The sequence below is a fragment of the Hemitrygon akajei genome, chromosome 3 (assembly GCF_048418815.1).
Source record: "Hemitrygon akajei chromosome 3, sHemAka1.3, whole genome shotgun sequence".
NCBI classification, from domain to species: Eukaryota; Metazoa; Chordata; class Chondrichthyes; order Myliobatiformes; family Dasyatidae; genus Hemitrygon; species Hemitrygon akajei.
This window is the reverse complement of record NC_133126.1, coordinates 4,260,434-4,389,956: the sequence shown is the minus strand read 5'-3', so window position 1 is coordinate 4,389,956 and position 129,523 is coordinate 4,260,434. Positions and strand designations below refer to the sequence as shown.

Below are 129,523 nucleotides of genomic sequence, written 5' to 3'. Positions count from 1 at the left end.
CCGCACGGGTCTTTCAATGAAACTAAGTTCTTGTAAATCTCCCATCTGAGCGAACACATTCTCCGGGTTCAAATCCATTATTCCGTCGCCGGTAGCACAGAATGCGGCGGGGGCGGAAGGCAGAGAGGGGGGAGATAGAGGGGAGGAGGAAGAAGAGAGGGGGAGAGGGGGAGGATGGGAGAGAGAGAGAGGAGGAGAGAGGGGAGAGAGGGTGGAGAGGGGGCGAGAGGGGGAAGAGAGGAGGGAGAGAGAGGGGAGGGAGGGGAAGAGGGGGAGAGAGGGATGAGGGGACGAGAGGGGGAGCGAGGAGGAGAGGGAGGAGAAAGGGAAGAGGGGAGGGGTGGAAAGAGGTAGGGAGATGGGGAGAGGGAGGGAGGGGGACGTGAGGGAGATGGGGAAGGAGGGGGGAGGAAGGGTGAGGGGATCGGAGGGAGGAGAGAGGATGTGAGGGGGAGGGAGGCTGAAGGAGGGGTGGGAGGGTAGAAGGATGAGAGGGATCAGTACGGGATGGAGGGGAGAGGCAGAGGAGGAAGGCTCAGCGGTTCTCGGACCACACCAGCATCATCGCCTGCTGCTCTGGCCGTCCCTATCCACCTCCTCCCTCCGCCCCAACCCAACACCGATCCCGGCCCGAACTCCGCACGGCCTGCGGCAAAAATCCGTTCTCTGTGTGACACGCTGGCGAGCGGCACCGGCAGGAGGTGAAGCCGCCACCGCACGGGGACCGTCATTCGTTCCAACCCTCCGTCACCCCGGCACTAAGGCCGTCGCCAAGGAAACCAGGCGCTACGGCAAGCGGCAGCGGACAAACCACCCCCCACCCCGCACTCGTGTTCGTCCTCTCCCTGCGAGAAACGATTCAATATTGTTTCATAATAACTTTATTTATAGAGCACTTTTCATACAGATGAAGTAGTTCAATGTGCTTACAATGGGATAAAGTGCAAAAGTTCCTAGAAATGAGTGCGCTTAGCTGTGCCCATACCTCGGGCTTTTATCGGCTTAAGCTGAGAAAAAATAAAAATATAATGGTAATAATCTTATTTATAGAACTCTATTCATACAAATTATGTAGCTGAATGCGCGTACAAGGGACAAAGTAAAAACATAAAAATAAAATAAAAAATAAAAATGACCATGGAAATTAAAGATAAATGTGATTGGTTGTCTGTCATCTCTGACAATGACAGGTTTGTGCATAAACACGAGAGATTCTGCAGATGCTGGAAATCCAGAGGAACACACAGAAAATGCTGGAGGAACTCGGCTGGTCAGGCAGCATCTATGGGAAAGAATAAACAGTCGACGTTTCGGGCCGAAACACTTCCTCACGACCTTAGGTGGCTGTCTGGTCCAAGTTGCAAGCGGCACAGAGGAGGACATTAAATCTCTGCTGGATCTGGAAGTGGAGCCGTTGTTAATGAGTTCTTTCTTTGGCTGTCATGGTCAGCGATTAGTACTGCTCGGCGTCTCTCCTCCAGGTTGTTGTGAGCGGTTCTAACTAACCAAGGCTCGACAGCTCCTCCAGTCTTGTGTACTCTGATTCAGCCGCTTTGCCGCAAGCCCAGCGTGTGCAATTGTTAGCTTTCATGTATTCTTTTCGATTCCTCATGCCCAGTGAAAGCTCACCATATAGTAGCTGCTTAGGGATTCGAGAATCCTTAATGCGTAAGACAAGCTCTGCTCCCAGAAAAGATGTTAGCTAAAAGCAAGGTTAAACAAATTGGTTTTGGACTGGCGTTTAAAAGTGTTAACTGAGTCTGCATCCCTTATAGTTTCAGGTATTGAGTTCCCCAGTTTAGGAGCGTAGTTCAAAAAAACAGCTGACCTACAATTATCTTTTGAGGTATATAGTATAAATTGAAGAGACTGGTGGAAGAAAACCTGAGAACTCGAGCAGGATTATAAAACGAAAACGATTTTCTGATGTACTCCGGTCCCAGACCATCAAGAGCTTTAAAAACAAGTGAAATAGCTGTGGCATCAATTCTAAAGATACAGGAAGCCAATGCAGAGTAGTTAGGACGGCAATCATATGGTCGCTCATCCTGGTTCTACTTAAAAATCTAGCAGCGGCGTTCTGAATGAGATGAAGTTTGTCAATTGATTGCTTTAGAAGGCCAGTAAAATGTGCATTGCAGTAATGTCATTTCCTGTACACATTTGTAAGGAGAACGAAGTTATATATAGGAGCAGCTGCTGAATCTTAGAAACCAAATCGCTGCAGTAGCACGTAGGCATTTTAAAATCACTGTTACTTGCGTCAGTGCGGATCTGTCAGTGCGGCCTGCAGTTCAGTGATAACGACCGACTGCGGCCAGTTTCACTGCTAGCGAGCAGGATTATTCGGCCACGGATTCCCGATTTGTACCGGTAGCCGCAAAATCAAGTACAAGTTTGTCATTCAACTATTGACATTAATACAGCCAGATTCATGAATACAGTTCCTCCGGGGCCACGGTGTAAAACAGTCATACCCAGCACAAGACACATTTCGATAGGATAGCAGGAAACATAGCTGGAAATGTTTAAAAAAAATCTGAATCAGGTTTAGTATCACTGGCATATAGATAGATAGATACTTTATTGATCCCAAAGGAAATTAGTGTCACAGTAGCTTTACAAGTGCACAGATAAACAATTATTGGAAGAGAAGTAAGAGAGAATAAAAATTAAGTTACCTCATACAGTCTAACAGAAGGGGGTCATCACTTCCCTGGCTATAGGTTGACTCATTATAGAGCCTAATGGCCAAGGGTAAGAATGATCTCATACAGCACTCTTTGGAGCAGCACAGTTGTCTTAGTCTATTATTGAAAGTGCTCCTCTGTTCAGACAATGTTACCTGCAGAGGGTAAGAAATATTGTCCAGAATTGCCAAGATTTTCTGTAAGGTCCTTTGTTCTACCACAGCCTCCAGTGAGTCCAGTTTGGCTCACAGTAACAGAGCCAGCCTTTCTAATCAGTTTATTGAGCCTGGTGGCATTAGCCATGTTGATGCCATTGCCCCAACACACTAGCATATAGAAGATTGTACTGGTGACAACAGACTGGGAGAACATGTGAAGGAGAGGCCTGCACACTCCGAAGGACCTCAGTCCCCTCAGGAAGTAGAGGCTACTCTGGCCCTTCTTGTACAGCCTCTGTGTCAGTGCTTCACTCAAGTCTGTCATTCAGGTGCACCGCCAGGGACTTGTAAATCCACACCACCTCAATATCCTCACCAGCAGTAGTAACAGGGAGCAGTGCAGGCTTAGTCTTCCTAAAGTCCATCATCATCTCCTTCGTCTTACTGATATTGAGCTGCAGATGACTCAACTTGCATCATTTGACAAAGTCCTCCACCTGGGCCCTGTATTCATTCTCCCGTCCTCCCTTTATACACCCAACTATTGCTGAGTCATCAGAGAATTTCTGCAGATGACATGACTCTAAAGTGGTGTATCTAAAGTCTGGGGTAAACACGGTAAACAGGAAGGGAGCCAATACAGTCCCTTGTGGGGCCCCAGTGCTGATTATGACCATGTCTGACAAACAGGCCTGAAGCCACACATACTGTGGTCTGCCAGTCAGGTAGTCCATTATCCAGGATACAATGGAGGTGCCAGCCTGCATTGAATGCTCTTCCCCCAGAAATGAGGGTTGTGTGGTATTGAAGGCACTTGAGAAATCAAAAAACCTGATCCTCACAGTGCTGCCCTGCTTATCCACATGGGCGTAAGCTCTGTTCAGCAGGTAGATGACAGCATTGTTGACTCCGATGTGCTCCCGGAAGGCAAACTGCAGGGAATCGAGGGCTGATCTGACCAGGGGATCGGAGGTGAGCCAGGACCAGCCTCTCTGGGGTCTTCATGATGTGTAATCATTGCCACTACAACTGGATGGTAGTCATTTAAGATTTTCGGTTTCCCTTCTTGAACATTGGAACCACACGTGATATTTTCCACACAGTCGGGACCCTTTCCAGGCAGAAACTCAGAGTGAAAATGTGCTGGAGAACTCCACACAGCTGCTCAGCACACTGGGGTTCACCCTGGGGTTCACTACGTCTGGTCCCAAAGTTCTGCCGTGTCAGAGTTACCCCAGAGCCCCTCTCACCTGCTCAGTAGAGAAGAAGAGCCCATGATGAGTGGGAAGGTGGGTTCTGCGGAGATGAGGATTGGGAAGATGGCAGTTGGTATGTGGGAGGTATGGATGGTAGGTGCAGGGCAAGGAGGGGATGCAGACAGTGGTAGCCTGTATTGTTCATCCACATGTTGAACTGGAGGGGGAGAAGGGAGGAGAAGAAGTAATGGTGCTGAGGGAGCATTGCGTGCCTCGTCATCTGGACTGGTGTGCTGAGGGGGTGTGAACAGGAGGACAATTGTGAAAGCTATTGAAGAATTAGTTTAGCCTATTTGCAGCTGCATTCCAAAGGCTCTACAGCCAGGCTGATTGAGGTCATTCTTCTTGCCTCTCACACCTCCTGTCGTCGTGAAATGTCATGAAATTTGTTGTTTAGCAGCAGCAGAACATTCCAATACATAATAATAAAAGCTATAAATTATAATAAATGTACTGTATACAAAAAATTTAAATTAAGTAAGTAGTGCAAAAAGAGAAGGCATCATGCAACAGGAAAGATGTGATTAAGCAGGATGGGTGCAGCAAAGATTCACAAATACATGGCCTTGATGGAGGTTGTGATTGAATAGACTGGATCTGTTTTCCCTAGACCAAGAGGTGACATGATCGAGGTGTGTAACTCAGAAAGATGACATTTGTTGCAAGCTGATCCCTGCAGATCCATTTACTACTTCTGCAATCATTCAACTCTTTTCGTGTCTCTAAGAATTACTAATAATGTTCTTTTAAATCTTACAGATAGATAGATAGATAGATACTTTATTCATCCCCATGGGGAAATTCAACTTTTTTCCAATGTCCCATACACTTGTTGTAGCAAAACTAATTACATACAATACTTAACTCAGTAAAAAATATGATATGCATCTAAATCACTATCTCAAAAAGCATTAATAATAGCTTTTAAAAAGTTCTTAAGTCCTGGCGGTTGAATTGTAAAGCCTAATGGCATTGGGGAGTATTGACCTCTTCATCCTGTCTGAGGAGCATTGCATCGATAGTAACCTGTCGCTGAAACTGCTTCTCTGTCTCTGGATGGTGCTATGTAGAGGATGTTCAGAGTTTTCCATAATTGACTGTAGCCTACTCAGCGCCCTTCGCTCAGCTACCGATGTTAAACTCTCCAGTACTTTGCCCACGACAGAGCCCGCCTTCCTTACCAGCTTATTAAGACGTGAGGCGTCCCTCTTCTTAATGCTTCCTCCCCAACACGCCACCACAAAGAAGAGGGCGCTCTCCACAACTGACCTATAGAACATCTTCAGCATCTCACTACAGACATTGAATGACGCCAACCTTCTAAGGAAGTACAGTCGACTCTGTGCCTTCCTGCACAAGGCATCTGTGTTGGCAGTCCAGTCTAGCTTCTCGTCTAACTGTACTCCCAGATACTTGTAGGTCTTAACCTGCTCCACACATTCTCCATTAATGATCACTGGCTCCATATGAGGCCTAGATCTCCTAAAGTCCACCACCATCTCCTTGGTCTTGGTGATATTGAGACGCAGGTAGTTTGAGTTGCACCATATCACAAAGTCCTGTATCAGTTTCCTATACTCCTCCTCCTGTCCTCCTCAAGGTCTGGCAATCTCCTGTTCTCCAGGAGCTGATCTACTGACCTGACAGAAGGACTCTTGGATGCTAATAATAACTTATTTATTGAGCCCTTTTCATACAGACAATGTAGTTTGAAGTGGTTAGCAATGGGAAATGGGCATCTTGTACAGTAAGATGGACTCTTGAACCCCCCCCCCCATACACCTTCTCTGTAATTTCTCTATAGCTTTTCCACTATATTCTGCATTGTTGTTGTTTTACTCCATTCTGCCTCGCTGCACTGTGTAATGATCTGATCTGTATGAGCAGCATGCAAGACAAGCTTTTTGCTATATCCTGATACTTGTGGCAATAATAAACCCATATCAATAAAATAATGAGAGGCACAGACAGGAAAAATATTATGGCCATCTATCTTCTGAGGGGAGTGTAAAACTAGGGCTTGAGGAGAGAGGAAGGAGGTTTAAAAGGGATCTGAGAGGTAAAATTTTCACAGAAAATGTAGTTGATATCTGAAATGAGATGTCAGAGGAGGCAGGAACAAAATCAGTTAAATGGGACCTGGAGGCCTGTTTAAATGAACAGGGCAGAGAGATTCAAGATTCAAGATTGCTTAATGTCATGTCCAGTACACAAGTGTAAAAGAGAACAAAATAATTATTACTCTGGATTTTAAGCAGCAAAAAATACACAGTAAGATAAAAAAAAGCACAATAATTAAAAAAACGAGATAAACCAGTTAGTTGAGTGGTGTCGCAGCAACAACCTTGCATTCAACATCAGTAAGACCAATGAACTGACTAAGGACTTCAGAAAGGGTAGGGTGAGGGAACACACACCAGTCCTTATTGAGGGATCAGAAGTGGAGAGACTGAGCAATTTCAAGTTCTTGGGTAGATAGATAGATAGATAGATAGATAGATAGATAGATAGATAGATAGATAGATAGATAGATAGATAGATAGATAGATAGATAGATAGATAGATAGATAGATAGATAGATACTTTATTTATCCCCATGGGGAAATTCAACTTTTTTTCCAATGTCCCATACACTTGTTGTAGCAAAACTAATTACATACAATACTTAACTCAGTAAAAAATATGATATGCATCTAAATCACTATCTCAAAAAGCATTAATAATAGCTTTTAAAAAGTCCTTAAGTCCTGGCGGTTGAATTGTAAAGCCTAATGGCATTGGGGAGTATTGACCTCTTCATCCTGTCTGAGGAGCATTGCATTGATAGTAACCTGTCGATATCTCTGAGGATCTATCCAGGTCCGAATGTATTGATGCAGCTACAGAGAAGGCATGACAGCGGCTATACTTCTTTAGGAGCTTGAGGAGATTTGGTATGCCAACAAAGTCTTACAGAAAGGCAGTGTCCATTATTAAGGACCTCCCTTTTCTCACTATTACCATCAAGTACGAGGTACAGAAGCCTGAAGGCACACACTCAGCGATTCAGGAACAGCTTCTTCCCCTCTGCCATCCAATTCCTAATTGGACATTGAACCTATGAACACTACCTCTTATTTCCACTTGGCATGATTAACTTATTATTATTTAATTATTTATGGTTTTATATTGCTATATTTCTGAACTATTCTTGGTTGGTGTGGCTGTAACAAAACCCAGTTTCCCTCGGGATCAATAAAGTATGTCTGTCTGTCTCACTTTTTAATATATATTATTTCTGTTTTTTTGCACGATTATGAATCTATTCAATATATGTACACTGTAATTGATTTACTTATTTATTATTTTTTTCTTTTTCTATGTTATGTATTGCATTGAACTGCTGTTGCTAAGTTAACAAATTTCACAACACATGCCGGTGATAATAAACCTGATTCTGATTCACTCTCAAATTTCTAGATGTACTATGGAGAGCTTTCCAACCATCTGTTTTTTTGAGGGGGGGGGGGGGGAATGCTACTGCACAGGATCGAAAGAAGCCGAAGAAAGTTGTGAACTCAGACAGCTCCATCATGGGCACTAGCTTTCATGGAGCAATGACTCCTTAAAAAAGGTGGCAACCATCATTAAGGGTCTCCATCTCCCTCTTCTCATTCCTACCATCACGGAGGAGGTAAAGAAGCCCCGAAGACACACACTCGAAGATTCAGAAGCAGCTTCTTCCCATTTGCCATCAGATTTCTGAATGGACAATGAGCCCATGAACACTGCCTCTACAATTTTTACGTTTTATTTAACTGTTACCTATCTCTCTAAATAGATAGATAACAGTTGTTACATATATTTTATAAATATGTATATCTTACTTTATTTCATGTTTTTGGACAATGAATTTTATTGTACTGCCGCAAAGACAACAAATTTGACAACATATTAAACCTGTGGGTGAGGGGACTGATGCTTAACCCTGCTTCAATGAGAGTCCATGCTTCCGCGTTCTCTCCCGCACCTCGGAGTATCGGGGCCCGCTATTGGTCACGGCGGAGTGACGCAGCGGCAGCGTGGCGCCGGAGGTGGCGTGCGGCGTGTTGGCTGGGCGAGGGCAACCGGACCACGTTCCTCAGGTAAGGTGCCCGCCGGGTCGGGGGCATTTGGCAACGCCAGAGACGGTCGCGCATGTTGTCGGTTTTCACATCTAATAAAACACGGTTTTCAAATGGAAGGCCCGAGATCGGACAAGGCTGTGGGGTCTAGGCTTATGTGTACATTTCTTATGGGTCCCTGCCCATGTTGGAGATGACAGACATTTTAGCCAAACAATCACTTAAAGATACAAACTTCAGAATTAAAGTGTGAACGGCTATATATGGGTGGTAGGGCTACGGTCCTGGTGTAGGCAGTATAAACGTTCGGCATGGACTAGATGGCCCGTTTCCACGCTGTAGTTTTCTGTGACTCTATAAATGTAGTGATGCCTTTGCAAAAAGGGGTGGTGAAAACCATGATTAAAAAGTCGCTGTGGCAACAAAGTTGGAATATTGAAAAGAAGGACAACATTTATATAAAATTCTGAGGATAGTGGGAACTAAACTTGGACATTGGTATAAAAGGAGGGAAGAAGTTACACTTACATGTTTATGCATTGGACATACCAGGTTGAATAATTCCTTGTTCAAAATTAATATACGTGATACAGTCATTTGTAGGGAGTGCACTTGTTAGTACAGCATATATTATTTGAATGCAGTTCCTGTGAGGATGCAAAGGAAACATCTAATTACTAAATTGAGATCTTTCGCACAGTTCAACATGCAAAGCTTGTTAGGAGAGGGAGCATTTTTTTTTAGGATATCAGTGCCACCATAATGTATATAAGTGCATTTTTGACTATCTGAAAAACCTTTTGATATTGGTTGAATATTTTTGGTGTGGTGTAATTTAGTAGGTACACTCACCTGCCCACACAGGCACTTCCCCTTCTGCCTGACCAGGGACCAACCCCACCAAAGTACACTATCCCTCCCTCTTACCCCCACCCCACCGCCTAGGGTCCCCTTCTTCCTGTCTTTTTGCTCCACACCAACTCAGTAGCTGGCAATAACGCATTTTATGTTGGGCAGCCAACTGCCATTTAACTTTATAAGAAGAGGCTATGCCAGAATACGGTGCTGGGTGTAAAGTCCTTGGTACTGGACTGAGCTTTGTGCCTCAGATGCTTTTGCAAAGGAGTTGTTGATGAAATCACCATGAGGAAAGCAGCCAGTGGGCTGCCCAGTGTTTCACTTCACCCTGTTGAGGTTTTCCACTTCAATTCCAGCAGTGGTCGTCAGAAATGTGATGGAAGTGGCTAGTGTACTGGTATAATTACACAGTAGTATGTGGTGATTCACTGGTATCACCACACGGCAGTTATTCACCAGTAACACAATGGGTTCTACAGATGCTGAAAATCTAGAGAACATGCTGGAGGTCAGGCACCATCCATAAAAATGAATAAACAGCTGATGTTTTGGGCTGAGACCCCTCTTCAGGACTGGAGTTACTCACCAGTTGTTTGAGAGGAGATTTGATGGAGGTATACAAAATTATGAGGGGTATAGAGAGGGTAAATACAAGCAGGCTTTATCCAGTGAGGTTGTGTGGAACAGCACTGGAGGTCACCAGGTAGAGTGAAAGGTGAAAAGTTCAAGGGGAACATGAGGCGAAACCTTCACTCAGAGGGTCGTGAGAATATGGACTTGAGTTTATTGTTCAATAGAAGTTTGGATAGGTACATGGAATCACATACCAGTGATAATAAACCTGATTCTGATTCTAAGGTATGGAGGCTATGGTCCGAGTGAAGCTAGATGGAGTAGGCAGTAAACATGGTTCAGTATTAATTAGCTGGCTGGAAGGACCTGTTTCTTTGCTGTACTCTATGAACTTTTCTATGATTCTGTAATGGGGTTTTTTTCTTTTTCTTTGTTACTGTGTATGTAATCAAAATGGCGTCTTTGTTTTGTTACAAGTAGGAATGCTGGCGCCTGTATTAATAGTAGGAATGCTAGGTTCTTTGTTATGATAAGTGCTGGAAGCTTGTTTGGGACTATAAACTGATTGTTGGTGGGGGTTTTGGGGAGTCGGCGCGATGGAGTGAGAGAGAGAGGACGGGGTGCTGGAAGCTGGGCGACGGTACGGACCCCGAGCGGGGGTCCCCGGCCCAAGGTTTTCGGTGAGGAGAGGAGACGGAGACAGAGGAGTGTGGAACGTCTGGTCGACCACCGTGGGGGTCCCAGGAGGCGGGTCGAGGAGTTCGGAGGGGATCGAATACCAGAAGACTTCAGTAATTGAGCTCCAACGATTGTGCACGAAGTGGTTTGGACTTTGATAAGTTTGGCGCCTTTTCTTTTTTTTTCTCTTATTCATATATACTGTATCGTTAGTAATCGCTTAGTTATAGTAATCTTTATAAATTGTACTCATTTAATCGCATAAGGTGTACTGTCTGGTTTTGGGCGAGGCGGGGACATCACACAGCATCTACACCAGCTGATTACTCAGTTTGGCGGGGCCGAAGGCTGCTCCCCCTAGACGAGAACGAGTTTGAGCGATGCCTGAGGTGACCCAGGGGTTACATTGTGGGGGCTCGTCCGGGATTGATTTCTGTGGAAGCTGTGTGATCGCCCTCTTTAAATTGTGTCTGCGGCGAAGAGCTGGTGTGCCTTTGTGGGTGTGCGATTGCCGGTTATCTCTGCATGTGTGTTGGGTGGGGTGGCTGCTGTTGGTAGCCCGGAAGTCGTTGTTCGAGTTCCGACTAGCGCTGACAAAATGGTGGTGGTACCATGGGTTGTCCGTACTGTTTGGAGAGTGAGGAGTGACAGGTTGGGATGTTTCAGCTATGGTGGGCTCCGCCCGGTTGTTGGAATAATGTCCAGCCCTAAAGGGGCGGAGCAGACCTCTCAGATGTTGGGTGAGTGGCAGTGCTTGGCTGAGGGAAAGCGACAGGGATTGGTTGAAAGTTTGAGTAGGCGGGCTGGTAGCGTTGTTAGAACTGTCGGGCGCAATGACCTCGAAGTGACAGCTGCCAGTTCTGGGAAAGTGTGGGAAAATGCGTGTGGTTCGACTGGAAGTCAGAACTGCTGAGCCAGGGGCCAGAGAAGATGATAATCTCAATTGCAGGAGGCTGAAGAGACTGCAGGAGCAGTGCAGACCACGTGTTTCCGTTTGGAGAAGATCAAACAGCAGCTACCGATCGAAGAAATGAGGAAGAATACGGATTCAAAGGCTGATGTGCTGGATGTGTGGTACATGCTGCCTTTTGCTGACTTTCCCTCGATTGAGGAAGAGACCTTTGGCCCTTCTTCCACTGAGTCAGGTGTAGTGGGGAGGGTTAGCTGTGTGCAGTGTGGCGCATGAGTGAGAGGTTGAAAGAGGAGTTGGTAGTGGACCCAAGGTATCCTCAGCTGTGTCCTAGCCTAAGGGTTTAGGTGAGGGGGGTACGGAGGTCTCAGAAGGGTTTGGGAACGCCCAGATAGTTGGCCTATATAGCGCCTAAGGTTTACTGTGTGGGGAGGAGATGTCTCTGCTTGTGTTTGGGTTACGGTGTGTTGGCAGGAAAGGTGACGAGTTATCTAATAGTCATGAGGACATGACTTTTATTTGGTGGGGGGAGAGTGGTGCAGTAACAAAGAAAAAGAAAAAAACCCCGTTACAATTCCAATTAAGAACCTTATCAATCTCTGTCCTGTTGTTGAGTTAAAGCAGAGATTGGTAGGTTCTTGACTAGTAGGTCAGAATCAGAATCAGGTTTATTATCACCAGCATGTGACGTGAAATCTGTTAACTTAGCAGCAATACATAATCTAGCAGAAAGAAAAAAATAAAATAAAACATAATAATAAATAAAAAAGTAAATCAATTACGTATATTGAGCAGATTTTAAAAAATGCAAAAACAGAAATACTATATATTTTGGAAAAAAGTGAGGTAGTGTCCAAAGCTTCAATGTCCCATTTAGGAATCGGATGGCAGAGAGGAAGAAGCTGTTCGTGAATCGCTGAGTGTGTCCCTTCAGGTTTCTGTACCTTCTACCTGATGGTAACAGTGAGAAAAGGGCATGCCCTGGGTGCTGAAGGTCCTTAATAGTGGACACTGCCTTTCTGAGACACCGCTCCCTGAAGATGTCCTGAGTACTTTGTAGGCTAGTGCCTAAGATGGAGCTGAACTAAATTTGCAACATCCTGCAGATTCTTTCGGTCCTGTGCAGTAGCCCCTCCATACCAGACAGTGATGCAGTCTGTCAGAATGCTCTCCACGGTACAACTATAGAAGTTTTTGAGTGTATTTGTTGACATGCCAAATCTCTTCAAACTCCTAATAATGTATAGCTGCTGTCTTGCCTCCTTTATAACTACAGGTATCCCCCACTTTACAAATGTTCGCTTTACACCACTTCGCTTTTACAAAATACCTACATTAATAACCTGTTTTCGCATCACAGAGGATTTTCGCTTTTACGAAAATGTTTCCCATATAAATTAATGGTCCTTCGCTTTAGATAGATAGATAGATAGATACTTTATTCATCCCCATGGGGAAATTCAACATTTTTCCAATGTCCCATACACTTATTGTAGCAAAACTAATTACATACAATACTTAACTCAATATAAATATGCATCTAAAATCACCCTCTCAAAAAGCATTAATAAATATCTTTTAAAAAGTTCTTAAATAGTTTACTAAGAAATACATTGAATGGTAACTTAAGCTCAGTCCTGACCCAGGCACTTTAACATATCCTACCCCTGGCGTTTGAATTGTAAAGCCGAATGGCATTGGGGAGTAATGATCTCTTCATCCTGTCTCAGGAGCATTGCATCGATAGTTTAAGAAAGGTTTCATAGGAACGCTCTACCTTTGTAAAGGGGTGGGGGGACACCTGTACATCGATATGTTGGAACCAGGTTAGATCCTCAGAGATCTTGACACCCAGGAACTTGAAGCTGCTCACTCTCTCCACTTCTGATCCCTCTATGAGTTTCCTCTATGAGTATGTGTTCCTTTGCCTTACCCTTGACAAACCCGTGCTGACTATCCCTTTTCAGATTATGTCTCTCGAAATGCTCATAAATCCTGCCTCTCAGGATCTTCTCCAACAACTTGCCCACCACTGAATCAAGACTCAGTGGTCTGTGATTTATAGGGTTGTCTCTACTCACGTTCTTGAACAACAGAACAACATTTGGAACCCTCCAATCCTCTGGTACTTCTCCCGTCCCTGTTGATGATGCAGAGATCATTGCAAGAGGCTCAGCAGTTTCTTCCCTTGCTTCCCACAGTAGCCTGGGGTACATCTTGTCCGGTCCCAGAGACGTAGCTAACTTAGTGCTTTTCAAAAGCTCCAGCACATCCTCTTTCTTAAATGTCCTACCTGGAGGAAGCAACAGTGGCCCTGTGCTGAGAAGGGTAAGGAAAAGAAGAGGATGGCAGCAGTGATAGGAGACCCTATAGTTGGGGGGGGGGGGGTAATCAGGCAGGTGATTCAGTGGACGTAGAAAAGAAGCATGGATGTTAGCTTGCCTCCCAGGTGCCAGGGTCCAGGACGTTTCTGATCATGTCCAAGATATCCTGAAGTGGGAAGGAGAACTGCCAGAAGACGTGGTACATATTGGTACCAATGACATAGGCAGGAACAGGGAGGAGGTCCTGAAAGCAGACCACAGGGATTTAGGAAGGAAGTTGAGAAGCAGGACCAGAAAGGTAGTAATCTCGGGATTACTGCCTGTGCCACGTGACAGTGAGTATAGGAATAGAGTGAGGTGGAGGATAAATGCGTGGCTGAGGGATTGGAGCAGGGGCAGGGATTCAGATTTCTGGATCATTGGGACCTCTTTTGGGGCAGGTGTGACCTGTACAAAACGGATAAGTTGCACTTGAATCCCAGGGGGACCAATATCCTGGCGGGGAGGTTTGCTAAGGCTACTGGGGAGAGTTTAAACTAGGATTGCTGGGAACCAAACTGAAGAGATGGAAGAAGAGGCAGTTGTCTCAAAAATAGAGAAAGCTTGGAGACAGTGCAAGAGGGAGGTGATCGAGAAGGGACGCACTCAAACTGATGGTTTGAGGTGTGTCTATTTTAATGCTGTGAGTATTATCAACAAAGCAGATGAGCTTAGAGCGTGGATCAGTACTTGGAGCTATGATGATGTGGCCATTACAGAGACTTGGATGGCTCTGGGGCAGGAATGGTTACTTCAAGCGCCAGACTTTAGATGTTTCAGAAAGGGCAGGGAGGGAGGCAAAAGAGGTGGGGGAGTCATGGAGGGATTATTGAGGCAGTCTCTGCAGGTGGAAATTAGGAACAAGAAGGAGTCAATATCTCTGGGTGTTTTTTTTTAAAGACCACCCAATAGTAACGGACATCGAGGAGCAGATAGGGTGACAGTTTCTGGAAAGATGTAACAATAACAGGGTTAGCATGGGAGATTTTAATTTCCCAGTTATTGATTGGCATGTCCGTTGAGGGACAGGTTTAGATGGGGTGGAATTTATTAGGTGTGTTCAAGGTGGTTTAATGACACAATATGTAGAATAGCCTACAAGAGGAGAGGCTGTACTTGATCTGGTTTTGGGAAATGAACCTGGTCAGGTGTCAGATCTCTCAGTGGGAAAGCATTTTGGAGATGGTGATCACAACTCTATCTCCTTTACCATACCATTGGAGTCAGCATACAGAGAGGAGGTGCAGTGGCTAACAGACTGGTGCAGAACCAACAACCTGTCTCTGAATGTGAATAAAACAAAAGAGATGGTTGTTGACTTCAGGAGAGCTTTGGAGCAACCACTCTCTGCTGAACATTGATGGCACCTCCGTTGAGATTGTTAAGAGCACCAAATTTCTTGGTGTTCACCTGGCGGAGAATCTCACCTGGTTCCTCAACACCAGCTCCATAGCAAAGAAAGCCCAGCAGCGTCTCTACTTTCTGCAAAGGCTAAGAGAAGTCCATCTCCCACCCCCTATCCTCATCACATTCTACAGAAGATGTATCGAGAGCACCCTGAGCAGCTGCGTCACTGCCTGGTTCGGGAATTGCACCATCTCGGATCGCACGACCCTGCAGCGGATAGTGAGGTCAGCTGAGAAGATCATCGGGGTCTCTCTTCCTGCCATCACGGACATTTACACCACACGCTGCACCCACAAAGCTAACTGCATTGTGAAGAACCCCACCCACCCCTCACACAAACTCTTCTCCCTCCTGCCATCTGGCAAAAGGTACCAAAGCATTCGGGCTCTCATGACCAGACTGTGCAACAGTTTCTTTCCCCAAGCCATCAGACTCCTCAATACTCAAGAGTCTAGTCTGACATTGCAGTTTGTCCTCTACTGTGCCTATGTCTTGTTTATTAATTATTGTACTGCCCTGCACTATTTTGTGCACTTTATGCAGTCCTGTGCAGGTCTGTAGTCTAGTGCAGTTTTTAAGTTGTTTTACATAGTCTAGTGTAACCTTGTGCTGTCTCACATAGTCTAATGTAGCTTTGTCTTGTTTCATGTAGCACCAGGGTCCTGGAGGAACGTTGTTTCATTTTTACTTTGTACTGTACCAGCAGTTTATGGTTGAAATAACAATAAAAGCAACTTTGAACTTGAGGGATAGGAACAGACAATTTAGGACAACGTTTAATTGGAGTAAGGGGCAATATGAGGCTATCAGGCAGGAACTTGGAAGCATAAATTTGCAACAGATGTTCTCAGGGAAATGTACAAAGGAAATGTGGCAAATGTTCAGGGGATATTTGCATGGAGTTCTGCACAGGTACGTTCCAATGAGACGGAAAATATGGTAGGGTACAGGAACCGTGGTGTACAAAGGCTGTTGTAAATCTCGTCAAGAAGAAGAGCTTAGAAGGGTTCAAAAAGCTAGGTAATGATAGAGAACTAAAAGATTATAAGGCTATCAGGAAGAAGCTCAAGAAAGAAATTGGGAGAGCCAAAAGGGGCCATGAGAAGGCCTTGGTGGACAGAATTAAGGAAAACCCCAAGGCAGTCTACAAGTATATTAAGAGCAAAAGGATAAAATGTGAGAGAATAGCACCAATCAAGTGTGACAGTGGAAAAGTGTGTATGGAACTGGAGGAGATAGCAATAGCAGAGGTACTAAATACTTCAGTATTCACTATGGAAAAGGATCTTGGTGATTGTAGGGATGACTTGCAGCGGACGGAAAAGCTTGAGCATGTAGATATTAAGAAAGAGGATGTGCTGGTGCTCTTGGAAAATGTCCAATTGGATAAGTCGCTGGGACTGGATGAGATGTACCCCAGGCTACTGTGGGCTTTGGGTAACCCCAGGTAATTTCTCAGGTAAGGACATGTTGGCACAACTTTGTGAGCAAAAGGACCTTTATGGTGCTGTAGGTTTTCTGTGTTTCTATGTTTATGCTCAAGTGTTTCTGCCTGCTGTAAGTCATCCCCACAGCTCCCAAGGGCTTGTCCCCAGGTGAATACTGAAGCAAAGCCTGCTCCCAAGTTCCTTCCTGATAGCATCATGTTTCCCCTACCTCAATGAAATGGAGTAAGAATCTAAAAGTTGCTTGTGCTTGCAGTAGTTTTTGCTTGCTTTTTCGTCATTTGCCGCAGTGAAAAATGATGAAGGAAGGTGAATCGGTCTGGCTGGGAATTCACCGAATACCTTTTACAAAATCAGTTGAGGTAGAAAAAATCAATATGTTAAGTAAAATCAGGGTTAATATCACTGGCGTATGTTGTGAGCAGTACAGTGCAATACATAATGAAACTACAAATTAAAATAAGAAAATATATATAGAGAAAAAATAAATAGTGCAAAAAGAAAGCAAAAAAGAAAAAGAAGTAGGGTTCTTGGATTCATTGTCCAGTCAGAAATCTGATGGCGGAGGGGAAGAAGCTATTCCTAAATTGTTGAGAGTGTCCACCTTCGTGGTAGCAATGAGAAGAGGGCATGTCCTGGATGATGGGGTTCTTGATGATTGATGCCATTTTTCTGAGGCATCGTCTTTTGAAGGTGTCCTTGATTCTGGGGAGGATAGTCGCATGATGGTGCTGGCAGAGTTTATAATTTTATGTAGCTTTTTCCGATCCTGTGATGATTTTTAATATTGGTATGGACTTCAAACTAATCTGATTTCATTTTACAATGTCATTTAATGTCATGTATATTTATTGTACAAGTATGCGTGGCTTAACGTCCACGATATGTTCTGAGATTTGGATGTTGTGCGAACACCATATTACATACTTAGCAAACCTATATGGAGTACTGTAGTGTACCTCTATTGACTAATATTGACTATTGTTTTTCAGGATCGTCGTGATTGTCGAATGCGACATGCCTAAATCCTGAGCAACAGCATTCACTGGTTTTCCACCTTCATATTGTTTAATAACCTTTTGTTTCACTTCCAGATCAACACTTTTCCTTTGCCTCTTGCTGCTGCTATCACTAGGAGTGGTTTTGCTGCGATTGGAAGCCATGATGCACTTTGCGGTAGTATTTTCGAAAGAAAATTAAACAGTGAGATAACGCTACTACACTCGAGACGAGCGAGACATGAGATTGGTTACGTCCGCTACGTCATGTTTTCTGATCGGGACTACGGACGTATATGCAATCGGACATTTTTCCGAATGGACGTTAAGCGGCGCACCCCTGTACAAGAATGTTGTATATTTAGCAAAATGTTTGCTTTATTTTGTCAGTTCACTCTGTCTGGTTGTAAATACACTTAGCACATTGCATAATACATTTCTGAATTATGCTTTTGCTTTTGTTTTAGAGGTCAAAATGAAAGAAAGAAAAAAGAAGTCTTTAAGCTTGCCTAAAACCCATCGGAAGAAAATAAAAGTGACAGGAGAATGGAAGCCAATGTCAATAGACACAACTCGTTTTGGCGAGGAAGACATGGAAGGGCTGATCTGTTGTGAAGAGCTTACAGATTATGAGTTGATTAGTGCTACTAAGTCATCCGAGAAGAAAGCCAGAAAACGAATACTTGATAATTCAGTGGAGTTAAAATCTTCACCAAAGAAACAGAAAATTAGTAGAGATGATTCATCATCCTCAATAAAAGAAACAAAGATGAAAAGAAAAAAGAAAAAGTTCAACATAGTGCCTGCCAAAGTGGAAGAGGGTGGAATTAATTCTTTTGAAGGTATAAATAAACTTGAAAGTGCACATAAAAATGAGACAGGTGAAGCAGAAATATCTGTGATTCGAAGGAAAAAGAAAAGGAAGAAGAAAGGGACCGGAGTTACTCAGTCCTCCAAGCTGGGTGACAGAGTGAAAAACTGGACAAAATATTCCTGTTCATCTGAGCATGAGAGTGATGTTTCTGCCTGGAAAGATCTGTTTGTCCCAGAGCCAGTACTTAAGGCTCTGAGTTCTCTTGGTTACAGTTATCCCACTCCAATCCAAGCTTTGGTTCTGCCTCCTGCTATTAGAGATAAACGAGATATTCTTGGTGCTGCAGAAACAGGTTAGTACTATAATTGTGTAATACATCATATAAGACATAATGAATAAATGTTTAATTTCTTTTCAAGAGGCAATGGAAAGGACTCTCATTCATCCAAGTGCTCGGGATGCACCAATTGGTAACAACTGTTGGGATTCCTTAGTTATCGAGAGTTGTTATGTTGATAAATATATCAGTCTCTTTGCACTCGGCAAGGTCCCACAAGTAAATTTCATGACAAAAAATCTATTACAATAGCATTATAAATTATAAATTACAATATTGTATAAAATACAATACAATGGGAAACAAGTAGGGAAGTTATGGAAACTATGACGATTAAAGAGGAGGAAGTACTGGCACTTTTAAGGAATATAAAAGTGGATAAATCTCCAGGTCCTGACAGGATATTCCCTAGGACCTTGAGGGAAGTTGGTGTAGAAATAGCAGGGGCTCTGAGAGAAATATTTCAAGTGTCATTAGAAACGGGGATGGTGCCGGAGGATTGGCATATTGCTCATGTGGTTCCATTGTTTAAAAAGGGTTCTAAGAGTAAACCTAGCAATTATAGGCCTCAACACACACAAAATGCTGGTGGAACACAGCAGGCCAGGCAGCATCTATAGTGAGAAGCGCTGTTGACGTTTCGGGCCAAGACCCTTCGTCAGGACTAATTATAGGCCTGTCAGTTTGACATCAGTGGTGGGTAAATTAATGAAAATTATTCTTAGAGATGGTATATATAATTATCTGGATAGACAGGGTCTGATTAGGAATAGTCAGCATGGATTTGTGCATGGAAGTTCATGTTTGACAAATCTTATTGAATTTTTTGAAGAGGTTACGAGGAAAGTTGACGAGGGTAAAGCAGTGGATGTTGTCTACATGGGCTTCAGTAAGGCCTTTGACAAGGTTCCACACGGAAGGTTAGTTAGGAAGATTCAATCGTTAGGTATTAATATTGAAGTAGTAAAATGGATTTAACAGTGGCTAGATGGGAGATGCCAGAGAGTAGTGGTGGATAATTGTCAGGTTGGAGGCCGGTGACTAGTGGTGTGCCTCAGGGATCTGTATTGGGTCAAATGTTGTTTGTCATATACATTAATGATCTGGATGATGGGGTGGTAAATTGGATTAGTAAGTATGCAGATGATACTAGGGTAGGTGGCGTTGTGGATAATGAAGTAGGTTTTCAAAGCTTGCAGAGAGATTTAGGCCAGTTAGAAGAGTGGGCTGAACGATGGCAGATGGAGGTTAATGCTGATAAATGTGAGGTGCTACAATTTGGTAGGAATAATCCAAATAGGACATACATCGTAAATGGTAGGGATTTGAAGAATGCAGTAGAACAGAGTGATCTAGGAATAATGGTGCATAGTTCTCTGAAGGTGGAATCTCATGTGGATAGGGTGGTGAAGAAAGCTTTTGATATGCTGGCCTTTATAAATCAGAGCATTGACTATAGGAGTTGGGATGTAGTGTTAAAATTGTACAAGGCATTGGTAAGGCCGAATTTGGAGTATTGTGTACAGTTCTGGTCACCGAATTATAGGAAAGATATCAACAAAATAGAGTACAGAAAAGATTTACCAGAATGTTACCTGGGTTTCAGCACCTAAGTTATAGGGAAAGGCTGAACAAGTTAGGTCTTTATTCTTTGGAGTGTAGAAGGTTGAGGGGGGATTTGGCAGAGTTATTTAAAATAATGAGGGGGATAGATCGAGTTGACGTGGATAGGCTTTTTCCATTGAGAGTAGGGGAGATTCAAACAAGAGGACATGATTTGAGAGTTAGGGGGCAAAAGTTTAAGGGTAACATGAGGGGGAATTTCTTTACTCAGAGAGTGGTAGCTGTGTGGAATGAGCTTCCAGTAGAAGTGGTAGGGGCAGGTTCGGTATTGTCATTTAAAGTAAAATTGGATAGGTATATGGACAGGAAAGGAATGGAGGGTTATGGGCTGAGTGCGGGCCAGTGGGACTAGGTGAGTGTAAGCGTCGGCACGGACTAGAAGGGCCGAGTTGGCCTGTTTCCGTGCTGTAATTGTTATATGGTAAGAGAGACGAAATAAACGTTGGCCAAAGTTCTGAGAGAGCACTTTGGATCTTTCCTTTCTACCTTATAATAATAACTTATTTGTAGAGCACTTTCCATACAGTCAATATAGTTCAATATACTTATAATGGGATAAAGTCCAAACATTGTACAGGGCCTATCAGCAGCGTCAACAGACCTCTATGAAGAGGTGTTTCTCGCAGGTCGGTGGCAGTTATTTAAAAAGAGCACTTCCATTGTATGGGCCAATCAACAGCATCAACAGAGCTCTACGAACTAAATAAAAGTACAGAAGGGATAAGCGGAGTGGCCATTGTTAGGAGTAGGCCAGTGGCGAGAGTAGAAGCGACAGGCTTTGACTTAAAAGAGGCTTCAGCTAGAAAGAGGTGTCGGCTCTGTGTAAAGCGTCTGTTAAGGTTTCCTTTTTGTTCTTTTTTCCCTCTCTTACTGTATCATTTAAATAGCTGTGGTGTGCTCTTCATACCAGATGCTGGAGAACTGGGAGACCCAGAGTCTCCAGGGGAATTACATCTGTGTGAAATGTATGCAGTTGTAGTTCCTTGAAGACGGTGTTAGGGATCTGGAACAGCAACTGGATGACCTTCAGCTTGTACAAGAGAGTGAGGACATAATTGATCAAGGTTACAAGGAAGTGGTGAACCCGAAGATGCAATACAGCTGGACCTCTAGGGTAGTAATTTCTGGATTGCTGCCTGTGCTACATGGCAGTGAAGGTAGAAACAAGATGATTTGGCAGATAATGCGTGGCTGAGAAGCTGGTGCAGGGGGCAGGGCTTTGGGTTCTTGGATCATTAGGATCTCTTCTGGGGAAGGTATGACCTGTTCAGAAGTGACGCGTTGCACCTGAACTCGAGGGGGACCAATATTCTCACGGGCAGGTTTGTTAGAGCTGTTGGGGAGGGTTTAAACGAACCAGATAGAAGGGACTCAGGAAAGGAGGGATGGTAAAAAAGTGAAGATAGCGTACAATCGGACTGTCAGGAAAGGCAGGCAGGTGATGCAACTTAATTACAGTCAACAGGCTGAGTATCAAATCATTAGGGATGCAAAATCAGAAAGGATAGCAAATGCGGTACTCAAGGTGTTGTATCTAAATGTGCGTAGTATAAGAAATAAGGTGGATGATCTTGTTGCAATATTACAGATTGCCAGGTATGATGTTGTGGCCATCACTGAATGGTGGCTGAATGTCCAAGGTTACACTTAAATTGGAAGGATAGGATGATAGGCAGAGAGGGTGGTGTGGCTGTACTGTAAAGAATGGCATCAAAACAGTAGAAAGATGTGACAGGATTAGAAGATGTTGAATCCTTGTGGGTTGAGTTAAGAAACTGCAGGGGTAAAAGGACTGTGATGGCAGTTATATACAGGCCTCCCAACAGTGGCAGGGAGGTAGACCACAGGTTACAACAGGAAATAGAAAAAGCAAGTCAAAAGGGCGATGTTATGGTCGTCATGGGAGATTTTAACATGCAGGACAATTGGGAAAATCAGGTTGGTAATGGATCTCAAGAGAGTGAGTTTGTTCGTGCCTAAGAGATGGCTTTTAGAGCAGTTTGTCGTTGAGCCCACTAAGGGATCAACTATACTGGATGGGTGTTACGTAATGAACCAGAGGTGATTACGGAGCTTAAGGTAAAAGAACCTTTAGGAACCAGTGATCACAATATGATTGAGATCAAATGAAATTTGATAGGGAGAAAGTAAAGTTTGATGTAGCAGTATTTCAGTGGAGTAAAGGCAATTACATTGGTATGAGAAAGGAGCTGGCCAAAGTAAATTGGAAGGAGACACTGGCAAGGATGTCAGCAGAGCAGCAATGGCATGCATATCTGGGAAAAATTAGGAAGGTGCAGGACACAAGTATTCCAGAAATGAAGAAGTACTCAAATGGTAAAATAGTACAAGGGAAGTCAAAGCCATTGTTAAAACAAAGGAAAAGGGCATATAACAAAGCAAAAATTAGTGAGAAGAGGATTGGGGAGTTTTTAAAAACCTACAGAGAACAAAAAAAACATTAGAAGGGAAAAGATGAAATATGAAAGCAAGCTAGTAAATACTATCAAAGTTGATAGTAAAAGTTTTTTCAAATATGTTAGAAATAAAAGTGAATTGAGTGGATATAGGACCACTAGAAAATGAGGCAGGGGAAATAATAACAGGGGATAGGGAGATGGCTGATGAACTAAATGAGTATTTTGCGTCAGTCTTCACTGTGGAAGACACCAGTATGCCTGATGATGTAGTGTATGAGGGAAGAGAAGTGGGTTCAGTTACTATTACAAGAGAGAAGGTGTTAAGGGTACATAAATCAGCTGGACCAGATGAACTGCACCCTAGGGTTCTGAAAATGTAGCGTTTGAAATTGTGGTGGAATTAGAAATGATCTTTCAGAAATCACTGGACTCTGGCATGGTGCCGGTGCACTGGAAAATTGCAAATATCACTCCACTCTTTGAGGAAGGCAGCGGAAAGTAAATTATAGACCAGTTAGCCTGACCTCAGTGGTTGGGAGAATGTTAGAATAAATTGTTAAGGATGAGGTGATGGAGTACTTGGTGGCACAGGTCAAGATAGTACAAAGTCAGCATGGTTTCCTTCAGGGAAAATCCTGCCTGACGAATCTGTTGGAATTCTTTGAGGAGATTACAAGTAGGTTAGATAAAGGAGATGTAGTAGATGTTATATATTTGGACTTTCAGAGGGCCTTTGACAAGGTGCCACACATGAGGCTGCTTACCAAGTTAAGAGCCCATATTAATGCAGGAAAGTTACTAACATGGTAAGAGCATTGGCTGATTGGAAGAAGGCAACGAGTGGGAATAAAAGGCTTCTTGTCTGGTTGGCCACCTGTGACTAGCGGTGTTCCACAGGCATTGGTGTTGGGACCACTTCTTTTTATGCTGTATATAAATGATTTAGATGATGGAATAGATGGCTTTGTTGCCAAGTTTGCAGATGATACAAAGATTGGTGGAGGGGCATGTAGTGTTTAGGAAGCAGGTAGGCAAAAGAACTTTGACAGATTAGGAGAATGGGCAAGAAAGTGGCAAATGAAATACAATGTTGGAAAATGCGTGGTCATGCACTTTGGTAGTAGAAATAAATGTACAGACTGTTTTCTAAATGGGGAGAAAATCCAGGATTCTGGAATGCAGAGGGACTTGGGAGTTCTTGTGCAGAACACCCTGAAGGTTAATGTAGGTTGAGACGGTCATGAGGAAGGCAAATGCCATGTTAGCATTGATTTCAAGAGGTCTAGAATATAGGAGAAAGGATGTGATGCTGAGGCTTTATAAGGCAGTGGTGAGGCCTCACCTTGAGTATTGTGAACAGTTTTGGGCCCCCCATCTTTGAAAAGATGTGCTGGCATTGGAGAGATTCCAGAGGACGTTCACAAGGATGATTCCAGGAATGAAAGTGTTATCATACGAGGAACGTTTGATGGCTCTGGGTCTGTATTCGCTGGAATTTAGAAGGATGAGGGGGTTGAAACCTTTTGAATGTTGAAAGTCCCAGACAGACTAGATGTGGAAAGGATATTTCCCATGGTGGGAGAGTATAGGACAAGGGGGCACAGCTTCAGGATAAGAGGGGCACCCTCTTAGTGCAGACTAATATCTGTGTTATCATTGGAGAGAGTCCAAAGGAGGTTCACAGGGATGCTTCTGGGAATGAATGGGTTAACATATGAGGAGTGTTTGGCAGCTTCATGCTTGTACTCACTGGAATTTAGAAGAATGCAGGGGGGATCTCATTGAAGCCTACCAAATGTTGGAAGGACTAGATAGGGTGGATGCAGAGAGGATGTTTTCTATGGGAGGGGTATCCAGAACTAGATGGCATAGCCTCAAAATTGAGGGGCGACCCTTTAGAACAGAGGTAAGAAGAATTTTTTTTTAAGCTCTGCCACAGACTGTGGTGGAGGCTGTGTCCGTGTGTATATTTAAGGCAGAAGTTGATCATTTCCTGATCAGTCAATGTATCAAAGGATATGGCGAGAAGGCAGGGATATGGGGTTGAGTTGGATTCGGAATTAGCCATGATGGAATGGTGAAGCAAACTCGATGGGCTGAATGACCTAATTCTGCTCCTATGTCTTATGGGTTGCTGGCTGCCACAAAATCACTCAATGATTCAAACTGACATTCCCTTGTAGGATATTAATGCAGTATAGCCGACAAAGAGAAACACTTTGAGCATTAATTTGTTGAAAATTTAGCCAAAATTTTAATAGGAAATTTTATCTTTGTCAAAGCATGTATACTTGATGCTTTAGAATTCAGCCTTGCAAAGTTTAGTTAATCCCAAATGGAAAGGTATAACCAGAACTGGCTGGTTTTGATAAAAGCTGGAAGGTTGGTTATCTGAAATCTTTGAGATTGTTGTTATGTTTTGAGGGTAGTAATGTACCAAGTTGGAAGATGCAAACTTGTTTGACATTGCAAGTGGGTTCGTTGGTGTACAAAACTAAAGATAAAAATGTCAGAGTAGGAGTGAATTAAATACAGCACAAAGAGGGCACTTTGTATGCCTCGGGAGTTCTAGAGACTTGTAAAGGTGCTTCTCAACTGTCTTGAGAGTTTCTGCCCCTACCATTTCTTCAGGCTGTCTATTCCAGGCTGCAACCACTCTGAAAAATTGGTATTAGATCCCTCTAAGCCAGGAGTTCCCGACCTTTTTACGCCATGGAGCCTTACCATTAACCGAGGGGTCCATGGACCCCAGGTTGACAAAAGCTGCTCTAAACATTTTAGCTGTCACCATTAACCCATTCTCTCTTATCCTACATAACTGTGTCATGGGACCTCAATTAAATTCCATAGGCCATTGCTCCACCTGCTCTAAGCTGATTTATATCATTCTGTAGCCTTAGAAAGATTTCCTTGTCATCTTCTGTGCCAGAATTAGAATCTGGTTTAATATCACTGGTATAAGAGGAGGAAGATGAATGTGTGTCTTCAACCTCTTGAGCTTCTTGGATGGTAGAAATGAGAAGAGGACATCTCTTGGGTGATGGTGATCATAATGTCATCTTTTGAAAGTGTCCTCAGTGCTGGGGAGGCTAGTGCCTATGATGGAACTGGCTAGTTTTGCAGCTTTACGCAGCTCTTTCCTATCCTCTGCAGTGGCGCCTGCATACCATACAGTGATGCAACCGGTTAGAATGCTCTCCACGGTACATCTGTAGAAATTTGCGGGTGTCTTTGGTGACATACCGAATCTCCTCAAACTCCTAATGAAATATAGCTGCTGTCATTCCTTCTTTGTAATTCAGGCCCAGGGTAAATCTTTGAAGATTTTGACTCCCAGGAACTTGAAACTGCTTACCTTTTCCACTCCTGATCCCTCGATAAGGAATGGTGTGTGCTCCCCTAACTTCCCCTTCCTGAAGTCCACAATTGATTCCTTGGTCTTACATTGAGTTGTTGCAAACACCACTAAATCAGCTGATCTATTATACCCCTTTATGACTTCTTGTAACTACCTGAAATTCCGCCAACAATAGTTATGTTGTCAGCAAATTTATAGATGCATTTGAGTTGTGCCTAACCACACAGTCGTGAGTGTAGAGAGAGCAGAGTAGTGGGCTGAGCACACATCCTCGAGGTGTGCTATTGCTAATTGCCAGCAAGGAGGGATGTTATTTTTGATCTGCCACCAATCATCTGCAATTTTACTATTCAAGTTCAAGTTTAATTGTCAATGAAGCATACTTGCATATTCATGAATACAGCCAAGCAAAACTGTTAGGCCAGGGACAAGGTGCAAAGCCCAGTAACAATAGTCACACAAGGCACACAGAACACATAACATATACATAAATGACATCCGTTAGTCTCACCATGGATCTGCACCTGGAAAGTCTTGCTTCAGCCTCTCCAGGGCACAGGCCTGTGAAAGGTTGTATGGAAGACTGGCAGTTGCCCATGCAGCAAGTCTCCCCTCTCCATGCCGCCGATGTTGTCCAAGGGAAGGGCAAGGGCCAACACAGCTTGGCACCAGTGACGTCACAGGAGGTGCCAGAGCGAGGTTGAAGACAAAGGGACCACAGCTCTAGATTTGTCCTCAGGGTTTACTTCCGAAGCCTTTCCCATGAGTGGGTATGGCTGCAAGGCAGCGGAGGTTTGAAATCAGAGTTTTCTCTCTCTCAGATGGACTGCCTTCCCAGGCTGACGAGCTCCATCTACCCGAAGCATTGGTTTTAAGGTGCCAGGACCCACCTTCGCCCCTTCTGTCAGTAGAAACAATTCCGCCGGGCTTAGAGGCTAAGCCACACAAGAAGGCCGGGAGTTGGACTTGGTTGTCAGAGGCTATTTGAAGTGCATGCTGTGAGGAGCACTTTTAGGTAGTGGGAGCTTGTCTACCTTGGAACCATAACATATATATAAGACAGCAGTAAAATACAGCTTCAAACCACACCATCTGTATTCGTATTCAATTTATCCCAGTCTCTCTTGTGCCTCTTCTAATTTAGTATGCTGCAGTTAGTACTCACAATGGGATCTCTTTTGTATTGGAGAAAGCTAAAAATAGTTTATATATACAGTTAGAGTTTCAATACTTTTCTGAATCTCTTATGACCTCTTTCCCAGTAAGTCTGTGTCCGATATACTCATGCTATAACCCTGAAGTTAAAAAGGAACGCTGCTCATTTATTGGTAGTCTATTATATTGTGGAAGTTGCAGTAAGGCAAGGGTTAACATAATATCCAGGCTAGTATAGACTGCAGATAGTGCAGACAGGCCAGGTAAGAAAGCATTAACTTCCCCTTGCACACCAGGGGTCTGGAGATGAGGTAAATGATCCAATGCACACTTAACAACTAAGGGAGAATTGCTTTACTAACTTCAGAGTATCATCAGTTGTCGGCTTGTAGTTTCTATTGACTTTTAACATCTTTATTGTGAACAGCGATTGTTCTTGCAAGTAAGGAATTCAAACATAGTTTACCAATGGTCAATTACCGTAACTGCGAGTTAGTTCTGTATAAAAGTAGCATTTCTCTGTTCAGAATTCAGAACAAGTGTAGTGACAGGGCTACGATGCTCCCCTTGTGCACAAGTAAAATAAAGTATGTTTCAGCAGTAAGTTCTGAGTCCAGTTATCGGCAACAACAATATCAGTGCCCCATGATATTCATGAGGTATTTACTATATAGTAATACCTGAAGACACATACTCAATGATTCAGGAACAACTACTACCCCACTGCCATCAGATTTCTGAATGGGCAATGAACCTTATATACAATATTCCCTATCTGACATTTTTTCTCTCTCCTTTTGCATTTATTTACTCATTAAGTTACTCCTTAATTGCATATATTTTCTGCATTAATTACTCAAAATGTGGTCTGACCTTCAGTTAACTCACAATAATAGACAAACACAATCTGCACATACCAATTAAAATGTAAACAATTGTACTTTTCATGTCTTTATTCAACACGTTGTTTAATCATTCACAGTCCAGGCTGGAAAAAGTATGTGAACTCATGTATTTAATAAATATTAGAACCTCCTTTAGCAGCAATAACTTCAACTAAACATTTCTGGTAACTGTTGATCAGTTCTGCACATTGGCTTGGTGGAATTTTAGACCATTCCACCATAGAAAACTGTTTTAGTTCATCAATATTTTGAATTCATTCTTCTCTCAATTACTACAAGTTGTCCAGGCCCTGAGGCAGCAAAGCAGCCCCAAACCATGATCCTCCTTCCACCGTGCTTCACAGTTGGGATGAGGTTTTGGTATTGGTGTGCAGTGCAATTCTTCCTCCTAACATAGCGTGGCATTTCTGCCAAAAAGTTCAACTTTGTCTCATCTGTCCAGAGAACATTGAACCAAAAGTGTTGTGGATCATCCACAAACTTAAGACGTGCAGCAGTGGTTATTTTTGGAGAGCTGTGATATCCTCCGTGGTGTCCTTCCATGAACACCATTTTTGTTCAGTGTTTTTCTTATAGTGGACACATGAACAGAGACCTTAGCAAGTTCTACAGAATTCTGCAGTCTTCTGCTGTTACCCTTATGTTTTTTTTCCATCTCCTTTAGCATTGCACATTGTGCTCTTGGTGTGATATTTGCAGGATGCCCACTCACAGTTTTTTTTCTTGCAAGTGTGTGTGTGTGTGCGTGTGTGCGTGTGTGCGTGTGTGCGTGTGTGCGTGCGTGTGTGCGTGTGTGCGTGCGTGCGTGCGTGCGTGCGTATATAAAAAAACTTCATTGATCCAGAGTGGGAAATTGTTTAATTGCAGCAGCAACATTTATATGGTTATATTTAAAAACACAGCAGTAATAATAAATATATTAATAATATTAACAAATAATAAAAAAGTGTGTGTGTGTATGTATGTGTGTATATATATAATATAAAATGTAGCTTTTATTATGTATTGCATTTCCCTACTGCCACAAAACATACTTTACAACATATGCCAGTGATATTAAATCTGATTCTGATTCAGATGTTGCATTAAAATTGACCTGAACACTAACGGTTTCTTTTTTTGTAGATTCTGCTGAACCCTGCTGAGTTTTTCCAGCAGTTTTTTTTACTTTTTGACCTATAACCTCATCAAGTTTTTACTGTGGTACTTTGGATCCAAACAAATATATTGACTCTATTGAAAGAAAAGCTTTGATTACGTTCATCCATATAAAAATGTTATAGATTTTAGATTTTAATTGTTATACAGGTGATTTTTCAGGAATTTGCATACAGTCGGCCCTCCATATCTCTGAGTTCCACATCCGCGGATTCAACCAACCATGGATCAGGATCAAAAAAAAAACCCGGAAGTTCTCTCTCTTTCTTCTTATTCCCTAAACAATACAGTGTAACAGCTATTTACATAGCATTTCCATTGTACAGGTATCCCCCGCTATCCGAAAGTAGAGTGTTTTTGAGTGTTCCCAAACTCAAAAATAACCTACCAAATCATACCAAATAACACATAAAACCTAAAATAACACTAACATATAGTAAAAGCAGGAATGATATGATAAATACACAGCCTATATAAAGTAGAAATAATGTATGTACAGTAATGTATGTACACTTACCAGAGTCGGGAAGACAGCCACAGACTGGAAGGTTCACACATTTTTCTATTATACAGTTCTTTGTAAGCACTCAAAACATCCTGCAAACCTGCCCTAAACCTACATGCCCTTTCAAAATTAAAAACCATACTTTTCTGCAATCATTGCAGCACTCTCAATCGTAGCGAAAATCTAACGCAGTTCAAAGCTATGGCGGCTTGAAGCTGAGATACTGAGTGTTTGTTTTGCTGAGAGCAAAACAAACGCTGAACGCTATTTTCGCTTTTCACCACTGTCACTGCTTGGGGTGTGCGCTGCCTCTATAACGGCTCACTGCAAAACAAACACTGAACGCTATTTTCGCTTTTCACCACTGTCACTGCTTGGGGTGTGCGCTGCCTCTATAACGGCTCACTGCAAAACAAACGCTGAACGCTATTTTCGCTTTTTACCACTGTCACTGCTTGAAGTGCGCGCTGCCTCTATAACGGCTCACTGCAAAACAAACGCTGAATGCTATTTTTGCTTTTCACCACTCTCACTGCTCGGGCTTCGCGGAAGAGCTATGATGGTTGTGTCTGTACTGAACATGTACAGACTTTTTTCTTGTCATTATTCCCTAAACAATACAGTATAACAACTATTTACATAGCATTTACATTGTATTAGGTATTATAAGTAATCTAGAAATGATTTAAAGTATACAGGGGGATGTGCGTAGGTTATATGCAAATACTACGTCATTTTATTTAAGGGACTTGAGCATCCGCGGGGGCCCTGGAACCAAACCCCCGCGGATATGAAGGGCCGACAGTATTTTTGATCTAGTCATGCAAAATGAATTATGTGACTCCAGTGTCCTTTTTTTTAAATTTGTAGGTAGTGGTAAAACACTAGCATTTGCCATTCCCATGATCCACCTTATATTAGAGTGGAGGCAAGCTGAAGAAACCAGATTGAAGAAGAATGAGGAAATGCACAAGAACCAGGATTCTAATGAAGACCAGGAAACATTTATTGATGACCTAATTAAAATTGATAGTGAACATCTGGAAGAAAGTGAAGAAGTGGAAGAAAGTGGTGATGAAGAGGATTCCAACCTGGGTTGTATAAAAGTGATCAACGATGTAAATTTTGATTTTGAGAATGCCGAGGCTTCTAATGTTAAAAATCCACTCTTGGGCTTGATCCTGACTCCAACAAGAGAATTAGCTGTGCAGGTAAAACACCATATTGATGCAGTCACCAAATTCACTGGTAAGTAATGCAATCTACACTGTTTCGTAGCTTACTAATGCTACTTTAGATACAGTGCTATGTGAAATAAATTAAAATTCATTTTTCACATAATTTGCCCTCTTCCCATGATTCTTACATATATTCAGAAATTATTTCAGTTTAATTGTTAGGCTAAAATCCAGTGGCTGTCCCATTTTAATGTAGTGAGCTACATTACTTAATTAAATTACTTTGATAACTTGGTACAGCTGAGCATCACTTAGAAACATAGAAAACCTACAGCACAATACAAGCCCTTTGGCCCACAATGCTGTGCCAAACATGTCCTTACCTTAGAAATTACCTAGGGTTCCCCATAGCCCTTTTTTTTCTGAGCTCCATGTACCTGTCTAGGAGACTCAAAAAGACCCTATTGTATCCACCTCCATCACCGTCACTGGCAGCCCATTCCACACTCTCACAACTCTCTGCATTTAAAAAAACTTATCCCTGACATCTCCTCTATACCTACTTCCAAGCACCTTAAAACTATGCCCTCTTGTGTTAGCCATTTCAGCCCTGAGAAAAAGCCTCTGACTATCCACACGATCGATGCCTCTCATCATCTTATACACCTCTATCAGGTCACCTCTCATCCTCTGTCGCTCCAAGGAAAAAAGGCTGAGTTCACTCAACCTATTCTCATAAGGCATGCTCCCCAATCCAGGCAACATTCTTGTAAATCTCCTCTGCACCCTTTCAATGGTTTCCACATCTGTCCTGTAGTGAGGCGACCAGACCTGACCATAGTACTCCAGTGGAGTCTGACCAGGGTCCTATATAGCTGCAACATTACCTCTCGGCTCCTAAACTCAGTCCCACGATAGATGAAGGCCAATGCACCATATGCTTTCTTAACCACAGAGTCAACCACAGTGTCCTCTGGACTCGGACCCCAAGATTCCTCTGATCCTCCACACTGCCAAGAGTCTTACCATTAATACTATATTCTGCCATCATATTTGACCTACCAAAATGAACCACTTCACACTTTATCTGGTTATTGAACTCCATCTGCCACTTCTCAGCCCAGTTTTGCATCCTATCAGTGTCCCGCTGTAACCTCTGACAGCCCTCCACACTGTCCACAACACCTCCAACCTTTGTGTCATCAGCAAACTTACTAACCCATCCCTCCACTTCCTCATCCAGGTCATTTATAAAAATCACGAAGAGTAAGGGTCCCAGAACAGATCCCTGAGGCACTCCACTCCATGCAGAATATGACCTGTCTACAACCACTCTTTGCCTTCTGTGGGCAAGCCAGTTTTGGATCCACAAAGCAATGTCCCCTTGGATCCCATGCCTCCTTACTTTCTCAATAAGCCTTGCATGGGATACCTTATCAAATGCCTTGCTGAAATCCATATACACTACATCTATTGCTCTACCCTCATCAATGTGTTTAGTCACATTCTCAAAAAATTCATTTAGACTTGCCTTTCACAAAGCCATGTTGACTATTCCTAATCATATTATGCCTCTCCAAATGTTCATAAACCCTGCCTCTCAGGATCTCCTTCATCAACTTACCAACCACTGAAGTAAGACTCACTGGTCTATAATTTCCTGGGCTATCTCTACTCCCTTTCTTGAATGAAGGAACAACAATCACAACTCTCCAATCCTCTGGAACCTCTCCTGTCTCCATTGATGATGCAAAGATCATTGCCAGAAGCTCAGCAGTTTCCTCCCTCGCCTCCCACAGGAGCCTGGGGTACATCTCAACCGGTCCCGACGACTTATCCAACTTGATGCTTTTCAAAAGCTCCAACACATCCTCTTTCTTAATATCTACATGCTCAAGCTTTTCAGTCCACTGTAAGTCATCCCCAGGAGCCTGCTTTGCCATTTAATGAGATAATAGCTGATTTGATTATATTCTTAATTCCATATTCACAATATCAGTTTTATTATCACCTAATTTGTGAAATTAGTGCAAGACATGTAAGTTACTACAAGTTACAATAAATAAATGGTACAACTATAGCATAATGATTAGCATGATGCTCCTTCAGTTCAGTGCATTGGAGTTCGGAGTTCAATTTCAAAACTGCAGGGAGTTTGTTTGTTCTTCCCATGACCATGTGGGTTCCCTCCAAATGATCCAGTTGCCCCCTCCAGTCAAAAGGCGTACTGGCTAGTAGGTTAATTGGTCGTTACACACACACACACACACACACACACACACACACACACACACACACACACACACACACACACACACACACACACACACACACACACACACACACACACACACACACACACACACACACACACACACACACACACACACACTTTGTATTAGTGTCCATTCAGAAATCTGACGGCAGAAGGGCAGAAACTGTTTCTGAAACAATGAGGGTGGGTCTTCAGGCTCCTATACCACATCCTTGATAGTAGTAATGGGAAGAAGGCATGTCCCGGATGGTCAGAAACATTGATGATGGATACCTCTTTTTAAGGCACTGTCTCTTGAAGATACCCTCAACTGTGAACTGGGTTGTGCCTGTGTTGGTGATGACTGTGATGCACCTATCTCAGCAAGATTTTATCTCCTATCTCACCAAGAATCTTTTACCTTAAAAATTTTAAAAACCATTTCTATCACCCTTTGAAGAAGTGTTCCAAAGATCAACAGTCCTCTTGAGGGAAAATATATTTGGATAATTTCTGACTTTGAGTGACATCCTTTTAGTAAAATTTATTTTCAGCATCTTCAAAAATTGTAGGCCCTTTAATCATTAGACTGTGACCTTTTGTTGTAGATTCTTCCGGAAAGGGAAGATGGTTTCTGAAAATCTAAGCTATCCTACCTCCAATGTAACTGAATTATTAAAGATGGGACCATTTTTAAAATTTATTGTGTAACATGTGTACTCCTCACTAATGAATAAGTAAATCCAACTCTATACATTTGTAGGGATCAAAACTGCGACAATAGTTGGAGGAATGGCTGCTCAGAAACAGGAAAGGATTTTAAATTATAGACCAGAAATCGTGATTGCAACACCAGGGAGATTGTGGGAATTGATAAAGGAAAGACATCCACATCTCTGTCATTTGAAACAGCTCAGGTGAGATGGTCGTTGTGAATATATTGAAATGGTAATGATGCATCATGAAATAACACTTGTAACTGATTAAATGATGGTTGAACTCACTCCCATCAAGGAGGAGGCTGTGCAGCATCCATGCCAAGACCACCAGACTCAAAAACAGTTACTTTCCCCAAACAGTAAGGCCGATCAACTCCTCCGCCTACTAACCCTCCCCTTCATATCCCCAACCACCACTACTTCATCATTTCCTGTCTGTCACTTTATACAGACACTCCTGTGCTCAGCATCACTTTATGGACGTACAATCAGTCTGGATATAAGCTATCTTTTGCATTTACATTCATTGGGTTTATTTTATTATTGTGTTATTTTATCTTTTGTGTTTTTGTTTGTGCCGCATCTGATCCAGAGTAATAATTGTTTTGTTCTTTTTTACAGTTATCTACTTGAAATTGCATTAAACAATCTTGCATCTTGAAAGAAGGAACTTTTATTAATATTTGGTTTTCCACAACTTTATAGTATCTTGAAATGTTACACAACCAATTCACCACATTTCAATTATAATTGCAATAAATCTAAGTTTTCATTCACATTTTACAAATAAAACTGAGATATATCAGCATAATTTGATTTGTGACGTTGGGTGGTTAAATGTTTGCCAGGACCTTTTATGCCTTAGGAAGCAGGACATTAATGTAAGGCAGGGTTCCCCAATTAGTTTTCCACAAGAGCCAAATTATTTCAAGCATGCTAAACCAAGGGCCAAAACATCCAGGGTTTTTTTTCATTGCGCCAGTAAGTTGTTTTATGGGCAGATGTTGTTGCTGCTATTACCATTATTATTAGTAGTAGTAATAATTTAGGCCTGGGATTCTCAAAGCCTGTGTTGTGGGTCACACAAGAGGAAAAACAATGCACTCTTGAAACAAAATACGTCCAAAACCAACCATTTAATTATGACTCTAGCTATCACAACTGTCAGCTGTCACATTGAGAGCTCATCTGGGACTTAAAAAACATACACACACACACAATGTTAGTTTTCACCACTTCTCTTCCACACAAAGTTTTAGTAAAACTGCCTTTCCACTGTTTCTGTTCTCTCATTTAATCTATTTGTTCTTTTTAATTAAGCTATGTAGCATTTGAAGTATGAAGTGTAGCTATAAATGAAATTATCGGTATTATTGTTGTAATATTATTATACCACAATAAGATTGACAAATGGACAAAAATAAATTGAATCACTCACCAATCAGTGAGAGAACTGTCAGCGACGGAATGAGGCAGTCCTTCTGATGTCGGGCCTGTATTTTGTTGTGGCAATCCTGAGGCACTGGCCAAGATGTGCATTGGAGATTCTGTTTCTGTCCAGGTTCTTGATAGAGTTCATTGAAGAAAACGATGACCCACGTATATGTATGTGGAAGAGAACAGTGAGTGGGAGCATTGCAAGAGCTCTCGTGTTTTTGAATTGAGCTTAGGGAACCATGTTGATCCAAAAGTCACTCACCCCAACGTCCTTGTGTTGTGCTTTGAGCAAATCAGATGTTCCTATTTCCAAGACCTCCATCTGAAGAGTTGCCTCATCTATGGCAACACCAGCCTTTTGGCCTCTGCAGTCCACTGGCCGTCTGCCGAAATGGAGAATGGCTACCTGAGGAAGAGGAGGGTGTCACCTGAGAGTTTAGGGGAGCTTTCAAATTGTTCCCTGAAATTTTCTGCCAGGCTTGTCACGAAATCCCTCATCACTGGATCCTCCTGCATTTCGTTCTTCTCGCAATGCTCCCGCAGACGTGGAAAGTGCAACTTTCTCCCATGCATGTCTCTCTCCAAAAGGTTCAGCTTTGACTGGAAAGCAGTAGGTCGCGCGCTGTACAGGGGTGTAGCTCATGTGTACGATGTGGGATGAGGTTAAAATAAATTAGAGCAGCGCGCATTTATGTACATGTTATGACAGGTGTGTTCACGTAAGTGCCAGTGGGTCGGCGTGGTCCGGACTTGTTGGGGTTGTCTGATGTAAGGTGTCAAAGGATGGTATCTGTAACAATATAGTATTCCAAGACTAGTACGTTAATACGTCAGAAAACAAAATGGAAATTCTTGAGAAGTTATAATCATGATTTTAAAGGTGCTAGAATCTGAGATTTAAAAAAATCAAAGATTAACAAGACCATAAGACACGGGCAGAATTAGGCCATTCAGTCCATCAAGTTGCTGCGCTATTCCATCATGGCTGATCCCAGATCCCACTCAACCCCATACACCTGCCTTCTCACCATATCCTTTGATGCCCTGACTGATCAGGAATCGATCAACTTCCGCTTTAAACAAACACATGGACTTGGCCTCCACTGCAGTCTGTGGCAGAGCATTCCACAGATTTACTAGTCTGGCTAAAAGACTTCTTCCTTACCTCTGTTCTAACGGTCACCCCTCAATTTTGAGGCTGTGCCCTCAAGTTCTGGATACCCCCACCATAGGAAACATCCTCTCCACATGCACCCTATTTAGCCCTTTCAATGTTCGGTAGGTTTCAGTGAGATCCCCTGCATCATCTCCATTCTAGTGAGTACAGGCCCAAAGCTGCCAATTGCCCCTCATGTTAACCTCTTCATTCCTGGAATCATCCTCACGAACCTCCTCTGGACTCTCTCCAATGACAACACATCCTTTCTGAGATATGGGGCTCAAAATAGTTGACAGTACTGTTGACAAGTGCAGCCTGACTAGTGTCTTATAAAGGCTCAGCATTATCTCCTGGCTTTATATTCCATTCCCTTTGAAATAAATGCCAACATTGCGTTTGCCTTCTTTACCACGGATTCAACCTGTAAATTAACCTTCTGGGAGTCTTGCACAAGGACTACTAGGTTCCTCCGCACCTCTGATGTTTGAACCTTCTCCCCATTTAGATAATAGTCTGCACTATTGCTCCTTTTACCAAAATGCATTATCATACATTTCCCAATACTGTATTCCATCTGCCACTATTTTGCCCATTCTTCCAATTTGTCCAAGTCCTGCTGCAATTGCATTGCTTCCTATGCACTACCTACCCCTCCACCTATCTCCATATCATCCACAAACTTTGCCACAAAGCCATCAATTCCATTATCTAAATTACTGACAAACAATGTGAAAAGCTGCAATAGTGAGCCCTGAGGAACACCACTAGTTACTGGCAGCCAACAGGAAAAGGCCCCTTTATTCCCATTTGCTGCTCCATGTACCTATCCCATTCCCTCTTTCCTGTCAGCCATTCCGCCACCCATGCCAGTATCTTTCCTGTAATGCTATAGGATAGGATTTTATCCCGTTAAGCAGCCTTATGTGTGGCACCTTACCAAGCGCCTTCTGAAAATCCAAAAAAATGGATCACAGAAGGCAAAGAGTGGTTGTAGATGGGTCATATTCTGCATGGAGTTTGGTGACCAGTGGTGTGCCTCAGGGATCTGTTCTGGGACCCCTCCTCTTTGTGATTTTTATAAATGACCCGGATGAGGAAGTAGAGGGATGGATTAGTACATTTGCTGTTGACACAATGGTTGGGCATGTTGTGGATAGTGTGGAGGGCTGTCAGAGGTTACAGTGGGACATTGATAGGATGCAAAACTGGGCTGAGCAGTGGCAAATGGAGTTCAACCCAGATAAGTGTGAAGTGGTTCATTTTAGTAGATCAAACATGATGGCAGAATGTAGTATTAATGGTAAGACTCTTGGCAGTGTGGAGGATCAGAGGGATCTTGGGGTCCGAGTCCATAGGACACTAAAAGCTGCTGCGCTGGTTGACTCTGTGGTTAAGAAGGCATACAGTGTATTGGCCCTCATCAACTGTGGGATTGTGTTCAAGGGCTGAGAGGTAATGTTACAGCTATATAGAGCCCTGGTCAGACCCCACTTGGAATACTGTGCTCAATCCTGGTCACCTTACCTCAAGAAGGATGTGGAAACTATAGAAAGGGTGCAGACGAGATTTACAAGTACGTTGCCTGGATTGGGGAGTATGCCTTATGAGAAAAGGTTGCGTGAACTCGGCATGAGAAGCATTGATCGTGGGGATAGTCGAGGCTTTTTCCCATGTCTGAAATGGCTAACACGAGAGGGCACAGTTTTAAGGTGCTTGGAAGTAGGTACAGAGGGATGTTGGGTAAGCTTTTTATGCAAAGGGTGGTGAGTGTGTGGAATGGGCTGCCGGCGACTGTGGTAGAGGAAGATGTTATAGGGTCTTTTAAGAGACTCCTGGATAGGTACATGGAGCTTAGAAAAATAGAGGGCTATGGGTAACCCTAGGTAATTTCTAAAGTTAGTACATGTTCGGCACAACATTGTGGGCCGAAGGGCCTGTTTGTGCTTTAGGTTTTCTATGTTTCTAAAATGACATCCATTGCCTCTCTTTTGTCCACCCTGCTTGTTACTTCTTCGAAGAACTCTAACAGATTTGTCAGGCAAGATCTCCCTTTACAGAAACCATGCTGACTTTATTTTATCATTAGTCTCCAAGTACCCCTAAAACCTCATCCTTAATAGTAGACTCCAACATTTTCCCAACCACTGAGGTTAGGTTAGCTGACAGATGCAAAGTACCGATTAAGTTAATCTGCCATTTCTTTGTCCCCTATTACCATCTCACCAGCTTGCATGTCTTGCCTCAACAGATACTGTTTGGCCTACTGGATTCTTCTGGTGTGCTTTTTGCATTAGTATGTCAGTTTATGTGCTGAAGGCCTGTGGTGGAATTTCAGTAGACCATTATCTGACTGTACAAGATGTGAGTTCTAAAGTTACACAGTAAATTTTAGTATCAGAGTACATATACACACAACCCTGAGATTCATTTTCCAGTGGGCATACTCAGCAAATCAGTACAATAGTTGCTATCACAAGATCACTGAAGGATCAGTCCCGTTATAGGCTATACATTGGTATAAGACAATAAAGCACAAAGAAATGGGGTACAAATGGCCAGTTCCCTGCAATAAAATATATTCATGAATTAGACCATAAGACCTTAAAAATATTGGAGCAGATTTAAGCTATTTCACCCATTAAGTCAGCTTTGCAGTTCATCATGGCTGATCCAGTTTTCCTCTCAGCCCCAGTCTCCTGCCTTCTCCCTGTATCCCTTCAAGTCCTGACCAATCAAGAATATATCAACCTCTGCCTTAAATATACATAAAGACTTGGCCTCCACAGCTGTCTGTTGCAAAGAATTTCATAGATTCACCCTTCTCTGGCTAAAGAAATTCCTCCTCATCTCCGCTGTAAAAGGACAACCCTCTATTTTGAGGCCGTGTCCTCTGGTCTTAGCCTCTCCCACCATAGGAAACATTCTCTTCACCTCAGCTCTATCAAGGCCTTTCACCATTCGATAGGTTTCAATGAGGTCACCCCTCATTCTTCTGAATTTCAATGATTACAGCCCAGAACCATCAAAAGCTCTTCATGTGACAAGCCATTCAATCCTGGATCTTTCGTGAACCTCCTTTGAACCCTCTCCAGTTTCAGCATATCCTTTCTAAGATAAAGGGCCCAAAACTGCTCACTATATTCCAGAGCTTTATAAAGTCTCTCCCTCACCAGTGCTCTATAATAAAGTCCCAATAATACATCTTTGCTTTTATATTCTAGTCCTTTTGAAATGAATGCCTACATTGCATTTGCCTTCCTGACCACAGACTGAACCTGCAGATTAACATTTTGGTAAACCTGCACTAGGACTCTTGAGTCCCATTGGCCCTCAGCTTTTTGTATTTTCTATCCATTTAGAAAATAGTCAACCCTTTCATTTCTTCTACCAAAGTGCATGACCATACACTTTCTGACACTGTATTCCATCTGCCATTTCTTTGCTCATTCTCCTAATCTGTCTACATCCTTCTGTAGCCTCTCTATTTACTCAAAACTACCTGCCCCTTCACCTATCTTCATATCATCTTCAAACTTTGCAACAAAGCCATCAATTCCATCATCTATATCACTGACATATTAACATAAAAAGAATCAGTCCCAATACAGAACCCTGTGGAACTCTACTAACCACCGGCAGCCAGCCAAAAATGGGTCTCTTATTCCCACTCTTTGGATTCCTGCCAATTAGGCACTGCTTTATCCATGCTAGTATCTTTCCTGTAATACCATGGGCTCATAGCTTGTTAAGCAGCCTCATTCATGTGTGGCACCTTGTAAAGGCCTTCTGAAAATCCAAGTACACAACATCAACTGATTCTCCTTTGTTTATCCTACTTGTTATTTCTTCAAAGAATGCCAACAGATCTGTCAGGCAAGATTTTCCCTTGAGTAAACCATGCTGACTACGGTCTATATTATCGTGTGCCTCCAAGTTCCCTGAGAGCTCATCCTTAATACTCGACTCTTAATAATAAACATCCTCCCAACCACAGAGGTCAGACTAACTGGCCTGTAGTTTCATTTCTTCTGCCTCTCCATTCTTGAAGAATGGAGTGACACTTGTAAATTTCCAGTTTTCTGGAACCATTCCAGAATCTAGAAAGACCATTTCTAATGCCTCCACAGTTTCTTCAGCCACCTCTTTCATAACCCTGGGTGTACACAATCTGGTCCAAGTGACTTATCTACCTTCAGATCTTTCATTTTCCCAAGAACCTTCTCCCTATTAACGGTAACTTCACACATTTCATGACCCCTGACACCTGGAACTTACTGCTGGTGTCTCCACAGTGAAGGCTGATGGAAAATACTTATTCAGTTCATCCACTATTTTGTTGTTCCCTATTACTACCTCACCAGCATCGTTTTCCAGAGGACTGATAGCCACTCTCATCTCTCTCTTACACTTTATCTTTCTGAAGAAACTTATAGTATCCTCTTTAATATTATTGGCTAGCTTGCTTTTGTATTCTATCATTACATTAATGACTCTATTAGTTGCCTGCTGTTGGTTTTTAAAAGCTTTCCAATCCTCTAACTTCCCACTAATTTTTGCTCTATTATGTGCTGTCGCTTTGGCTTTTATGTTGGCTTTAATTAATTCCCTTTCTTTGGCTTTTGTGTTGCCTTTAATAAGTCAGTTCTTGGAGTTTTTCTAATTCAATTTCAGGTTTATTGTCATCTGACTGTACTTACATAAGTCATCTAACTGAAACAGCGCTCTTCCGACCACAGTGTACCATCACACACAGCACATAAAACACACAAATAATTCAATATAAATTATAATTCAAAGTGCATGCAGTGAGCAGTACAGGTAAACAGTAAACAGCTCGCTGATCTACTGACTAGTCCCAGTGATGTCAGGCTCTTCAAATTATGTATTAAGAAAGCGAAAATGGATTACTCCATAATCTGCTAAACTCCTGAGTAATTTTGACTCTTGTCTATTTGATAAAGGTGCCTGGTGATTGATGAGGCAGATCGCATGGTTGAAAAAGGACATTTTGCAGAACTTTCTCAACTTCTGGAGCTCCTACAAGATAAAGAATACCATCCAAAAAGAAGGACTTTCATATTTTCTGCCACTTTAACAATGGTTCATCAAGTTCCTACAAGAATATTGGGAAAGAAGAATACCAAAAAAATAAACACAGAAGCAAAGTTAGAAGCTCTGATACACAAAGTAGGCCTCAGGGGAAAACCCAAAGTCATTGATTTATCCAGGAAAGAGGGCACAGTTGAAACCCTCACTGAAACCAGAATCCAGTGTGAGGTAGAGGAAAAAGACATCTACCTCTATTATTTCTTACTTCAATATCCAGGCCGAACTATGGTCTTTGCAAATAGTATAGATTGCATAAAGCGTCTAAATGCACTCCTTACTATTTTGGAATGTTGTCCTCTGCCGCTACATGCAAACATGCACCAGAAACAGAGGCTGAAGAATTTAGAAAGATTTGCTGAAAGAGAAAGGTGAGCTCGCTAACTTATAATAAATGTATGCTCAGTGCCCACTTATACAGAACCTCCTGGCCACTGAGTGTATGTTCGTAATCTGCAGCTGCTGTAGTCTATCCGCTTGAAGGTTCGATGTGTTGTGTGTTCAACAAACTGCACACCATTGTTGTAAAGCATGGTTATTTGAGTTACTGATGCCTTCTACAGACAGCTGAGACTGGTAGTGGACGGCTGCATCTCTGGTGGCTTGTGGATTTGTTGCTTGTCATCGATATTAACAATCTGGATGATAATTTATAAATAAGATCATCAAGTTTGCAGATGACCCCAAGATTGGAGGCATGGTGACAGTGAGGAAGAATTATCAATGCTTGCAGTAGGATCTGGACCAGCTGGGAAAATAGGCTGAGAAATGACAGATGGAATTTATTGCAGATAAGTGTGAGGTGTTGCACCTTTGGGAGAACAAACCAGGGTAGGACTTGCATGGTGAGTGATAGGGCACTGAGCAGTACAGTAGAACTGAGGGATCTGGGAATACAGGTCCATACTTCCATGAAAGTAGCATCACAGGTGGGTAGGGTCCTAAAGAGAGCTTTTAGCACATTGGCCTTCATAAATTTAAGTATTGAGTACAGGAATTGGGATATTATATTGAAGTTATATAAGATATTGGTGAGGCCTAATTTGGTGTATTGTGTGCAGTTCTGGTTACCTATCTGCAGGAAGGATATCAATAGGATTGAAAGAGTACGGAGAAAATTTGCAAGGATGTTGCCAGGACTTGAGGACATGAGTTATAGGGAAAGATTGAATAGGTTGTGACTTAATTCAGTGGAGCGTAGGAGAAGGAGGGGAGATTTGATAGAGGCATACAAAATTATAAGGAGTACAGATAGTGTTAATGCGAGCAGGCTTTTTCCACTGAGGTTGGGTGAGACTAGAACTAGAGGTCATGGGTTAAGGGGTAAAGGTGAAATGTTTAAGGGGAACATGAGGAGGAATTTCTTCACTCAGGGTGGTGAGAGTGTGGAATGAGCTGCCAGCAGAAGAGGAGATGTAGGTTCAATTTCAACTTTTAAGAGAAATTTGGATAGGTACATGGATGGGAGAGGTATGGAGGGCTATGGCCGGGTACAGGTCAATAGGATTAGGTAGAGTAATAGTTCATTCTAGGCTAAGTGGGCTGAAGGGCCTATTTCTATTCAGTAGAGTCTATGACTCAATAAAAATATATAAATTACAAAATATAAATCATACAAAAAGGGAATAGTGAGTGTTCATGGACCATTCAGAAATCTGATGGAGTAAGGGAAAAAGTTGGTTCTAAATTATTGTGTAGGTCTTCAGGCTCCTGTACCTCCTCCCTCATGACAGTAAAGTGAAGAGAGCATGTCCCAAATGGTGAGGGTATTTAATGATGGATGCTACTTTCCTGAGTTACCACCTCTTGAATATGTCCTTGATGTTGTGGAGGGTTGTGCTTATGATGGAGCTGGCTGACTCCATAACATTCTGCAGCTTCTTGCCATCCCATGCACTTTAACAAGCAGTCAAATTGCTCTCTACTGTACATGTATAGAAATTCATAAGTCTTTGTTAACATTCCAAACCTCCTCAAACTCCTAATGAGTAGAGCCTCTGGAATGCCTTCCTCACGATTGCATTGATGTGTTGGGCCCAGGGCAGATCCTGTGGGATGTTGACCCAGGAACTTCAAGCTGCTCACTATTTTCATTACTGACCACTCAATGTATGTTTGTCTCATTGTATTACAGCTGTGTTTTATTGACCACTGACGTTGCAGCTCGAGGTCTGGACATTCCAAATGTACAACATGTTATTCATTATCAGGTACGTTTCAATAGTAAAATCTGAACCTGGTGATTTGTCCTTTTAAAATCTCCCTAAGAAAAACCCTAGCACATCAGAGAATAGACTCAGTTCTTGTGCAAACTCCATTCAGCATTTCATATACAAATGAGCAAAAGGAATAAACATTATAGAAAGAAAAATGGAGGGTTATGGGTAGTGTGGGTTTAGTACTTTTTTTTAAGAATTATATGGGTCAGCACAACATGGAGGGCTGAAGGGCCTGTACTGTGCTGTAGTGTTCTATTACAGGTTTGTTTACCACTTTATGTACTTGTTTACATAAAAGTATTGGGGAACTTGTAGAAGAAAAAAACCACAATCTTTTTTATTTGAAAGAACAACTCTCATTTATAACAGTGACCCTACCCTCATTTCTAGATTCTCCCAGAAGTGAAAACAATCTCTCCTTATCCATCTTTTTATGACCCCTTGTCGCTGATAATAAAAGTAAACTAAAATAGTGACCCAGAACAAATTCACTCTTATGACTCACCACACCTTATTTTACTTGTGCATAAGGAAAACACCATGGCCCTGTCACACACATTGTTCTGAAGTCTGGACAGAGAAATGCCATTTTATACAGAGTCGTCTCATCAATTACGGATATTGACCATATTTGGTAAACAATGTATGTTTGAATTCCCTACTTGCAAGAACAATCAGGGCATTGCACTATACCAGTTCCCTATTCTCCAAAGTTAGAGTTATTCAACACTACAGTACAGAAATAGGCTTTTTGGCCCATCTAGTCCTTGCTGAACTATTATTCTGTCTAGTCCCATCGACCTGCACCTGGGACCATAGCCCTCCATATCCCTCTCATCCATGAACTAATCCAAATTTCTTGTCTTTTTCTCTTGGCAGTTCTTTGCTTTCTTCCACTTCCTGGTTTACAGCTATTTCTGGGCTGTTAATTTGTATCTTCAATAATCTGGATTGATGCAAAATGCTTTTAAATCATAGGTCATGCTCTTGTTTTCCATTATTAATTCCTAGTGGCACTTTCTGTAAGACTAAGGCTCAAATTAGCTTTATCAAAACAAATATCAGTGTTTTTACACATTTGAATGGCTTTATATTGTGTCTCTAAATTTGAATCTTTAATCAGTCATTTTAATATTATCACTCCAGTTTTCCGATTTGCCTTTTCTATAAGCTTGAAGCTATCTACATTCAGTTAAGCTTCATTAACATTTGTGTGATTTCCCTACAGATGCCCCGCACCACCGAGATCTACGTTCACAGGAGTGGCAGGACAGCTCGAGCCACAAAAGCAGGCCTTGCTTTGATGTTGGTCGGGCCAGGGGACGTGGTTCACTTTAAGAAGATATGCAAAGCTTTGGGCAAAGATGAAGATGTCCCACTGTTTCCAGTGCAAGCTAAATGTATGTCTGCAATTCAGGTAAATATCATAAATTTTCACTTACCAGCTTTGCACCACGTCAAAGAGTTGTAAAATGTTATAGCACAGGAACAGGCATTTTGGCCCATCTAGTCCATGCCAAAATATTAATTGGCCATGTCCTATCAACCTTCACCCGGACCATAGACCTCTATACCACTCCCATCCATGTACCTGTCCAAATTTCTTTTAAATGTTGAAATCAAAATTGCATCCACCACTTAAACTAGCAGCTTGTTCCACATTCTCACCACCTCATTTTCCCCTTAAATGTTTCACATTTCACCCTTAACCCATGACCTCTAGTCCTAGTCTCACCCAAACTCAGTGGAAAAAGACTGCTTGCAATTACTACACCCCTCATACTTTTGTATACATCTATCAAATCTCCCCGCATTTTTCTTCTTTCTATGGAATAAAAGTCTTTACCTATATAACTCAGGTCCTCAAGTCCTGGCAACATCCTTGTAAATTTTCTCAAAAAATATCAGGGTACTGAGGAATACTGTGCATTAACTTCAAAACTCAGTAAAAGATCCTCAAATTCAAGTTTAGTATCATCAACCATACAAGAATATAACCAAATAAAGCAGAACTTGCTTGGCTAACAGCAGAACTTCATAATTAAATGACTAGTACTATTTTCAGTACTATATATTGTATGTTAATATAAAAGCCACATGTACATTACCTTTCTGAACTTCTGCCATAACACTGGCTTCCATGATTGCTCTTTCTGCAACTCCACCATTTAGCTGATTTATTGAAAGCAATTTCACAACTTACTGCGTTGAGATTAGAATTGAGCAAATTGCGGTCTTGACATTAGTGTAACCAAATGGACTACTGCATTTTTATGAATATCATGCCTATTGTCTGAATTCTACAAAGATTTCCTTTAATTGATGATCTTTGCGGTATTTCTTTGAGGCTAATGAAAGAGACAGGTTACCATTCACTTTCTGACCTTCAGATTCTTTACTCATGCCAGAATGTGACTTAATATTTTTAATGTTATTTCCAGTACACAAGTGTAAAGCAGAACAAAATACAGTAGTTACTCTCGATCCAATGTAGCACAGAAAATCACAATAAGATAAAGAACAGAATAAAAAAAGGCATAATAACTATAAAAGTATAAGACAGCTTCTGTACATTGATTGCATGTCCATAAAGTTATGCCAAGGATAGGATTGCCTGTACCATAAGACATGGGAGCAGAATTAGGCCATTCAGCCCATCGAGTCTGTCCCACCATTCCATCATGGCTGATCCTGCATCCCACTCAACACCATACACCTGCCTTATTACCATATACTTTGATGCCCTGACCAATCAGGAAACAATCAACTTCCACCTTAACTATTCCCACAGACTTGGCCTCCACCACAGTCTGTGCCAGAGCATTCCACAGATTCACTACTCTCTGGCTAAAAAAAAATTCATCCTTTCCTGTGTTTTGAAAGGTTGCCCCTCAATTTTAAGGTTGTGCCCTCTAGTTTTGGGTATCCCCACCATACGAAACATCCTCTCCACATCCACCCTATCTAGTTGACAGTACTCCAAGTGCAGACTGACTCCTTGCTTTTGTATTCTATTCCCATTGAAATGAATACCAACATTGCATTTGCCTTCTTTACCACAGACTCAATCTGTAAATTAACCTTCTGGGAGTCTTGCATGAGGACTCCTAAGTCCCTCTGCACCTCTGATGTTCAAACCCCCTTCTACTTAGATAATAGTCAACACTATTGTTCCTTTTACCAAAATACCTTATCATACATTTCCCGACACTGTATTCCATCTGCCACTTTTTGCCCATTCTGCCAATTTGTCTAATTCCTGCTGCAATCACATCGCTTCCTCAGTGCTACCTACCCCTCCACCTATCTTTGTTTCATCCGCAAACTTTGCCACAATGCCATCAATTCCATTATCCAAATCGTTGACAAACAGTATGAAGAGTAGTGATCCCAATACTGACCCCTGAGGAACACCTCAACCAACCAGCAAAGGCCCATTTCATTGCCACTCTTTGCCTCCTTCTTGTCAGCCATTCCTCTGTCCATGCCAGTATCTTTCCTGTAACGCCATATGATTTTATCTTGTCAAGCAGCCTCACGTGTGGCACCTTATCAAATGCCTTCTGAAAATCCAAGTAAATGACATCCACTGCCTCTCCTTTGTCCACCCTGCTTGTTACTTCCTCAAAATAGCAGATTTGTTAGGCATAAGTCATGCTGACTTTGATTTATTTTATCATTAATCTCCAAGTTCCCCAAAACCTCATCCCTAATAATAGACTCCAACACTTTCCCAACCACTAACGTTAGGCTAAATGGCCAAGAATTCCCTTTCTGTTGTCTTCCTCCCTTCTTAAAAAGTGGAATGACATTTGCAATTTCAATTATTCCAGTCCTCCGGACTATACCCAGAATCTAGTGATTCATGAAAGATTGTGACTAATGCATCCATTATCTCTTCAGCAACCTCTCTCAAGACTCTGAGATGTAGTCCAATAGGTGCAGGTGACCTTAAGACCTTTCAGTTTACCTAGCACTTTTTCCTTTGTAATAGCAATAGCCCTCACTCCTGCTCTCTGACACTCATGGACCTCTGGCACACTGCTAGTGTCTTCCACAGTGAAGACAGATGCAAAGTACACATTAAGTTCATCTGCCATTTCTTTGTCCCCCATTACTTCCTCAATAGCATCATTTTCCAGTGATCCAATATCAACTCTCACCTTCCTTTTACTCTTTATATAACTGAAAAACATATGGTATCCTGCTTTATATTATTGCCTAGTTTGCCCTCATATTTCATCTTTTCCTTATAACTTTTTTAGTTGCCTTTTGTTGGATTTTAGAAGCTTCCCAATCATCCAACTTCCCACGCATTTTTGTTATCTTAAATGCCCTTACATTGGCTTTTAAGCAGTCCTTAACTTCCCTTGTCAACCACGGTTGCCTACCCTGCCATTTGAGAACAACTGTGGGACGAATCCATCCTGCGCTTTGTGCACTGTTCCCAGAAACTTCAGCCACCTCTGCTCTGCCATCACCCTGTCAGTGTTGTCCTCCAATCCACCTGGGCAAGCCCCCTCTCATTCCTCTGTAATTGCTTTAATTCCATGACAATACTGATACATGTGACTTAAGCTTCTCCCTCTCAAATTGCAGTATGAATTCAGTCATACTGAATGACTGAATGGTTCGATTTGATCACTGCCTCCAGGGGGTTCCTTTACATTGAGTTCCCTGATAAGATATGGGTTATTACACAATAACCACCCATAAGGTGACTGACAGGAAATGCTGAAGTAGTGGTGATTGGGTTTGTGGGTGGAGGTGTTGTTCAGACTTACTGCTTGAGGAAAGTAACTGTTTTTGAGTCTAGTTCCCGTCTGAGTTCTCCTCCATGATCCTGACTGCAGTTTGCATACCATCTGCGGCCAATTATAATCAAGCACTTGAGATGCTGCATGATTTTGTCACCAAACAGGAAACAATCCACCCTGTTGCATTTCATAACATAGTTGGAGATTTCAATCAGGCTTGTTTGAAGAAATCCCTACTCAGTTACCATCAGCATATAACCTGTAACCTGTAGCACCAGAGGTCCCATCACACTAGACCACTGTTATACTAAAATAAGAAGTGCCTACCTTTCCACTCCCAGACCACATTTCAGAAAATCTGGACACTTGGCTCTCTTTCTTGTAACAACATACAGACAGATGCTAAAGAGTAACGCTCCAGAGATTAGGGCAACAAAGTGGTGGTTGCGGGAGACAGAGGAGCGGCTACAAGATTGGTTCGAGTTGCTGGACAGAGATGTGTTCAATCACTTATCTGTAGATCTGAATGAATACACCGTGGTTGTCACGGACTTTATAAAAACAGTTGTAGACAAACGTCTCTCCGTAAAATTATTTGGTCTTCCCCACCTGGATAAACCATGAGATCCACAGTGTGCTGAGGGCCAGATCAGAGGTGACCAAGAAAATTACAAGAGCTCCAAGTACAATCTTTGGAAAAACATCTCACGGCAATTCTGGACTAAACTTGAATCAGTGAAGGATGCTTGTCAGCTGTGGCAGGGCTTGAATGCTATCAGCTCTTAAAAAAGAAAATCAAGCGGCATTGGCGACAACAGGGCTTCAGTTCCAAATGAGCTCAATGCCTTTGACAACGTCTCCTTCACAATCTCCCTCAGTACAGGTGCACCACCAGGCTGTGTGATTAGCCCCCTGCTCTACTCACTTTACACTTATGACTGTGTGGCTAAGCACAGCTCCAAGGCTATATTCAAATTTGCTGACAACACCATTGCCATAGCTTGAATCAAAGGTGGTGATGAATCAACATATAGGAAGGAGATTGAAAATCTAGCTGAGTGGTGTCACAACACCAGCCTCTCCCTCAATGTCAGCAAGACCAAGGAGCTGATTATTGATTTCAAGAGGAGGAAACCAGAGATCCATGAGCCAGTCCTCACTGAGGGACCAAAGGTGGAGAGGATCAACAACTTTAAATTCCTTGGTATTATTATTTCAGAGGTCCTGTCCTGGGCCACATAATGCCTTTACTTCCTGAGGAATTTGTGAAGATTCAACATGACATTTAAACCTCTGACAAACTTCTATAGATGTGTGGTGGAGAGTATACTGGCTGGCCGCATTGCAGCCTGGTATGGAAACTCCTACAAAACGTAATGGATATGGCCCAGTACATCACAGTTAAAGCCCTCCTCACCATTGAGCACATCTGTATGGAGCAATGTCACAGGACAGCAGCATCGATCTCAGGGATACCCACTACCCAGGTCATGCTCTCTTCTTGCTGCTGCCTCAGCACTCGCACCACCAGCAAAATGAGTGGTCAGTGACATCTCCTCAACAAATCACCGCAAAGATTATTTACTTGGAATTGTTTTTTTTAAATACATTTTTTTTATTGAATTTTCAAATAGGTTACAGAAAGAAAAAAAATTATCAACCCTTTCCCCCCTCCCGTTAACCCCTTCCCCCTAACATATCCCTATAGAAAGAGAAGAAAAAAGAAAGAAAGAAAGAATGCCTGGATATCGGAAGATCCCCACGTGCTCCATGGAGTTCATAATAGCTTTAGTATATATATTTATTTACTTGGAATTGTTGAATTCAACATTGAATGCTGAGGGATGTAACATGCTTTGTTAGAAGATGATACACTGATTGTCTATAGGTTTGTTGAAACGATGAGAGTGGCATCAAGAATTAAAAGTGAAAGGTAACTGGAAGTTCACTGTCACGATTGTGAACTGTACAGAGGTGTTCTGCAAAGGGGTCTCCCAATCTGCATTCAATTTCTCCAACACAGAGGCAACTGTACTGAATACCAAATGCAGAATCAGGTTTATTATCATTGGCATATGTTGTGAAATTCATTGCACTGCAATACATAATAATTTTAAAAAAGTACAATAAGAAATACATATTTGAAATTAAATAAGTAGTGCAAAAGGGAAAAAATAAAGAGCTAGTGTTCATGTGTTCATTGTCCATTAAGAAATCTGATCCTGGAAGGGAAGAAGCTGTTGAGTGTGAATCTTCAGGCTCCTGTACTCCTCCCCGATGGTAGCAATGAGAAGAGACAGGAGTACAAGTATCTTTCTGCTTCAGCTAGAAAAACTGGATAATTTTGATTATTTCTGGATAATTAGAATCTCTTCTGGGGCAGGCAGGTAGGACCTGTACAAAAGGAGTGGGTTGCATTTGAATCCGAGGGGGAGCAATTATTTTTGTGGGCAGGTTTATTAGAGATGTTGGGAGTAGTTTAAACTAATATGGCAGGGGGATGGGAACCAGTATGACAGAGCTGAGGGTGAGCCAGTAGGTTTACAAGTAGATGATGGGTGTAACATGAATGTAAGGAAGGACAAACCAGTGACTGGGTACAAATGCAGACAGAGCAGAGAAATTGTACCACAGTGGTAAAATTCAAAAGGGTGAAGAACGCAGGAATGAAGGTGCTGTATTTAAATGCAAGTAGTATTCGGACTAAGGGGGACAAACTCGTGGCGCAATTAGAGATTGGTCAGTATGACGTGGGCATCACTAAGTTGTGGCTGAAAGAAGGCCACAGTTGGGAGCTTAACATCAAAGGATATACTTTGTATCAAAAGGACAGGCAGGAAGGCATAAGCGACAGTGTGGCTGTTAATAAGAGATGGGATTACATCTTTAGAAAGAGGTGACATAGGGTCAGAGAGTCTGTGGGTGGAGTTAAGAAATTGCAAGGGTTAAAAAACCATTATGGGAATTGTATATAAGCCTTCAATTAGTAGCCAAGATGTGGGGTTGAGATTGCAAAAGGAGCTGGAAAAGGCATGTAATATGGGGTAATGACACAATTGTAATGTGGGACTTCAATATGCAAGGGAATTGGGAAAATCAGGTTGGTGTCGGATCACAAGAGAGGAAATTTGTTGAATGCCTACAAGATGCTTTTCAAGCACAAAGGTGATGGATCGAACATGGAAAGGTTAAGAGGAGGAAAATAATATGAAAAAAATTGTATAACTGAAAGCCCTTTCAGTGGTACCGGAAGAAGGACATTGACGTGGTATTGGTGTGTAAAGTTATAATTGATCACAACAGATCTACCAGTGTCAGAGTTGAGAGAAGGGATTCTTAAAACAATTGTGAGAAGCTGTGGCTTTGGAGAGGACATGGTGGAAAGTGACAGCAAATTTAATGAAAGAATCAGAAACTGGACCTTCAGCCCAACTCGCCCATTGTGCCTATGTATACTAATCTCATTAGGCTTGCATTCCTGTAATCCTTTCCGTCCAAATTCCTCTTAACTGTTACGGGTTTACGTCTACCCATTTCCTCTGGCAGCTCATTCCACATCTGCACCGTGTATGGAAAAACTTGCTCCTCAGGTCTTGAAATTGAAGTCTCTCTCCCCTCCCACCTTTTGCCGTTTGTGCGATTTGTTTTTTTTTGTACATTGGGTATTTGATGTTTCCTTGAATGGGTTCCATTCATGGTGTTTCTTTGTTTCGTGGCTGCCTATTCTATTTTATAGAATTCTTTAAATTTGCCACTGAGTCTCTCCTACGATCTAAATCCAGTCATTCCTTACCAGTAAAGCCCTTGATTTATCACAAAAACCTGGTGAATCTCTAGCATTCTTTCTCACGCTACCACATCCATTTTGTATGGTGGTGACAGAATTATTCCATGTGTGACCCAACCACTGCTTTGTACAACTTCGTCCTGACAGTCTGACTCATACTAAGCGCTTCAACCTATGAAGGCAAACATAACAAATGCCCTTTTCACTATCCCATTCACCCTTGTCACTATTTTCAGGGTGCTACTAACATGTACCCACGTATAAACTGTGCCTCAACAAGGCAGCATCTGTCATTAATGACTTCCAACAGCTAGGGCATACCCTCTTCTCATTACTACCGTGAGGAAGGAGGTACAGGAGCCTGAAGACACACACCCCACTCCGTTTAGGAACGGCTCCGTCCACTCCACAATCAGATTTCTGAATGCACAACAAACACATTTACACTGCCTCACTATTTTTGCTCTCTTTTGTACAACTTATTTAATTAGTTTCTTTATACTGTTGTACTGTAAAATTTCACAACATATGCCATTGATTTTAGACCTGATTCTGGTCCCCACCCCGTATTGTGCATGTCCAAACAATCAAATAACAAGAGCAGGAGTTCTTCTTGAGAGGATGAAGCAATGCCAGTACAGTTTCTAATTTTTCATTAATATGTTAGCTCTGTGTAAATAACTTGACTCACCTTTAAAAATACAAGCTGTTTGAAAGCAATTTGTATAAATTGAGACTATGTGAAGAGTTGTAATTTGGTGATGGTTAAAGTGGGAGCATTGAATCAGATATTATGGGGGCTGTAGTATCTAAAGCAGCTGTGGTGGTAGGTTCAGTAACTCCTACCCACGTCCTTGAATAGCATTACTTTTTCACACATGAAAAAGCAGTAATTCCAAAAGAAACTAATGGAGCAGGGTAAAGATATTGTAAACAATTTTAATTATCCTGGTCTATTCTTCTAATGGCTTATTAAATACTCTCCACAGTGTTCAAGGTGGTGATGTAGGAAGATGAAACAGCTCTAGTCAGGTTTACTTATTGGACAGATTGTTGAGGTTTCTTCACCATAACAGTGAATCTTCAGTTATTATACTCATTTTATACTGGTGAATGTCAAATTTTGGTTAAAATGTCATTTATTTATAACCTTAACTTTACAATAGTGCTTAGTAAAATATAACACCGTGGCATAAATTCAATGTTAGGACGGATTGCTTGGGCAAAGCAGTATTTTTTGTTATTTAGAGCGGGGATTGCCAACTGACCCCTGAGTTAATGGTAGGTGTCCAGGTTGAGAACCCCTGATGTAGAGATATGGTGTGTAACAGATCCTTCCAGCCTAACAGCCGCAGTGCCCAACAACCCAGCTAGCCTAATCCCAGGACAGTTTACAATAACCAGTTAACCTGCCAACTGCCATGCCTTTGAACTGTGGGAGCAAAAGCCCATGCAGTCATGGGAAGAACATACACACTTTCTTACAGATGAATGCTGAGCTCCAATGTCCCGAGCTGTAATAGAGTTGCACTAACTGCTGTGCTCTCATGGTGTCCCCATATTAAAGAAGAGTTATACACGTGGACGAATGTTCAGTGAGGAAGCTCTTTGGCTTCGAACCAGGCAGCTCAGGGCATAATTTGAAAATAACAATTTTTTTTTAATTGATTGCACGTAAGACATCTAAATGGGAAATGTGGAGCAATCTGTGGTTTCTGGAGGTAAAGATAAGTGACAAGAAGCAAAGCAAAATGTAGATCAGGAGCAGTAGGAAAAGAGCTCAGTGTAAAGGACTTGGTGTGATTTTCAAACCAGTTCAAATGTAGCCAGGTATTAGAATACCCAAGTGGAGAACTGGCAAAGGCATGGGCAGAAGCTTTTGGCTCAGAATCCAAATGTTAATAATCTGCTGCTTTGTATTCTCAACATTGATTTACTGAGATACAGCATGGAATACACATTTCCAACCCTTCGAGCTGCTCCGAGAGAGCAATCCCCTGATTTACCACTAGCCTAATCATGGGACAATTTACAATGACCAATCAACCTACCAACCAGAGCACCTGGAGAAACCACCTGGTCAGGGAGAACATACCAACTCCATTTGCCTAAAACACTGATTCTGGAGAGAAAGTCATAGATGCAGCAACCTGCAGCACAGTTCCAATATCAGAATCAGAATCAGACTTTAATCGCCAAGTACCTATGCACATACAAGGAATTTACTTCCGGCAGATGTTGTCTCTCTGCTCATAACAATAATAATAATATTCCTTGATTTTCTTAAGTTACAATCTTATTGTGTGCTCCACTCTTCATTGAAGTGAGTTCTTCTGTCATCATGGGTAAATTAAAGTAGAATTTCCCATCTCCAGTATTTATCAACAGTCTTGATAAATAAAACAGTTTTCCATAATTAGGGAAGCATTGGTTTTGGTGAAAAATCATAATTTTATTAAATGGATGGGGAAAAGTAATAAATATAATTTAACTGTTTGGACAATCATAGATAGTACTACTTTACATTAGCAAGAAGCAGTGGAGGGCCAGAGGCAAAGGAGTAAATGCACATAAATCATTACTATTTCAAAATCTGCTTCAGGAAATCACACAGGAGTGAATGGAATACTGTCATTTATAGGGGGGAGTAGATCCAAGTTAAGTTATGCTAACCCATAATAAAAGTTAAGTTTAGGTCACACCTGGAGTATGAGGAGCAGTTCTCTAAACCACATGGTACATAAGAGAGAATGTAAATACAGTTACTAGAATGTTTGCTGGCTTCCAGAGTCTAAATTTGTAATAAGACCATAAGACATAGGAGCAGAATTAGGCCATTTGGCCCATTGTGTCTGCTCCACCATTCAATCATGGCTGATCCTTTTTATTCCCCTCCTCAGCCTCACTCCCTGGCCTTCTCTCCTTAATGTTTGATGACATGTCCAATCAAGAACCTATCAAATCTTTGCCTTAAATACACCCAGTGACCTACCTGTGATAACAAATTCCACAAAAATTCACCACCCTCTGGCTAAAGAAAATTCTCTGCATGTTTTAAATGGATGCTGTTCTATCCTTAGGCTGTGAGACTCCACCACAGGAAACATCCTTTCCACATTTACTCTGTCTAGGCCTTTCAGCATTCAAAAGATTTCAATGAGATCTTCCCTCATCCTTCTCATTTCTAGCGATTACAGATCCAGAGCCATCAAACATTCCTCGTGTGATAACCCTTTCATTCCCAGAATCATCCTTGTGAACCTCCTCTGACTTCTCTCTAGTACCAGCTTCTCTTAGATGAAGAATCCAAAACTGTTCACAGTACTCCAGGTGAGACCCCAACGGTGCCTTATAAAGCTTCAGCATCACATCCATGCTCTTGTATTCTAGACTTTTTGAAATGAATGCTATCATTGCATTTGCCTTCCTCACTACTAACTCAACCTGCAAGTTAACCTATAGGGTGTTCTGCACAAGGACTGCCAAGTCCCTTTGCATCTCAGTTTTTTGGACTTTCTCCCCATTTTAGAAAATAGTCTGCACATTTACTTCTACTTCCGAAGTGCATGACCATGCATTTTCCAACACTGTATTTCATTTGCCACTTTTGTGCCCATTCTCCTAATCTGTCAAAGTCTTTCTACAGCCTACCTGTTTTCTCAACACTACCTGCCCCTCCACCAATCTTTGTATCATCTGTAAATTTGGCAACAAAGCCATCTATTCCATTATCTAAATTATTGATATACAGCATATGTGTGGCACCTTGTCAAAGACCTTCTGAAAGTTCAAATATACAACATCCACTGCATCCCATTTATCCTACTTGTAATCTCCTCAAATAATTCCAACAAGTTCATCAGGCAAAATTTTCCCTGAAGGAAACCATGCTTACTTTGTTCTACCTTGTCCTGTGTCACAAAGTACTCCATCACCTTATCCTTAACAATCGACTCCCAACATCTTCCCAACCACTGAGGTCAGGCTAACTGGTCTATAATTTCCTTTCTGCTGCCTTCCTCCTTTCTTAAAGAGTGGAGTGACATTTGCAATTTTCCATTCCTCTAGCACCATGCCAGAGTTCAGTGAATTTTGAAAAACCATTACAGTCGGCCCTCCTTATCGGCGGATTCCGCGTACACGAATTCAACCAACCGCGAATCGTGAAAACCCGGAAGTGCTCTTCCAGCAATTGTTGTTCGAGCATGTACAGACTTTTTTTCTTGTCATTATTCCCTAAACAATGCAGTATAACAACCATTTTACATAGCATTTACATTGTATTAGGTATTATAAGTAATCTAGAGATGATTTAAAGTATACGGGAGGATGTGCATGGGTTATCAGGCATCGGGATCGAAAAAAATCAGAAGTTCTCTTACTAAGTCATTTGGAACAGGTACATCCGGTATTATTTAGCATCAGTCAAATGTTTGTCTTAGTATATATTTTACCTTTCTATGCATATAAAACACTTAAGAACGTATGTTTCAGCGCTGGGCTTGGGAAGTTCCCGAGCTCGATCTAGTGACAGATCGCTATGGAGTGCGCTCTGCACCGTGCCGGGTTGATGTGGAGGATCAAAAACCCAAAACCCAATAATTAAACCACTGTGTTGCTTAGTAATAATTGTAGCTTTCATCGGGGCACAGCCTTGCTCACTTTATCCTTTAAAATTGTTCCGATCGTTGACCAGCCTAGCCTAACGCTTTTCCAATGACCAATGGCGTTCCACCTCTTTCCCATCGCTTTATTATTTCCACTTTATTTTCAATCGTGATCGTAATTATTTTCATGAACAGAAACACGAAATGCCTCCACAATCTCTACCGCTACCTCTTTCAGAACCCTAGGGTGCATGTGCAGTTCATCTGGTCCAGGTGACTTGAGCACCTTCTCACTTGTAATAGTAACTGCACTCACTTTTCATCCCCCACACCCTTCAACATCTGGCACACTGCTAGTGTCTTTCACAGTGAAGACTGATGCAAAAGATTTAGTTCATCTGCCATCTCCTTGTCCCCTGTTATTATTTCTCTGGCCTTGTTTTCTAGTGGTCCTATATCCATTCTTATTTGTCTTTTCTACATACTTGAAAGAGCTTTTACTACCCATTTTGATATTGTTTCCTAGCTTGCTTTCATATTCCATCTTCTCCTTTTGAATGAATTTTTTAGTTGCTCTCTGTAGGTTTTCAAAAGCTTCCCAATCCTCTACCTTGAATGAAATATCTTTATTGTCATTGCATAGTAATCAAGTAACCAGCCAGTACAAGCAATGTCCAGCAGTACAAGAGCGTAACTCAGATGCATGACAGCCATAAAACCAGTATATCTTCCTGCTAATATGAATGCTACATTATCAATGGATGTATTTCTAGAATTCGCAAGGTTAAGAGGTACTTTCATTAAAATAAGGAAATCAATAGCAATAGTTAAGAGCAGGGCATATCTTAAAAACTAAAGCTTTGGACTGTTTGGCAGAACATCTCTATGCAGAAGGTGGAAGACCCTACTGCAAGGCTCGTTGTTAGGAATGTTGCCTTAAAGTATTATGGATGGGGTGGGATAGATATGTAGGAAGGATTGGAGCAGGGGGCAGGGATCCAGATTTTTGGATTATTGGGACCTCGTCTGGGGCAGATGTGACCTGTACAAAATAGACGGGTTGCACTTGAATCCAAGGGGGACCAATATCCTGGCAAGGAGCAACTGGGAGACAGATTCTGGGATGGTGCAATAATAAGTGTTGTTGTGATGGAAGATTTTAACTTTACTAGTATTGATTGACATCTCCTTAGCACAATGGGTGGAGTATGTTTGGTGTGTTCAGGAAGGTTTCCATCCCAATGTGTAGAATAGCCAACTAGAGGAGAGGCTGTACTTGATCTGGTATTAGGAAATGAACCTGGTCAGATGTCTCAGTGGGAGAACATTTTGGAGGTAGTGATCACAGCTCTTATCTCCTTCACCATAGCGCTACAGCGGGATAGGAGCAGACAATTTGGGAAAACATTTCATTGGGGCGGGGTAAATATGATGCTATTAGGCAGGAAATTGGGAGCAGATGTTATCGGGGAACATTTGCATGGATAGGTATGTTCCAGTGAGGCAGGGAAAGGATGGTAGGGTTAAAGAACCATGGTGTACAAAGGATGTAGAAAATCTAGGTAAGAAGAAAAGAAAGCTTACAAAAGGTTAAAGAAACTAGGTACTGTTAGAGCTCTAGAAAATTACAAGGTTGCTAGGAAGGAACTTAAGAATGGAATTAGGAGAGCCAGAAGGTCCATGAGAAGGCCTTGTGAGCAGGATTAAGGAAAACTCCAAGGCATTCTACAAGTATGTGAAGAGCAAGAGGATGAGCCGTGTGAGAATAAGACCAATCAGATGTGATAGTGGAAACGTGTGCATGGAGTTGGAGGAGGTAGCGGAGGTACTTAATGGTACCTTGCTTCAGTATTCACCAGGGAAAAAGGTCCTTGGCAATTGTGGGGATGACTTAGTGGACTGGAACACTTGAGCATATAGACATCAAGAAAGAGGATGTGCTGGAGCTTTTGAAAAGCATTAAGTTAGATTAAGTCACCAGAACTGGAGTAATCAGCCGTAATCTCTATGAATAATGAAGGAGTTAAACAACTTCTGCTTTTTCAGTGCACCTCAGTTTTTAGTATTCAGTTTTGAATTCTAAAATGCTTAGTAGACATTTAAATGGATATGGCCGGTGTGTGTCTGCTTTGTCCGTTCCAGGTACGTGTTAACGTAGCTAGAAGGATAGAGAAGATGGAATATCAGCACAATAAAGCACAACAACATAACAGCTGGTTTCAGCAAGCTGCCGAAGCTCTCGATGTGGATTTGGAGGATAATGTCCTAATGGGTAAGTAAAATTTTGTATTTATTTATATAGCAATACAGCATAGAACAGGCCCTTCCAGCCAAACGAGCCACACCACCCAGCAACCCACCTAATTAACTCTACCCTAATCACAGGGCAGTTTTCAACAACCAATTAATGTACAAACTGGTAGGTCTTTGGAATGTGGGATGAAACTGGAGCACCCAGAGAAATCCCACACAGTTCATGGGGAGAACATACAGATGGCACCGGAATTGAACCCCGAATTCTGACACCAGGAGCTGTAATAGCATCAGGCTAACCGCTACAGTATTGTGGCTACCGTGTGAGCATTTCATAGATAACAGGTTGCTAAACCAGCTGGGATGTTCATGCTTGCACACAAGTCCAGACTTTCCTGTTGGAGAAGTACTTCTCTGCTGACAACCATCAAGCATACTAGTTCCATCCATGATTCTCACTCAAAGCGAGGAAAAAGTTGTTCAGTTAATATTTAACATTTACAATGTGAAATAACCATTGATACACATGAAGCTGAAATATGGTACTTGCAATGTTAAAGTTTATTACTTAATATTTAGCCATTATTCTCTTATCACTTGGAACAAAAAATAGTCAGGGAATTCAGCAGGTCAGGCAGCATCTGTGGAAATGAATATAAACAATAGATGTTTTGGGCTGAGACACTCAAGAGTCCTGAAAGGGTCTGGGCCCAAAACATTGACTATTTATTCATTTTGATAGGTGCTGCTGAGTTTCTCCAGCATCTGGAGAATCTTGTGTTTATAACCTGTAAATTGTGCAGTGAGTTATAGATTCTGCGGAAAGCTGATGTTGGAGAATAGAATGGGTTAGGGTAGGGTTGGTGTAAAATGGATGCCTGAATCGCTTATCACCTGCTTATCTAAGTGTGGTCCATCATCTTTCAATGTTAATCATATTACAATCACAAATAACACTTTTCTCCTGAAAATAAACTTATCTATTGTTCTTCCAAAAGGATTTGAGCAATCTAAACTGAATTGAAATCGGAAGTTCTTTGAAAAGTAAACTGAACATAAAGTTTTATTTTCAGGTGAAGGGTATAATGACGGTGAAGAAAACCAGAGACAAAGAATGCTGAAAGGAATGAAGAAAGAACTAAAACATCTACTTTCGCAGCCAGTGTTCAAGAACCACATGAAGACAAAATACCCAACACAATTTGGTGGACTAGCATTGCCTGCTTTACCAGTGGCGAGCCAAGAAACTGCTTTAACTACAATTCAAAAACATAGACAGAAAAAAAGACAGACTGTGTGAACAAGCATCTTGAAAGAAGTGCTGTTTAACCAACTGATACAACTAGCAATTTGCAATGTTATGTAGTAACACATTCAGTGGCTGTACACCATTTATTGCATTTAATAAAAAATTAGAACTTGTGCAATATTGTCATCTTCAATATGAAGATTAAGAACAACCTCTTCATATCCTCAATAAGAGGATGCACATTTTATTTAGAGATACAGCGCAGAACAGGCTCTTCTGGCCCACCGCACCGTACCACCCAGAAATTCACCTATTTAACCCTAGCCTAATCACAGGACAGTTTACAATGTACAATTAATCTACTAACCAGGATGTCTTTGGACTGTGGGAGGAAACACATGCACTCACAGGAAGGAACGTACAAACTTGCCTACCGAGGATGCCCGAATTGAACTCCGAACTCAGTATCGCGCTAGTTGCTATGCTACCATGGCACCCCAGTTTCTTAAAGCATTTTAGAAAATTGTAGTTCTTAGCTGAATAGTGATTATTAAGAATGACTAACAGGTTTATACTCTAGGAACAGTGCTCAAGTAGATGGTATTTTCTTCAAGATGAAATGTTTTATATCTTGCAACCAGATGACTCTAGTAAACAAAAATACTAAAATCCAACAGAACAATGTAGGTGCTATTAAAGTAGGTAGTTGACAAGAATTAGGTCACACTGCTCCTTATATAGACAGGGGGGATGGTGCAAAGTAGATACATACTTGTGCAATAGTTTGCTAGTAAACAATGATTCCTTAAGCCAGAGGTGGAAGAGGGGACAGCTCACTACCTATTAAATGCTCCCAACGACGAGAGTCTCAAATAACCTCTGACAGACAAGTCCAGTAGAACAGTTTCTACTGACAGAAGGGACAAAGCCAGGTAACAGGCTCCAGGCAGATGAGGCTCATCAGCCATGGTTGGAAAACGCTAATCTCAAACTTCCACTGTCTTGGGTTACACCTATTAACGGGGAAAGCTTCAGGAGTAAACCTCAAGGAAAAATTGAGCTGGAATCCCAAAGGCAGTCCCTATGCTGAGTTCAACTCCAGCAATGCTGTTGGTGCCAAATTGTATTGGTCTCAGCCATTCCTTTGGATTCATCAGCTGCTTGGACGGGGGAGCCTGCTGTATGGGCAACAGCTTGCTCTCCATATTTCACACTCTCTTGGCTTGGTTTTAACAGCCATGGCGCAACATCCCTGGTTGACCCCAGCGGAGGGCCTCTCTAAGCAATGATTTCATTTAAAGTGACTTTGCACAATTAGTATGTGCTACAAAGAATCAGTTTGCTTATCAATTTAGTCACTGTTTTAAATCAGAGCCTAATTTAAATTCTTTATACTTGCATTGATAGGATTACAATCAGAGTTCGGAGCAGAGAGTGAAACTGAATTAAGGACCAGTTTTGTAAACTGGATTTACTGTGTAAAGTCCTCCAGCAGGTGGCATCAATGTTGTGCACAGAAACAATGAATTGTCAACAGCGTGGCTGCATACAACAAATGCATTGTGGAGTTTACACTCAAATCCCAGCGGAAATGTTGTTCTCTATTGATTTGAGGAGGTACAAGGGAGGAATCTCAATTCACAAACCCTGCATGAACAAAAAAAAAATTCAATCCTGTTCGAAAAAAGATGTTAGACTGATAGATGTAGAGTTTATAACGCAACTTACAGCATGATTGAAACTAACCAAGTTTTTTCTGCAAGGGTGTATTAAATTGGTATAGACTGTACACTAATATCGAAGACAAAAATTTAAATGCACTCAGTGGTTGGAATATACATTAATTTGGTATGTCAGAAAATGGCAAAAGATTCTGCTTACATTGATTATTTTACCTACCCCACCCCCACAGGAACACCCCCAAACAACCATGGCTCAGAGCATAAAACGTATAATTGCAAGGTGAAATGAAGACTATTTGGTATTGCTTGCTTTGTAAAGTATATCATAATGTCCTGGTTTGTAAAGTAGGTAAATCAAAGGTTTAGATCCCTCTGGAAAGATGTGGTGGTTGACTTCAGAGTCTGTTTTGTCCATATATTCCACTTGGATTGATATATCCAGGGCTTGGGTCAGTGCAGTGATATGAATATGGTCACTTTCCACGGCCATTGGCTCCACTTCCTATGGGAGAGAAACTAGGCATTACTATATATATGTATAAAACCAGCTCTATAAACAGCAAAGTGCCAGAAAGAAATTATCCCAACCAGCAAACCAATTTATCAGAAATTATCCTATAATAGCAAACCTATTTTACATTAACAGATGTGCCAAAATAAATCACCTAAATAAATATTTTTGAACAGAAATTTCAGTTTTAGATCTGAGAACTGTTTCAGAAGGATACAAGACTTCCACCAAAGCAAAAACAGGAAAAATAAATTCTATCAGTATTATAGAAAACCACTAGTCAGTCTTTCTAAAGTAAAAAAAAGTTATTTCTCAGGGATTCCTTCCTCTTAACTATAACGAACTCCATATAGTGTTTTGATGTACTTCGTGTACTCCAAAATGGGGTGGTGAGCATCTTAAATGTCCCTCGTCGGTAGGTCGCATCTGGAATTTTCACTTGGTGGACGATTTCCCTCCATATTGGGAAATCATGTACGTGGCAAGTTACAGCAGTGGTTTGCCTTTGCCTACTGCCGGGTGAGTTCTTTTTTAAGGGATCACCAGCTCTTAACCCAGTATGGATGGAGAGCGTGCAAGGGAGCTGGCTGGATTCGAACTCGGGACCTCTCGCCCTGAAGTCCAGCGCTGATGCCACTATGCCACCAGTCAGGCAAATGTCCCTCAGGGAAGAACAATTGTGTGAAAATCGAAATTATGATTATGTCTTAAAAGGTATTTCATCTTTCAAGCTTTTTGGTCAGACAGTGGTGAATCTAGAATACACTGCCACTGGCAGCTGTGGAGGCCAAGTCATTGGGTATATTTAAGGTAGAGGCTGATAGATTTTTGATTAGTCAGGGCATTAGGGGAAATGGGGAGAAGGCAGAGAAGAGTGGGGCTGAGAGGAAAATGGATCAGCCTTGATGAAATGGCAGGGCAGATCCGATGGGCCAAATGGCCTAATACTGCTCCTATATCTTATGGTCTTAAACCTCGTGATAACTGCAACAACTGAATCAATGAATCAGACCACAGTCTTTTATGACAATGATGACATTAGTGACATTGTAATGATAGGTCAACTTATATTCAGGATCTTTTACTTAAAATACTACCAGAGATGTTCCCCCAACTAATGATCTCACTTTAAGGACTCTATCTTGTTATTTCATGCTCCTGTTATTTATGTTTGCACAGTTTATTGTCTTCTATGCTCTTGCTCTTTCATTGATCCTGTTTACAGTTACTGTTCTATAGATTTGCTGAGTATGCCCGCAGGAAAATGAATCTCAGGGTTGTATGTGGTGACATGTATACACTGTGATAATAAACTTTACTTAGTACTTTATTCATAATTAGCCATATTATCCATTAATATTTACCAAAAAGAATTGTTTCCGAAATTTGAAGGTAGGCTCCATCATCAATAAATAAAGCCAATCAATATAACCAATTCTAAAACTGACCTGAGCACAGAAGTCTTTAATACTTATGCCTCCCTCGAGGAAAAATTCAAAGAAGCCGGACTGCTTCTGCAAGTATGCGGATGTTAGTAGTCGAAGATATTGCACTAAGTGATCTGAAGCAGCACGATCATTGAAAACAGCAAGTAGCTGGGAGACCGAACCGTCCGTTTCTACCAGGTCAATCACATCCAGAAACTGGAACCAGAGAACCTAACAGTAACATCTGTATCAATCCACTTTTTATTTCAGAAAAAGGAAACGTCAGATGCTCTTACAACAAAGGCCGTAGCTCATTTCGATCTTTACTCATCAAGGTACATTAGATATTAGGATAGCACGTAGTGTAGCGGTTCGCTTAATGCTTTACAGCCGTGGTGACCCTGGTTCAATTCCCACTACTGTCCAGCATGAAATAACAAGAGTCCTTAAAGTGAGATCATTAGTTGGGGGAACATCTCAATAGATGAGTGTGGTAGTATTTTAAGTACAAGTTTTTACATTCACCCCATGACTGTGGGTCTCCTCTGGGTGCTTCGGTTTTCTCCCATTACCGTAAAGACATATGGGTTAGTCACGTGGGTGTAATTGGGTGACACAGGCTTGTTATGCTGGAAGGGTCATTAACTGCACTGTATCTTTAAAGTAAAATAAATTGCTTTTGATGAATTGCATACCATCAAAAGCACCAAAAAGGAAAGATTTCCACTGAAGGGGGAGAAAAAGCTGCAGATGCTATAAATCCAAAACAAAAATACAAAATGCTGTATGTACTCAATAAAGCAGCATCTGCAGGAAAGAAACTTTACATTTTAGGGTCAAATGTTTCTTAACCAGAATTTGAAAAGTGAGATAAATATTATTTAAGTTGGAGAGTGCAGTGGAGAAAATAGAAGCAATGTCTATTTTATTTTTCTGTTTAAAGATACAGTGCAGAATAAGCCCTTCCAGCCCAACGAGCCACACCACCCAGCCATCCACTGATTTAACCCTAGACTAATCACAGGACAATTTGCAATAACCAATTAGCCTACCTACAGTTATGTCTTTAGACTGTGGGAGGAAACTGGAGCACCTGGAGGAAAAACATGCTCACAGGAAGGGACGTACCAATGTTCTTATACAGAATGCTGGAGCTGAGCTGTAATAGCGTCACACTAACCGCTACACTTTGATCTGACCTCAAAAAGTGAGAGAAATGGTATTGTAAGTTGGAGAGTGTAGTGGAAAAAAATGTACCATCTATGGTAAGTTTCAGATTATAATTTTCAAGGAAATAATTTAACACAGCTGGAGGTGAAACTGAAACTGAAAGATAGAGATAAGCTTACAGAAAAAGAAACTTAAATTCAGCATCAAATTCAATCTAACTGCTCTGATGTGAGATGAAGAACTGTTCCTTAAGCTGAGTTCAGACATTTCTGGTACAGAACTGAAATCAGAGTAGGAGTAGGATGGAGAACTAAACTTGTGGATCAAATGAAAAACTTTCACCCAATCTTCATCTGAATTACTCAGAGTGGGATGTTATGTTGAAGTTTGGTGAGGCCAAATTTGGAGTTATTGTGTACGGTTTTGGTCACACACCCAAGGAAAGATTGAAAGAGTGCAAAGGAAATTTACAAGGATGTTGTCGGGACATGAGGACCTGAGCTATAGGGAAATGTAGAAAGGGTTAGGACTTTATTCCCCAGGGAGTAGAAGAATGAGGGGAGATTTGATAGAGATATACAAAATTATGAGGGGTACAAGTACTGTAATTGCAAGTATGCTTTTTCCACTGACAGTAGAATTAGAGGTCATGGGTTAAGGGTAAAAGATGAAATATTTAAGGGGAACACGGGGGGAAACTTCTTCACTCAGACGGTAGTGAGCAGAACGAGCTGCTGGCACAAGTGATGGATGCTGGTTTGATTTCAATATTTAACCTAAGTAAATGGGTGGGAGGGGTATGAAAGGCTATGGTCCAGGTGTGTGTTGATGGGATAAGGCAGATTAAAAGATCGGCACAGACTAGAAAGGCCAGAGGGCCTATTTCTCTGCTGTAGTGTTCTGTGACTCAAGGACACCATATTGTGAGCACCCAGTATATTAAAGTGCTGGAAGACCAAATGAATCATTGCTTCTCCTGTAAGGAAATTTTGGGTCCCCGGATGCTTGGAAGCAGTGACAAAGAAGGACAGATGTTACATCTCCTCCTTGAGAAGAATGCAGACGGAGATGGAAGAGTGGACCAGCGGATCTCAAAGGGTCTATTCCCTCCACAATAACTGAAAGGGAAACAAAGAAAAGGCACAACCGGTGATAGAATACTGCTGAAGGTGACAGAAATGACAAAGGGTGATACACTGAACGTAGTGGCTGGTGGACTAGAAAATAAGCATATGAGGAACTCAACAGGCCTGGCAGCATCCAAGGAGAAAGACTGATGAAGGGTCTTGGTCTGAAATGTTGTCTGTACTTTTTTTCCATTGATGCTGCCTGGCCTGCTGAGTTCCTCCAGCATTTTGTGTGTGTTGCTCTGGATTTCCAGCATCTGCAGAATTTCTGTTGTAAATGAGGAACTCACTTCTTGTTTTACTTAGTGCAAGGGATGACAGCAGAAATTAAAATGAGAAGCGCGAGAGAGAGAGAGAGAGAGACTTAGTTAAGGAAAAGGAAAGCATTTTAAAATGGGACCAGAGTTGGAAGTCTCACTATCAGGATATATACACAATAAATGAGAATGGTATGACTCCACAATGAAATTATTTCCACAATGAAACAATTTCCACACATTCGCCCATTAGTTTTTAAAACAACACATTGTTGCAAATTATTTTGTCCTTAAAAGGAAGATTTGGAATATGGTCTTGTTACCTCCAAAAGGGATCAAATACATTGAATCTCACAATTAGAGGCAGGTTTAATTTTACTGGCATACATTGTGAAATTTGTTTTGTAGCAGCAGTACAGTGCAATACACAACTTAAAAAGCTATAAATTACAACAAGAAAATATATATAAAATTGAATAATAGTGCAAAAAGGGAGCAAAAATTGACATTAATGAGAAATTGGGATAGGTACATGGATTGGAGGGCTATGGTCCAGGTCCATTTTGATGGGGCTAGGCAGATTATTAGATCAACATGAACTAGATGGGCCAAAGGTCCTGTGTCTGTGCTGTTGTGCTCTATGACTCTAAAAGTTAGGAATAAAAAAAACTTCAGACCAGTTAGCAGCTAGCTCTATGCAAGTCTAGAATGGAGACGAGGTGGAATTTCTTCATATATTTAAACATTTTTATTCATTTACAGGATGTGAGCGTTGCCATCAAGTCAGCATTTATTACCCTTCACTAGTTACCCTTGAAAACATGGCATTGAGCTGCCTTCTTGAACTGCTGCAGTCCCTGAGCTGTCGGTACACCCACATGTGTGGTGAATCTGTGGAATTCATTGCCACAGGTGGCTATGGAGGCCAAGTCTTCATGTATATTTATGGTAGAGGTTCATAGATTCTTGATTGGTCAGGGCATGAAGGGATATGGGGAGATTGGGGCCGAGAGGGAAATAGATCAGCCATGGTGAAATGGAAGAACAGACTTGATGGGCCAAATGGCCTAATTCTGCTCGTATAGCTTATGGTCTTAAATGCACTCTGGTTCAGTAGAAGTTGGCACTGACTTGAAGCCGACAGGACCTGACCATGTTCGATAAGCATCAAAAACAGTGACTGGATGTCCTTTTAGGTTCATTCTGGGTTGGCTTTAGATTTGCCTGGACAGATCATTTTTTAGCCAAGCAGACCTCCAGCTGAAATCACTACTGCAGATAACTACAGGGACAAATCCCATTACATTCTCAATTGTGACATTTTGAGTAGTGGAGACAAAAGACTAATAAAATCTTAAATTTACCATTTTTCAGAAATGAAATACTTACAGTGCTGAAAGAATTTTCAAATGTTTTTTCAGCAAATCCAGCAGCTAGAAGGTCTTCTCTACTCTGTATTAAATTCTGTCTAAGTCTGAATAAAAACAGTTCATATTAGATAAATTACAGTATTATTACATGAGCACCATACTTGGCAAAGCCATGATTTTGACATCAGTTCACTAACAGCTATGACTGGGTTGGGGGCTGGCTGGCCCGTCCCATCAGTGCTGCCCTCCAGTGTTCGCTCAATGGAAGACAAGCTAGATTGCATTCGCCTGCACCTGCACTGGACCATAAGACCACAAGATATCAAAACAGAATTGGGCCACTTAGCCCATAAGTCAGATCTGCCATTCCATCATGGCTTATTTATTAACCATCTCAACCCCATTCTACTGCCTTCTCTCTCTAACCTTTGACACCCTGCCTAACCAAGAACCTATCGACCTCTGCTTTAAATATACAGTGAAACCCTGATTTTACGCGCCCCGATTTAACGCGAATTTGGATATAACGCGATGAATCACTGGACTCCTTGTCCACGTCAATCCATACTCCTTCTCCAGCCTTGTATCCCTTTTGCCAATCAACTTCCCAGCTCTTGGCTTCATCCCTCCCCCTCCTGCCTTCTCCTATCATTTCAGGACTCTCCCTCTCCCTCCCACTTTCAAATCTCACTATCTCTTTTTTCCATTAGTCCTGACTAAGGGTCTCGACCAGCTGCTGCCTGGCCTGCTGCGTTCCACCAGCATTTTGTGAGAGTCATTGGACCTGTTTTGTGCTCAAAGTGGAACAAACTGCTAGACAAAGGAAATCTTTTTCTGTGAAAGATAAGCTTCATACACTTGACGCGATCAAGACTAAAAGTCAAGCTCAAGTTGCACGAGACCTCGGGATACCAGAATCAACACTTCGTGGCTGGAAATCTCACGAAGAAAAGTTTCACGCGTCGTGTGAGGCAGAGAAGGTGTCTGAATGGAACAAAGAAGAGCTACACCAGTGGTACTCTGGGGATGACAAATGCTCCAAATGAGCACCTGACGAACGCCGAGATCGTCCATAACGTAACTATAGCACCAGCGGAGGCAGGTGTACCGGTTCTTGAGCCGCAAGAAGATAATGAAGAGCCTCCACCCCCACCGCCAAAAGTGTCTGAAGCCACCTCGAGGCTAGCCTCCACTGGTTGCAGAGCCAGGAGGTGGACCACGTAAAAAACCTCCAACTCAGAAGCCTTCTAGATTTTGCTCGCAGCCAGCGACATGCTACATTCAAGCAAGGAATGCTCGATCACTTTTTTAAGAAATAAACTGTAAATGATGATTGCTAATACTCTTGAATGTTTTTATTTGTTGTTTTGTGTACTAAAAAGTTTTACTAAAAATTAATTTGTGTTTTAATTTCTACAGCGACAACAATGATTTATTCGTGGAATTCTTTAATTCAAAGGTCATTTACTTGCCAAAAGGTAAACGTGCAAAAAAAGGGTCAAATAGGGCGAAAATAGGAGTGTTTTAGGATGTTAAGTCAACATTGGGTCAGTTTGAACATTGAATTTCTTGAACCCTGATTTCGTGCGACTCCGCTTTTTTTGCAATGACATTTTACGGACCCAAACGATCGCGTTATAACGGGGTTCCACTGTATTCAATGATGTGGCCTCCACAGCCTCCCGTGGCAATGAGTACCGCAGGTTCACCACCTTCTGGCTAAGGAAGTTCCTTCTCATCTCCATTCACCAACACAAAATGAAAAACTGCTGTGTGCTTGTTCTTGCAGAAACATGTCTCCAGGACATCCCACATACCATTAACCTACAGGCCATGCCACTCAGGGACTTGGGGTAAATATTTTTTGTTGTGACTATTGTTTTCTGCTATCATGATTATATGTACTCTGTGTGACTGTGTGCTTTGCACCTTGTTCCCAGGGAAAAAGCTGTTTTGTTTGTCTATATACATGTATAAGTTTACTGCTGTTTGGGGGTCTGTATACAAGACTCTGATGGGAGTTATATACAGACCCTCAAATAGTGGTGAAGATGTGGTATGCAAATTAGTACGGGAGATAGACAATGCATGCTAAAAGGGCAATATTACGATAGTCATGGGGATTTCAATATGCAGGTAGATTGAGAAAAATCAGGTTGATGTTGGATCTCAAGAGTGGGAATTTCTAGAATGCCTGTGAGAGGATTCTATAAATCAGCCTGTGGTTGAGTCCATTAGTGGATCAGGTACTCTGGATTGGGTGTTGTGCTATGAATGAGAATTGATTGGCGAGCTTAAGGTAAAAGAACCCTTAGGGGAAAGTGATCATAATATGATTGAGTTCACATTGAAGTTTGAGAAGGAGAAGCTGAAGTCAGATTTATCAATATTACAGTGGAGTAAAGGGGCATGAGAAAGGAGTTGGCCAGAATTGATTGGAAAAGAACACTGGCAGGGAAGACAGCACAGCAGCAATGACTGGAATTTCTGGAAGCAATATGGAAGGCATAGGATAGATACATCTCAAAGAGGAAGAAGTATTCTAAAGGCAAGATGACATGTCCATGACTAATGAAAAGTAAAAGCCAGAAAAGCCAAAGAGAGGGTATATAATAGAGAAAAATTATTGGGAAGTTAGAGGACTGGGAAGCTTTTAAAAACCAACAAAAGGCACCTAAAAAGTCATTAAGGTAAAGAGTGAATACAAAAGTAAACTAGCCAATAATATTATAGAGGACACCAAAACTTTTTTCAGATACATAAAAGTATAAAAGAAAGGTGAGATTGGATATCAGACAGCTAGAAAATGATGCTGGAGAGGTACTAATGGGGGCAACGAAAAGGCATGTGAACTGAGTAAGTAATTGGCATCAAAGTCTTCACTGTGGAAGACATGAGTAGTATACCATAACGCTCATGATAAAACAGGCCAAAATTAGCATAGTTTCCTGAAGGAAAAATCTTGCATGACAAATCTATTGGAAGTCTTTGAAGAAATAACAAGCAGGATAGCCAAAGGATAATCACTGGATGTTGTGTACTTGGATTTTCAGAAGGCCTTTGACAAGGTGCCACACATAACTATACTTAACAAGTTAAGAGCCTGTGATATTACAGGAAAGGTATTAGCATGGATAAAACAGTGGCTGATTGGCAGGATGCGAAGTGTGGGAACAAAAGGCTGGTTGCTGATGACTAGCGCTGTTCCACAGGGTTCTTTTTATGTTATATCTCAATGATTTGGATGATGGAATTGATGGTTTTGTGGCAAAGTTTGCAGACGATACGAAAATAGGTGGAAAGGCAGGCAGTTTTGAGGAGGCAGGCTGCAGAAAAACTTAAGATTAGGAGAATGGGCAAGGAAGTGGCAGATAGAATAGTGTCAGGAAGTGTATGGTCATGCACTTTGGTAAAAGAAATAAAAGGGCAGACTAATTTAAAATTCTGAGGTGCAAAGGGACTTGGAAGTCCTAGTGCAAGATTCCCTATAGGTTAAATTGCAGTTTGAGTCAGTGGAGAGAAAGGCAAATGTGATGTAAGCATTCATTTCAAGAGGATTAGATTATAAAAGCAAGGATGTAATGTTGAGAATTTATAAAGCACTGAAGCCTCACTTGGAGTATTGTGACCAGTTTTGGGCCCCTTATCCTAGAACGTATGTGTTGATATTGGAGAATTCAAAGGAGATTCATGAAAATCATTCCAGGATTGAAAGGCTTGTCATATGAAGAGTGTTCCATAGCTGCGGGCCAGTACTCATTGGAATTCAGAAGAATGAGGGGTGGCATCATTAAATTGTTGAAATGCATTGATAGAGTGGATGTGGAGAGGATGTTTTCTATGGGGGGGGGGGGGGGAGGAGAGTCTAAATCCAGAGATCACTGTCTCAGAATAGAGGGGCATCCTTTTGGAATAGAGATGAGGAGCAAATTCTTTGGCCAGAGAGTGGTGAATCTGTGGAATTCATTGCTACAGGCGGCTGTGGAGGCCAAATCTTTATGTATATTTAAAGCAGAGGCTGATAGATTCTTGATTAGTCAGAGCATGAAGGGATATGGGGAGAAGACAGGAGATTAGGGCTGAGAGGGAAATTGGATCAGCCATGATGAAATGGCAGAGCTGACTCGATGGGTCAAAATGGTCTAATTTTGCTCCTATATCTTACTGTTTTGTGACAAGGTTGAATGACAATTAAACTTGAAGTTGTCAACACTATTTTTCATGCAATAAATGTAGAAAATTCAGCAAAATCCAAATGGAAGAAAAACTGAAATGTTAATTTTTTCATCCTTTTAATTCCTTAGCATGTATCTATTGCAGATGGTCAATGGAGTAGGCAGTTTAAATGTTTTGGCATGCATTAAATGGGCTAAAAGGCCTGGTTAGGGGCCGTACTTTTCCAAAACCCGATGAAGTCACATAGGATCCACAGTGAGTTGGTAAACTGGATCCAAAACAGGCCTGGTGAGAGAAAACCAGGGGCAGTAATATCGATGCATTTTTCTGATCGGAGGTTTGTGACCAACTGCATCCGACAAGGATCCATACTGGGACCTCAGCTGTTGGTAATATTTATTAATGATTTGGATGAAAGGATGAGAGTGGATGTGGAGAGGATGTTTCCTATAGTGGGAGTGTCTCAGTCCAGAGGGTAAAGCCTCAGAACAGAGGGGCATCCATTTATAACATTAATGAGAAGGTATTTCTTCAGCCAGAGGGTATCCAGTTGACGATGGAGACCAAGTCACTGAGTATTTAAAACAGAGGTTGATAGGCTCTTGGTTAGTCAGGGTGTCAAAGGTTACAGGGAGAAGGCAGGAGAATGGGATTGAGAGGGATAATAAATCAGCCATGATGGAATGACAGAGCATCTCGGTGGGCCAAATGGCCTAACGCTGCTTCTATGGCTTATGGTCTAAAATGTAGGTGGTCTGTTTAGTATGTTTGAAGTTGAAGAATTGGGATTTGAGGACAATGAGGAAGGTTGTCAATGGACGGCTTGGGAATTTGGGCAGAGACACTTCAGACTCAGTTTAATCTGGTATAAGGGCAAGGCATTTTCAAAGGTCAAATGCAAGTATACAGTAAGTGCTGGGGGCAATGATGTACAGAGGGATTTGGGGTGCAAGTCCATAGCTCCCTTGAACATAGAATATAGAATAGTACAGCACAGTACAGGCCCTTTGGCCCACAATGTTGTGCCAACCCTTAAACCCTGCCTCCCATGTAACCCCCCACCTTAAATTCCTCCATATACCTGTCTAGTAGTCTCTTAAATTTCACTAGTGTATCTGCCTCCACCACTGACTCAGGCAGTGCATTCCACACACCAACCACTCTCTGGGTGAAAAACCTTCCTCTAATATCCCCCTTGAACTTCCCTCCCCTTACCTTAAAGCCATGTCCTCTTGTACTGAGCAGTGGTGCCCTGGGAAAGAGGCGCTGACTGTCCACTCTGTCTATTCCTCTTAATATGTTGTACACCTCTGTCATGTCTCCTCTCATCCTCCTTCTCTCCAGAGAGTAAAGCCCTAGCTCCTTCAATCTCTGATCATAATCCATACTCTCTAAACCAGGCAGCATCCTGATAAATCTCCTCTGTACCCTTTCCAATGCTTCCACATCCTTCCTATAGTGAGGTGACCAGAACTGGACACAGTACTCCAAGTGTGGCCTAACTAGAGTTTTATAGAGCTGCATCATTACATCGCGTCTCTTAAACTCTATCCCTCGAATTATGAAAGCTAACACCCCATAAGCTTTCTTAACTACCCTATTTCCCTGTGAGGCAACTTCCAGGGATCTGTGGACATGTACCCCTAGATCTCTCTGCTCCTCCACACTACCAAGTATCCTGCCATTTACTTTATTCTCTGCCTTGGAGTCTGTCCTTCCAAGTAGCAACACAACTGGAGAAGTGCTACAGAAGGTGTGGAGCTTGCTTGGCTGAGTATTAAACTGGGAAGTCAATTTGCAGTTCTACAAAACTAGTTGGCCCAGATTTGGAGTATTGTGTGCAGGTTTAGTCATAGAACATAACAGCTTGGTACAGTCCTTTCTACCCACAATGTTGTGCCGACCTTTTAATCTACATCATGACCAATCTAATCCTTCCCTCTCACATAGCTCTCTACTTTTTTTTTTCATCCACATGCCTATCTAAGAGTTGCTTAAACATCCCTAATGCATCTGCCTTTACCACCAACCCTGGCACAGCATTCTATGCACCCACCACTGTGTAAAAATCCCCCCTCCCCCATTATACTTTCCTCCAAGTAACTTAAAATTATTGCCTCTCATCCTACCCATTTCTGCCCTGGAAAAAAAGGTACTGGCTGTCCACACTCTATTCCTCTCCTCACCTTGTTTATCAAGTCACCTCTCATCCTCTTTCACTACAAAGAGAAAGCCCTAGCTTGCTTAATGTTTCCTCATATGACATGGTCTCTAATCCAGGCAGCAGCATACTGGCACCCTCTAAAGCTTCCTACCACAGTATAGGAAGGATGTGCAGGATTTGGAGAAGGAACAAAAGATGTGATCTAGGGTATTGCCTCAATTGGAACATCCTAGCAAAAAGGAGAGGTTGGATAAAATTTGATGGTTTTCTCTGCAGTGTCAGAGATTGAGCTGTTTCAAGTATTATGAGAAGTTTCAAGTATTATGAGATGTATCAATGGAAAGCGAAGAATAGATGTTTAGATAAGATTTTAAAATAACGGAGAGCAATAGGTGCCTGGAATGTACTACCAGAAGAATAACAGAAGATAGCATCTCAACATTTAAGAGTTCTTTTACAGCAGGAACAGGCAGAAAATCGAGGGATGTGGAAATACCAGGTGGAATTGATATTGTGGTCAGCTCAAATGGCCTGTCCTCCACTACAGTACAGTAAAATGGAAACACATCACCACCTTTTAGAGACATGAGGTTCTGCAGATGCTGGAAATCCAGAACAACACCCACAAAATGCTGGAGGAACTCAGATGGTCAGGCAGCATCTATGGAAAAGAAGGGTCTCGGCCAAAATCATCAACTGTCTATTCATTTCCACAGATGCTGCCTGACCTGCTGAGTTCCTCCAGCAATTTGTATGTGTTACCACCTTTTAAAATCCCTCCCTAAGCCACCAAAGAAGTCCATACAGACATTTTGTATCTCAAATTTTTGTTCTGTATTGTTAGTTTTCCCTTATTTGAACTCAATGCACTGTCTGAACAGTATGCAAGGTAATGGTATTGTTTCAGTACATGTGACAATAATAAACCAATTCCAATAACAAACATGTAAGGGTGGCACAGCTAGTAGAGACACATTTCTGTAATATGTACAGACTTTGCCTGTGACCGATCAAGCTTTTCCCATGTCTCATAGAACATAAAACAGTATAGCAAAGGAACAGTCCTTTCGGCCCACAATGTTGTACCGAACCAGTTAAATTAGTAATCAAATAGCTACCTAAACTAATCTCTTCCATCTACACAATGTCCATATCCCTCAATTTTCCTCACATCCACGTGCCTATCTAAATGTCCCTTAAAGGTCCCCAATGTTTCTGCCTCTATCACACCTCAGGCAGCACGTCCCAGTTACCCACCACTAAAAAAAATTCCCTCACCTTAAATTCATGCCCTCTGGTATTAGACATTTCAACACCGAGGGGAAAAAGACACTGTCTGCCTACTCTGTCATAATCTTAAAACGTCTATCAGATCTCCCCTCAGCCTCCGCAGCTCCACTAAGCCACTAAGACAGAAAAGGGTGAATTTATTATGGGGAACAAGGAAATGGCAGACGAGTTGAACAGGTACTTTGGATCTGTCTTCACTAGGGAAGACACAAACAATCTCCCAGATGTAATAGTGGCCAAAGGAACTAGGGTAAAGGATGAACTGAAGGAAATTTATATTAGGCAAGAAACGGTGTTGGATAGACTGTTGAGTCTGAAGGCTGATAAGTCCCTGGGATCTGATGGTCTGCATCCCAGGGTACTTAAAGAGGTGGCTCTAGAAATCGTGGACGCATTGGTAATCATTTTCCAATGTTCTATAGATTCAGGAACAGTTCCTGCTGATTGGAGGGTGGCTAATGTTGTCCCACTTTTCAAGAAAGGAGGGAGAGAGAACACAGGGAATTATAGACTGGTTAGCCTGATGTCAGTGGTGGGAAAGATGCTGGAGTCAATTATAAAAGAGGAAATTACAACACATTTGGATAGCAGTAGAAGGATCAGTTCGAGTCAGCATGGATTTATGAAGGGAAAATTATGCTTGACTAATCTTCTGGAGTTTTTTGAGGATGTAACTATGAAAATGGACAAGGGAGAGCCAGTGGATGTAGTGTACCTGGACTTCCAGAAAGCTTTTGATAAAGTCCCACATAGGAGATTAGTGGGAAAAATTAGGGCACATGGTATTGGGGGCAGAGTACTGACATGGATTGAAAATTGGCTGGCTGACAAGAAACAAAGAGTAGTGATTAACGGGTCCCTTTCGGAATGGCAGGCTGTGACCAGTGGGGTACCGCAAGGTTCGGTGCTGGGACCGCAGCTGTTTACAATATACATTAATGATTTAGATGAAGGGATTAAAAGTAACATTAGCAAATTTGCTGATGACACAAAGCTGGGTGGCAGTGTGAAATGTCAGGAGGATGTTATGAGAATGCAGGGTGACTTGGACAGGTTGGGTGAGTGGGCAAATGTATGGCGGATGCAGTTTAATGTGGATAAATGTGAGGTTATCCACTTTGGTGGCAAGAACAGGAAGGCAGATTACTATCTAAATGGAGTCAAGTTAGGAAAAGGGGAAGTACAATGAGATCTAGGTGTTCTTGTACATCAGTCAATGAAAGCAAGCATGCAGGTACAGCAGGCAGTGAAGAAAGCTAATGGCATGCTGGCTTTTATAACAAGAGGAATTGAGTATAGGAGTAAAGAGGTCCTTCTGCAGCTGTACAGGGCCCTGGTGAGACCCCACCTGGAGTATTGTGTGCAGTTTTGGTCTCCAAATTTGAAGAAGGACATTCTTGCTATTGAGGGAGTGCAACATAGGTTCACAAGGCTAATTCCCGGAATGGCGGGACTGTCATATGTTGAAAGATTGGAGCGATTGGGCTTGTATACACTGGAATTTAGAAGGATGAGAGGGGAACTGATTGAAACATATAAGATTATTAAGGGATTGGACACTCTGGAGGCAGGAAGCATGTTCCCGCTGATGGGTGAGTCCAGAACTAGAGGCCACAGTATAAGAATAAGGGGTAGGCCATTTAGAACAGAGATGCGGAAAAACTTTTTCACCCAGAGAGTGGTGGATATGTGGAATGCTCTGCCCCAGAAGGCAGTGGAGGCCAAGTCTCTGGATGCATTCAAGAGAGAGTTAGATAGAGGTCTTATAGATAGCGGGGTCAAGGGATATGGGGAGAGGGCAGGAACGGGGTACTGATCGTGTATGATCAGCCATGATCACAGTGAATGGCGGTGCTGGCTATAAGGGCCGAATGGCCTACTCCTGCACCTACTGTCTATTGTCTATTGTCCACAGAAAACAACACACGTTTGTCAAAAAAAAATCTGAAAAGATATGTGAATTGGTAGGTTCATTGGCCTATGTAAATGTGTGGGTGAGTGATAGAAACTGGGATAAGCTAAAGGGAATGATGTGAAAACAAAGGATAAAATGGATAATTATTGTTGAAGGATAGTCAGTACAGACTCAGTGCGCTGAAGGGCCAATTTCTGTGCTGTATATCTCTATCATTATCTTCCTGAGAATGTGATGTCCATTCTCTTGTTAATATTGAAATACTGACCATTAGCTATACAAAAAACAACACTTGGATCAGGAAATTAACAATTACAAGTGGTTTCTTTGGGCTTTTCAGTATTCATTTTCACAATGTAAATGCATTATGTACTTCAAGCACTGATGGCAAAACTGTTATGACAAAAAAAGCACGAAGCCTTTGAGCCTTCCTCTCCATTTCACTTCCTTGGATATGTCTGTTTTAACTGCAATAAGAGTGAAAGTTCAGCCCTTTAACAAAGGTCAAAACAGCACATAGCCTTAGCAATTAGACACCTGCAGAGGCCAAGTCATTGGGTATATTTAAAGCGGAGGTTGATAGATTGCTGAGCTATCTAACCAGCCAGCACAGTGGTGCATGTAGGTTTCATTTCAACATTTAAGAGAAGTTTGGATAGGTACATGGATGGTAGGGGTATGGAGGGCTATGGTCCCAGTGCAGGCCAATGGGAGTAAGCAGTTTAAAAGGGTCAGCACAGACGAGATGGGCAGAAGTGCCTGTTTCAGTGCTCTACTTTTCTATGACTCTATTAATCAGGGAGTCAAAGTTTATGGGGAGAAGGCATCAGAAAGGAGTTGAGGGGAAAATGGATCAGCCACAATGAAATAGCAGAGCAGTCTAAATGGGCTGAGTTGCATAATTCTGCTCATAGGTATTAATCTCATGTTCATATTTATACCTGCAAGTCAGCTTTCTCATCAATAACTTTCACATAGTTAGCGTTGGTTAATGCCCAAGAAAATGCCCGTGGAATGTGTGGGTTTCCTCTGAGTGCTCTGGTTTCCTCCCACAGTCCAAAGACGTACTGAGTAGAAAGCTAATTGGTCATTGTAAACTGTCCTGTGATTAGGATAGGGTAAAATCGGGGATTGCTGGGTAGCACAGCTCAAATCACTGGAAGTATCTGTTCCACGCTGTATCTCTGAATAAAAAATTAAAAACAAAATAACGTACTTTTTGATTCCCTTGTTGTTTCCAAGCATTGATTCCAGATAAGCAAAGCTGAGTGCCCGATAAAAGCAGTTTCCATCACCAAGTGTCCTTCTGAAGAAAGCATACTTTTTACTGATATCCTGAATGAAAAAGAAAAAGATGACTATACATTTGCAGGCGCATGAAAGGGACATACAGTACAGTGTATTATGGGCTTCCCATTCCCGTTCCAACATGTCAATCCACGGTCTCCTCTTTGAGGCCACTCTCAGGGTGGAGGAGCATCACATCAGATTCTGTCTGTGTAGCCTTCAACCTGATGGCCTGAATATAGATTTCTCCTTCTGGTAATTTTTTCCCCTCCCTCTTCCATTCCCCACTCTGGCCTCTTGCCTCTGCTCCTCACCTATCACCTCCCCTGGGTCCCCTGCAGCCCCTTATCTTTCCCACCCACCATCTGCTAGCTGCCCTCCTTCCCCTCCCCTCACCTTTTTATTCTGGAATCTTTCCCCCTTCCTTTCCAGTCCTGAAGAAGAGACTCGGCCCGAAACGTCGACTGTTTATTCATTTCCATTGGTACTGCCCGACCTGCTGAGTTCCAGCATTTTGTGTGTGTTTCTAAGCTATTCACTTAAAACTCTGGCAAAAATGCAAATCCAGGCAAAAAAAATTTTAAAAGATGTGACTGTACTCTCTGTCCCACATGCATGCAATCCACAAGTTGCAGTAAAATCCAGATTCTCCCAAAGAGTACCATAGAGAGACATGTTTTGTTTGCATTACACGTGTAAACACTTTTTCTTTATTACAACATACTGCTGCCACAAAATAAATATCATGAGATATTCCAGTGATATTAAACCCGATTCTGATTGACACAGCTAGTGACTTACTGTACAATTTAATTCGTGAAACCATAGTACACATGATGAAAAACAGCAATATTGTCCTTCACATAATTTAAAATTAAAATCATACCTGTACTTTTTGTTGATAAATTCTGTCTTCAGGATGTTCATCTCCAAGAGCTTGTATTTCACTTCGATCAGAGACTATCAATACAGGTCCACACTATGTACATAAAACAGAAAAATAACACTCACTTCAATAGCAAATTCGGTACTCAAAGGACAAACACGTCACAGCAAAATCCAAACTTACTGCTGATTTTGTTCACCACTTTGATCTCTTTTATTTTAATGTGTTTACTTTATTTAGCAATACGACATGGAGTAGGCCCTTCTGGCCCTTTGAGCCATGCCATCCCAGCAACCCTACAACTCAGATGAACCCTGACAGGACAATTCACAATAACTGATTAACCTAACAACTATGTCTTTGGACTGTAGGAGGAAACTGGGGCACCTGGGGAAAACCCACACATTCCACTGGGAGGACGTACAAAGACTGCTTAAAGAAGGGTGCCAAAATTGAAGTCTGAGCTCTTGACGCCCCGAGCTTTAATAGTGTCACGCTCACCGCTATGCTAACCATGGCACCACAGGTTTTTGCACTACTTATTTTTTAATGTATTTCTTCTTGTAACTTACAGTACATGTTGTGTATTGCACTGTATTGCTCTCAAAATAACAAATTTCACAGCATACATCAATATTACAGCTGATTCTGATAATTCAACAAAAATATAACATACTATTGCTCACACGCACAAAATGCTGGAGGAACTCAGCAGGTCAGGCAGCATCCATGGAAATGAACAAACAGTTGATGTTTCAGGCTGAGACCCTTCACCAAGACTCCAAAGGATGGGGGAAGACTCCAGGATCTCCAGAATGGGGGGGGGGGGGGGAGAGGGAGGAGGGGAATGAAGAAAGAAGGTTGGAGCTGATGGGTAGAAATATTATTTCTCTCCCTTCTTGCAGTGTCAATTGTTGAAAGTTTCAGTGTCATGTCTGCCAAGTATTCCATCAATGAAGCTTGTATGTGGTGAACAATTTAAAAAGCTTAAGTTTTTTTGGGGGTCTGCGAGTTTTGTTTCATTTCTTTTTCATGCCAGTCAGGGGTGGGGGGAATTGATGCCTTTGTTTCATCAGTACCCATGGTCTTTCTGTGTTTAATGGCCATCTGGATAAGACAAATATCAAAGCTGTATTATACATGCATACTTTGACAATAAAAATCCCGGGCCAGTCTTTCAAATTGTCTCCAAGTCTTTTGTTTGAAGTGAGGCCTATTAAAGAGATTATTTAATGCCACTCACTTCACTGTTTCTTCTGTAATGACACTCCTTTCACAAAGTCCCTGGCCTCAGTCAGCGATACAATGCACAGCCTCTCACCAGTGCATGTAACAGTGCTGTAGCAGGCAAACAGCATTAAAGATCCTTGGAGCTTCTTCTGGCATTTCTGTTGCTCTGGGATTTTACAGGATGGAGTTGCTAGCCAGCCCCATGGCCAACCCTCCTCCTTTCAGTGATGACTGGTACACTACCAAAACTGGCCTCAACTCCTCTTCCTTGCCAGATCCCCACAGCATCAATTCCTTGGTCTTTTAAATAATTAGCTAAATCCACCTCATAGATTTCTAATTATTCTGCCTCTACCACTTTCCATGATAGTGAATTACACAGATTCACTCCATAAGTTCTTTCTAATTGGAAAGAGATAAAATCAGACAAAATGGTAAAGTGGGTAACTGGGGAAGGGCTAACTTTGAAGGGATGAGGCAGGAACTAGCGAGAGTAAATTGGAAACAGATGTTTAAAGGGGAAAGCAAAGAAGTAATGTGGGAGAAGTTTAGGGACCACTTGAGCAGGGTTCAGGGTAGGTTTGTCCCACTGAGGCAAGGAAAAAATGGTACGAGAAGGGAACCGTGGCTGACGAAATATGTGAGGCAACTCGTCAAGAGGAAAAAGGAAGCATATGTTAGATATAAGAAGCAGGAAGTAGGAGGGGCTTATGAGAAATATAGGGCAGCCAGGAAGGATCTAAAGAAAGGAGAGCTCGAAGGGGGCATGAGAAGGCCTTGGCATGTAGAATTAAGGAGAACCCCAAGGCATTCTATGCATATGTAAAGAATAGGAGGATGATGAGAATGAAGGTAGGACCGCTAAAGGATAAAGAAGGCAACATGTGCCTGGAGGCGGAGGAGGTTGTGGAGGTCCTAAATGAATACTTTGCTTCAGTATTCACAAGTGAAAAGGATCTTGATCAGGATGAGGTCGAAGTAGAGCGGGCCTATGTGCTGGACAATGTGGAGATTAAGGAAGAAGAAGTGCTGGATCTTCTTAAAAACATTAAGATTGATAAATCCCCAGGGCCGGATATGATACACCCCAGGTTGTTGTGGGAATTGAGAGAAAAGATCACTGGAGCATTAGCTATGATCTTTGAATCCTCTTTGGCTGCAGGGGAAGTGCCGGAGGACTGGAGAATGGCAAATGTAGTTCTCTTGTTTAAAAAAGGTAATAGGGAGAAACCTGGGAACTATAGACCAGTGAGTCTTACATCGGTGGTCTGCAAACTACTGGAAAGGATTCTTAAGGATAGGATCTATGAGCATTTGGAGAAGTACAGTCTACTCATGGATAGTCAACATGGCTTTGTGAAGGGAAGATCGTGCCTCACAAGCCTGATTGAGGTTTTTGAAGAGGTAACAAAAGAAATTGATGAGGGTAGGGCAGTGGATGTGGTCTACATGGACTTTAGCAAAGCATTTGACAAGGTCCCTCATGAGAGACTCATCCAGAAAATCATGAGGCATGGGATAAGTGGAACCTTGGCTGTTTGGATAAAAAAAATTGGCTTAAAGGAAGAAAGCAGAGGGTAGTTGTAGAAGGAAAGTATTCTGCCTAGAGGTTGGTGACTAGTGGAGTGCTGCAGGGATCTGTCCTGGGATCCCTGCTATTTGTGATTTTTATAAATGACCTGGATATAGAGGCGGAAGGATGGGTGAGTAAGTTTGCGTATGACACGAAGATTGGAGGAGTTGTGGATGGAGCTGTAGGTTGTCGAAGGGCAGATGGAGTTCAATCCAGACAAGTGTGAGGTCATGCATTTTGGAAGGACAAACCAGAAGACTGAGTACAGGATTAATGGTCAGTTACTTAACAGTGATGAACAAAGGGACCTTGAGGTTCAAATTCATACATCCCTCAAAGTCGCTGCACAGGTTGATAGGGTAGTTAAGAAGGCCTATGGATTGCTAGGCTTCATTAATGGGGATTGAGTTCAAGAGTAGAGAGGTCATGTTGCAACTCTACAAATCTCTGGTGAGACCGCATTTAGAGTATTGTGTTCAATTCTGGTCACCTCATTATAGGAAGGATGTGGAAGCTATGGAGAGAGTGCACAGGAGATTTACCAGGATGTTGCCTGGTTTGGAGAACAAGTCATATGAAGCAAGTAAAAAACACAAAATGCTGGCAGAACTCAGCAGGCCAGACAGCATCTATGGGAGGAGGTAATAACGACGTTTCGGGCCGAAACCCAGGAGGGCCCGAAACGTCGTTATTACCTCCTCCCATAGATGCTGTCTGGCCTGCTGAGTTCTGCCAGCATTTTGTTTTTTTTATTTATTTCCAGCATCTGCAGATTCACTTGTGTTGTCATATGAAACAAGGTTAGCAGAGCTGGGACTTTTCTCTTTGGAGTGTAGAAGAATGAGAGGGAACTTGATAGAGGTCTACAAGATTATGAGAGGCATAGATAGGGTGGATAGTCAGTACCTGTTTCCCAGAGCACCAATAGCAAACACCAGAGGGCATAGGTACAAAATTAAGGGAGGGAAGTTTAGGGGGGACATCAGGGGTAAGTTTTTTTTACACAGAGGGTTGTGAGTGCCTGGAATGACTTGCCAGGGATGATGGTGGAGGCTAAAACATTAGGGGTATTTAAGAGCCTCTTGGACAGGCACATGGATGAAAGAAAAATGGAGGGTTATGGGGTAGTGTGGGTTTAGTACTTTTTTTAAGGATTACATGGGTCGGCACAAGATGGAGGGCTGAGGGGCCTGTACTGTGCCGTAGTGTTCTATGGTTCTATGGTAATTGGCTAATTCTTATCTATAGATTTGAATGGAATTTCCTTATCTTGGCTATATAATGCCCAAGCAAAAAGCAGCACTATCTTAGCTTTCTCTGTTCTATCAACTCTTAATAAAACAATCGTGAAGTAACAAGTTTTGTGCCTCTTCACTGACTTCCAGAAAACACCCTTGGATTAAAAGGTGAACAGCCTTTTGGTAAAAGGCACCAAAACTTTTTAAAGATTTAACGAAGGGCCTTGTTCCTTCCACCATTTCAATGGCCCTCTCCACGCAAACAGAAAACATACTCTGCATAAATAGTTCTTTCAGGCCTTTGACCACAGGGCCATCAGGCAGTGGTCAGCACGTAAGGTCCTGCAGGCACTGCAGGAGAAGGATGTGATGGACACGGTGGGGTGGTTCCCTGAACAGACAGTCCAGTTCATCTGGCAAAATGCCTCATCGCCAGACCTCACCAACAGGCACCAAGACCTCGCCTGGCTGGCGGTGAGAGGGGCCCTCCCAGTCCAATCCCTCCTGTACGCCCGGAACGTCGTCTCCACACCCCTCTGCCCACGGGAGGACTGCAGTGAGGAGGAGTCAGTGACCCACCTCTTTGCACACTGTGGGTTCGCGGAGATGGTGTGGAGGAGGATGGAAGGGGCAGTGTCGAGGTTCATCCCCAGCAGCGGCATAACAGAGGACTCTCTGATCTACGGGCTGTTCCCTGGGACGCACATGGAGACCAACATCCGGTGCTGCTGGCAGATCATCAACTCGGTGAAAGACGCTCTTTGGTCGGCCCGAAACTTGATGGTCTACCAGCACACGGAGATGTCCGTGGGGGAATGCTGCCGACTGGCACATTCTCGGCTGCAGGAGTACGTGCTGAGGGACGCACTGAAACTCAGTGCAGCCACCGCAAGGGCCCGTGGGGAAGGACCACATTCTAGGGTTCTTCTCCCGTGGGAGTTTGGCGGGGGTGTATACCCCTGAACAAGTGTATGTAAATATGAAGTAACAGAGTGCCACCTGGGTGGCTAAAGTGTGGGAATGTAAAGACTGCAATGGAAACATTTGTAAAGGACTGAGAGTCACTGAATGGTTTATTGTACATAATTTTATTTTTGAATAAAGTATATTTTGATTAATAAAAAAACTCTGCATAAATAAAATTCTTAATTCAACTTTAACTTTTCTATCAATATCATAAGTATTTCTTCTTAATCGCTCTAGAGTAGGGCTATAATAATTTTACACACCAATTAAATCTCCACTCTGCTCCAAAGAAAACAATCTTGATATCCAATTTTTATCCCCCAAAGCTAAAATTAATCAGACCTGCAAGCATTTCCATAAATGTCCTTCATTCCATATCAATGCAATCATCTCCTTCCAGGAATGTGGTGACCAGACCCTTTTGAAGAAATATTGCTGTGGCTTTACAGTTCTAGTTCTCAGTTATTAAAACAAAGGCCCTCTTATTCACACAAGCTACTTTAGGGTTATGCAGACACGAAATAGGGGCACCACGAGAGCATAGAGGTTTGCGTGACAGTATTACAGATCGGGGCACTAGAGATCAGCTATCTTTAAGGAGTTTTACGTCTTTCCTGTGGAATGCATGGGTATCCTCGGGCGCTCTGGTTTCCAAAGACATTCTGGATCGTAGGTTTATTAGTCATTGTAAATTGCCTTTGATTGGGGGGGGGGGGGGGAAGAAGAGGTGCTCGGTGGTGCAGGTTGTTGGGCTTATTCCACACTGTATCTCGAAATAAAATTAATTAAAATCATTTAATGACACAAAGAAACAAATTCTCTAATGTTTCTTATTATCCTATTGGTGTTCCCTCACCTTATCTGGTGTCTTCAAATACAGCTTTTAGATCAGTACCGGCCCTTCAGCCCACAATGTTGTGCTGACCTCTTAACCCATTCTAAGATCAATTTAACCCTTCCCTCCTAATATAGACCTCCATTCTTCTATCATTCACGTACCTATCTAAGGCAGGGGTTCCCAACTTTTTTATGCCATGAACCAATGCCATTAAGCAAGGGGTTTGTGGATCCCAAGCTAGGTTCTCAGTTTCTTAAAAGTCCCTATCACTCAGGGCATTCCATGTACTCACCACTCCATGTAAGAACATCTCCCCTACATGTAGGGACATGTTCGGCACAGCTTTGTGGGCTGAAGGGCCTGTATTGTGCTGTATGATTTTTCCCAATCACCTTAAAAATATGCCATTCCGTATCACCCTGGGCAAAAGTCTCTGGCTGTCCACTCTATCTGACTCTGCCATCTTGTCCACCGCTATCAAGTGGCCTCTCATGCCCCTTCAATCCAAAGAGAAAAGTCGTATGTTTGGATAGATTAAATACTGAGGCAAGAATGGGGATTCATGGCTCTGGAGTCTTCCAGCAGCTACAGGGTACTGCTGGCACAGCTAGATGAGCACAAAGACTGCCAAGTGGGTGAGCAATTTCACCACCGGGCCATGATAGTGGGACCATTGAAACTGAGGCAGTGAAAAGGAATGACGGTTAAACACCGTAAGACTACAGACACTGGAGCATTAGGCCTTTCTGCTCCGCCATCCCATCACGGCTGATCTCTCTGTGTTTCTGTAGCAGGAGGCAGGGATTCAGATTTCTGGATAACTGGGACCTCTTCTGGGGCAGGTGGGACCTGCACAAAAAGGACAGGTTGCACTTGAATCCAAGGGAGACCAAAATTCTTGCGAGCAGGTTTACTAGAGCTGTTGGCAATGGTGTAAACTAATATGGCAGGGAAATGGGAGCCAGTATGATAGAGCTCAGGATGAGCTGGCTGGTTTACAAGCAGATGATGGATGTAACATGAATATATGGAAGGACAAGCCAATGATTGGGTACAAAGGTACCCCATGCAAGGCTTATTGAGAAAGTAAAGAAGCATGGGATCCAAAGGGAATTGCTTTGTGGATCCAGAACTGGCTTGCCCACAGAAGGCAGAGTGGTTGTAGACAAGTCATATTCTGCATGGAGGTTGGTCACCAGTGTTGTGCCTCAGGGATCTGTTCTGGGACCCTTACTCTTCGTGATTTTTATAAATGACCTGGATGAGGAAGTGGAGGGATGGGTTAGTAAGTTTGCTGATGACACAAAGGTTGGAGGTGTTGTGGACAGTGTGGAGGGCTGTCAGAGGTTACAACAGGAAGTTAATAGGATGCAAAACTGGGCTAAGAAGTGGCAGATGGAGATCAACCCAGGTAAGTGTGAAGTGGTTCATTTTGGTAGGTCAAATATGATGACAGAACATAGTATTAATGGTAAGATCATATATAACCATATAACAATTACAGCACGGAAACAGGCCATCTCGGCCCTTCTAGTCCGTGCCGAACGCTTACTCTCACCTAGTCCCACTGGCCCGCACTCAGCCCATAACCCTCTTGGCAGTGTGGAGGATCAGAGAGACCTTGGGGTCTGAGTCCATAGGATGCCCAAAGCAGCTGCGCAGGTTGACTCTGTAGTTAAGTAGGCATACAGTGTATTGGCCTTTATCAATCATGGAACTGAATTTAGGAGCCGAGAGGTAATGTTGCAGCTATATGGGACCCTGGTCAGACCCCACTTGGAGTACTGTGCTCAGTTCTGGTTGCATCACTACAGGAAGGATGTGGAAATCATAGACAGGGTGTAGAGGAGATTTACAAGGATGTTGCCTGGATTGGGGAGCATGTCTTATGAGAATAGGCTGAGTGAACTCGGCCTTTTCTCCTTGGAGCGAGGGATGATGAGAGGTGACCTGATAGAGGTGTGTAAGATGATGAGAGGTATTGATCGTGTGGATAGTCAGAGGCTTTTTCCCAGGGCTGAAATGGCTGCAACAAGAGGGCACAAGTTTAAGGTGCTTGGGAGTAGATACAGAGAAGATGTCAGGGGTAAGTTTTTTTTATGCAGAGAGTGGTGAGTGTGTGGAATGAGCTGCCGGAAACAGTGATGGAGGCAGATACGACAGGGTCTTTTAAGAGACTTTTGGATAGGTACATGGAGCTTAGAAAAATAGAGGGCTACGGGTAAGCCTAGTAATTTCTACGGTAGGGACATGTTTGGCACAACTCTGTGGGCCAAAGGGCCTGTATTGTGCTGTAGGTTTTCTGTTTCTACGTAATATTAAGAACACCCACCACCAAGGACCATCAGGAAGGTGGTACAGGAGCCTCAGAACTCACAACCAATGGGGATAACTTCACTCACCCCATCACTGAACTATTACCTCAACCTATGGACTCACTTCCAAAGATTCTTCATCTCACGTTCTCTATTTATTGCTTGTTTATTATTATTATTTCTTTCTTTTTGTATCTGCACTGTTTGTTGTCGTCTGCAGTCTGGTTGAATGTCCAAGTTCGGTGGTCTTTCACTGATTCCATTATGGTTATTATTCTATAGATTTATTGAATCTCAAGCAACTGAATCTCAGGTATATGGTGACATATTCGTGTGTTGATAATAAATTTATTTTGAAGTTTGCCATAATACAGGAGTCATCTCTATTGCAGCGTTCTCACAACAAATGCCGATGTACCATTCTGTAAACACCAGGAAATCTGCAGATGCTGGAAATTCAAGCAATACACACAAAAAGCTGGTGGAACACAGCAGGCCAGGCAGCATCTATAGGGAGAAGCACAAATAGGAGGGGGAGGGGGAAATGCGAAATGATAGGAGAAGACCGGAGGGGGTGGGATGAAGCTAAGAGCTTGAAAGGTGATTGGCAAAAAGTGATACAGAGCTGGAGAAGGGAAAGGATCATGGGACAGGAGGCCTCGGGAGAAAGAAAGGGGGTGGGGAAGCACCAGAAGGAGATGGAGAACAGGCAAACAACTAAATATGTCAGGGATGGGGTAAGAAGGGGAGGAGGGGCATCAACGGAAGTTAGAGAACTTCCATTAATGCCTCTCCTCCTCTTCTTACCCCATCCCTGCCATATTTAGTTGTTTAGTTGTTATTTAGTTGTTTGTCTGTTCTCCATCTCCCTCTGGTGCTTCCCCCCCTTTCTTTCTCCCGAGGCCTCCCGTCCCATGATCCTTTCCCTTCTCCAGCTCTGTATCACTTTCGCCAATCACCTTTCCAGCTCTTAGCTTCATCCCACCCCCTCCGTTCTTCTATCATTTCGCATTTCCCCCTCCCCCCACTACTTTCAAATCTTACTATCTTTCCTTTCAGTTAGTCCTGATGAAGAGTCTCGGCCTGAAACATCGATAGTGCTTCTTCTTATAGAAGCTGCCTGGCCTGCTGTGTTCCACCAGCTTTTTGTGTGTGTTGTACCATTCTGTACATTGGTGTGACCCAGCATAAATTGGGTCACCACCAATGGAAGAGTAGAACAAATCAGGGAGCAAATCCCCATATCACCATAAAGCTTGTGACATGAACAATGTTAACTGGGGTTGCAACAAGATACCTCTAAATGCATTTTGCACACATTTTCAAAATTTAAAGTAAATTTATTATTGAAGTTCTTATTTCTCACAATAAACAGCCATGCGATTCATTTTCTTGCGGGCATACTCAGCAAATCTATAGAATAGTAACTGTAAAAAGGATTGATGCAAGATCAACCAGAGTGCAGAAGACAACAAACCGTGCAAATGCAAATATAAATAAATAGTTATAAGTAACAAGAGCATGAAATAACAAGATAGAGTCCTTAAAGTGAATCATTGGACGGGCAAATGAGTGTAGTTATCCCAAACACCAGAAAATCTGCAGATGCTGGAAATCCACATAACACACACAAAATGCAGGAGGAACTCAGCAGGTCAGGGAGCATCTATGGAAAAGAGTAAACAGTCGATGTTTCGGGATGAGACCCTTCTTCAGGACTGAACAGAGTACAAAGGTGGGGCATGAGGAGGAAGAAGTACAGGGGTGTAGGTGACGGGTGAAACTGGGAGAGGTGAAGTAAAGAGCTGGGAAGTTGATTGATGGAAGAGCTCAGAGAAGAGAGTTGATATCAGGCCCTTTGTTCAAGAGCCTGATGGGTGAGGGGTAGTAACTTGGTGGTGAGAGTCCTGAGGCACCCGTACTCTCACTCCTGAGGTAGCAGTGAGTGTGGGGGGGGGAGGGGGGGGAATCTCTGATGATGGATGCTACCTTTCTACGACAGTATTTCATGTAGATATGCTTAATGGTTGGAAGGGTGTTGCCCCTGATATACTGGGCTGAATCCACTACCTTTTGTAGGATTTTCCTTTCAAAGACATTGGTGTTCCCATAACAGGCTGTGATGTATTTTCTTCACAGAAACTTAACACAAAGTATTGAATAAAATTTCCACCTTTTAGATTTTTACTTATTACTTATATTCCCTGGACTTTATTACTTCCTGACGAAGGGTCAGCGTCAGCCTGAAACATCGGCTGTTTATTCATTTCCATGGATGCTGTCAGACCTGCTAGTTCCTCCAGCATTTTGTGTGTGTTACTCTGGATTTTCAGCATCTGCAGAATCTCATGTTTCAATGTCCCGCTTTCTTTAATGCTCGCACCAAGTACTTTAACCTTCTATGACCTCGTGTGCAAGGACATCAGATTCCTTTGAAGATCAGCTCATTTCATTCTTTTGTCAAATAAAAAATATTCCTCCCTTATATTTTTCCATCCGAAGTGGATAATCATATGCAATTCCTGCTATGAATGCTACTTGCATTTGGGGAACACATATTTCCTGCTAACTTAATTCTGAAAATATAACAGGATATAGTTTTCATGATGAAATGAGGTTAACTGAAAATTGAAGTGGTATAGAAACAAACATAATCCAAACTTTTAAAATGGAGGATTCACTGGTATTAATGTAAATGAACTTTGCAATGTGCAAACACACTTTTACTTAGTGACATTATTCCCAGTTCTGACTTTTAACTGGACACATTCTCAGAATCAGGCTTAATATCACTGGCATATGTCATGAAATTTGTTGTTTTAATGGCAGCAGTAATAATAGGAAGTTATAAATTACAATTATATATAAAATTTATGTTACATATACACATATATCATAAATTAAATAAATAGTTCAAAAAGAGGTTCATTGTGGATTCAGAAATCTGATGGTGGAGGGAAAGAAGCTCTTCCTAGTCTTTCAGGTTCCTGTACCTCCTCTTTGATGGTAGCAATGACAAGAGGGCAGGTCCTAGGTGATGAGAGTCCTTAATAATGGATGCTGCCTTTTTGAGGCATTGCTTTTTGAAGGTGTTCTCAATGCTGTGGAGGCTAGTGCCCGTGACCAACTATGACCTTCTTTCAGCCATGACTCAGTGATGCTCACTTCATTCTCGTCATTCTCATATTGTTTTTCTCTATTTCTCTCCACATCTCCTCTTTGAGAGTGAATATTTTCTCCCACACACAACAACCTCCTGCTCAGTAAGACCAAGGAACTGATTGTGGACTTCAAGAAGGGGAAGTTGAGAGAACATGCAGTAGTCCTCATTGAGGGATCAGCAGTGGAAAGGTTAGCAGCTTCAAGTTCCTGGGTGTCAACAGCTCCGAGGATCTATCCTGGGCCCAACATATTAATGCAATTACAAAGGTGCCTATATTTCATTAGGAGTTTGAGAAAATTTGGTATTTCACCCAGGGCTCTAGCAAATTTCTACAGATATAAATAAAGTAGAGAGCATTCTAACTGGCTGCATTATCACCTAGTACAGAGGAGGCACTACACAGGGTCAAAAAAAGTTGCTAAGTTGTAAACTCAGCCAATTCCATCGTGGACACTCCCAGCATTGAGTACACTTTCAAAAAGTGATACCTCAAAAAGATGGTATCAATCATTAAGGACCCCTTCACCCAGGACATGCCCTCTTCTCATTGCTACTATCAAAATGGTGGTTCAGGAACAGCTTCTTCCCCTCCACCAATAGATTTCTGAATGAACAATGAACCCATATACACTACCTCACTATTTTTTTGTTTTCTGCTCTCTTTTTGCACTTTTTAAAAAATATATTCTTAATGTAAGTTATTATTATGTAATGCACTTGTACTGCAGCTGTACAACAACACATTTTACAACATTTGCCAGTGATACTGAAACAACTGCAATACTATTTTGGGCTACCATCATAATTCATGAACTGATAATCCAATATTGCTTCCTTTGAAAAAAAAATTCAACATGAAGACTTTCAGACACGCCCTAAACTTCCCGTTTGGAATGAAGGACTTGAATCCTCATGCCTGGCAGCTGACTGAACATACAATACTTAAATTTGCCAATAAGCCACATTACGTCCGCTGCATGTCAGCTGTGTGTAACAATGTCAATGACGTCTAACTTATTAATAATAACTTATGTATTGGGCACTTTGTGTACATATGGTCCAGTTTAAAGTGCTTTATAATGGAATAAAGTGCAAACAGTAAAATAAAAGACAAAGATGTTAATTAAAAGCAAGGTGAAATAATTAGGCTTTGAGAGGGCGTTTAAGGGTGTCAGCTGAGTCTGCATCCCTTGTAGTTTTAGATACTGAGTTCCACAGTTTAGCAACGTAGTTCAGAAAAGCTGACGTGCTAATTCTCTACATTACAGTCATTCATTGGTGAATGCAATCATGCCCTGGCTCTCTGGACACAAACCTTCCCCAACAGCTGTTACTAGTATTTCATTCTCCCAAGACACTGCATGGGGAGCAAAGAGAAACTCTGACTTACTGCACCGTCCATTGCGAGGCGCCCCCAGCCGGCCGGCTCCCACTCTGGGCTGACAGGCGGCGCACACCCCGCCGCTGACACATCGCCCTCCGTCCGCCGCGCCGCAAAGCCTCACGTGACAGTGTCGCCGTCGCTCCGCAGAGCGTCACGTGACAGTGTCGCCCGCCCCTCCGCAGAGCATCACGTGACAGTGTCGCCCGCCCCCTCCGCAGAGCCCCACGTGACACTCCCGGCGCCGCGTCGGAACAATGGGACAAGCGGTGCCGTCACTCAAGCGTCCACCAGTCAATCAGGGTGGAGCTGCTAAAGGTTCCGCCTCCTTTGGCCGTGTCAAGTCGCTTTTATTGTCGTTTCGACCATAACTGCTGGTACAGTGCACAGTAAAAACGAGACAACGTTTTTCAGGACACAGTACAAAAGCTAGACTGAACTACGTAAAAAAAAACAGAGAAAGCTACACTAAACTACAGACCTACCCAGGACTGCATAAAGTGCACAAAACAGTGCAGGCATTACAATAAATAATAAACAGGACAATAGGGCAAGGTGTCAGTACAGGCTCTGGGTATTGAGGAGTCTGATAGCTTGGAGGAAGAAACCGTTACATAGTTGATGCACCATCAATAACTCACTCTGAACGTTAGAAGCGAGGTATCGGCTTTTATTGACTGGAAGAATGAACAACACTACATCCTGGGGAATGAGGCAGAGCAACAGGCCACAGTCGCCTTTATACAGGGGTCTGTGGGAGGAGCCACAGGAGCAGTCAGCAGGGGTCTGTGGGAGGAGCCACAGGAGCAGTCCAGACAGGTATATGTAGTTCACCACAATAGTCTGGTCGAGAGAGCCGGAATGCTTCGGTGCCTTTTCCCAGACGGCAGGAGGGAGAAGAGATTGTCTGAGGGGTGCGTGGGGTTCGGTCCATCCACTCTGCTCCACCAAAGGACCATGGCAACCCCAGTCTCTTCCTCCCTGTATTCTGTGGCACCCTTACTAGCAAGAACCTCTGCTTTAAATAAACTGGACTCCACAGCCATCTTTGGCAATGAGATTCACCACCCTCCTCATCTCCAACAAGCGAAAATCTGCAGATGCTGGAAATTCAGAGAAACACACACAAAATGCTGGAGGAACTTAGCAGGACAGGCAGCATCTATGGAAAATTTCTCAAACAGTATTAATATTGAATTGAATTGACTTTATTACTTACATGAGGAGTAAAAATCTTTACATTGTGTCTCCACCTAAATGTGCAATGTGCAATTTATAGTGATTTATAATAAATAGTATGTACAACAGGACAGTCAGTATAACATAGAAATACAGATGCATCAGCATGAATTAATTAGTCTGATGGCCAGGTGGAAGAAGCTGTCCTGAAGCCTGTTGGTCCTGGCTTTTGTGCTGCGGTACCGTTTCCCAGATGGTAGCAGCTGGAATAGATTGTGGTTGGGATGACTCCTGTCCCCAATGATCCTTTGGGCCCTTTTTACATACCTGTCACTGTAAATGTCCTGAATAGTAGGAAATTCACATCTACAGATGTGCTGGGCTGTCCACACCACTCTCTGCAGAGTCCTGTGATTAAGGGAGGTACAGTTCCCATACCAGGCAGTGATGCAGCCAGTCAGGATGCTCTCAATTGTGTCCCTGTAGAAAGTTCTTATGATTTGGGGGCCCATACCAAACTTCTTCAACCGTCTGAGGTGAACGAGGCGCTGTTGTACCTTTTTCTCCACACAGCTGGTGTGTACAGACCATGTGAGGTCCTCGGTGATGTGGATGCTGAGGAACTTAAAGCTGTTTACCCTCTCAACCCCAGATCCATTGATGTCAATAGGTGTTAGCCTGTCTCCATTCCTCCTGTAGTCTACAACCAGCTCCTTTGTTTTTGTGACATTGAGGGGGAGGTTGTTTTCTTGACACCACTGTGTCAGAGAGATGACTTCTCTGTAGACTGCCTCATTATTATTTGAGAGTAGGCCAATCAGTGTAGTAGCTTCGGCAAATTTAATTCGCAAATTGGAACTGTGGGTGGCGATACAGTCATGGGTATACAGGGAGTAAATGATGGGGCTTCGTACACAGCCCTGAGGGGCTCCTGTATTGAGGGTCAGAGGGTTGGAGGTGAGGGAGCCCACTCTTACCACCTGCTGGCAATCAGACAGGAATCAGCTGCACAAGGCAGGGTCAAGGGTCATGGTCAAGAGAACTCTGAGCTTCTTGTCAAGCCTGGAGAGAATTATGGTGTTGAATGCTGAACTGTAGTCCAAGAACAGCATTCTCACATAAGCATCCCTCTTCTCCAGATGTGTAAGGATGGTGTGTAGATCTGTGGCTTTTGCATCATCTGTTGATCAGTTGTGTCAGGAGACGAATTGTAGAGGGTCCAGTGTGGGTGATAGCAAGCTGCAGATGTAATCTTTGACCAGACTCTCAAAGCAGATGCTTATTATTGAGCAAACACGAGGAAATCTACAGATGCTGGAAATTCAAACAATACACACAAAATGCTGGTGGAACACAGCAGGCCAGGCAGCATCCATAGTGAGAAGCACTGTCAACATTTCGGGCCGAGAGTCCTGATGAAGGGTCTCGGCTCGAAACGTCGACAGTGCTTCTCCCTATAGATGCTGCCTGGCCTGCTGTGTTCCACCAGCATTTTGTATGTGTTGCTTATTATTGAGGTGAGTGTGACAGGACGCTAATCATTCAGACATGTTACCTTGGTCTTTTTAGATACAGGGACAAATATGCGCTACTTCATGCAAACCTGCACTATTGAAATTGAATACAATTAGGTCTGTGCATGTGGAAAATCTATGAGGGGTGATTGATAAGTTTGTGGCCTAAGGTAGAAGGAGATGAGTTATTAACTTCAAACTTTCTGCATAATCATTCACAGAGATGAACTGCACGTGCATGTAACGAGAGCTGTACAACTCATCTCTCCACACTCCATATGTATCGTATACATATCCTACTTTTGACATTCAATGTCATTACTATCACTGAGACTCCCAACATTCTCAGAGTTACCATCGACCTAAAACTCAAATGGGCTTGCCACATAAATATCATAATTTTAAGAGTGGATATCCTGTGGTGAAGAACTCTTCGTCTCAAACTCCAGCGTCTACAAAGTAATAGAAGCATGTGAAGAATACTCTCCACTTGTCTGTGTGAATGTACACCAACAACTCTCAGAAAGCTCTGCAGTATCCAGGGCAAAACAGTCAACTTGATTGGGACTTCATCAATCAATTTGAATATACATCTCCTCCACCACTAGTGCAGTGGCTGCCCATCCCCCCATCTACAAATGTACCCAGGCTAGTCTGACAGCAACACACACAAAACGCTGGGGGAACTCAGCAGGCCAGGCAGCATCTATGGAAAACATATTATAGGATTATATGTACAGTATGTATGTTGTGGAGGGGTTGTCTTGTGGGTGGATATGTATAGGATACACATAGAATATGGAGGGGTGGGTTAGTGGGTGGATATGTATAGGATACATATAGATTGTGGAGGGGTGAGTTAGTGGGTGGATATGTATAGGATACGTATGGAGTGTGGAGGGGTGGGTTAGTGGGTGGATATGTATAGGATACGTATGGAGTGTGGAGGGGTGGGTTAGTGGGTTATAGGATTCCATATGTATCCTATACATATCCACCCACTAACCCACCCCTCCACACTGCATATGTATCACTTGCAATACCTGAGGAAACAACACACTGGACCATTGCTACACCACCATCAAGAATGCCTACCGTGCTGTTCCATGCCCTCACTTCGGGGAGTCTGATCACCTGGCTGGACTTCTGCTCCCTGAGTACAGGCAGAGACTGAAGACTGCAGATCCAGCAGTAAGGACCAAGAAGGTATGGACAAGGGAGCACTTACAGGACTGCTTTGAATCATTTATACCAGTGTCTAAGAAGAATAATGTGGGCTGCCTTAATGACTATCGCCCGGGAGCACTCACATCTACACTGATGAAATGCTTTGAGAGGTTGGTCATGACTAGACTGAACTCCTGCCTCAGCAAGGACCTGGACCCACTGCAATTTGCCTAATACCACAATAGGTCAACGGCAGATGCAATCTCAATGGCTCTTCACACGGCTTTAGACCACCTGGACAACACAAACACCTATGTCAGGATGCTGTTCATCGACTATAGTTCAGCATTTAACACCATCATTTCCACAATCCTGACTGATAAGTTATGAAACCTGGGTCTCTGTACCTCCCTCTGTAATTGGATCCATGACTTCCTAACCGGAAGACCACAGTCTGTGCGGATTGGTGATAATACCTCCTCCTCGCTGACAATCAACGCTGGTGCACCTCAGGGGTGTGTGCTTAGCCCACTGCTCTACTCTCTATATACCCATGACTGTGCGGCTAGGCATAGCTCAAGTACCATCTATAAATTTGCTGACGATACAACCATTGTTGGTAGAATCTCAGACGGAGACAAGAGGGCGTACAGGATCGAGATATACCAACTAATGGAGTAGTGTCACAACAACAAACTTGCATTCAATGTCAAGAGGACGAAAGAGGTGATTGTGGACTTCAGGAAGGGTAAGATGAAGGAACACATACCAATTCTCATAGAGGGATCAGAAGTGGAGAGAGTGAGTAGCTTCAAGCTCCTGGGTGTCAAGATCTCTGACCATAACCCTCGATGCAGTTATAAAGAAGGCAAGAATATACTTCATAAAGAGTTTGAAGAGATTTGGTATGTCAACAAAAACACTCAAAAACTTCTATAGATACACTGTGGAGCGAATTCTGCCAGGCTCAATTACTGTCTGGTATGGGGGTTGGTTGGGGGGGGGGGGCTATTGCACAGGACCGAAAGAAGCTGCAAAGGTTCATAAATCTAGTCAGCTCCATCTTGGGTACTAGCCCACAAAGTACACAGGACATCTTTAAGAAGCGGTGTCTCAGAAAGGCAGCGTCCATTATTAAGGACAGCCAACACCCAGGGCATCCCCTTTTCTCACTGTTACCATCAGGTAAGAGGTACAGAAGCCTGAAGGCACACACTCAGTGATTCAGGAACAGCTTCTTCCCCTCTGTCATCCTATTCCAAAATGGACATTGAACCTGTGCACACTACCTCACTTCCTTAACATATTTTATTTCTGTTTTTGCACGATTTTTAATCTATTCCATATATAGAGAGAGAAAGAGAGAGAGAGAGATTTATTATCTTCTTCTGTATTATGTATTGCATTGAAGTGTTGCTGCTAAGTTGACAAATTTAACGGCATATGCTGGTGATAATAAACCTGATTTTGATTCTGATTCTGAACTTGTAGTCAACAGGATGAATAGTAATGTAAAAGGTGAACAGAATTGAAAAGGGTGAACACAGAAGAAGGTGTTATATTTGAATACATACAGTATATGGAATAAGGCAGATAAACTTGCAGCACAGTTACAGATTGGCAGGTGTGATGTTGTAAGCCTATCTGAATTATAGCTGAAAGAAGATTATAGCTGGGAGCTTAATATAACCATATAACAATTACGGCACGGAAACAGGCCATCTCGGCCCTTCTAGTCCGTGCCGAACGCTTACTAGTTCCACCTACCTGCACTCAGCCCATAACCCTTCATTCCTTTCCTGTCCATATACCTATCCAATTTTTTTTAATGTCCAAGGATACGCATTATATCGAAAGGATAGAGTGGAAGGCAGAGGGGGTGGTGTTGCTTGCTGGTAAAAAGTGAAATCAAATCATCAGAAAGAAATGACATAGGGTCAGAAGGTGTTGAATCATTGTGGATAGAGCTAAGCAACTGCAAGGGTAAAAAGACCCTCTTGGGAGCTGTACATTGTTATTGTTAAGTGCCACCGAGTCGTAATACGATAGGTGGTGCTTTGTCATTTGAGCCTCCGAATAGAGAGTCCTGGTTCGATCTCTTTGATGATTGACTTGTTTGTTTTGGAGAAGATGTGTAGTAATTTACTACAGCACCATAGTTCAAAGGCATTGATACACATTTTATCTTTCTTCTTTCCTGTCCAACTTTCACGTCCATATAATGTGTTGAGAACACCATCGCCTGCACAAGTCAAATCTTTGTATGTAGATGTAGATTTCTGATCCTGAGGATCTTCTCTACTTCACAGGTGCTCTGCCAAGGGCGATTCTTTGTTGGATTTCTTGACTGCTTACCACTTGTCCTGTAAAGACCCCCGAACAGTATTAAGGATGTGGTTTATAAATTACAATGGGAGATAGAAAATGCATGCCAAAAGGGAAATGTTACAATCGTTACGGGGGATTTCAATATACAGGGAGATTGGGGAAATCAGGTTGGTGTTGGATTGCAGGAGGGTGAAATTTGAGAGTGCGTATGAGATGGCTTTTTAGAGCAGCTCATGGTTGAGCCCACTAGGAAATCAGCTATTCTGGATTGGGTGTTGTGCAATGAACCAGAATTGATTAGAGAGTTTAAAGTAAAAGAACCCTTAGAACCAAGTGATTATAATTCATCCTGAAATTTGAAAAGGAGAAGCTAAAGTCAGATGTATCTGGATTACAGTGGACTAAAGGAGATTACATTGGCTTAAGAGAGTAGTTGGCCTGAATTGATTGGAAAAGAACACTGGCGAGGACGATGGCAGAGCAGCAATGGCTGGAATTTCTGGAAACAATTCGGAAGACAGAGGACATATGAATCAAAAAGAGGAAGAAGTATTCTAAAGGAAAGATGACATAACCATGGTGAACAAGAAAAGTCAACGCCAACATAAAAGCCTGTTACGAAGGATGAACAGCTCTGATGGGCAGAAGGGTGCAGAGTTGCCCATGTTCCCCCCCCCCCCCCCGGGAGAATCGCAAACCGTTACTGTTGCTATGCTGCTAATGAGAGAGAGAGATGTAAGGGAAAACATGCTGGAACTGGAACATCTGCTACAGATAAGAGAGAGATAAAGCAGGGGAGAGAGACTTGTTGATTCACCATATTATGACTTCTGAAAGACTTATGGCTTCTGAGAGGGTTGTTTACCTTATACCATTCTGCTCATTAAAAGTCCTCAGTGGACAGCTGGAGTGGGCTGGTGTGATGGACAAAGCCATTCAAAACTGATTAACACCTGAGAGCCCGTGAGTGGGGATAAAAGTGAGGTCTGGAGAGACACCCTTCAGACACACCAGGAGACACACTATTGAGCACTGATTGAATGTTGGAACCCACGTGAAGGTGTGGGGCATCGGAGACCGAACAAAGGATCGCTCAGTTTAACTCACATGTTATAGCAGGGCCGGTGGGGGCTTGTGTGTGTGTCCACTCATGCCAGAGTGATGAGTCCACCACAGAAGAACGGTCCAGTTGAAGGACAGAGGGGTCATAACTGAATGGCCACAACAGAATGACAGATCAAGAACGTAAAGGAAGGTTTGCCCGCCTGTAGCTGTTACTGCTCTCTCTCTCACTCTCACTCTCTCTCTCTCCCCGATTACAACACAACAACCAACATCTACCTCAGCACGTATGAACTGAACTGAACTTTATACTCACATATGACAATTCATTATCCCCTAGACATCGATAGAGCTTGTTTATTATTGATTATTATTGTACCCACAATTTTAGGTTTATTATTACTAATGTGTATTATCTGTATATTTGCATTGTTGATATTGATTTGTATATTTTACTAATAAACACTTTTGAATATAGTACCACCAGACTCCAACGGATGCTTCTTTCTCTGCTGGTTAGACACCCAGTTACGGGGTACGTATCAAGCCAAAGGGAGGGTATTTACTAGAGCAAAAATTATTGGGAGGTTTGAGGATTGGGAAGCTTTTAAAAATGAACAGAAGGCAACTAAAAACGTCATTAAGAATGTAAAGATGGAATACTGAAGTTCGCAAGCCAATAACATTAAAGATAATTCCAAAAGTTTCTTCAGATATATTAAGTGTAAAAGAGAGGTAAGAGTGGATATCGGTTCACTGGAGAGGTGTTTATGGGGGACAAGGAGATGGTAGACAAACGGAATGAGTATTTTACAAATGTACATTGGGCTTCACTGTGGAAGACACTAGCAACATGGTGGAAGTTCCAAGTGTTAGGTGTCATGAAGTGTGTGAAGTTATCATTCTTTGAGGATGTAAAAATTATTTGAGGATGTAACAAAACACATTGATAAAGGTAGAGCTGTGGATATATTGTATATGGATTTCAGTAAGGCCTTTGATAAGATTCCCCATGCAAGGTTCATTCAGAAAGAAAGGAGCTTGGCATCCAAGGGGACCTTGCTTTGTGGATCGAGAACTGGTTTGCCCACAGAAGGCAAAGAGTGGTTCTAGACAGGTCATATTCTGCATGGAGGTCAGGTACCAGTGGTGTTCCACGGGGATCTGTTCTGGGAACCCTCCTCTTTGTGATTTTTATAAATGACCTGGATGAACTAAAAGAGTGGGTTGGTAAGTTTGTTGATGACACAAAGGTTGGGGGTGTGTGGATAGTGTGGAGGGTTGTCAGCGGTTACAGAGGGACATTGACAGGATGCAGAACTGGGCTGAGGAGTGGCAGATGGATTTCAACCCAGATAAGTGTAAAGTGGTTCATTTTGGTAGGTCAAGTTTGAAGACAGAATATAATATTAATGGTAAGACTCTTGGCAGTGTGGAGGATCAGCGAGATATTGGGGTCCTTATCCATAGGACACTCAAAGGTGCTACACAGGTTGACTGTGTTGTTAAGAAGGCGTATGGTATGTTGGCATTCATCAACCGTGGGATTGAATTCAAGAGCTATGAGGTAACGTTACAACTATATAAGACCTTGGTCAGACCCCACTTGGAGTACTGTGTTCAGTTCTGGTCACCTCACTACAGGAAGGATGTGGATACTATGGAGAGAGTGCAGAGGAGATTTACAAGGATGTTGACCGGATTGGAGACCATGCCTTATTATAATAGGTTGAGTGAACTTGTGCTTTTCTCCTTGGAGTGACGGAGGAGGAGAGGTGACGTTATAGAGATGTATATGAATTTTGATCATTAGGATCTCTTCTGAGGGAGGCGTAACCTGTTCAACAGCAGTAGGTTGCACCTGAACCCAAGGGAGATGAATATTCTCGTGGGCAGGTTTGTTTGACCTGTTGGGTAGGGTTTAAACTAATTTGGCAGGTGGGGTTGGGAACCAGAGTGATAGGACTCGGGATAGAACGGATAGTAAAAAAGTAACAATAGCGTGCAGTCAGATTGTCAGGAATGGCAGGCAGGTGATGGGACGTAGTTGCATCTATCCACTTCGATATTATTTGCTAGCTTCTTTCATATTTCATCTTTTCCCTTCTAATGGTTATTTTAGTTGCTCTCTGTAGGTTTTTAAAAACTTCCCAATCCTCTGTCTTCCACTAATTTTTGTTTTGTTGTATGCCCTCTCTTTTGATTTTACATTAGCTTTGACTTCCCTTGTCAGCCACGGTTATAAAAGTGAGTGCAGTTACTATTACAAGGGAGAAGGTGCTCAAAAAGTTGAAAGACCTAAATGTACATAAGTCACCTGGACCAAATGAACTGCATCCTAGGGTTCTGAAAGAGGTAGTGTTAGAGATTGTGGCCGCTTTAAAAATGATCTTTCAAAAACCATTGGACTCTAGCATGGTGACAGAGGACTAGAAAACTGCAAATGTCACCCCACTCTTTAAGAAAGGAGGAAGGCAGCAGAAAGGAAATTATAGACCAGTTAGCCTGACCTCAGTGGTTGGAAAGATGTTCAGATCAATTGTTAAGGATGAGGTGATGGAGTACTTGGTGACACAGAACAAGACAGTACAAAGTCAACATGGTTTCCGTCAGGGAAAATCCTGCCTGAAAAACCTGTTGGAATTCTTTGAGGAGATTACAAGTAGGATAGATAAATGGGATACAGTGGATGTTGTATATTTGGACTTTCAGAAGGCCTTTGACAAGGTGCCACACCTGATCATGTTTACCAAGTCAAGAGCCCGTGGTATAACAGGAAAGTCATTAACATGGCTAGAGCATTGGCTGATTGGAAGAAGGCAGCAAGTTCCTTGTCTGGTTGGCTGCCAGTGACTAGTGGTGTTCCACAGGAGTCTGTTTTGGGCCCACGTATTTTTATGCTGTAAGAATCTGAGATGCAAAGGGAATTGGGAGGCCTTGTGCAGAATACCCTAAAGGTTAACCTGCAGGCTGAGGAAGGCAAATGCAGTGTTAGCATTCATTTCAAGAGTGTAGAATACAAGAGCAGGGATGTGATACTGAGGCTTTATAAGACACTGTTGAGGCCTCACCTTGAGTGTTGTGAACAGTTTTGGGCTCCTCATCTTAGAAGAGATGTGCTGGCATTGGAGAGGGTCCAGAGGAGGTTAACAAGAATCAGTACAGGAATGAAAGTGTTATCATACAAGGAACGTTTGATGGCTCTGGGTCTGTATTCACTGGAATTTAGAAGGATGAGGGGGGATCTCATTGAAACCTTTCGAATGTTGAAAGGCCTAGATAGAGTAGATGTGGAAAGGATGTTTCCCATGGTGGGAGAGTCTAGGACAAGATGGCACAGCTCAGAATAGAGGGGCATCCATTCAAAACAGAGATGCAGAAAAAAATTCTTTAGCCAGAGGGTGGTGAATTTGTGGAAATTGTTGCCATGTGCAGCTGTGGAGGCCAGGTCATTGGGTGTATTTAGGGAACAGATTAATAAGTTCTTGATTGGACATGGCATCAAAGGTTACGGGGAGAGGGCTGGGAACTGGGTTGTGCAGGGAAAAATAGGACCAGCCATGATTGAATGGTGGAGCAGACTCAATGGGCCAAATTGCTTAATTCTGCTCCTATGTCTTATGGTCTTATAAGAGGATGAGAGGCATTGATCATGTGGATATGCAGATGTTTTTTTTCCCCCAGGGCTGAAATGGCTACATGAGGGGGCATAGTTTTAAGGTGCTTGGAAGGAGGTACAAGGGGGATGTAGGTTTTTCACACAGAGAGTGGTGGGTGTGTGGAATGCACTGCCAGTGAACGTGGTGGAGGCAGATACAGTAGGGTCTTTTAAGAGAATCTTAGATAGGTGCATGGAGCTTATAGAAATAGAGGGCTATGCAGTAGGGAAATTTTAGGTAGTTTCTAGAGTAGGTTACACGGTCGGCACAACACTGTAATTTACGGTAGATTTCTTTGTTCTTGGGAAACTGAAAGGTCTGAAGGTAGATCAGCCACCTAGATCAGGTGGTGTACACCCCAGAGTTCTGAAAGAGGTGGTTGAAGAGATCATGGAGGCATTAGTAATCACTACTCACTCGTAATCAAGAATCACTAGATTCTGGTATGGTTCTGGAAGACTGGAAAATAGCAAATGTCACTCCACACTTCAAGAAAGGAGAGAGGCAGAATAAAGGAAACTATAGGCCAGTTAGTCTGACCTCAGTGGTTGGGAAGATGTTGGAGTTGATTATTAAGGATGAGGTCTCAGGGTGCTTGGAGGCACATGATAAAACAGGCTGTAGTCAGCATGGTTTCCTCAAAGGACATTCTTGCCCGACAACTCTATTGGAACTTTTGAAGAAATAACAAGCAGGATAGACAAATGAGAATCGGTTGATGTTGTGTACTTGGATTTTCAGAAGGCCTTTGACAAGGTGCCACACATGAGGCTGTTTAACAAGCTACGAGCCCATGGTATTACAGGAAAGATTCTTCATAGATAAAGCAATGGCTGAATGGCAGGAGGCAAAGAGTGGGAATAAAAGGAGCCTTTTCTGACTGGTTGCCGGTGACCAGTGGTATTCCACAAGGGTTTGTGTTGAGACCGATTCTTTAAAGATTACATGTCAATGATTTGGCTGATGAAATTGGTGGGTTGGTTGCAAGGTTTGCAACGGAATGAAAACAGGTGGAGGAGCAAGCAGTTTTGAGGAAGTAGAGAGGCTACCAAGGGCCTTAAACAGATTAGGAGAATGGGCAAAGAAATGGCAGATGGAATACAGTATCGGAAGTGTATGGTCATGCACTTTGGTAGAAGAAATGAAAGAGTTGACTATTTTCTAAATGGAGAGAAAATACAAAAATCTGTGGTGCAAAGGGATGAGGGAGTCCTTGTGCAGGATTCCCTAAAGGTTAATTTGCAGGTTGAGTCTGTGATGAGGAAAGCAAATGCAATGTTAGTATTCATTTCAAGAGGACTAGAATATAAAAGCAAGGATGTAATGTTGAGACTTTATAAAGCAATGTTGAGGCCTCACTTGGTCGAGTATTATGACCAGTTTTGGGCCCCTTATCTTAGAAAGGATGTGCTGAAACTGGGGAGGGTTTGAAGGAGGTTCACAGAAATGATTGCGTGATTGAATGGGTTGTCATATGAAGAGTGTTTGATGGTTCTGGATCTGTATTCTCTGGAATTCAGAAGAATGAGGGGTGACCTCATCGAAACCTATCGAATGGTGAAAGACCTTGATAGAATGGATGTAAAGAGAATGTTTCCTATGGTGGGGGGGCGGGGTCTAAGACCAGTGGGCAGAGCCCCAGAATAGATGCGTGTCCTTTCAGAACAGAGATGAGGAGGAATTTATTTTGCCTGAGAGTGGTGACTCTATGCAAGTCACGAAAATGAAAATATAAACAAGAAAGAAAACAAAATAATAATAATAATAATAATAATAATAATAAACAATCAATAAACATCGAGGACATGAGATGAAGTCATTCAAAGTGAGTCCAAAGGTTGTGGGAACAGTTCAGTGTTGGGGTGAGTGAAGTTATGCCCACTGGTTCAAGAGCCTGATGGCTGAAGGGTAAACTCATTTAATAACCAGTATGTTGACGAGTGTCAGCAGCTGTAAACACTTGGAAACTGCACAAGGAACCGAGGTTCAGTACATTGCATAATAGCTCTTTTGCATCTAATATTCACAACTTAATTTAGCTGATGTCACTTTAATTTATGAAAAACACAGAGCTGTAATCACTTGTATGAACTCTTGTTGGTAACATAGTTTTGCTAAGCAGGAGCCCAAGTTCTTGTGACAGCTTTGGATTTCAGCAGGAATCCATTTCTTCTACCTTATATGAATTTCAGAGCATGAGAACCATCTTTAAAATGTTTTTGTTCCATTGAACTTCAAGCATTAGTTTGACCTAAAACTAACATAACTCCACCATGGATGGTCCCAGGACCGGCTGCTAAAGGATGAAGGTTGGCCGTGGGGCTAGCAACCTCGTCATGTAAAATATCAGAGCTACAGAAACAGATGCTCCAAGGTCCTTACCCCTGGGAGAGGAAGAAGCTTTGCCCAAAAGATGTATGAATTCAGGTGATGGAAGTCGCAAGTCAGAGGAAGCCACGGAACCCATCATCCTTCTAAAAGAAGCAAGCCAAAGAGGTGATGAGATCTTGAAGCTGACACCAAGAAGATGAACTGCACCTGGGGACAACTTGAAAAACTGGCCCAGGACAGAAAGCTCTGGTGAGCTGCTGTTGGCAGCCTGTACCCCTGTAGGGGTAATGGGACGTAAGAACAACAACAACAGTTAACATGATTATGGGAGAATAGTGATCTGTCGGTGATATATATTCAGTTTTTAATAACACTCTTAATCTACAGTATCTCATGCAGTCACTGATACAGGTTTTGTGCAGTCAGCAACACACAAATGATCATATCATCTATTAATGTCTATTTACATAATTTTTCTCAAAGGAAAAAAGTTATGGCTTGTAGTTGCCATGGTACCCGGAATGAGAGAATGAAAGAAATAGAAGAACATATGTTTTGTAACTACAAAGCAGGAAACTAATTGGAAGGAAAGCACTGTCACTCCAGAATGTGTGTCTAATTAAGTTTTTACTTTAAGCAAAGCATGTATGTATCACATGGTAGTGTGATGACATGGGCCATTCACGTACTTTGTGCATATAATCATATTAAATTATATAAACAACAAAGAATACTTAGTTAAACAACATATCTACAATATTACTCAAATATTTTTGAAATTTCTAACACATAAATGGAGAATGGGCCTCAGTAGGAATCAGAATCAAAGACATATAAAGTGGCAAATATAGATGTTGTGACCTAATTATAAGATCTGGAACTGTAACCCTATTTCACTGCTTGCCCTGCTGAGTGTTTCCAGCATTTTCTGTGTTTTATTTAAATTTCAGCTTTGAAATAAGCTGAACTCCAATTATAAAGGGACATCTCTCTATTTATTAACAAAAGAGTTGAAGGGTGAGTTATCCATTATCAGCAACATTAAATTCAATGGAAATCAACCTTAGGCATGTTCTAATTTAAAAGGTGTCAAAATGTTCAAATGTTCAGAGGAAAGTTCAAGCTCTTATTCAAACCCCTAAGCTCTTTGGAGTTTCTGCTACCTAAAGACGGATAAAGATGGATGGTCATTCAACTATACATGAACACGACCAAACAAAACAGTGTTCCTCCTGGGACAAGGTGCAGAACACATTACCAACAGCACACAGCACAAATAGCACATCTGGTTACAATATCAGAAAACAATCACAAAGAAAAAAAAATAGTATCACTGCCCAAATCACAGAATGACATGACCATAGAATTGATGGCAAGTTGTCCTGATCCAGCTTGTTTTTCCATCAATCAAGTGGAATTACCTTACAAGTATGCACCTGTATAAATGTAACCCACCCCTCCACACTCCATATGTATCCTATACATATCCACCCACTAGCCCACCCCTCCACACCATATGTATCCTATACATATCCACTCACTAGCCCACCCCTCCACACTCCATATGTATCCTATACATATCCACCCACTAGCCCACCCCTCCACACCATATGTATCCTATACATATCCACCCACTAGCCCACCCCCACACCATATGTATCCTATACATATCCAGCCACTAACCCACCCCTCCACACTCCATATGTATCCTATACATATCCAGCCACTAACCCACCCCTCCACACCATATGTATCCTATACATATCCACCCACTAGCCCACCCCCACACCATATGTATCCTATACATATCCAGCCACTAACCCACCCCTCCACACCCCCGACCATTACAAATTTATCATTTCCTGTCAGTCTCCTTATGTGCAGACACTCCCGTGCCCAGCTTCACTTTATGGACATACAATCAATCTGTGTGTGTAAGCTGTCATATGTATTTATATTTATGCAACACACACAAAATGCTGGAGGAACTCAGCAGGTCAGGCAGCATCTATGGAAGAGAGGACAGTCGACGTTTTGGGTCAAGACCCTTTAGCAAGACTGGAGAAAAAAAAGATGAAGAGTAGAGTTAAAGGGTGGGGGAGAGGAGGGAAAAGCACAAAGAAATAGGTGAAACCAGATGGGGGAGTTCCAACCTCACTGCTTCTGAACATCAACCATGTCGACTTCAACACTCCTCTCTCCTATTCCAACCTCGCTCCTTCCAAATGCTCTGCTCTCCATTCTCTCTGCACTAATCCTAACCCTACCATGAAATCTGCAGATAAGGGAGGGTGCTGTAGTAGTCTGATATACTGACCTCTGCCTTGCAGAGGCCTAGCAACACCTCCTCTTACTTACCCCTCCAACAGGACCCCACCAAGGAGCACCAGGCCATTGACTCCCACACCATCACTGACCTTATTAGATCTGGGCATCTTCCATTCACTGCCACTAACCTGAAAGTTCCAGTTCTACCTCCTACCCACGATCCATAAACCTGCTTGTCCAGGTAGACCTATTGTTTCAGCTTGTTCCTGCGTCACTGAACTCATATCTGCATACTTTGACTCTGTTTCATCCCCACTAGTTCAGAACCAGAATCAGGTTTATTATCACCAGCATGTGACGTGAAATTTGTGAACTTAGCAACAGCAGTTCAATGCAATACATAATCTAGCAGAGAAAAAAACAATAAATAAAATAAAACAAAATAATAAATAAACAAGTAAACTGAATCACCATATATTGAATAGATTTTAAAAATGTGCAAAAACAGAAATACTGTACATTAAAAAAAGGGAGGTAGTGTCCAGAGCTGCAATGTCCATTTAGGAATCGGATGGCAGAGGCGAAGGGGAGGAAGCTGTTCAGTCCCTTCCTACCTACATCCATGACACCTCACATGCTCTTATATTTTCAATAATTTAAATGTCCTTGGCCGGCCCCCATCTTATTTTCACTATGGATGTCCAGTCCTTCTACACCTCCATCCCCCACCAGGAAGGCCTCAAAGCTGTCTGTTTTTTTCTGGACACTGGACCCCACCAGTTCCCCTCACCACCACTCTCCTCCACCTAGCAGAACTTGTCCTCACTCTAAATAATTTCTCCTTTGGCTCCTCCCACTCCCTTTAAAAAAAAGGTGTAACTACAGGCACTCACATGGGTCCCAGTTATGCCTACCTGTTTGTTAGCTACGTGGAACAGTCTATGTTCTAAACCTACAATGGTGGCCATCCCACACTTTTCCTACGCTACATCGACGATTGCATTGGTGCCGCTTCCTGCATCCAAGCTGAACTTGTCAACTTCATCCACTTTGCCTCCAACTTCCACCTTGCCCTCAAATTTACCTGGTCCATTTCCGACACCTCCCTCCCTTTTCTCGATCTCTGTCTCTCTGTCTCTCTCTCTCTCTCACTGGAGAATGCTTATCTACTGATGACTATTATAAACCTACTGATTCTCACAGCTACCTGGACTATACCCCTTCCCTTCCTGTTACTAGTAAAAGCATTTGCTCTCAGGATGAGGCTTTTCATTCCAGAATGAAGATGTCCTCCTTCTTCAAAGAAAGGGGCCTCCTTTCCTCCACCATCAATGCTGCCCTCAACTGCATCTCTTCCATTTCACGTACGTCTGCTCTCACCCCATCCTCCTGCCACCGAACCAGCCCCCGCATTCAACACGTAATTCTCCGCAACTTCCATTATCTTCAACGGGATCCCACCACCAAGCAGATCTTTCTCTCCCTCCTGCTTTCTGCTTTCCACAGGAATCACTCTTCACACAACTCCCTTGTCCATTCATTCTTCCTGACTGATCTCCCTCCTGGCACTATTCCTTGCAAGCGGAACAAGTGCTACACCTGCCCCTACACCTCCTCCTTCACTACCATTTAGGGTCCAAACAGTCTTTCCAAGTGAGGCAACACTTCACCTGTGAGTTTGTTGGGGTCATCTACTGCTTCTAGTGATGCTAGTGCGGCCTCCTGTATCTTGGTGAGACCCAATGTGGATTGGGAGACCATTTTGCCAGGCACCTACGCTCCATCTGCCAGAAAAAGCAGGATCTCCCAGTGACCATCCATTTTAATTCCTCTTCCCATTCCTATTCCAGTATGTCCATCCATGGCATCCTCGACTGTCGCGATGAGGCCACACTCAGGTTGGAAGAACAACATATTATATTCTGTCTGGGTAGCCTCCAACCTGATGGCATGAACATCAATATCTCAAACTTCCAGTAATGGCCCCCACTTCTCCTTCACCATTCCCCATCCCCTTTTCTCTCTTTCCCCTTATCTCCTCTCTTTCTTTCTTCCATGGTCTTCTGTCCTCTGCTATGAGATTCCCCCTTCTCCAGCCCTGCATCTCTTTCACCAATCAATTTCCCAGCTCTTTACTTCACCCCTCCCCCTCCTGGTTTCACCTGTTATTTGGCTTTTCTCTCTCCCTGCCCAACTTTTAACCCTACCCCTCATCTTTTTCTTCTCCAATCCTGCTGAAGACTGTACTCTTTTCAAAAGATGCTGCCTGGCCTGCTGAGTTCCTCCAGCATTTTGTGTGTGTGTGTTGCTTGGATTTCCAGCATCTGCAGATTTTCCCTTGTTTTTTATTTATATTTTATTGTGTATTTTAATTATTATTGTGGGCTTTTTTGTGCTGCATCGGAGGTGGAGTAGCAATTACTTTGTTCTTTACACTTGTTCAAAGCTCAAAGTAGATTAATTATCTAAGTACATATATGTTACCATATACAATCCTGAGATTCATTTTCTTGTGGGCATACCCAATAAATGCATAGAATAATAACCATAACAGAATCAATGAAAACCTGCACCCTTGGGTGTTCAGCCGGTGTGCAAAAGATAACAGACTGTACAAAAACAAATAGAAAGAAATAATAATAACAAATAAATAAATGATAAATATCAAGAATATGAGATGAAGAGTTCTTGAAAGTGAATCCATAGGTTACGGGAACAGTTCAGTGATGGTGTGAGTGAAGTTGAGTGAAGTTAACCCCTCTGGTTCAAGAGCTTGATGGTTGAGGGTTAATACAGTGCTTATAAAAAGTATTCACGACCCTTGGAAGTTTTCATGTTTTATTGTTTGACAACATCGAATCACAGTGGATTTAATTTGGTTTTTTGGACACTGATCAACAGAAAAGGATAGAGGGGCATCTGTTTAAAACAGAGATGCGGAGAAATTTCTTTAGCCAGAGGGTGGTGAATTTGAGGAATTTGTTACCACAGGCAGCTGTGGAGACCAGGTTGTGGGTGTATTTCTGGCAGAGATTGATAGGTTCTTGATTGGACACGACATCAAAGGTTACGGGGGAGAAGGCCAGGGAGTGGGGCTGAGGAGGGGAAAAATGAATTCAGCAATGGCTGATTGGTGGAGCAGACTCGATGGGCCAAATGGCCTAATTCTGCTCCTAAGTCTTACGGTCTAAAAAGACTCGTGCCAAAGTGAAGACAGATCTCTACAAAGTGATCTAAATTAATTACAAATGTAAAACACAAAATGATTGTATAAGTATTCACCCCTTCCCTTTAAAATGATACACTAAATCATCTCTGGTGCAGCCAGATAGTATTAGAAATAACATATTTAGTTAAATGGAGATCTATTTTTGGAGACCTGTGTGCAGTCAAGGAGTTTCAGTTGATTGTAGTAAAAATACACCTGTATCTGGAAGGTCCAACTGCTGGTGAGTCAGTATCCTGTCAAAAATTACACCATGAAGACAAAAGAACATTCCAGGTAACTCCCCAAAAGGGTCATTGGAAAGCACAAGAAAACTTCCAAGTCACTGAATATCCCTTGGAGTACAGTTAAGTCAATCATTAAGAAATTGAAAGAATATGGCACAGCTGTAAATCTGCCTGGAGCAGGCCATCCTCAAAAACTGAGTGACCATGCAAGAAGGGGACTGGTGAGTCAGGCCACCCAGAGGCCTATGACAATTCTGGAGGAGTTACAAGTTTCAGTGGCTGAGATTGGAGACACTGTGCATATAACTGTTGCCCGTGTGCTTCACCAGTCACAGTTCGATGGGACATTGGCAAAGAGAAATCTACTGTTGAAAAAAAACTCACATGAAATCTCAGCTAGAGTTTGCCAGAAGGCACGTGGGAGACTCTGTAGTGCGCTGGAAGTAGATTCTATGGTCTGATGAAAGCAAAATTCAGCTTTTTGGCCATCAGACTAAACACCATGTTTGGTGTAAGTCAAACATCACACATCATCAAAAACACACCGTCCTTACTGTGAGGCTTGGTGGTGGTTGTCTCACGCTGTGGGGATGCTTCACTGCAACAGGCCCCGGAAGGCTTGTGAACATAGATAGTAAACTGAGTGCAGCAAAATACAGGGAATTCCAGGAGGAAAACCTGATGCAGTCTGCAAGAGAACTGCGACTTGGCAGAAGATTTGTTTTCCAGCAAGAGAATGACCAAAGCATAAAGCCAAAGCTACACAGGAAACAACTAAGTTAATGTCCTGGAGTGGCCAAGTCAGAGTCCAGACCTCAATCCAATTGAGAATTTGTGGCTGGACTGGAAAAGGACTCATGATCCCCCTGCAATATGACAGAGTTTGAACAGTTTAGTAAAGAAGAATGAGGAAAATTTGCTGTGTCCAGATGTGCAAAGCAGATAGAGATCTACCCACACATGACTCAAGGCCGTAATTGCAGCCAAAGGTGAATCTACTAAATACTGGCTTAAAGGGGGTGAATACTTATGCAATTAATTATTTTGTGTTTTATATTTGTAATTAATTTAGATCACTTTGTAGAGATCTGTTTTCATTTTGACACAAAGTGTCTTTTTTGTTGATCAGTGTCAAAAAAGCCAAATTAAATCCACTGTGATTCAATGTTGTAAAACTTCAAAGGGGTGTGAATACTTTTTATAGGTACTGTAACTGTTCGTAAACTTAGTGGTGTCCTGAAGCTCCTGCACCTTCTTTCTTATAGCAGCAGCGAGAAGACAGCATGTCCTGTGAGAGCACTCCATTTAGATGTGTTTAAATGACACTAAGCAATCTTGAATCTTGATGTTGACCTGATTGTCAAGATAAAACGTGTTTAAGCAAAAGCAGGGGTTGACTCTTCAAGCTGCTCTGACATTCAAAATCATCATTTGCTTCAGATCTGCTTCCCAAGTGCTCCACACCCCATTGTCTGGGTCATATCCAAGGCCAGTCGAAATAGACTCAGATAAATGTCCAGCTAGTACTGTAAGTGGGGCAACCATAATTGCAAAATGTGACATTACAAATGGCAGTGGACTCAGTATGAGTGATTGTCAGTGAACAATAATTTTTGAGTAATAAAACTAATTTTATCAGATTAAGAACTAAGAAATGAATTGAGATCAAATCATCCGAAAAAATGCTTCCTATTTGCAATGGTGATACGAGTAGAAAATAATAGCTAATTTTAATTCAACCCATTAAGTTACCACACTGAGATGTCCTAGATGCATTCCTTGTTAATATGGGATTCTCCAGATATTTTTCTTTTGTTTTTGACCCTGTTGAAATACCTTTAACATCATCTCATCAGGAACATCAGGCAATTAGACAGACATCCATTTAGAACAGAGATGGGAGGAACTTCTTTAGCCAGAGAGTGGTGAATGTGTGGAATTTGTTGCCACAGGCAGCTGAGGACGCCATCATTGGGTAAATTTAAGGTAGAGGTTGCTAGCTTCTTGATTGATCAAAGCATGAAGAGATAGGGAGAGAAGGCAAAAGAATGGGGTTGAGAGGGAAATGGATCAGCCAAATGGCTGAATTCTGCTCCTATATCTTATGGTCTTGTTATGTTTTGTAACTACAAAGCATTAAATTATCTCAAAGAAAGCACAGGAGTCTGGGAATACAGGTGCAACTTCCAGCTAGCTTTAAACGAGGCACGTGCATATCACATGGTAGCATGATGACGTATGCAATTAACGTACTGATACATATAACCAGTAACTAATTATTGAAAGAACAGGAATGCTTAATCAACAAATATATATATAGTTAAGATTACTTAACAATTATTGAAATATTAAATACACAACACTCCTCTCTGCTTAGCGATAAACTCCAGCACAATAGAGAATGCATTTCAATTATATACACAGGATACTATATAATACAACCACAGTAAATTTTAATTGTCCCATTCAGGCAGAAAGATTTAATTGTTGTTAAGGATTTCTTACTCTTGTGTGATAATGTATTTCTTGACAAGTGAGATCGCTCTGCTTGGCCAGTGTGACTTGTGGCTGTGAAATAATCTCAAGTCCATGGTGGTTGTAGGAGTTGACTCTGAGATTGCAGGTAGTGTTTCTGACAGCTCTACACACCTTTCTTCTCCCTTTCTCTCACTGGGTCGACTCTACTCCCTTTTTCCCTCTCACATTCCTTCTCTCTTTCTCATTCACATTCTTTCTCTCCATCTCTTTCTTCTTCCCTGTGTAGACAACTTATGTTTGTCTGCCCAACCTGCTCTTTGCATATGCCCTACTTAGTTGCAATTTCCGTAAGCTTCACCTTTAAATCTGCATTTGTTTGGAGAATGTGAGCTCCTGCCACAACTGTAACACTATATGTTCGACCAGGTCGATTTCTGTTCAGACTCTACAATTTTTTCACACTCACTTTCATTTCTGAATGCAACTCAATTGCATCTCTGTCTGCAGTTTCCATGGAAACAGTGATTTCCACTACTCTTCTGCATGTAAGTTGTACTTCAGTTAGGAGTTATTTTTGAATGCTTTCTTTTAAGATTCCACAAACTAAACAACCTCTTAGTGTATCATTAAGACCATTACTGAACCGGCAATGCTTATACAATTGCTTCAATACAGCCATCTATGCTGAAATGAACTCCCCTTCTTTTTGATTACGCTAATGAAACCTAAAGCACTCTGCAATTAATAATAGCTTTGGTTCTAAGTATTCCTGCATCACTTTTACAATAGTCGGAAAGCTAAATTCTGTTGGTTTAGTTGGAGCAGTCAAACTTCGAAGCAAGCTGTATGCCTTTAAACCTAATGCACTCAGCAAAATTGGAACTTGCTTCTCCCTGACTATTTCATTTGCTTCAAAATACGGTTCCAATAATTCAGTATACATGAGCCAATTACACATCATGTAATCAAACTCATCAATCTTTCCAATGTATCCAGCTATTTTGGATTAAAAAAATGATTATCACTCAGAACTCACTATTTATGAACCAATGAATTCTTCTGTTTTTTATTGACTTAAAAAAAAGTCAATCATGTCTTCTCTTGCAAAGACCATTTTTGCACATGCTGGGCTGTCTTTTTTACTTGCCCGTGCTCTTGCACCTTTTTTAAAATTTTGAACGTCTTGTTCTGCTTCAACGGCTTGGAAGCCCTCTCAGGTTTGTTTTAAAAATACCTCATCACCAATGTTATGGTTTGTAACTTTAAAACATTAAAGTAATTCAAACAACATACAGTAGTCCAGGAACTTTGTGTTTACTTTAAGTAAAGCACGTACATATCGCATGATAGCATGATGACATATGCAATTAACATATTTTTACATAGAATCTATTATTAATTATTTAAAGAACAAGAATACTAAATCAACCAATAATAAGATTACTCAAATACAACTGAAATATTAAATACACAACAGTGTATCTCCATGCAACAGAAAATGACCACGGTAAAATGTGGTTGTGTTACCTCATATTTGGTATCAGTCCATGTGGGGACACCATTCAGATTTGATAGAGGCGCTAAAGTGAAGAGCATCTTACAAAAAAAACTTACAACCCAGAGGGCGTAGGACGCCATGGAAGTCTAACAACAAGTGTATGTAAATATGAAGTAACAGAGTGCCACCTGGGTGGCTAAAGTGTGGGAATGTAAAGACTGCAATGGAAACATTTGTAAAGGACTGGGAGTCATTGAATGGTTTATTGTACATAATTTTATTTTTGAATAAAGTATATTTTGATTAAAAAAACAGTTAGTGTCACACTATTACAACTCTAGGCATTCTGTTTTCTGTTCTTATTTGTTGATCAGTGTCAAAAGATAAAGTAAATCCACTGTGATTCTGTGTTGGAAAACAATAAAACATGAAAACTTCCAAAGGGGGTAAATACTTTTCATAGGCATTGTAACTCATAATTAATTATTTAAGCAAATGAATACTTAATCAACAATTATATATACAAGATGACTCAAATATTACTGAAATATTAAATGCAAAGAATAAGAGGTCAGATTGAGGAATAAAAAAGGAGGGAAGGAGGAGGGGGAAAATGATCAGAAGGAGAAATTGATGTTCATGCTGCCATTCATTTTCATGATCCATTATTCATCGTTTGCTATTCAATTGTGTTTTTTTTTCAAATATACACAACTTTGATACAAATAAGGTAACACATACACAGAATCAAATATTACACGACCATTATTTTCCACTTATGAACATGTCAAATATCAGCTCTGTGGTTTTCAAAGAACTATTATTGAAAATCTTAAAGCTGGAGTTCTGCTGCAAGATTTTTATTTGCCTTTTGTGAACAAGAAAGTTGTTTATTGTACCAGTCAGCTTTTGTCATGCCTGAATACATTCACATAAAGAACCTGCACTGCATCCCTTCCCTTTGCCAATTATTTCTCCCTTAACAATAACAGGTACTTATTTATTTATTTAGCAATACCGCAGGGAGACGGCCCTTCTGACCTTTCGAGCCATGCTGCCCAGCAACTCCACAACGCTGGCTAACCCTAACCTAATCAAAGCTTCAAAGCACATTTATTATCAAAGTATGTATGTAGTATACAGCCCAGAAATTCAACTTCCCCACAGACAGTCACAAACAAAGAAGAACCATGGAACCAACCTGTTCAGAGAAAAACATCAAACCTGCCCCCCTCCCCATGCAAAGAAATCGTGCAAACAGCAACAATAAAAGAGTGAAAACACAGAAGATAAAACACAAAAGTCATATTTCAGTCCAGTTCAGTTCACAGGACAATCTACAATGACCAGTGAACCTACCCGGTACGTCTTTAGACGATGGGAGGAAACCAGAGCACCTGGGGAAAACCCACGCATTCCAAAGGGAGGATGTGCAAACTCCTTACAGAAGTACTCAGAATTGGACTCTGGAATGCCCCAAACTGTAATATCATCACACTATCCGCTAGCTATCATAGATTAATAGTCCTTGTAGATCAGGGGTAAATATCAGATTCTCTTTGGAATTTATTGACTTTTTAAATTCTTTTGTTGGGATACCATTTTAGTGGAATTTGCGAGAGATGTATTGGTCTGTTGTTTTGCATTATTAGTTACTCCTGGTTTATTCTGAATTTGTTCTGAGGTACTACTGATTGTTGTTGAATCCATGTGTGATGCCATTTGGGTAATCATTTGCTTTTCCAAGATGAATTCCTGTAATACAAGCAGAGGGCATAAATCAGCTCTGAAACATTATTATAAGGATACCTGGTAACATTCTGTAGGACTGATTATTTCAGATCACAGGGCACCTGGGTAGTGTAGTGGCTAGCACAATGCTACTACAGCTCAGGATGTCAATTCCTACCATCTGTAAGGGGTTCGTACATCCTCCCCACTGAATGTGTGGATTTCCACTGGGTGCTCCAGTTTCCTTCCACAGTTAGTAGGCTAATCAGTCATTGTAAATTGTCTTGTGATTAGGCCAGGGTTGCTGGCAGTGCGGCTCAAAGGGCCAGAAGTGCCTGTTTCATGCTGTATCTCTAAATTTAAAAAAAAAGTCATCTTGTATAAAAACCATCAGGAAGAAGGTACAGGAGTCTCAGCACTCACACCATCAGGTTCAGGAAAAGTTATTATCCCTCAGCCACCAGTCTCTTGAATAAAGGGGATAGCTTCACTCAATTTCACTTACCCCAACACTGAACTAAGATGATTATCATGGTGGGGTGAATTAGAGTACGGACTGAAGGGCCTTGGATAAGCACTTTGCAAGTTGAAAAGCTCAAGGTTCAAAGTAAATTTATTATTAAAAATCACGTATGTCACCATATACTACACTGAGATTCATTTTCTTGTGGGCATTCACAGTAAGCAGAAAGAAACAGAATAGAATCAATGGAAGTCCACACACAATAGAGATGAACAAACAACCAGTGTGCAAAAGACAACAAACTGCAAATACAAAGAGACAAGAAAATAATAATAATAATACTACATAAATAAGCAATAAATATCAAGAAGACGAGTTGTAGAGTCTTTAAAAGTGAGTCCATAGTTTGTGAAGTCAATTCAGTGAAGTGGGGTGAGGGAAGTTGAGTGAAGTTATCCCCTCTGTTCAAGAACCTGTTCTTGAACCTGGGGGTGTGATTCCTAAGGCTCCTGGATCTTCTTCCTGATGCCAGCAGAGAGGTGAACATTCAAACTGTGGAGCAATTTCCTGAAAGGAAGATAACTCATTGGAAATGACAAGGCTAGAAATAAGAGACACAGGAACATCCAAATTATATGAGTTGAATTCCAAATGGTGATGGCTGACAATGCACAGGGAGAAGAAACAACGTTTATATAGAATAAAAAGTTAAATGTTCTGACCTTTACCATGTTCAGTTTTGTCAGAATAAACATTTCCTCCAATGTCCCGTAATGCTTGACATAGCACTGATCTGCCAGATTGTTAATAGCCAATAGGAGAGCGCCAACCTCTTCACTCTAAGAAACAAAAGCACATTTTGAAAACAACCATTAAATGGCAGATGAACATAAAAAGTATTTTGCATCAGTTTTCGCTGTGGAAAACACTAACCATTTGCCAGATATTCAAGAGTGTCAGGGGATAGAAGTGAATATAGTCGCCATTACTAAGGAAGCTGAAAAGTCGGAAAACAGATAAGTCACTTGGACCAGATGGACCACACCCCAGGGCTCTGAAGGAGGTAGTTGAAGAGATTGTGGAAGCATGAGTAATGATCTTTCAAGAATCACGAGATTCTGGCATGGTTCCAGAAGACAGAACCTCACATTTTTTTAATATACATTTCTTTTTTTTGCATGTTTTAAAAATCTATTCAATATACCTATATTGTAATTTATTTATTTATTGTTATTATTTTTATTTTATCATCTTTTTCTCTTCTATATTATGCATTGCATTGAACTGCTGCTGCTAAGTTCATAAGTTTCACATCACAAGCCGGTGATAATAAACCTGATTCTGAGACTGAGACTAGAAATTTGCATATGTCACTCCACTCTTTAAGAAGGGAGGGAGGCAGAAGAAAGGAATGTATAGGCAAGTTAGTCTGTCTTCAATAGTTGGAAAAATGCTGGAATCCATTATTAAGGACGAGGTTCCGGAGTACTTGGAGGCACATGATCAAATAGGCCAAAGTCAGCATGGTTTCCTGAAGGGGAAAACATTGCCTGGCAAATCTGCTGAAATTCGTTGAGGAAATAACAGGATGGATAGACAGATGAGAATCAATGGATGTTGTGTACTTGGATTTTCAGAAGGCCTTTGACAAAGTGCCACACATGAGGCTGCTTAACAAGATAAGGTCCCATGGTATTACAGGAAAGATCCCAGCAGGGATAGAAGATTGGCTAATTGGCAGGAGGTAAAGAGTGGCAATAAACGGGGCCTATTCTGGTTGGCTGCTGGAGACAGGTAGCATTCCACAGGGTTTGATACTGGGACTGCTTCTTCTCACATTATATGCCAATGATTTGGATAACAGAATTGATGGTGGCCAGGCTTACAGACAAAATGAAAATAGGTGAAGGGGCAGGTAGTTCTGAGGAAGCAGAAGTCTGTAGAAAGACTTAGACAATGGCAGATGGAATACAGTGTAGGGAAGTGTATGGTCATGCACTTTGGTAGAAGGAATAAAGATATAGACTATTTTTAAAATGGGGAGAAGCTTCAAATATCAGAAGTGCAAAGGGTTTTGAGAGTCCTTGTGCAGATCACTCTGAAGGTTAACTTGCAGGCTGAGTCTGGTAAGGAAGGCAAATGCAATGTTAGCACTCATTTTGAGAGGATTAGAATATAAGAGCACGATGTGACAGATGTAAGTCTGAGCTAGCTTCTTTGACACATATGTTCTGGTCTTGTCCTCTTTGGGAGAATATTGGAAAGATATTTTTGATATTATTTCAGCAGTTTTGCATATTGATTTATAACCTCATCCTATTACTGCAATATTTGGATTACCAGTGATGAACTCTAATCAATTATCCCCTTCAGCTTGCCGTTTGATTGCATTTGTTACATTAATAGCCAGAAGATCCATTTTATTTAAATGGAAAGATTCTAATCCCCCTACTACATGTCAATGGTTTTCCCAAACTATAACATGCTTAAACTTGGAAAAAATTATGCATGACACTATCAACCCTTCAGTTAAATTTGAAGAAACTTGGAGACCATTTATTCAACATTTTCATGTGATGTAAGCTGAACTTTTCTGAATCCTTCTCAATATCTTTTTGTTTGTGTATAGAGGAGCGGAGTTAATGACAAATAGTTTTTTTAACTGATGAACCAAGGCAGCCCAGCTTTTGTTTTGTTTTGTTTGTATTTTGTTTTTTTTTTTAGTTTAGGGCTTTTTTCTTGTAAAAATATTTTCTCTTTGAATCTTTTTCATGGTTAGTTACTAAGAGATTGGGAGGCTTAGATTACACGTTATTCGGAGTCTGTTTACGTATACTTAACCGTTATTAATGTAATCCTGATCTCTTTGTATCATTACCATTGTTTTGTTTATCTATCTGAAACTTAATAAAAGTGATTGATAAAGAAAAGAATATAAGAGCAAGATGTGATGCTGAGGCTTTATAAGGCATTGCTCAGACCGCACTTAAGAGTATTGGGTCCCTTATCTAAAAAAGATTTGCTGGCACTGGAGAGGGTCCAAAAGAGGTTCTCGAGAATGATTCCGGGCAAGAAAGGCATGAGGAACAATGGATCATTTTCAGGCTGTACCTGCTGGAGTTTAGAAGACTGAAAAGGGATGCCATTGAAACCTATCAAATATTGAACACCCTAAAAATTCTATATCTGAATGCACGGTGTCAGAAATAAGGCAGATGAGCTTGAAGCCCAGGTGCGAATGGGTAACTATGATGTTGTTGGGATAACGGAGACATGGCTGCAGGGAGATCAGACCTAGGAAATGAATGTACAAGGGTATACGTGCTATCGTAGGGACAGAAATGTGGGCAGAGAGGGTGGGGTGGCCCTGTTGGTGAGGAATGAGATTCAGTCCTTTGCAAGGGGGGACATAGGATCAGGAGAAGTAGAGTCTGTGTGGATAGAACTGAGGAACAGTAAGGGCAAAAGGACCCAAATGGGTGTTGTCTACAGGCCACCAAACAGTAGCATGGATATTGGGTGCAAGTTGAATAGGGAGTTAACATTGGCATGTGGCAAAGGTAATGTCGCAGTAGTTATGGGGGCTCTCAACATGCAGGTGAACTGGGAGAATCAGGTTGGTGCTGGACCACAGGATAGGGAGTTTGTAGAGTGCCTATGGGATGCATTCTTGGAACAGCTTGTACGAGAGCCGACCAGGGACAAGACTATTCTGGATTTAGTGTTATGTAATGAACAGGATTTGATAAGTGATCTTGCAGTAAAGGAACCATTAGGAGGTAGTGATCATAATATGATAAGTTTTTATCTGCAATTTGAGAAGGATAAGGGCAGCTCGGAGGTGTCAGTGTTGCAGTTGAACAGGGGAGACTATGGAGCCATGAGGGAGGAGCTGGCCAAAGTTGACTGGACGGATAGCCTAGCAGAAAAGACAGTGGAACAGCAATGGCAGGTATTCTTGGGAATAATGCACAAGGTGCAAAATCAGTTCATCCCCCAGAGGAGGAAGGATTCAAAGGGGGGAAAGGGGCCACAGTGGTTGACAAAGGAAGTCAGAGATTGCATAGCATTAAAAAAAAGGAAGTATGACAGAGCTAAGGTGAGTGGGAGGACAGATGATTGGGAAGTTTTTAAGGAACAACAGAACTTAACTAAAAAGACAATACGGAGTGAACAAAATGAGGTACGAATGCAAGCTAGCCAGGAATATAAAGGAAGATAGCAAAAGCTTTTTTAGGTATGTGAAGAGAAAGAAGATAGTTAAGAACAATGTTAGGCCCTTGAAGAATGAATTGGGTAAAATTGTTATGGGAAACAGAGAAATGGCAGAAGAAATTAATGAGTACTTTAGATCTGTTTTCACTAAGGAAGACACAAGCAATCTCCCAGATGTATGGATGGGCCAAGGACATAGGGTAACAGAGGAAATGAAACAGATTGACATTAGGAAGGAAACGGTGATGAGAAGACTGATGGGACTGAAGGCTGACAAATCCCCAGGTCCAGATGGTCTGCATCCTAGGGTACTAAAGGAGGTGGCCCTGGAAATTGGGGATGCATTGGTAATCATTTTCCAATGTTCCTTAGATTCAGGATCAGTTCCTGAGGATTGGAGAATGGCTAATGTTATCCCACTTTTTAAGAAAGGAGGGAGGGAGAAAACAGAGAACTATCGACCTGTCAGCCTGACATCGGTGGTGGGGAAGATGCTAGAGTCCATTATTAAGGATGAAATAGTGGCATATTTAGATAGCAGTGATAGGATTGGGCCGAGCCAGCATGGATTTACCAAGGGTAAATCATGCTTGACTAATCTGTTGGAGTTTTTCGAGGATGTAACCAGGAAGTTAGACGGGGGAGATCCAGTGGATGTAGTGTACCTCGATTTTCAGAAGGCATTTGATAAGGTCCCACATAGGAGATTGGTGGGTAAAATCCAAGCTCAGGGCTTTGGGGGGAAGACATTGACATGGATAGAAAACTGGTTGGCAGATAGAAAGCAAAGGGTAGCGGTGAATGGGTGTTTCTTGGAATGGCAGGTGGTGACTAGTGGGGTGCCACAGGGCTCGGTATTGGGACCACAGCTGTTTATGATTTACGTCAATGATTTAGATGAAGGCATTGAGAATAACATCAGCAAATTTGCTGATGATACTAAGCTGGGTGGCAGTGTGACATGTGATGAGGATGTTAGGAGAATTCAGGGTGACTTGGATAGGCTGGGTGAGTGGGCAGATACTTGGCAGATGACGCTTAAAGTGAATAAGTGTGAGGTTATCCACTTTGGGAGTAAGAACAGGAAGGCAGATTATTATCTGAATGGTGTAGAGTTAGATAAGGGAGAAATACAAAGAGATCTAGGAGTCCTTGTTCATCAGTCACTGAAGGTGAATGAGCAAGTGCAGCAGGCAGTGAAGAAGGCTAATGGAATGTTGGCCTTTATTACAAAGGGAATTGAGTACAAGAGCAAGGAAATCCTCTTGCATTTGTACAGAGCCCTGGTGAGACCACACCTGGAGTATTGTGTACAGTTTTGGTCTCCAGGGTTAAGGAAGGACATCCTGGCTGTAGAGGAAGTGCAGCATAGATTCACGAGGTTAATTCCTGGGATGTCTGGACTGTCTTACGCAGAGAGGTTAGAGAGATTGGGCTTGTACACGCTGGAATTAAGGAGATTGAGAGGGGATCTGATTGAAACATATAAGATTATTAAGGGATTGGACAAGATAGAGGCAGGAAATATGTTCCAGATGCTGGGAGAGTCCAGTACCAGAGGGCATGGTTTGAGAATAAGGGGTAGGTCATTTAGGACAGAGTTAAGGAAGAACTTCTTCTCCCAGAGAGTTGTGGGGGTCTGGAATGCACTGCCTCGGAAGGTAGTGGAGGCCAATTCTCTGGATGCTTTCAAGAAGGAGCTAGATAGGTATCTTATGGATAGGGGAATCAAGGGATATGGGGACAAGGCAGGAACCGGGTATTGATAGTAGTTGATCAGCCATGATCTCAAAATGGCGGTGCAGGCTCGAGGGGCCAAATGGTCTACTTCTGCACCTATTGTCTATTGTCTATTGTCTATTGTCTATTGATAGAGTGGATGTGAAAAGGATTTTTCCTGTAATGGGTGAGTCTAGGACAAGAGGGCAAAGCCTCGAAATAGAGGGACACTCTTTTAGAATAGAGATAAGGAAGAGTTTCTTTAGCCGGAGAGTGGATAACCTGTGGAGGCCAAGTCACTGGATATATTTAAAGTGGAATTTGATAGGTTCTTGATTAGCCAGGGTATGAAAAGTTGTAGGGAGAAGGTAGGAGAATGGGGTTGAGAGGGATAATAGTTAGTCATGATGATATGGGACAGCAGACTCGATGGGCCAAATGGCCTAATTATGGTCCTATGTCTAATGGTTAATGGCCAATAGTTACAGCTGGTATGAAGGGTAGAAATGCAGATATGCCCATTAGCTACTAAATCAACCACTGTTTCTTTACGTTCTATGTTCATCAGATCCAGCCCGAAAATCCAGGCTCAGGGCTGATATGTTGGCCTCCTCTTCTGCCACGATGAGGCCACTCTCAATTTGGAAGAGCAACACCTCATATTCTGTCTAGACAGCCTCCAGCCTGATGGCATGAACACTGATTTCTCTAATTTCCAGTGCTCTTTTTACCTCCTCCTTCCCTCTTCTTTAATTCCCCACTCTTACCTCTTTTCCTCACCTGCCTAAAATCACCGCCCCCCCCCCCCCTTCTTCGGGTGTCTCTCCTCCTTCCCTTTCTCCCATGGTCCTACCTTCTCTAGCCCTTAACCTTCTCCACCTATCTCCTCTCTTTCTTTGACTTCATCTTCCCACCCCCATCCACCTGGCTTCACTTATCACATTCTAGTTTACCCTCCTTCCTCTCCCCCACCTTCTTATTCTAGCTTCATCCCCTCCCCCCTTCATTTCCAGTCCTGCTGACGAGTTTTAGCCCAAAACATTCTCTGTGTAGTCTCCAATTCAGTTTTGATATTTCACACACCAGCATCCTGTACATCAACCATTCACAGACCATTTGCATAAATTTTGCCAATCCATTTTAATAGGTGAAAATTTTAAGCAAATTCCTCCTGTAATATCTGTCGTGCTCTGGATGAATATCTCTCTCTACAGGGATTATCTGAGCTACTGGATATTTCCAGCACTTTTTAAACAATCTTAGCCCTGATCTTGCTGAATCCACTTCTATGGCTGTCATACTATAGTATACATTCACAATCACTATCATGCCCAAAGAGATTACAGAGAGTACAAACTCAAATAATAAAACCCATTCAGACCGAAGGAAAGAGGAAAGTAGTTTAAAAAAAGAGACAACATATGAAGAGAGGATGCAGAGATGGGTAACAGTCAGAATTAGGGAAGGAAATTAAAGAGGCCTTCATAATCAGTGTATTGAGCAGAGGAGATGGGATGTTATGTTGAAGTTGTATCAGATATTAATGAGGCCTAATTTAGAGTATTGTGTGCAGTTTTGGTCACCTACCTACAGAAAAGATATAAATAAGGTTGAAAGAGTACAGAGAAAATTTACAAGGATGTTGTCAACACTGGAGGACCTGAGTTATAAGGAAAAATCGAATAGGTTAGGACTTTATTCTTTGAAACGTAGGAAATTGAGGGGAGTTTTGATAGAGGTATACAAAATTATGAGGGTTAGAGATAGGGTAAATGCAAGCAGATTTTTTCCACTGAGGTTGGGAAGGACTACAACTAGAGGTCATGGGTTAAGGGTGAAAGGTGTGAAGTTTAAGGGGAACATGAAGGAAAACTTCTTCACTCAGAGAGCAGTGAGAGTGTGGAACGAAAGCCAGCACAAGTGGTCCACGTGAGCTCAGTTTCAACATTTAAGAGAAGTGCAGGTCGATTGGAGTTTGCAGCTTAAAAGGTTTTGCCACGGACATGATGGGCCAAATGACCTGCTTCTGTGCTGTACTTTTCTGTGACTCTAGGAAATTCTACTGACTGTGGAGATTAACACAGTGTGCATTCCCTTTCACAGTAATGTGAGGAAAATGGAAGGATAGGGACTTCGTGTCGTTCAGTTGGCAATTTGATGACTAATTATTTGGTTCGGCACAACATTGTGATCTTAAGGGCCTGTCCCTGTGCAATACTGGTCTATGACCTAGCTGAAGTAAATACTCCATGCATAAATTAGATTTGAAAACACCAGATGACAAATATTTTCAGAAGTATTGCTTCTTCAGAAATGTTTCTGTTTATGGTAGGCTGCTTGAAGCTGAACACAAATATAATTTCAGACTACTTATATGACATAGGAATTTGGAGAAACAAGAAATTTACTTTTACAGTATTGAATACAATGTGTTTAATTGCATAATGGTACTGATGTTTTACAATAGTTCAACTAAGCTAAATGTGTTCTGTTGATAATTTTCATTTGTACTCAGTGTCTAAGGTCTCTTGCTTAAGTGTCCAACAATAATCAGTCAGCATTGATGGATTCCAGTTGCCCTGATACTTTTTACCGTGCTCGTCACTGACAGCACCAAGATTTGCAGGGGAAGTCTAAATGGGAATGCAGAAAATGAGTCATTAGTGATATGTTGCACTGCATGGTTTTGTACGCTTGAAGCATGTTGTCAACCAGCTGTAATGCAGAAAATGAGTCATTAGTGATATGTTGCACTGCATGGTGTTGTACGCTTGAAGCATGTTGTCAACCAGCTGTAATGCAGAAAATGAGTCATTAGTGATATGTTGCACTGCATGGTTTTGTACGCTTGAAGCATGTTGTCAACCAGCTGTAATGCAGAAAATGAGTCATTAGTGATATGTTGCACTGCATGGTTTTGTACGCTTGAAGCATGTTGTCAACCAGCTGTACGTAGTTTGGTGCTCTGTAGTTGCCAAGAAATTTTTCAACAACGTCCTTGAATCCACTTCATGTGATTTTCTCCAGTCCCTGTAAGACTTCTTCAAACTGATTGTCAGTGATGACCTGTTTGATTTGTGGACCAACAAAAATGCCTTCCTTAATCTTGGCATCAGTTATTCTGACTTGAATTATGAATTGAAATAACAATTATGTGATTTCAAAAAATGGTGCATGATAGGGAAATTTCATGGCAATTTTCATGATCAGCAGTCCAAAATTTATAAGATACACAGAAAAGTATTCAGGAAGAAAAATCTTTCTTATCCAGTGAAATTATATAACAAGATGTAACTATGTATTGTTAATATCTTTTATAAACGACACTAATACCTTGTAATTACCAACCGAGTTTATGGCATTACTAAAAAGTACATCCATCTTGATCATTTAAAAAAATTCTCCTTAATCATTTTACAAGTTACCTGGTGGATGAAGTTGCCTCTGTGCAGATTTAATATCTGTTCCATCCGTTTGTTCTTCTCCTTTTTGGCATCATATTCCATTTGGAGCTGTGAAAGCTGGCTAGTCATCATCTGTTTGGAAACAAAGACCCAAAAAAGGACTCAATTCTGAACGAAAAGAAGTGAATTGTCCTTGCAAAGTATAAACACAAGCGTTTCTGCAAATGCTGTAAATCCAGAGCAACACCCACAAAATGCTGGAGGAACCCAGCAGGTCTGGCAGCATCCGTGGAAACGTTTCCAGCTGAGACCCTTCATCAGGACTGGAAAGGAAAGGGGAAGAAGCCATAATAAAAAGGTGGGAAGGTGGGGAGGTGGCGAAGGATGACAAGCTGGAAGGTGATAGGTGAAGCCAGGTGGGTGGGAAAGTTAAAGAGCTGGAGAAGAAGGAATCCGTTGGGAGAGGAGAGTGGACCATGGGAAAAAGGAAAGGAGGAAGGGACTCAGAGGGAGGTGACAGGCAAGAGAAGAGGTAAGCGGCCAGAGAGGGGAAATGAGGAAGAGGGAGGAATGTGGAAATTGGAAAAATCGATGTTGGAGACTACTCAGACAGAATATGAGACATTGTCCCTCCAACCTGACAGTGGCCTCATCAAGTCAGAAGCAGAGACCATGGACTGACACAAACGGGGATTGGAATTGAAATGGTTGGCCACTGGGAAATTCCACTGCTCCAGTTCTGAAGACGGGTCTGGGCCTGAAAACTCAATAGGTTATTACTTTCCATTGATGATTCCTGACCTGCTGAGTTCCTCCAGCATTTTGTGTGTTATTGCCTGACCTGCTGAGTTCCTCCAGCATTTTGTGTGTGTTACTCTGCATAGTATAAGACTGGTGGTTGATAGTCCACAGCAAAATGCCAGAAGCTGAGGTCGCAATATCTGTTGAGCCGAGGAACACAGCCAGCTTTCAAACCAGAAAGACATAGCATTCCTGCTGTCTGTGCTAGTTCATTCATTCAATCATGAAGGACACAACGTTCATAACATGACTGTTGCAGAAATGGACCCAAATGTTGACACAGCTGAGCAGTTCAGAAGCAGGCCGTGTTACTCAATGGGACTTTGCCTTAACTGTGTGGTGGTGTCCATGTCATCCTCCTCCCACTTCCCCACTTTATCCAGGCCTTTCAATGGAGTTTCCAACTCTGCCATCGTACTTGTTCTAGTCTCCTTCTTGATACAGGACAGCCATTCTTCAGAATTGTAGCACACTCAACTGTACAGCTGTCCCTACTACAGAAGGAGTATAGTGATATTGGGGAAGGTATAGAAAATTTAATACAATGCATGCTAACAGGGGCTTCAAGGAGCTGCAGCCAGATGCACTTCATGCAGATGTAGTTCCCTGGGACACTCTGGGTCTCCTGGGACTGCAACATCTGGCATGAAGAACACACAATGGCCATTTAAACTGCACTAAGTGCCCCTGACAGGGTAAGAAAAAAAGGGAAGCTTACAGAAACTTACCTGGCAACTTACCCAGAGCCAACACCTCTTTTGAACTGAATCCCCCTTTGAGCCAAAGCCTGACACCCCCACTCTCACCACTGGCCCACTCCAACAACGGCCGCTCCGCGTGTCCCTTCTGTACTTTTAATTACTCCTCTCTGCACTGCTCCTGCCACTGACTGGGCCACTGGAATGAAGATGAACGCCCGTGAAGCTCTCCTTTTAAACAAGTGCCTTCCCGCTGTGCACTGCTCCTGCCACTGATCAGGCTGCTGGAATGACACCGAATGCCTGCAAAGCTCTCCTTTTGAATGAGTCCACCGACCCGTGGGGAACCTCCTCACTGTGCATGGCTTCTGCTGCTGATTGGGCCACCAGGATGACACCGAATTCTTGTGAAGCTCTTGTTTTAAGTGAACACCACTATCCTTTGAGAAACCTCCTTGCCACGTGCTGCTCCTGCTGCTGATCGGGCCACCAGGGTGACAACGAATGTCCGAGAAGCTCTCTTTTTAAACGAGCGTTGCTGACCTGTGAGAACCCTCCTCGCTGTGTGCTGTTCCTGCCGCTGACCTGGCCACCAGAATGACCGTTTCTACTGGCAGGAGAAGGGGAAAAGGCAGGTTACTGGCACCTTAAAACCAGTCACTTCCAGGAGATGGGGCTCATCAGTCATGGTCAGCAACTCTTCCTGGAGAAGGAAAACTCTGATCTCAAACCTCCACTCATACCCACACATAGGGAAGGCTTTAGAAGTAAACACCAAGGACAAATCTGGAGCCAGAGTCCATAAAGCTGTCCTAGGTTGAGTTTAACGCTGATTGACAACTCCAGTGATGTCATTGCTGCCATATTGTCTCTGCTGTTCTTTTTGATTCATCAGCTGCATGGAGGGGGAGCCTGCTGTATGGGCAACAGCTTGCTCTCCATGTCATACTGCCCTGGCTTGTGTACAGCTAGGACACAAGATCCATGGTCAACCTTGTTCACCAGAGGGCTTGTTACTACTACTAGAAGCAGAAGGTAATACCAGCTGGGAATGTTTGAAAGGAGCCGCAGCCCTTTCATACAGAAGCTAAAATGATCAAAAGTGTGTAGGCAGATTGGGAAAAGCTATGACACACAGAGGAGATCCAAA

The 129,523-nt window shown here is 42.1% G+C and overlaps 4 protein-coding genes across 7 annotated transcripts in view; 1 reads left to right on the top strand and 3 right to left on the bottom strand.

Annotated features, from left to right (window-relative positions):
• LOC140724717 (serine/threonine-protein phosphatase 4 regulatory subunit 4-like) overlaps positions 1-778 on the bottom strand; it is an 11,103-nt gene extending 10,325 nt beyond the window's left edge. Inside the window, exon 1 of the mRNA XM_073039184.1 lies at positions 1-778. This exon is cut by the window's left edge and continues 12 nt beyond it. Coding sequence (XP_072895285.1) covers positions 1-78 — 78 coding nt within the window. The 5' untranslated portion in view covers positions 79-778.
• Positions 779-8,149: 7,371 nt separating this feature from the next.
• ddx24 (DEAD (Asp-Glu-Ala-Asp) box helicase 24) lies at positions 8,150-60,617 on the top strand. The gene is made up of 9 exons (XM_073039174.1): positions 8,150-8,228; positions 17,907-18,605; positions 30,585-30,962; positions 33,910-34,063; positions 41,423-41,938; positions 43,702-43,777; positions 45,015-45,203; positions 59,080-59,209; positions 60,264-60,617. Exons 2-9 carry the CDS (start codon positions 17,915-17,917, stop codon positions 60,488-60,490), a joined length of 2,361 nt encoding a protein of 786 aa, XP_072895275.1. The 5' UTR covers positions 8,150-8,228; positions 17,907-17,914; the 3' UTR covers positions 60,491-60,617.
• LOC140724716 (ubiquitin thioesterase OTUB2-like) lies at positions 60,392-92,548 on the bottom strand. 2 transcript variants are annotated; one of them, XM_073039182.1, is made up of 6 exons: positions 92,415-92,548; positions 79,702-79,794; positions 78,745-78,863; positions 68,003-68,087; positions 64,081-64,290; positions 60,392-62,623 (listed from the first exon to the last, which is right to left on the bottom strand). In XM_073039182.1, the coding sequence occupies exons 1-6, from the start codon at positions 92,424-92,426 to the stop codon at positions 62,414-62,416; spliced, it is 729 nt and encodes a 242-aa protein (XP_072895283.1). In that variant the 5' UTR covers positions 92,427-92,548; the 3' UTR covers positions 60,392-62,413. The 2 variants fall into 2 exon arrangements, with proteins under 2 accessions (XP_072895283.1, XP_072895284.1); XM_073039183.1 differs by having other exon boundaries at positions 64,081-64,275.
• A 22,687-nt stretch (positions 92,549-115,235) lies between these two features.
• ccdc197 (coiled-coil domain containing 197) overlaps positions 115,236-129,523 on the bottom strand; it is a 144,673-nt gene continuing 130,385 nt past the window's right edge. For 2 of the 3 annotated variants that reach the window (XM_073039169.1, XM_073039173.1), the window contains 3 exons: positions 126,896-127,006; positions 118,259-118,375; positions 115,236-117,097 (listed from right to left, as the gene is read on the bottom strand). In XM_073039169.1, the coding sequence (XP_072895270.1) occupies positions 116,909-117,097; positions 118,259-118,375; positions 126,896-127,006 (417 nt within the window). In that variant the 3' untranslated portion in view covers positions 115,236-116,908. Of the gene's footprint in view, positions 117,098-117,935; positions 118,104-118,258; positions 118,376-126,895; positions 127,007-129,523 lie in introns of those variants that run through there. The other variant, XM_073039171.1, reaches the window with a different exon arrangement.

Bases quoted from the DNA above. Each gene is read 5' to 3' on its own strand.
- ddx24 (XM_073039174.1), top strand. From the start codon at position 17,915: ATGAAAGAAAGAAAAAAGAAGTCTTTAAGCTTGCCTAAAACCCATCGG. The intron at 30,963-33,909 runs GTAAGTAATGCA...ATACATTTGTAG, and splicing joins TGCAGTCACCAAATTCACTG to GGATCAAAACTGCGACAATA. The intron at 43,778-45,014 runs GTACGTTTCAAT...ATTTCCCTACAG, and splicing joins AACATGTTATTCATTATCAG to ATGCCCCGCACCACCGAGAT.
- LOC140724716 (XM_073039182.1), bottom strand. The intron at 78,864-79,701 runs GTATGATTTTAA...TTTTTCATTCAG, and splicing joins TTTATCAACAAAAAGTACAG to GATATCAGTAAAAAGTATGC. The intron at 64,291-68,002 runs GTAAGTATTTCA...TGTTACTGTTAG, and splicing joins TTGAAAATTCTTTCAGCACT to GTTCTCTGGTTCCAGTTTCT.